We start from the raw sequence: 144,179 nt of genomic DNA on the forward strand, positions 1-144,179 counted from the left end.
ACATTTAGTCTTCGACCGATAGTGTCCATTTCTTTCTCTATTTCCTTATAAATGTACTTCCTATTTCAACACAGTGGGCGGGTTCACCACGTATAGGTTTATAGTATATATTTATGTAATGTAAAGTCTTCATAAAGTATTCAGCCCATAAATTCATATTTTATCTAATAAAAGTGGATTTATATTTAAGGATTTGATTTAGTGATGTTTTGCAGGTGTTACCAAGAGAGGGCCCGGTGTCAACACCCAGGTTTGGCAGAAGGACGCTAGACGGTCATATCTGTGTGGTAACATGATAGGATGGGTAACCAATGATATACAATGATTCTGCAAACCCCCAAAAATTATTTATTGTAATGTTTAGCATATGAATTTAAAAATGGACTATTTATAATATGAAGTTACATTGAATTAATCACACTTATCAAAGACACATTCACACACAGAGATCGACCGAAACACATTCACAGAAACACACACACATAAATGCATTCCATTCCTTTTAATTTCATTTATTGAAAATGTAATTGACAGTGATACTGCACATCATTCAACATTTCTGTGAATGTGCCAGATTTAGCCAGCTAGCTAGTTTTCAACTGTAGTCCCTGGGCAGGTAGATAAACATTTTAATAAATACTAAATACATATTTTTGCCCTAGCACCAACACATCTGATTCTACTAATCAAAGGCTTGATGATAATTAGTTCGTTAGTTGAATCAAGTGTGTTACTTCTAAGGCAAAAACAACAAATGTGATCCTTAGGGATCCCAGAGGAGAGGTTGGAATACACTGACCTAGAATAATGTGATCCTTAGGGATCCCAGAGGAGAGGTTGGAATACACTGACCTAGAGTAATGTGATCCTTAGGGATCCCAGAGGAGAGGTTGGAATACACTGACCTAGAATAATGTGATCCTTAGGGATCCCAGCGGAGAGGTTGGAATACACTGACCTAGAGTAATGTGATCCTTAGGGATCCCAGAGGAGAGGTTGGAATACACTGACCTAGAATAATGTGATCCTTAGGGATCCCAGAGGAGAGGTTGGAATACACTGACCTAGAATAATGTGATCCTTAGGGATCCCAGAGGAGAGGTTGGAATACACTGACCTAGAATAATGGGATACAAATTAACTCATTATTTATTCATTATCTCACCAATTCTCTCCCACACACACACACACACACACACACACACACACACACACACACACACACACACACACACACACACACACACACACACACACACACACACACACACACACACACACACACTAAAGCATATACCCAAACCCAGACACACACAGAGAGATTAACACACCACAGGATAATAAACACTATATTTACCTTTTACTAAAAATATCATTAAGGTCTATATGTTCATAGTGACTATGTACATGGTTGGAGTCACTTCCATTTGAATTCCAGTCCAGTCAGAAAGTTAACCAAATTCCAAATCCAAATTGTCTTCATTGAAAAGCATTGAGGAGAATTGGAATTAGAATGTCAGTCTACTTCCTGAATTGACTGACATTTTAATGGAATTGACCCCAACCCTGACTATGTATTGGTTTACCAACATTTCTCTATATATTTTTCAATAATGAATTCTCACACCCAGGGGCCATTTAAATCAAATCAAATGTTATTGGTCGCATAAACATATTTAGCAGATGTTATTGTGGGTGTAGTGAAATGCTTGGGTTCCTAGCTCCAACAGTGCAGTAGTATCTAACAATACACAACAATACACACAAATCTAAAAGTAGAAGAATGGAATTAAGAAATATAGAAATATGTGAAGACACACACACAGACAGAAGACACACAGACAGACAGACAGACAGACAGACAGACATAAGACAGACAGACACCCTCACTTTCCCGCTAACTTTAGACCATGCGTATTCACAGTTTCTAGTGGTTGAAGTATTGCATTGCAGGAAGGCAAGTAGATTAGTATTTAGTGTAAATGTGGGATATGATAGACACGCTTATTCATAACAATAAAAAGGTTAATAACAAGATGCAATCATTTGCCGTTAGTGAAAATCAATTCATCTTTACATTCTAAAATAATTAGAAATAGGCATATAATATTGCAGAACAAAGCATATACTCGCGAAATATCCTATAGGCCTACAACAAGTTCGGATTGGCTACCATTCGTCCCATCTCTAATTTAATAGGACCCACTTCACAGTAGTAAATAGATCAGCTACAGTATTTCCAGCAGCCTATTTTGATCTATGCGATCCGATCTGAAGCGCAGTTTAACGTTAGAACAGACGTTTCACCTTTTCCATTGACGTTTGTAGGCGACGTCTGAATGATGTAATGTGACATTTCTTGCGTAGACAATTTTTCATTTATAAACATAATACATTATCATAATCATTGCATAATAAATTCCTCCCCTTTTCTGGCCATGATGAGTTCATATTCCCAATGTAGCCATACAACAAATTACCATGCGCATTTCTCATTTCATTGGGCCTATTAGAGAGGTCAGAAAGGCCTACAGCAAATGTCACTGTAAAAGAAAACATTCTGCCAACATCTTCAAAGACATTTGATCAAGTTCGCCATGGATATTTCCTTTAGATATACTGTCTGGGCCTAATTCCAATCCTTCCAAAGTATACAGCAAATAAGGGCGTTATTGTCACCATGAAGGGTGAATGATGGGTGTATGTCAGGTGGAGTTATAATGCTGGTTCACGCGGGCACCGTTTGATTTATATAACTGGAAATATGCATGCGCCAAGTTTATAAATGTCAGTATTGTTTTGTACATGCACATTTAAATATATAAATATTGTGTAGAATCTATCTTAAAATACAACTTATAAACTTAATTTTGTTGGTATGCATAGAAAAAGTATGATGTATCAACCAATCCTATGACGCAAACGTAGGAGGTCGCCATTGATAAATACCAGTTGTTCTCAGCCTCAGTTCTTGTGTATTACTTTGGCTATTTAGCATTTAGAAACGCCCCTAATTAACCAGATATGGTCAAAATCATCCCTTTAAAGCCCGTGGGGAATGTACAAAGCCTTACAATGAAATGAAACAACAAAAGCTAAGAAAAAACTTTTCCTAGACTGAAATAGAGGTGTTAGTGTCAGATATCTAATACAAAAAATGTTACGAATTTCAGTAAAAAAAAATAATAATCACAATCATCATTGCGGGACTTTTATTTTGAAGGAAAATCGCCGAGGTCACGACCTTATTCTTTCTACGTCTTGGTTATTCATACTGGCGGAACGGAGGTGAAGTGAAGTAGCGGCACCATTGATCTACAATAAGAGGTGGACCCGTTCCTCTACTTCATTATAAATGGACTTCCTGTTTCAACACAGTGGGCGGATTCAACACCCATAGGTTCATGTAAAGTCTATATACACTTAATACAAGTATTCAGCCTATAAGTTAAGATTCTATCTAGTAAAACTGAAATTACATTCTTTAATTTAAAAAGGTGATGTTTTGCAGTGCTACCAGGAGGGGGCAGTGTGACACAACAACCAGGTTTGGCAGAAGGACTCCAGACCAGTGGATCCCAACCTGTGGTCCTTGGGGGGTGGTGCAGGTGGTCCTCAATTACTTTTTAGATTGTAGTATTTTATTATTCTAAAATAATAACAGTTGGGAATATTAATGGTATTATAAGCAATTTTACATTCCTTTTCACAATGCAACTAGTTTATAAAAATAGACCTTTACAGGCTTTGTTACATTCACATCTATTGATAGAATTTGACCAGCAATATATTTGATGTGAAAAAAGAACAGTGACTCCGTGAATGGTGGTCCTCAAGAGCTTTGGACGGTGATTTGATGGTCTCCAGAATGGGAAAGATTGGGAACCGCTGAGCTAGACAGTCACATCTGTGTGGTAACATGATAGGATGGAAAACCAATGATATACAATGATTCTGCTAACCCAAAACAGACTGATTATAATGTATAGTATATGACGTTACATTGAACTAATCACAGTAATCAGAGACCAACTCACACACAGTATATACAAAGACACACACACACACAAAATACATTCCTAGGTGAAGAAGTGTCTTAGTCCACAGACTAGGAGACAGGCCTCAGCGTCTTCAGATTAGGTGAAGAAGTGTCTTAGTCCACAGACTAGGAGACAGGCCTCAGCGTCTTCAGATTAGGTGAAGAAGTGTCTTAGTCCACAGACTAGGAGACAGGCCTCAGCGTCTTCAGATTAGGTGAAGAAGTGTCTTAGTCCACAGACTAGGAGACAGGCCTCAGCGTCTTCAGATTAGGTGAAGAAGTGTCTTAGTCCACAGACTAGGAGACAGGCCTCAGCGTCTTCAGATTAGGTGAAGAAGTGTCTTAGTCCACAGACTAGGAGACAGGCCTCAGCGTCTTCAGATTAGGTGAAGAAGTGTCTTAGTCCACAGACTAGGAGACCGGCATCAGCGTCTTCAGATTAGGTTCTACAAGAAAGAGGATGGAGGAGAAGGGAAGAGAGAGATCAGAAAGTATGGAGGAGAAGGGAAGAGAGAGATCAGAAAGTAGGGAGGAGAAGGGAAGAGAGAGATCAGAAAGTATGGAGGAGAAGGGAAGAGAGAGATCAGAAAGTATGGAGGAGAAGGGAAGTGAGAGATCAGAAAGTATGGAGGAGAAGGGAAGAGAGAGATCAGAAAGTATGGAGGAGAAAGGGAGAGAGATCAGAAAGTATGGAGGAGAAGGGAAGAGAGAGATCAGAAAGTATGGAGGAGAAGGGGAGAGAGAGATCAGAAAGTATGGAGGAGAAGGAGGAGTTCCACCTGAGATAATGTGATGATGGTCCTATGATGTAACTACAATAAGATAACAGTCATTTATTACAGACAGAAACACTAAAACATGCTTCCATTCTGGAAAACAGTTCCTCTTTGATCTGGGTAGCTGTGTTTTTATTTGACCCATATTTAATCATTACACATATTCAAGGGAGGGAGCAAAGAAAACTGTCTTACCTAGATTCACTCAAGTCCTTAACAAGATGGTTTTCATGTTCAACGAGAGCTTTGAGACAAGCTCCCGTCACTTCTGGTCCTTTGGGGATGACTGCTTTCAGTAGTTTTCTCATTCGGTCCTGTTCAGTTGTTTCAGCTGTTATTCTGGAGTGCTCTTCTTCACCAATCATGTTCTTTGACCACAGATCATCTGCTATTGGCATTGAGTTTTTGGTTCGCTGAATTAGTTTAGCCCAGTGTTTCTTCAGAAACTCCTCAGCAGGAATGTCAGGGACTGTTAATGCTGAAGGGGGGGGGTCAATTAAATTAATATGGCTTTAGGGTTAACAGCAGCTGTTTCTACATCTTCCAGTCTCTCCAGTTATCATTCCTCTGATAGTCATTTATTGTATAGAGCCGACTCCAGGGTTGTGGTCAATTCCAATTCAAGTCAGTCAATTTAAAATAGAAAATAGAAATAATAATTTTTCCTATTAGGTTTATTGAGAAGTCATTGAAAATTGATGCCCTTATTAATGTTTTATCATCAATCTACTCAGAATAATCTAATGTCAAAGTGGACATGTCCCCCATACATTCAACATCTGTAAGGTCCCTCAGTCAAGTGTTGCATTTCAAGCACAGATTCAACTATATACAAAGACCAGGGATCTTTTAGAAAGCCTCATAAAGAAGGGCAGTGATTGGTAGATGGGTAACAATAACACATCAGACATTGAATATCTCTTTAAGAATGGTCAAGTTAATAATTATCCTGTGGGTGATGTATTAAACCCCCCAGACACATCAAAGATACAGTCGTCCTTCTGAACTGAGCTGCAGGAGAGGAAGGAAACTGCTTAGTGATGTCACCATGAGGCCATTGGTGATTTCAAAACAGTTACAGAGTTCAATGGCTGTGATGGGAGAAAACTGAGGATGGATCAACAACATTGTAGTGACTCCACAATAATGACTTAAAATAACACAAATATACAGAATAAAAATATTCCAAAACATGCATCTTATATGCAACAAGGTACTAAAGTAATACTGCAAAAGGAAACGGCAAAGGAATACACTTTTTGGCCTAAATGCAAAGCCTCATGTTTGGGGCAAATCCAACACAACACATCACTGAGTAACTGCCTCCTTATTTTCAAGCACGGTGGTGGTTGCATCATGTTATGGGTATGCTTGACAATACTGAGGAGTTTTTCAGGATAAAAAGAAACGGGATGGAGCTAAGAACAGACTAAATCCTAGAGGAAAACCTGCTTCAGTCTACTTTTCACCAGACACTGGGAGAGGAATTCACCTTTCAGCAGGACAATAACCTACAACACAAGGCCACATCTACACTGGAGTTGCTTACCAAGAAGACAGTGAATGTTCCTGAGTGGCCAAGTTACAGTTTTGACTTAAACCTGCTTGAAAATCTATGGCAAGACTTGAAAACTGCAGTCTAGCCACAATCCCCAACATCTTGACAGAGCTTGAAGAATTATGAAAAGAATAATGGGCTAATATTGTACAATCCAGGTGTGGAAAGCTCTTAGAGACTTAGACAAGAAGACTCCCAGCTGTAATGGCTGCCAAGGTGTTTCTAACATGTATTGACTCAGGGAGCTATTTCATTTCTATCAATCTAAATATATATAAATATTCTTCCACTTTGACATTAGAGTATTTTGTGTAGATTGTTGACATAAAATGACATTTAAATCCCTTTTAATCCTGCTTTGTAACACAATATAATGTGATGCAGATACTTTTCCAAGGCACTGGGTTTCTGTCTGAATGTTCTGTAGCATTACACACCACTGAACATGACTCATGAAGACCTTCATCACCCCACTGAACATGACGCATGAAGACCTTCATCACCCCACTGAACATGACTCATGAAGACCTTCATCACCCCACTGAACATGACTCATGAAGACCTTCATCACCCCACTGAACATGACTCATGAAGACCTTCATCACCCCACTGAACATGACTCATGAAGACCTTCATCACCCCACTGAACATGACTCATGAAGACCTTCATCACCCCACTGAACATGACTCATGAAGACCTTCATCACCCCACTGAACATGACTCATGAAGACCTTCATCACCCCACTGAACATGACTCATGAAGACCTTCATCACCCCACTGAACATGACTCATGAAGACCTTCATCACCCCACTGAACATGACTCATGAAGACCTTCATCACCCCACTGAACATGACTCATGAAGACCTTCATCACCCCACTGAACATGACTCATGAAGACCTTCATCACCCCACTGAACATGACTCATGAAGACCTTCATCACCCCACTGAACATGACTCATGAAGGTCTTCATCACCCCACTGAACATGACTCATGAAGACCTTCATCACCCCACTGAACATGACTCATGAAGACCTTCATCACCCCACTGAACATGACTCATGAAGACCTTCATCACACCACTGAACATGACATTTTTACATTTACATTTTAGTCATTTAGCTCATGAAGATCTTCATCACCCCACTGAACATGACTCATGAAGACCTTCATCACCCCACTGAACATGACTCATGAAGGTCTTCATCAGTGTCCTTCATCACAACTTGAAGAGACGTTCGCTCTATAACCCGTTTTATAAACCTCGTCCACAAAAACAAACGTACCTATTGGATGAGAGTCTTTGCTGTATTCATCTAAAAGACAAACAAGAGAAAACATCATAAAAACATTTTAATAGCATCTGGAAGAAAAGGACATTTATGATTGACATACTGTTCATGTATAGTATTTCTTACCTTTTGATACCACTGATTTCCATACTGTCCTCTCATCATCCCCGATTAACTCCATCTCAATGTCAACCCCTGTGTTTCCCATAACCATCTTACAACAGCTTGGTGTGGTGTCTGCAGGTAACAGCTGAATCTTCTGTAGAAGGTCATATGGTGCAACGATTGAGACAACAGACAGACAGAGAGAGAGAGAAAGAAATAGAATGATATTCCAGTTATTAATATATTATATGACAGATTCATGTCCTCAGCCTGCTAAAACTGCACCTCTGGATTGATGGAGGAGGAATGGGGATTCTTGACTGCAAACCAACTGTTCAGCTTTAAGGACCCCTTTGGACTTGACAGCAGAAATTCGGACTATCCTTGGGACACCTGATTCTTCTCCCGGTCCCGAACAGCCTACAAAATGAGCAGTGTAGTAGTCAGTCTGAACAATGTAGTCTAATAATTCACACAACATGCAGCTCACTGAGCAATCCTTTTTTGTCAACATCAAAAAAATGTGTACACTATTTTGTATTTATTTTACCCTTATTTTACCAGGTAATTGACTGAGAAGAGAGTCTCTTTTACAGCAACGATCTCGGGAAGTGTTACAGGGGAAAGGGGATGAATGAGCCAATTGGAAGCTGGGGATGATTAGGTGGCCATGATGGTATGAGGGCCAGATAGTGAATTTAGCCAGGACACCGGGGTTAACACCCCTACTCTTACGATAAGTGCCATGGGATCTTTAGTGTTCACAGTGAGTCAGGAAACCTGTTTAACGTCCCATGCGAAAGACAGCACCTTACACGGGGCAATGTCCCCTTCACTGCCCCGGGGCATTGGGTTCTCCTTCGAACAGAGAGAAGAGTGCCGTCTACTGGCTCTTCAAATGAATGAGACAGAAATAGATTTCTCACAGAGCTGCATGTTGTCTTCGTAATCTATAGATTTTCAACAAACTATCAGCTTTCCTTTAGTAAGTTTCAACATACTGTTGTCACTTCAATGATGGTGCCTCACCTCTTTCTGACTGGAGTTTCTGAGGAGCATGTACAGCCGTGAAATTACTGTTGCCTTTTTTACTGCCATATAGAGGACCACGTCACAGTGGACATCTACGTTCCAAAAAAAGATATAGCTCAGTATAACAGCGATAGCTGAGAACTTGGGATGGAGAATCTTAGCATGGAATCTGGTGACCTCATGCACTTCCTCAACAGACACTCCATGTTCCTCTACATGAAGAATCTTCATCTCATTCCTCAGGCAAGGGTTGGTCCCTGAACAACACAATAAAAAAGGAGACAGAAAGACAAATATTATATTATTCATCCAACTAAAACACAAAGAATATGCAGTATCAGATCACAGTAAACTCAAACTCCCAGAATATTCATGTATTCATTCAGGAAGTGAAACTCAGTTACATGGAAATGTCTTTCTGAATACTATGTGAATATGGTTTTACCTAAACAGACAAAGTGTGGCAGATGAACTTCCTCCAGTTCACCTAACTCCATAGTGATGTCCAGCAATGGACCACCTTGTCCGTACTGCATGTCTTTCAGAAGTTGACTGTAGGGATCCCAGTTCCTGAAGTGATACTTCAGAATGACATCTCTGTCACACACCCAGCGGAGCCCAGACACTGTGCACTCATAACGCCCTTTGGGTGTCCTGTGCCTGAGGGCAACAACAAGATATGGTAGAGAGGGTCAATCGTCAAATGGAGAGGTTGGATTAGAAGACTATTCCCAAAGGTAATGGGGAAATACACTAGCAAGTGGAATTAAATGTTAAAAGTAGTTATTTTACCTGAACATTGTCACTTCCTGGACAGTGGAAGTCAAGGGTTCAATCGGAAGCCAGTGTGTGGAGTCCTGAACAAGGACAAGCATGTCAGTTATACATATGGGGCCAGTTTCCTGGACACAGATTGAGTCTAGTGCTGGACTTAAAGCATGATCAATGGAAGTTTCAATAGAAAGTTATTTAAGGTCCAAGACTAGGCTTAATCTTTGTCCGGGAAACTGGCTCATTAAATGAAGAAAGTAATTTATCTAATGTATTTATTCAATGTTACATGGAATGCTGGTGATTGATCAAATTAAACTGTCTAATGACAAAATATGACAGAAGTTAAAATCCTGCATTCCTACAAGCAGAACACAGGACTGTCTATATCCCAGTATGAATGGTTGGTCAGTACACACCTGGCTTTCAGACTGTGTTTATATTACTAAAGCAGAACACAGGACTGTCTATATCCCAGTATGAATGGTTGGTCAGTACACACCTGGCTTTCAGACTGTGTTTATATTACTAAAGCAGAACACAGGACTGTCTATATCCCAGTATGAATGGTTGGTCAGTACACACCTGGCTTTCAGACTGTGCCTGACTCCTGAAGGTATGTAAAAGTGAGAATTTACATTATGACTTACCTCAACATGGTCACAAGTCTTACAGCTCTGAGGAATCCCTGAAGTCAAAAGTAGTTGTTATTTAAAATGGACAATCTCATGTAATAATAAATTAATAAATATTAAACAGACTTGTAATAAAAATGAATGTAAGTGAGCAACAGTCTCAGAATGTACACTCATTATCATCCCATAATCTGACATGAGTGTTATATTAATGAATGTTTGTGGAAGCAGGAAACAACATGGTTCTGGTCCATGTTTTGTAGATGTTGGGGGCCTGATTTCTGGTAGATCCCAGGATGAGAGCTTAAAGGTAGAGTCAGCTAAATGATGTTGTACGAGCAGCACCGCAGATATTGTGATGAGCAAGATGCCTGACTTCTCTCTCTCACAGTATCTGCCCATGTGCACGGGTTCTCTTCACTCTCTTACAGCGTGGTAGCCACGGGACCAAAACAGAGAAGTTTAGCATCGTGCTCCAACGCCCTTAGTTGTTGTAGAAGTTTACCCACTATGATGTTTACTTTGTGCATCTACATCATATTGCTGACTCTACCTTTAAGTTTGTTTTGACCAAATAGATCATGATTGTGTTCCTTGCCTGGGACTCAAGAACGCTTTAATCGTATTTTGATTTTAAAACAATTATCAGTCAACACTCACATATCTGGTCTCTGGTGTTCTCAGGTCCAGGCTTGATACAACACTCTCCACCATGGTCTCGGCTGTTGGGAAAGCAGATGGATAGACTGTGATTAAACTAAATACAACTTATAAAGGCTTTATATAGCATACATACAGTCTTCATAAGCAATACAAAGGGTGTACAAAGGGTGACAGAACCACTCCCTATGTAGGGTGCATTGCCTAATGTGACATAACACTATGTCAACTTCCATGAAGTCAATACTGATGGTGACATTACAGGTGACATTGCTTATCTTGATGAAAGCCCCTAGAGACGTGAAGTCACCAGGTATCATTTTAACAGGTTCTGATGCCCTCTTGTGGTTAGAGTGAAACTGACACTACAGTGAGACATAGGAGAGGAAACATCTGTACATCCAACAGAACACATTAAAACACACCACCGCCACTAATCTAACTGTCTGTAGGTCCAACAGAACACATTAAAACACACCACTACTACTAATCTAACTGTCTGTAGGTCCAACAGAACACATTAAAACACACCACTACTACAAATCTAACTGTCTGTAGGTCCAACAGAACACATTAAAACACACCACTACTACTAATCTAACTGTCTGTAGGTCCAACAGAACACATTAAAACACACCACTACTACAAATCTAACTGTCTGTAGGTCCAACAGAACACATTAAAACACACCACTACTACTAATCTAACTGTCTGTAGGTCCAACAGAACACATTAAAACACACCACTACTACTAATCTAACTGTCTGTAGGTCCAACAGAACACATTAAAATACACCACTACTACTAATCTAACTGTCTGTAGGTCCAACAGAACACATTAAAACACACCAATACTAATCTAATTGTAGGAATGATTCCAGAGGAAAACACATGATAAAACATTGCTATGACTCACCTTTGAATGTGTTGGTCATCTATCTGACACAGGGTCACTGAGGAGGAGGAGAAAACCTCAAACCCAAACCCAGGATAGAGGGGTTCAGTGAATGTGGTGTGTTCTGTGTAAAGGTGTGTCAGTGTACCAGGGGAGGACACACTATAGAAGGACAAAGTACCAGCTGGCCAGTCCAGATACACTCCAACTCTGTTAGAAACAGGACCAGAGATGGATCTGATGACTCCAGCATGGTGAAAGTAAAAGTAATATCCACTGTAATAGTAGAATAAACACCAGGACTTCCTATTGTCTCCAATCCTACTGTCATTCTCCTCTCCCTTCCTCTTCATTCCTTTGTACACCACACCAATGTAAGCCATGTCACCATCCCTCTCCACCTCCCAGTAATAACGAGATCCAGATAAGCCTTCTCTGCAGAGAACTTGGGGAAGATGGTCAAATCTGTCTGGATGGTCTTCATAATGCTGCTCCTCCTCCACCCATGTCACCTTCCTGTTCCCCTCAGACAGTATCAGGTTTGGGTTTGCTGTATTTGGGTCCAGGGTGAGATGACAGGCATCTGTAGACAAAAGGAGAGTTTAATCAAACCACATCTTCATATAAAATGTTGTTTTGTAGGTAGAGAACAAGTATTGATTAGTTACTATGTTACTGTAGTTCTGAATATGCAGTTAATTAGGATTGAAGAGACTTACATTTCCTCAGCCCTGATTTCAGCCTGAACTCTCCACCATGATCCACACTGTAGGAGAAACAGGTTATTGACTGACAAAGACCTAATAAAGCAGTCAACATTTAAACCATATTGTTGTGTTCTGGTGCACTATCCAAGTTCATTACTAGAGAAATACAGGTATTCTACCCTACCTACTGCATACAGAACAGAGTACAATTCATTACTAGAGACATACAGGTATTCTATCCTACCTACTGCATACAGAACAGAGTACAATTCATTACTAGAGACATACAGGTATTCTATCCTACCTACTGCATACAGAACAGAGTACAATTCATTACTAGAGACATACAGGTATTCTACCCTACCTACTGCATACAGAACAGAGTACAATTCATTACTAGAGACATACAGGTATTCTATCCTACCTACTGCATACAGAACAGAGTACAATTCATTACTAGAGAAATACAGGTATTCTATCCTACCTACTGCATACAGAACAGAGTACAATTCCAACAGGATATCAGAGATGCAGAAGAAGAGTATTCATGTGGTGATGATGTATGCTGTGTTGGAGTGCTAAGCCTGCTGGGTAAACTTCCCCTGTATTCTACCATCATGTCCTCATGTTACTGAACCTACTACACTACATAGGACACAACCACTGCTCACACTATTAGGACATCTATTCTGACTTACTTCAGCTTCATCAGTTTATCTGTGGGATCCACCAGAGCAGCTGAAAGCAGTCCCCCTGCAGAGTCTCCTGGGTGATTGTAGCTCAGGTCCAGCTCTTTCAGGTGGGAGGGGTTTGACCTCAGAGCTGAAGACAGAGCAGCACAGCCCTCCTCTGTGACCAGACAGCCAGACAGCCTACAGAGAGACACAACAGCTGTCTCGGTTGGTGGACTGGTGTCAATCATCTTGTAGGACACCCATACATTTGTCCATGACACAAACATTTTCAGAGTATTTGTTTTACTAAGCTCAGTACCGACTTGACTGAAACAGCTGTACATACCCCAGTGTGTGTAGTTTACAGTCTGGATCCTCCAGTCCAGCAGAGGGCAGTGTAACTCAGCTAAGTACCGACCTGACTGAAACAGCTGTACATACCCCAGTGTGTGTAGTTTACAGTCTGGATCCTCCAGTCCAGCAGAGGGCATTGTAACTCAGCTCAGTACCGACCTGACTGAAACAGCTGTACTTACCCCAGTGTGTGTAGTTTACAGTCTGGATCCTCCAGTCCAGCAGAGGGCAGTGTAACTCAGCTCAGTACCGACCTGACTGAAACAGCTGTACATACCCCAGTGTGTGTAGTTTACAGTCTGGATCCTCCAGTCCAGCAGAGGGCAGTGTAACTCAGCTCAGTACCGACCTGACTGAAACAGCTGTACATACCCCAGTGTGTGTAGTTTACAGTCTGGATCCTCCAGTCCAGCAGAGGGCAGTGTAACTCAGCTCAGTACCGACCTGACTGAAACAGCTGTACTTACCCCAGTGTGTGTAGTTTACAGTCTGGATCCTCCAGTCCAGCAGACAGCAGTGTAACTCCTGAGTCCTGCAGGTCATTGTCTCTCAGCTCCAGTTGTTTCAGTTGTGAGTTGGGTGAACTCAGGACTGAGGCCAGATCTGAACAGCAACCCTCTGTCAGACCACACTGACCTAGACTAGAGGGCAGAAGAGCACATGATTAACAAATGTCTAAAACATCCACATAATAACTCATACTGAAGATAGTGAACTCACACTAGTGTCTGTATGTTGCAGAGTGGACTGGTTTGTCCAACACAGAGCAGCTCCACTCCTCTGTCTCCCAGGTCATTGTAGCTGAGGTCCAGTTCTCTCAGGGGGGAGTTTGGTGTCTGCAGAGCTGAAGCCAGAGTCTTACAGGATTCATATGTGAGTTTACAGCCAGCTAGTCTGGAGAGAGGAGATATGTTGATACACTTAAATATGCAAAGCTTTAAGAATAATGAGATGCATTAAGATAATAACAGAAGGACACATGATTAACCAATGTTAAAAACATACTAACTCACTCAAGATATTTAACCTTAGTTTGATATATTTATCACATTTTATGTATGTTTCTGCATATTTACCAAGACGTTCAAATAATGTTTAAAACATCCACATAATAACTCATACTGAAGAAAGTTAACTCACACTAGTGTCTGTATGTTGCAGAGTGGACTGGTTAGTCCAACACAGAGCAGCTCCACTCCTCTGTCTCCCAGGTCATTGTAGCTGAGGTCCAGTTCTCTCAGGGGGGAGTTTGGTGTCTGCAGAGCTGAGGCCAGAGTCTCACAGGATTCATATGTGAGTTTACAGCCATCCAGTCTGGAGAGAGGAGATATAGTGATGCACTGTTAAATATGCAAAGCTTTAAGAATAATGAGATGCATTAAGACAATAACAGAAGGACACATGATTAACCAATGTTAAAAACATACTAACTCACTCAAGACATTTAACCTTAGTTTGATATATTTATCACATTTTATGTATGTTTCTGCATATTTACCAAGATGTTCAAATAATGTTAAAAACATACACATACTAACTACATACATAATATATAAACACTCACAGTGGATACTGAAGATATTTAACTCACACTAGTGTCTGTATGTTGCAGAGTGGACTGGTTAGTCCAACACAGAGCAGCTCCACTCCTCTGTCTCCCAGGTCATTGTAGCTGAGGTCCAGTTCTCTCAGGGGGGAGTTTGGTGTCTGCAGAGCTGAAGCCAGAGTCTCACAGGATTCATATGTGAGTTTACAGCCAGACAGTCTGGAGAGAGGAGATATAGCGATACACTGTTAAATATGCAAAGCTTTAAGAATAATGAGATGCATTAAGACAATAACAGAAGGACACATGATTAACCAATGTTAAAAACATACTAACTCACTCAAGATATTTACCTTAGTTTTATATATGTTATGTATGTTTCTGGATATGTCCCAAAAATGTTAAAATAATGTTAAAAACATACACATACTAACTGTACTGAACAGAAATATAAACCCAACATGTAAAGTATTGGTCCCACGTTTCATGAGCTGAAATAAAAGATCCCAGATATGTTCCATACGCACAAAAGCTTATTTCTCTCAAATGTTGTGCATAAATTTGTTAAAATGTTAAAAACATACACATACTAACTACATACATAATATATAAACACTCACAGTGGATACTGAAGATATTTAACTCACACTAGTGTCTGTATGTTGCAGAGTGAACTGGTTAGTCCAACACAGAGCAGCTCCACTCCTCTGTCTCCCAGGTCATTGTAGCTGAGGTCCAGTTCTCTCAGGGGGGAGTTTGGTGTCTGCAGAGCTGAAGCCAGAGTCTCACAGGATGTATTTGTGAGTTCACAGCGATCCAGTCTGGAGAGAGGAGATCATCTGTTAGATATACAAATCCTTCAGAATAATGATAATGTATACATCAACTCAATAGCAGAACTTACAGTGCTCTCCTGCAGGTATTCACTACCGGCATTAACCTCTGATAACCTTCCTCTGATGTGGTGTATGTCTTCAGGTCAAACTCCTCCAGCACCTCCTCTGACATCAGTAACAGGTAGGCCAGGGCTGAACATTGGTCAAGTTTTAGTCTTGTTTCTGAAAGAGTTCCTGATCGCAGGGAGGTTTGCATGTCTTCAACTAGAGAGTTGGCACCAAGTTCATTCAGAGAGTGGAACAAGTTGATGATCCTTTCTGGTGAGGATTCCCTTTTGATCTTGTCTAAAAGGTACCTGACTGTTCTCTCAACTGTTTCCTCATTGCTCTGTGTTGTACTTCCTGTCTGTGTCAGAAGGCCTCGTAACAGATTCTGATTGGACTCCAGTGAGAGACCCAGAAGGAAGCGGAGGAACAGGTCCAGGTGTCCATTCTCACTCTTCAAGGCCTGGTCCACTGCTCTCCTGTGTAAGTCAAACAACTGGATTGACTCCTCCTCTTCATCCTCACTAGTGGTGGAAAAAACATTTTCCTTCTTGTCCAGACATGATTCTAAAGCATGCACTGCTGCTAGAAACTCCTGAATGCTCAGATGCACAAAGCTGTAGACCTTCTCTTGGTTCAGCCCAGATTCTTCTTTAAAGATCTTTGTACACAATGCTGAGTACTTTGATGCCTCTGTGACATCAAGGCCACACTCTCTCAGGTCCTCCTCATAGAAGATCAGGTTGCCCTTCTGCAGCTGTTGGAAAGCCAGCTTTGCCAGTTTCAGGATCATCTCTTTGTCTGACTGAGACAGTTCCTTTGGGTTTGTCTCTGTGGCTTTGTTGTACTTCTTGTTCTTCACACTGATTTGGATGAGCGTGAAGTGTGTGAACATCTGGGTCAGAGTTTTGGGGACTTCATCCTTCTCTGCCTCTTTCAGCATCATCTCAAGGACAGTGGCTGATATCCAACAGAAGACTGGCATTTGGCACATGATGTGGAGGCTCCTTGATGTCTTCATGTGTTTGATGATTTCATTGGCCAGATTCTGATCTGTGATTTTCTTCCTGAAGTACTCCTCCTTCTGTGGATCATTGAACCCTCGTACCTCTGTCACCTGGTCAACACACTCAGGAGGGATCTGATTGGCTGCTGCAGGCCGTGAGGTTATCCAGAGGAGAGCAGAGGGAAGCAGATTCCCCTTGATGAGGTTTGTCAGCAGCACGTCCACTGAGGTTGGCTTCGTGACATCACAGCACCTCTCATTGTTTTTGAAGTCTAGAGGAAGTCGACACTCATCCAGACCATCAAAAATGAAAACAGTTTTCGTTTCACCATCTTCAATGTTGTCAATCTCTTTCAGCTCTGAGAAGTAGTGGGAAAGAAGTTGCATCAGACTGTATTGGTCCTTTTTCAGGTTCAGATCACGGAAAGGAAGAGGAAACATGAAATGAACGTCCTGATTTGCTTTTCCCTCTGCCCAGTCAAGGATGACCTTCTGCACAGAGACTGTTTTTCCAATGCCAGCGATTCCTTTTGTCAGCACAGTTCTGATAGGTTTGTCTTGTCCAGGTAAAGGCTTGAAGATGTCGTTGCATTTGATTGATGTCTCTTGTGTGGTTTGTTTCTTGGATGCCATCTCTATCTGTCTCACCTCATGTTCATTATTGACCCCTCCACTTCCACCCTCTGTGATGTAGAGCTCTGTGTAGATGTCCTTTAACAGACTTTGGTTTCCAATTCCTTCAGATATGTGTTGATACTTGTGTTTCAGTTTAGCCTTAATGTCTTGTTGGACTGTCAGAAGAGTTTGACCTGTAGGAAAACAATGAGAGTTGGGACTCATAAGTGCATGTGTGTGTGTGTGTGTGTGTGTGTGTGTGTGTGTGTGTGTGTGTGTGTGTGTATGTGTGTGTGTGTGTTAGAGGGGCCTTTGTCCCGTTCTTTGTAATATTGTATGAAACACAGTCTTACTTCTTCTGTCCAGAAGGTTGTGTGTGATCTTTAATGCATCCTCACTGTCCAAGCTATCCACTTCCTTATTGTCATCTGGTAATGGTTCCTGGCTGAAAGCAGGTGGCTGATCACTCTTCATTGATAGCAGGCTGGGGGCAGGTGACTCTGCTCTGGGCTTCTGGACACTGAACAAAACAGGGAGGCAGATCACCTCATCAATACCTCATCAACATAATTTCAACAACTGTATAGCTGAACTCATAGAAGTCCTGATGTTTCTTTATAAAGCTACAGTCTGCAATTGGTAAATCGGTTTGGGGACTTTTAAATTAATGATGTAGAACTACATTTGATGTAATTTGGGAAAACTTTTCCCTTTAGTTTTATATCTTTAAGAGAACTGTATATTTTACATGTAATCTCTTACCTCTTAGAACTGGTGTCTTGAGTCATTTTAGAGGCAGTGGTCCCCTCCTCTCTCTCCCCAGAGAGACTCATTTTAGAGGCAGTGGTCCCCTCCTCTCTCTCCCCAGAGAGACTCATTTTAGAGGCAGTGGTCCCCTCCTCTCTCTCCCCAGAGAGACTCATTTTAGAGGCAGTGGTCCCCTCCTCTCTCTCCCCAGAGAGACTCATTTTAGAGGCAGTGGTCTCCTCTCTCTCCCCAGAGAGACTCATTTTAGAGGCAGTGGTCCCCTCCTCTCTCTCCCCAGAGAGACTCATTTTAGATGTAAGTCACAGCTCACTCAGCTACAATAAGAAATAACAGAACAGTCAATATTTCTGAACATTGTTGAAGAACCATTAACAATGACAACACTTTTACTGTCTGTGGTCAAAGTTCAAACAGAGACTTCATATTGCATTTAAACATGCACAGTCCAATATGTTATTAATTTGATTTGATTTGACTTGGATCCCCATTAGCTGACGCCATAATAACAGCTAGTCTACCTCGGGTAAACACAACTAAAAATACGTTACAGCTTAGATTGACAGACATTATAAACATTTACCAAGTAGACATTACATACAGTTAAAATAGTTGACGGGTATTTATTCTATACCAAAGGAAGCCAGGCTATAATGTATCTTTCGTCTCTCTTTGCTTCATAATTGTCCTTTAATTCGCAAGAGGCTGAATGTATCTCACAGGAGAAAGCATCCGAGCGAGCTAAACAGCGCCCCTCTGTCTCTCTATGTGTAGGCCATCTATCTGATGCTGTCTGGTCCAAACGAGTATGACATTGTTGCCCGTAGCATTGAAGACAAGGGAAGCCTGCGAGCATTTGGCCTTTGATTTTAGCATTAGGCTAACGTTGTGCAAGAATTTAGGACATGTAGCCTGTTTGAATCATTATGGAACTCAGACCACACGTAGCAGGTTAAACATGTAGCCTGGTTCACGGTTCACGACGACTGAACCGGTTTCATACAGTTCCATGATTAGCATGGGCGGTGTGTTCAATAGGGCGATATGGGCGACGCACTGCCAAACGGGAAAAGGAAGGGATTTTTTTTCTAATCAATTATATCACGGCAACAGTAGTTATCAGTGTTCACGTCTGATCTGCCAGCCACTAAATATCAAATCAGGCTAAAGTCGTGCTTCAAATGGCCCCGCCCGTTTTTGGGGCGATTTCAGTCAAGTTGAAAATCGCCCAGAAGTCTCTCATAGCCTGTCATGTAAAATCTATTTTTTTCAAATTTCAAAGCTTTCAATACATTCTCTATGGGTGTCTGTGGGCATGCACTTACGCGCTTTCGTCATACGTGACGTAACGTTGAACGTAACTAAGACAATGGCGGCTAGCAGCGTCTATGTTGTGACCTGCAGTGTGGCGTTATTTTATGTTTTTAATTTGTAGACTTAGTTTACAAACATTCTGCAAACATTCTGCTTTGAACTGATCTTTCGGTTTTGGACTGATCTTGTTGATCGTGTACATACCCGCTACGAACGGACTAAATAATGAAAACGCTGCAGGCAGCTGTAATCCCAATACAGCTGGGAGACTTGGCTGGATGACAGAGTCCCGGACAGAGAAGTGGAGCCGGCCACCTTCACCCTGGTCAGAGCGGACCGCGATCCTGGTAAGAGAGCGACTCTGTACCCCGACATTGAACTGCTTTCTGTGTCATTGCGACCTTACTATCAATTCAATTCAATTTAAGGGCTTTATTGGCATGGGAAACGTGTGTTAACATTGCCAAAGCAAGGGAAGTAGATAGTAAACAAAAGTGAAATAAACAATAAATATTAACAGTAAACATTACACTCAGAAGTTCCAAAAGAATAAAGACATTTCAAATGTCATATTATGTATATATACAGTGTTGTTACAATGTGCAAATAGTTAAAGTACAAATGGGAAAATAAATAAACATAAATATGGGTTGTATTTACAATGGTGTTTGTTCTTCACTGGTTGCCCTTTTCTTGTGGCAACAGGTCACAAATCTTGCAGCTGTGATGGCACACTGTGGTTTTTCACCCAGTAGATAAGGGAGTTTATCAAAATTGGGTTTGTTTTCGAATTCTTTGTGGATCGCTGTAATCTGAGGGAAATATGTGTCTCTAATATGGTCATACATTTGGCAGGAGGTTAGGAAGTGCAGCTCAGTTTCCACCTCATTTTGTGGGCAGTGTGCACATAGCCTGTCTTCTCTTGAGAGCCAGGTCTGCCTACGGCGGCCTTTCTCAATAGCAAGGCTATGGTCACTGAGTCTGTACATAGTCAAAGCTTTCCTTAAGTTTGGGTCAGTCACAGTGGTCAGGTATTCTGCCACTGTGTACTCTCTGTTTAGGGCCAAATAGCATTCTAGTTTGCTCTGTTTTTTTGTTTGTTCTTTCCAATGTGTCAAGTAATTCTCTTTTTGTTTTCTCATGATTTGGTTGGGTCTAATTGTGTTGTTGTTGTTGTTGTTGTTGTTGTTGTCCTGGGGCTGTGTGGGGTCTGTTTGTGTTTGTGAACAGAGGCCCAGGACAAGCTTACTTAGGGGACTCTTCTCCAAGTTCATCTCTCTGTAGGTGATGGCTTTGTTATGGAAGGTTTGGGAATCGCTTCCTTTTAAGTGGTTACTATCTGCCCCGTGAGTTCCCCCAATTGTTTGTTACCGTTGTGTACTGTTGATAATCACAAGTTTACTGGAGAACTGAGACCAAGTAGAGACTTTGGACAGGGTGGATATGGTATAATAAAGGCAGTTTATTCAGAGGTAAAGATATCTGGAATCGCGTGCACGGACTCGTTCGTGCACGCGAGTAAAGTAAAAGTGTCCTGTCTTAGGTCAGCTAGGATCACCACTCCTTGGCCACCTGCTGACAAGGCTGACAAGATAGGACTCTTTTGTCCATTGTTATAGGATAGGAACAGAAACAAACGCCCAACACAAAATGGGTCATGCACAAGATTTTAGTCAGACCAAGCTATAACATTATATATTTACTACGACAGTACATTCAACCAAAAGCTAATATAACAAAGGCATCAGAGATTATTTATAATCTGTCACAGAAACTGGAATCCATCTCCCCAGATCAGTCAATAAATGCTTCTGGTATTGACTTATATGCTGCCCCTGTCTTCATGTTGTTGCTGGACATATCTTTTTTAAAATGTGTGTAGGTCACCTAAATCATCAGAAAAATTGCCCCTCCTGAGAATTTTTTCAGGAGCCGCCACTGTCAATGCATTTGAAACGATGATGCAATTAAATACACATGTAAGCCCCTGCAAACAAAATACTATCCAAAAAATTTCCACTCTCAGGCTGGTCAACCCATCGGACCCTACCGTGGACCTCTATCCCTGCCTAGACTCCCTGTCCCTAAGCATTCACGAAATAAACAAAAACATCTAAGATCCCCACATGTATCCAATAACATCAAATATCATTCTACAAAAATTAATACCTAAGAAAATGACACAAATTATGTATTACACATGCAAATATGTCTATATTTCATTGCAGACACTGGAATGTAGTCCACTACACTTCATCTCCTCTGTAGTCTCCTCTTCCAATGCATCGTTGATGATGGAATCGGAACCTTTCCACCCCTTCCTTGTTCCATCTCTTCCAGTCATTGTCCCTTCATATTGTCCTTGTTTGAGTATTTCAATCTCTACATATTCCCCCAAATGCTTCTGGAAGAAAAGAAAAGACCAAACAGTATCTTTTGCAAAACAACACTTTCAAATTAAACATCAATATCAACTAAGAATATAAAAATTATATATAAATGATGTATGAATCAATATAAATGATAGAATAATGAAATAGGATAATGTGATTCATTCATACACTTCCTCCCTTTGATTCATAACATCATACTAAAATCACACTAATATTGAATTTTTTTTGGAAAAATGATCAAAAAATCAAAAAGGATATTTATCATCAATACTCCATCCAGTCCCACTTGTCCCTCTTCATCCAGATCAGGAACAGTCAACACCGGCATCTGAGTGTTGTCTCCAGGCATCACTACTCCAACCTATCTCAATATCATAGCTTTCTCAAAGGTCAGTAACAAATTACAAACATCACACACAGTGCTATCAAAACTGCCATTAAAATCTAAACCATCACTGCTCCCACTGGGCCTAACTGATCTTGCAACCAAGACTTCGCTGACCATCCAGCTCTTTCAGATCTACCAAACGCATCCCTTATATATTTCAAGGCATCTATAACTATCTGGAATCAAAATATAGGTAATATTATCAAGATGATCTGCCAAAAATGTTACATCATACCATGGAAAAAGTCCCCCCTTCTCTCTTAGACTTATCCTCCAATGATAGGCTTCAAGACTATGACATGTCGCCATGTCCCTTTTCACCCTACTTCCAAACCTAGATTCTGATTTATCTGTGTCCGGTGCTTCCCCTCTTTTAATGGTAGAAACCTCATATGGAAGCTTCAACGTTGACATGTAACAACATCCTGTCCATCCATAGGGTAAGAATATATACGCTTTATCACCACAAACCCTCCAAATATCTCTAAAATTTCCAATAGTCACATTGTCAGTCAAAAGCTAATCTTTTAACCATCAAAGCCCTGCTGTTCTTACTACCGGGAACATAAAAAGTAACATTATATTTCTCATTACTACCCTTAAGGTCATGCATACCCAAAGTTATCATATAATCATCACAATCTGATATTCCCATAAACATACCCCTTACATCATATGTTTTATTAGAACAAAAACAACTTTTAGCCCTCACTGGTTTCACCTCCAATGCATCAGGGTTCGCTGTTACCTGATTTTCCTTCCCATCTAACAAATTCCCATAGGGTAATTCATTTAACCCAGAACACCTAAACCTAGGCTTAAACAAATGTTTTGACAACGGCATTATTTTATCTGTTCTGGAATTCTCAACAGACATGGACCCTCAAGATTCCTCACTGATCTTACAGAATGAGCTAGCTGCTGGAACCAAAGATTCCTACCTGCCCATCCATCTTTAATTTTCACAACAGAAGAATCAAACCACATGCATTTAGTTTCTCTCTTCCCTAACGAGCGGTACTGATCAGATACCTCTCCTTGTCTGTCATTAAAATCAAAGACCTCATCCTGTACCTCCATGATAGTATCCTTCACTATTTCAGATGAATCTATATTGTTCTCTACCACTATCTGCTCTCCTATTTTAACCCTATCCTTACTATCATCGACAGCACTCTCTCTCCGTACCATAAACTCCTGAGTCCCTCTTGCTACCCCCTTTAATTTCAGAAAAGTTGTTGTCGGTGTCGGTGTCATACTTCCTACATTTGCCATTGCCGTCGCATCATTAATCCCTTTCAAAGTTACCATTAAAGTAGTTGCTTTAGTTGATGTATTAACACCCTTAACTACTTCTAGTGGGAAAGCTACCGATATCCTCTGTGTATTATTTACTGTTGGAGTGGCTACTGTAATAATATACTTCTCCTGACCTCCTTTGGTGACTGCGGAAGCTTCGACAGACTTCAAATCTTCCATTATAAGCGTCACTTTATGAATTACATAGCCTTTTAACCAATAATTCTTAACCGGAACAAATTTTAATGCTTGCACTAGATAAGTACACATATATTCTCCCTGATCTTTCTCTGTAACATTACGCAAAATAAATGAACAATCACTCATAACCCTCTTCCACTTCATATCATTGTACAAACTATACCTCCTTTGACTAGGTGCAACAGCTTCTACTTCTGGTCCTGATAACAATACTTCTTCTCCATAATTATCTCTCCATGTGGGAGGAACGTCCCCATCCTAACCCTAATAACAGTCTTTTTCCCCCTAAAATTGGTGCTGGAGCTATTGGTTCCCTTATAATCAAATGCGATATATTTATGGCTTTAATAACTATCAATGTTGAAAGAGTTAAATTGCTTCTCACTGTTGTTATAATATACTGAAGTGTTAATGTCATTATTGTTACTTCATCTAGTTTCCCCAAAGCTTTGAACTCTTTGCTTGTACTTCCATCTATCACCACTAGTGTCACTTTTTCAACTCTCAGTCCTACCTCTAATCCCTGACTTTCAAACTTTTGATTATAAAAAATACACCCACAATTACCTTGATCTCCCTGCTGGGAATTGTAAATATAGATACTCAATCACCCTCAATCTTCTCTTATCATTCAGCAACGCATACTTTCTCAATGCTCCTAACAGATCTAAACTCCTACCATATCTATCTTCCCACTAAACTCTAAAATGCCCTTCACCACTGTTCTCTCTCTCTTACTACTAACTAACATTGAAATTTAGCTTACTGTCTTAGAGTTCCTTCAACCCTAGTTCTCCTAACTTTTTTAATCTAATCTTTTCTCCTAACCTTTAAAAACCTTTTCCACTGATTTATTCACAAAATCCTTTACCACCAAATTTTTAGAATATGTGATTGGGAAGTCCCCACCTGCTTCTGACTTCTTTACACACAGACTTGGCAAACGACTAAACATATTTTAGCCTAGCCTGAAATCTCTTGGTGTAGGAATGTAACCCAGAATAACAGTCACCCTTTTTAACTTTATTTTCCAGACAGATTGTCTAATAGGCAGTCTAACAGATTATCATCCTTCCTATGATATTATCTTTTTAAGCAAATATGATTCCGAAAAACCCTATTCTTTTAAAATCTTCTACCAGACAGCCGTTTAGTGTACATCTTATTGTACAGTTCAATTTACACCATGCATCTCTTCCCAACAATGCAATAGGTATATGTTCTAATATTAGTATGTCTATTTTAATTTCTCTTTGATTTTTATAGCAGAGCTCAATTGGTTCCTTAAGAGTAATTAACTGTTTTACTACCTCAAATCCCTATTAGTTAATTTTACATAGTGAGATGTTTAACCTCTTTAGGCTCAACACAGATAAAAGCTTTTCCACTATTCACAATCATTTCTCATAGTCCTTTGTTTTCACTTCAATTGTTGGATATTTTTCTTCCTAATTGGTGCTACCAGCTGACACCCCCCTTTCGGATCTTCTAGGCACCTCTAGAATCCTTGCTCCTTTATCTTCCTTAGCAATTTCCTCTGTTGTTTCCTCCTGGCGCATTGCATTAACAGGTAAAGTGACCAACCTGTCCATAATTATAACAGTCTTCTGGAGATTGCTGGAAGTGTAGCTGAAATCTTCCTCCTCCTTCTAAGCCTTCTCGTCCTCTTCCTCTCCAATTCTGTGTCTGTCCAGAAACTGGCTGTGGATATGAAACAACTGGTACCCCCATTGGTGGCTGGTACAATTGCGGTTGGAACTGGTCCTGTTGAAGCTGTGGCAGTGATTGTTGATTTGGTGCACTCTGATTCTTCATAACCAAAGCTTCTCTTCTCCTTCTTCTTCTCCACCAGTTGTAAGTTGTATTTGATTGAGTTTTCTGAGAGTTTCTTCGCCCTGTTCTTTCTTGTTGTTGACATATCAGTATTCTTCAACAGCTTATATTCTAAGTTCTGTCCTCGAAATATCATCTTCCATCATCTTCTTACTAGTGGCCTTTTTCCTTGGCCTCACTGTATTCTTCTCTTAGTTTCCAGACATCTCGGTTTTTCTTACTTCTGGAGTTTTGGATTCATCTTTCTGGTCGTTTCTGCTTGTCCTCTATCTATTATTCGTTCATCTTCATCTCTGATGCAATAATCACCCTCCTGGATGATCCCTGGAAGCTGAGGATAAACATCCCTAAGCTCTACTTCCTTCTCATAAGGTGGGGGTCTTTTTGCTGAATCCGTATGTGAGAAAGGAACACTGACTTCTGCCATTAGTTTTTCTGTCGCCTTCTCTTCCTTTAGCCTTTTCTCTATACCTTTGTTTATCTTATCGCTGGAATCTTTTATCAGTTTTTGTTTGAGAATGAAGGGCAACTTTTGTTTCATTTGCCGGATAACCTAGCAATACTTTAGTTAAAGGATTACTATTTTGTACTATATCAACAGGTGTAATTACCTTCATAGCCTTGCTGTCCTTTCTCCCCATTGTAACAACCCTTTTATATTCCTTTATTGTGAATTATTTTATTTTAGACTATATAGCCTATGGCTTCCCCCCTTTAATTATTAATATAAACCAAACAACCCCAATTTTTGTATTTAATCAATCAACAAAAACATGAATATTAAAAAAATTCAATGAAAATTTTTATCAATTTTTTTTCTTCATTAAAATAAAAAATCAATTAAAAAATCAATTAAAAAATCAATTAAAATTTCTGAATAATTAAAACAATTTTTTATTTCTACATCTTATTTTACCAATTTATCAATTAGTGGCTATCTTACCACAACCCATCCGGAAAGTAAATGCAAGTAGTCAACTTCAGACTACAATACCCATAAACCCCCTTGCTTTATAAGCACCCAATTATTTAAATTTTACAGAATAATTCAAATGATCAGTCTGTTGCCAAGCCTCTGTGAAATTGTCATAACATCAAATATCCTGTAGGGGAAGATTTTGTAAACAGAACAGTACCAAAACCTCTTTGACTCGATCCTTGTCACGTGACGTACACGCCAGCACCTTCTCTCTTTCTCTCTCTCCTCTCGTCTCGTGCTATCGTTCCTCTCATATGACAAAAGAGCATAGAAACAGACAAGATTTTAAAGTTTATACATTCACTGAGTTATTTCCAGCATTCAATATTCCTTCGTTCACATTCGCTCTAAGAATCAACTCAGGAATAATTATAGATCGCTCAAAAACATTTTTATTTTATTTATTTAATTATTTTTATTTTTAATCCGTCAACATATCTCTCTCATTTATCAATTCAATAGGTCACAAAAACAGTTTCATCTTTAACCAACAGCCGATGTAACAACCAAAATACACCATTAGACTCGAAATGTCTAATTCTTTGTTCCTTTTTGTTTGTCTCAGCCTCCCCGCAACACAGTGTAACAGAGGAGTGACCTATTTACCCAAAATCCCCCGGGTTGTAGTTTTAGTGCCGTAAAATCAAACGTGTTGTAGTCTAGTGTAGTAAAATCACAAGCATGCACAATACATTCAACGATACGATTTCCAGACAACAGAACGTTAGCATTCTGCTATATCTCCTCTCCTTTACCCTTTATAGACAAACAATAACACTTAACAGTTCACAAGACACCAGGCACCAAGCCCAAGCAAAACACATTTCTGATGGCTCGTCCCATTCCTATGGACCACCAAGGAAGAAATATTAATCATAACCCGCATCCAAAATTGGCATGTAGCATGATTAGCATTTAGCATTAGCATGTAGCATGAAGCATAATTAGCAGGCCACGTTAGCATTTCTCCCTCCGCTGTACCGTAAAATTCCATTTGTTAGCTAAATTTATGCTACCACGAGATCTGTGGAATCGACACGAGAGATTACATCAAACAAGCCGTTCGTCAACCGCCAGCTGAGGGGCAAAACCCCCAAGCTTTAGGCTTCTGTAGGACTGAACCTGCCGAGTTGATGTATGAGCTTCGGAATGTTTTAATTATAGGCTATGCCCGGGCTTTTCTCCGTTTATTTTACAAGTTGTATCATGTTAAATATCAGCCACTATCGAGAGCCACCGTCAGTAAAACCCACATACATTTATAACTGTCACTTTAGTGTTCGTTTTCTTCAATTTGTAGCTTCCATTTAGCATCATTCCATTCTGTTTCCCTTTCTTTCCTCTGTCACGTCAGTTGTTCCTGAGGGTCGTTAGCATTAGGCTAACGTTGTGCAAGAATTTAGGACATGTAGCCTGTTTGAATCATTATGGAACTCCGACCACACGTAGCAGGTTAAACCTGTAGCCTGGTTCACGGTTCACGACGACTGAACCGGTTTCATACAGTTCCATGATTAGTGAGAATTAGGGTAAATGTATAGGACCCCACTATTCAACCCCTATTGTACACTTTTTTTCCATCTTCCAATATTTCTGAATAGAAACTATGAGCAGTGCGTAGGAAAGGCGTAATTTCATAAGTTGGAATAGTGCCCTTAGTGAATACACCCATGCACTGCTTGACTTCACATGAGGTGCCAACAGTTTATCTCGTCCGTTGCACCCGGGCTTGTATTCAGGTGTGCCGACAACGATGCGGAACATTACGCAACAGTGCGCTGGCCAAGTTATATGAAGCGTTCAGCACTGAGCAAAACGGACCACAGCCTTTCTGATCGGTGTCGCCAGAAAGCATTTTCAACTTGAACTTTGATTTATCCCAACATTTAAATAGTTTCTATGTCTATTGTTGCATGTCATTTTTACTTGACTGACTTGTCGAAAACAGACTATTTTCTTTAGTGACAGCTTTACATAATTCCGATGCACGTCTTTCTAACGCAGTTTCGACATGCGGATAATAATCACGATAATGTGATGTCAATCGCCTTTACCATTAATACCCTACCTCATAGCCCTGTAGCCTATAACATCACATCACATTGGATCATATTGATTAGGCTAAGCAATATGAATCAACACCAATGTACAGTAAAATTATCATTCTTGAAAGTTGAAATCAGTATTGTATTAACTTTACAATTCTGTAGATGTCTTACCCCTAAATCATCTGTCTCTCTATGATAGCCTAAGTTCTCCAGAACACTTTTGTACATTAAATTGTAAAAGAAAGCTACAAACCTCAGATGTTTTTGTCTTCTACCCATAACGTCCATTTCTTCCTCTACTTCCTTTTACATGGACTTCCTGTGTTGGGACATTTACAACACCTCGCCTTAAGAGGTGACGTCACTACATTTACAACACCTCACCTTAACAGAGGTGACTACACTACATTTACAACACCTCACCTTAACAGAGGTGACTACACTACATTTACAACACCTCACCTTAACAGACTGACTACACTACATTTACAACACCTCACCTTAACAGACTGACTACACTACATTTACAACACCTCACCTTAACAGACTGACTACACTACATTTACAACACCTCACCTTAACAGACTGACTACACTACATTTACAACACCTCACCTTAACAGACTGACTACACTACATTTACAACACCTCACCTTAACAGACTGACTACACTACATTTACAACACCTCACCTTAACAGACTGACTACACTACATTTACAACACCTCACCTTAACAGACTGACTACACTACATTTACAACACCTCACCTTAACAGACTGACTACACTACATTTACAACACCTCACCTTAACAGACTGACTACACTACATTTACAACACCTCACCTTAACATACTGACTACACTACATTTACAACACCTCACCTTAACAGACTGACTACACTACATTTACAACACCTCACCTTAACAGAGGTGACTACAGCAAGTTGATGATGACTTTCGACTTCAGTGCGGTCAAAACAACTGGGAACTCTCCGACTTTCGACTTCAGTGCGGTCAAAACAACTGTGAACTCTCCGACTTTCGACTTCAGTGCGGTCAAAACAACTGGGAACTCTCCGACTTTCGACTTCAGTGCAGTCAAAACAAACTGGGAACTCTCCGACTTTCGACTTCAGTGCGGTCAAAACAACTGGAAACTCTCCGACTATCGACTTCAGTGCGGTCAAAACAACTGGGAACTCTCCGACTTTCCACTTCAGTGCGGTCAAAACAACTGGAAACTCTCCGACTTTCGACTTCAGTGCGGTCAAAACAACTGGGAACTCTCCGACTTTCGACTTCAGTGCGGTCAAAACAACTGGGAACTCTCCGACTTTCGACTTCAGTGCGGTCAAAACAACTGGGAACTCTCCGACTTTCGACTTCAGTGCGGTCAAAACAACTGGGAACTCCCCGACTTTCGACTTCAGTGCGGTCAAAACAACTGGAAACTCTCCGACTTTCGACTTCAGTGCAGTCAAAACAACTGGGAACTCTCCGACTTTCGACTTCAGTGCGGTCAAAACAACTGGAAACTCTCCGACTTTCGACTTCAGTGTGGTCAAAACAACTGGGAACTCTCCGACTTTCGACTTCAGTGCGGTCAAAACAACTGGGAACTTTCCGACTTTCGACTTCAGTGGGGTCAAAACTACTGGGAGCTCCCCGACTTTCGACTTCAGTGCTGTCAAAACAACTGGGAACTCTCCGACTTGACTTCAGTGCGGTCAAAACAACTGGGAACTCTCCGACTTGACTTCAGTGCGGTCAAAACAACTGGGAACTCTCCGACTTTCGACTTCAGTGCGGTCAAAACAACTGGGAACTCTCCGACTTGACTTCAGTGCGGTCAAAACAACTGGGAACTCTCCGACTTTCGACTTCAGTGCGGTCAAAACAACTGGGAACTCTCCGACTTTCGACTTCAGTGCGGTCAAAACAACTGGAAACTCTCCGACTTTCGACTTCAGTGCGGTCAAAACAACTGGGAACTTTCCGACTTTCGACTTCAATGCGGTCAAAACTACTGGGAGCTCCCCGACTTTCGACTTCAGTGCTGTCAAAACAACTGGGAACTCTCCGACTTGACTTCAGTGCGGTCAAAACAACTGGGAACTCTCCGACTTTCGACTTCAGTGCGGTCAAAACAACTGGGAACTCTCCGACTTGACTTCAGTGCGGTCAAAACAACTGGGAACTCTCCGACTTTCGACTTCAGTGCGGTCAAAACAACTGGAAACTCTCCGACTTTCGACTTCAGTGCGATCAAAACAATTGGGAACTCTCCGACTTTCGACTTCAGTGCCATCAAAACAACAACTTGGAACTCAGGAAGAAAAAAAAACGTTTCAATGCCCGTTGCTGCACGTCACTTTCACTTGGCCTAATTGTCTAGATTGACTTTTTTTTTCAAAGAAACTAGTTTACCTGATACACCGCTTTCTCCAGTAATTGAAAGAGCCCAAAGATAATAATCACGATCATGTGCAGTCAGTCGCCCATACCCTACAATATAACATTGATTCATATTGACTAGGCTAATCAATATTTTTACATTTACATTTTAGTCATTTAGCAGACGCGACTTACAGTTAGTGAGTGCATACATTTTTCATACTGGCTTTTCGTGGGAATCGAACCCACAACCCTGGCGTTGCAAGCGCCATGCTCTACCAACTGAGCTACAGAATCAGCGACAATGTAAGTAAGCCTAAAATGATCGATGTTGAAATCAGTATTTTAATAACTTACCAATTCTGCGGATGTCTTACCCCCTAAATCACCTCTCTCTGCGATGGCCTAACTTTTACAAAACACTTTTCTATATAAAATTGTAAAAGAACGCTACAAACCTCAGAAACATTTTTCTTCGACCGATAGTGTCCATTTCTTTCTCTATTTCCTTATAAATGTACTTCCTATTTCAACACAGTGGGCGGGTTCACCACGTATAGGTTTAAAGTATATATTTATGTCATGTAAAGTCTTCATAAACTTAATGCAAGTATTCAGCCCATAAATACATATTTTATCTAGTAAAAGTGGATTTTTATTTCAGGATTAGATTTAGTGATGTTTTGCAGGTGTTACCAAGAGAGGGCCCTGTGACAACACCCAGGTTTGGCAGAAGGACGCTAGACGGTCATATCTGTGTGGTAACATGATAGGATGGGTAACCAATGATATACAATGATTCTGCAAACCCCCAAAAAGTATTTATTGTAATGTATAGCATATGAATTTAAAAATGGACTATTTATAATGTGAAGTTACATTGAATTAATCACACTTATCAAAGACACATTCACACACACAGATCGACCGAAACACATTCACAGAAACACACACACATAAATGCATTCCATTCCTTTTAATTTCATTTATTGAAAATGTAATTGACAGTGATACTGCACATCATTCAACATTTCTGTGAATGTGCCAGATTTAGCCAGCTAGCTAGTTTCCAACTGTAGTCCCTGGGCAGGTAGATAAACATTTTAATAAATACTAAATACATGTTTTTGCCCTAGCACCAACACATCTGATTCTACTCATCAAAGGCTTGATGATAATTAGTTCATTAGTTGAATCAAGTGTGTTACTTCTAGGGCAAAAACAACTCATGTGATCCTTAGGGATCCCAGAGGAGAGGTTGGAATACACTGACCTAGAATAATGTGATACAAATTAACTCATTATTTATTCATTATCTCACCAATTCTCTCTCTCACACACACACACACACACACACACACACACACACACACACACACACACACACACACACACACACACACACACTAAAGCATATACGCAAACACAGACACACACAGAGAGATTAACACACTACAGGATAAAAAACACAATATTTCACTTTTACTAAAAATATCATTAAGGTCTATATTTTCATAGTGACTATGTACATGGTTGGAGTCACTTCCATTTGAATTCCAGTCCAGTCAGAAAGTTAACCAAATTCCAAATCCAAATTGTCTTAATTGAAAAGCATTGAGGAGAATTGGAATTAGAATGTCAGTCTACTTCCTGAATTGACTGGAATTTAAATGAAATTGACCCCAACCCTGCCTATGTATTGGTTTACCAACGTTTCTCAATATATTTTTCAATAATGAATTCTCACACCCAGGGGCCATTTAAATCAAATCAAATTGTATTGGTCACATACACATATTTAGCAGATGTTATTGTGGGTGTAGTGAAATGCTTGGGTTCCTAGCTCCAACAGTGCAGTAGTATCTAACAATACACAACAATACACACAAATCTAAAAGTAGAAGAACGGAATTAAGAAATATATAAATATTTGAAGACAGACAGACAGACAGACAGACACACAGACACACACTCACCTTCCCGCTTACTTTAGACCATGCGTATTCACAGTTTCTAGCGGTTGAAGTATTGCATTGCAGGAAGGCAAGTAGATTAGTATTTAGTGTAAATGTGGGATATGATGGACACGCTTATTCATAACAATAAAAAGGTTAATAACAAGATGCAATCATTTGCCGTTAGTGAAAATCAATTCATCTTTACATTCTAAAATAATTAGAAATAGGCATATATTTCCTGTTATTGCAGAACAAAGCATATACTCGCGAAATATCCTATAGGCCTATAACAAGTTAGGATTGGCTACCATTCGTCCCATCTCTCATTTAATAGGACCCACTTCACAGTAGTAAATATATCAGCTATAGTATTTCCAGCAGCCTATTTTGCTCTATGCGATCCGATCCGAAGCGCAGTTTAACGTTAGAACAGACGATTCACCTTTTCCATTGACGTTTGTAGGCGACTGAATGATGTAATGTGACATTTCTTGCGTAGACAATATTTCATTTATAATTATAAAACATTATCATAAACATTGCATAATAAATTCCTCACCTTTTCTGGCCATGATGAGTTCATATTCCCGATGTAGCCATACAACAAATTACCATGCGCATTTCTCATTTAATTGGGCCTATCAGAGAGGCTATTATTTAAAGTGTTTGCTCTATGCAGATGACAGGGTGCGCGGCGCGGTTTATAACATACAGCAGAATGGAACAGGTGAACAGACAGATGATCTTTTGGATTGAAGTGTGTAGGCTACCAATAAACTCTAGTTTATTTTTTATTTTTTAGAGTAGACAATGTTTCCGAATTTGTGGGCAGGGCAGCATATTTAGTTTCGGGAAAAAGTGAATGCAAAACATTACTGCATTCAAACGATCTGTTTACAGGTCCACAACATTGCTGTTCTGCAGAATGAACAAGTTGTGCTTTCCACCTGGGCACCACATTCAGTAGCGTCTTTTGCACCTAACATCACCTATCACCTGCTCATTAAGAGTAGAAGCCTTCTCTGTTCACATAGCCTAGTTGAACTCGTTTTGGGATGGTGCTTTTATGGCGATGTGGGGGCCGTCTATTTCTCCGTTCGTATTTGGGAACCCATTGATGGCAAAGAAACCGCTCTTAACCTGTTGCGCGATGGTGGAAATTGTATGTTACAGTACGTTTTGCTGATGATTGCATCCAAAACATTGACTCTTCGAGGGATGTGAGATGCCGCTGGCCGATCGGAAAGCTCCGGCTGAAAAGTGCCCGTTGCCAAAAACCCGAGGATGGATAACACTTTGACGCGCACCCGAATGGCATGGGTTTGCCTTTCTAAAGTAGGTCTTAAATCCTCTCAAAGATCCTATAAGATTGGTTTTGGGAATCGATATCTGATGAGCCAATCTGTACTTTCTGCTAAAAAGTCCCACCTGTCTCTAAAAACGTGCTCTCTGTGAAATGCAGCGGTGCCAGATCTTCCAACAGAGCAAGATCAGCCATCTCTCATTGGATTTCCATTATCTCAGTCTTTTATAGGATTTACACAATAGTTTCACTTTCACACGTACCTCTAATTTAACAAATGACTGTACTTTATATGGATTATTATCGTTACAAATGCACCGATGTGGTCAATTATATTTAACCTGTCAAGACGTTGCATGAATTCACAATGTCAATATAATTACATAAATACAATAATGTCATTATTACTCTCACAATAAAACACATTTTCAACATACAGTATATTTTCCCCGTTCTACGCTTGACAAGCAGTTCCCTTATTCCACCACTTGGCACTGATCGTGGTCATGGGGCTGAACACTCTCAAGCTAACATTTATATTGATAAATCTCACACTTTGCGTGGAAATGATCCCTTGCATGGTTTGCGTACAGATTAGCGCCTACATATGATTGATAAATGATGTAATGAATAATAACAAAGTGCATAAAATAAACTAGAAAATAAAGTTTAATAAGAAACGTATTAGTATTGTTTGGGGGGTTGTATCAGAATAGTATTTTAGAACACAACAGGACAGGGTAAATGAGGAAGTAATGATTACTAGATAGTTGGCATGGTAACAGCAGTAAACATTATTTATAATGCTACTATTAATAAGGGTAGGGTAAACGAGGAAGTCATGATTACTAGATAGTTGGATTTCCATTCCAACGGACTCTTACCCTGCCCCCACCACCACCCAACTGACTCTTACCCTGCCCCCACCACCACCCAACAGACTCTTACCCTGCCCCCACCACCCAACAGACTCTTACCCTGCCTCCACCACCACCCAACAGACTCTTACCCTGCCCCCACCACCACCCAACAGACTCTTACCCTGCCCCCACCACCCAACAGACTCTTACCCTGCCTCCACCACCACCCAACAGACTCTTACCCTGCCCCCACCACCACCCAACAGACTCTTACCCTGCCCCCACCACCCAACAGACTCTTACCCTGCCCCCACCCCCACCCAACAGACTCTTACCCTGCCCCCACCCCCACCCAACAGACTCTTACCCTGCCCCCACCCCCACCCAACAGACTCTTACCCTGCCCCCACCCCCACCCAACAGACTCTTACCCTGCCCCCACCACCCAACAGACTCTTACCCTGCCCCCACCACCCAACAGACTCTTACCCTGCCCCCACCACCCAACAGACTCTTACCCTGCCCCCACCACCCAACAGACTCTTACCATGCCCCCACCATCCAACAGACTCTTACCCTGCCCCCACCACCAACCAACGGACTCTTACCCTGCCCCCACCACCCAATGGACTCTTACCCTGCCCCCACCAACCAACGGACTCTTACCCTGTCCCCACCAACACCCAACGGACTCTTACCCTGCCCCCACCACCACCCAACGGACTCTTACCCTGCCCCCACCACCCAACGGACTCTTACCCTGCCCCCACCACCCAACGGACTCTTACCCTGCCCCCACCACCCAACAGACTCTTACCCTGCCCCCACCACCCAACGGACTCTTACCCTGCCCCCACCACCCAACGGACTCTTACCCTGCCCCCACCAACCAACAGACTCTTACCCTGCCCCAACCACCCAACGGACTCTTACCATGCCCCCACCACCCAACAGACTCTTACCCTGCCCCCACCACCCAACGGACTCTTACCCTGCCCCCACCACCCAACGGACTCTTACCCTGCCCCCACCACCCAACAGACTCTTACCCTGCCCCCACCACCCAACGGACTCTTACCATGCCCCCACCACCCAACGGACTCTTACCCTGCCCCCACCACCCAACGGACTCTTACCCTGCCCCCACCACCCAACGGACTCTTACCCTGCCCCCACCACCCAACGGACTCTTACCCTGCCCCCACCACCCAACGGACTCTTACCCTGCCCCCACCAGCCAACAGACTCTTACCCTGCCCCCACCAGCCAACAGACTCTTACCCTGCCCCCACCACCCAACGGACTCTTACCCTGCCCCTACCACCCAACAGACTCTTACCCTGCCCCCACCAGCCAACAGACTCTTACCCTGCCCCCACCACCACCCAACAGACTCTTACCCTGCCCCCACCACCACCCAACGGACTCTTACCCTGCCCCCACCACCCAACGGACTCTTACCCTGCCCCCACCACCCAACGGACTCTTACCCTGCCCCCACCACCCAACTGACTCTTACCCTGCCCCCAACACCACCCAACTGACTCTTACCCTGCCCCCAACACCACCCAACTGACTCTTACCCTGCCCCCAACACCACCCAACAGACTCTTACCCTGCCCCCAACACCACCCAACAGACTCTTACCCTGCCCCCAACACCACCCAACAGACTCTTACCCTGCCCCCAACACCACCCAACAGACTCTTACCCTGCCCCCAACACCACCCAACAGACTCTTACCCTGCCCCCAACACCACCCAACAGACTCTTACCCTGCCCCCACCACCAGCCAACAGACTCTTACCCTGCCCCCACCACCAGCCAACAGACTCTTACCCTGCCCCCACCACCAGCCAACAGACTCTTACCCTGCCCCCACCACCAGCCAACAGACTCTTACCCTGCCCCCACCACCACCCAACATACTCTTACCCTGCCCCCACCACCACCCAACAGACTCTTACCCTGCCCCCAACACCACCCAACAGACTCTTACCCTGCCCCCACCACCACCCAACAGACTCTTACCCTGCCCCTACCACCACCCAACAGACTCTTACCCTGCCCCCACCACCACCACCCAACAGACTCTTACCCTGCCCCCACCACCACCCAACAGACTCTTACCCTGCCTCCACCACCACCCAACAGCATCTTACCCTGCCCCCACCACCCAACAGACTCTTACCCTGCCCCCACCACCAGCCAACAGACTCTTACCCTGCCCCCACCACCACCCAACAGACTCTTACCCTGCCTCCACCACCACCCAACAGCATCTTACCCTGCCCCCACCACCCAACAGACTCTTACCCTGCCCCCACCACCAGCCAACAGACTCTTACCCTGCCCCCACCACCAGCCAACAGACTCTTACCCTGCCCCCACCACCACCCAACGGACTCTTACCCTGCCCCCACCACCACCCAACGGACTCTTACCCTGCCCCCACCACAACCCAACGGACTCTTACCCTGCCCCCACCACCCAACAGACTCTTACCCTGCCCCCACCACCCAACAGACTCTTACCCTGCCCCCACCACCCAACAGACTCTTACCCTGCCCCCACCACCCAACAGACTCTTACCCTGCCCCCACCACCACCCAACAGACTCTTACCCTGCCCCCACCACCCAACAGACTCTTACCCTGCCCCCACCATCCAGTTGTAAATGTCTACATATTATTATCATCTTTAGATTGTCTCATTCACTTCTCTTGATTTGATTTGATTTATTTTGACCTGCGCTGTTGGAGCCCAGAGCATAAGATTTTGCTTCCCTCTCCATGTGACTAATAAACTCATCTAATCTAATTAACGATGGGATTTTAAAGTGTTTTCTAAAATGGATTATTATAATAATATTCTTATTATTAATAGTGTTATTACTATTATTATTAATAGTAGCATCATAAATAATGTTATTTGTATTACTGCTGTTACCATGACAACTGTCTAGTAATCATTACTTTCAATGCTTTTAACAATTGTCAGTGCTATAATATTATTTGTGCTATAAAGGCGGTTGATTTTATTGCTTTTTTCCATATTGTTAAACAACATTCTAAGTCACAATACATTCCTTTTAATTGACATGTACAACATGTATTTGACAGGGATACAGCACATCAATCAACATTTCTGTAAATGTGCCAGATTTAGCTGTAGTCCCTGGGCAGGTAGATACACATAGAAAAATACAACGTTATAAAACATTTAGTAAAACATTGTGTATAGATGGGGGCTGATTGGTCCTTCAGCCTCTCAAGTCATTGGTAAAGGGGTGAGAGGTTGAACAGCTCCTTATATGTCCTTCAGCCACTCTCAAGTCATTGGTAAAGGGGTGAGAGGTTGAACAGCTCCTTATATGTCCTTCAGCCACTCTCAAGTCATTGGTAAAGGGGAGAGAGGTTGAACAGCTCCTTATATGTCCTTCAGCCACTCTCAAGTCATTGGTAAAGGGGTGAGAGGTTGAACAGCTCCTTATATGTCCTTCAGCCTCTCAAGTCATTGGTAAAGTGGTGAGAGGTTGAACAGCTCCTTATATGTCCTTCAGCCTCTCTCAAGTCATTGGTAAAGGGGTGAGAGGTTGAACAGCTCCTTATATGTCCTTCAGCCACTCTCAAGTCATTGGTAAAGGGGAGAGAGGTTGAACAGCTCCTTATATGTCCTTCAGCCTCTCTCAAGTCATTGGTAAAGGGGTGAGAGGTTGAACAGCTCCTTATATGTCCTTCAGCCACTCTCAAGTCATTGGTAAAGGGGAGAGAGGTTGAACAGCTCCTTATATGTCCTTCAGCCACTCTCAAGTCATTGGTAAAGGGGTGAGAGGTTGAACAGCTCCTTATATGTCCTTCAGCCACTCTCAAGTCATTGGTAAAGGGGAGAGAGGTTGAACAGCTCCTTATATGTCCTTCAGCCACTCTCAAGTCATTGGTAAAGGGGTGAGAGGTTGCACAGCTCCTTATATGTCCTTCAGCCACTCTCAAGTCATTGGTAAAGGGGAGAGAGGTTGATCAGCTCCTTATATGTCCTTCAGCCACTCTCAAGTCATTGGTAAAGGGGTGAGAGGTTGAACAGCTCCTTATATGTCCTTCAGCCACTCTCAAGTCATTGGTAAAGGGGAGAGAGGTTGAACAGCTCCTTATATGTCCTTCAGCCTCTCTCAAGTCATTGGTAAAGGCGTGAGAGGTTGAGCAGCTCCTTATGTCTGTCAATGGTCAATGTGCTCTCACTGAGAAAACTGCTGATAGACTGAGGTGGTTGTGTTGATATCCAGCCCCTCTCATTAACCTCTATCAGGCCAACACTGTACAATATATTCATAAAATACATTTCTGTGGTTTTAAGTTGAATGCCAAATTCTCAGAGCCATTTTCCCGGACACATTCACAGTGAGTATGCAAATACAGTAAGTACATTCCAATAACATCACAATACATGTTTACAATGCGTATATAATACATGCTTACAATGCGTATATAATACATGCTTACAATGCGTATACTGTATACAATGACATTTAAAATCTAAAGTTTAAAATACACAGACATCAGGTAGGTAGGTGTGTTGGTGTGAGAGAGAGACAGAGTTGTATCAACATGTTCTGCTAGATAGGGGTCCAGCTAGGTACCTAGTGGAGGACTAACTGACCCTCCTGCTAGATAGGGGTCCAGCTAGGTACCTAGTGGAGGACTAACTGACCCTCCTGCTAGATAGGGGTCCAGCTAGGTACCTAGTGGAGGACTAACTGACCCTCCTGCTAGACGATCCACACCTCCAGGAGGCTGCAGAAGGAGAGAGGCTGTGTGGCTGGATCTTTGGTTAGTTTATTGCTATTATAGTGGTCATGTTTGATTGACATTTTCTGTACATTTTCGGGAGCCTGAATTAAAGCAACAGACAACAAGACCATGTTGAACCACCCTGCCTGTCTATTCTGCCTGGTCTCCCCACACCCAGGGGTTAGCTACAACTGTTGTTCTGAAGCTGTGACCAAAGACAGGGGTCCAGCTCCCCAAGAAGGTTTATCATCCTGGAACATGACTCAGTTCCTTTTCTCAACACCATGTCGATGATGTCACGTGCCTTCTCTGCCCTCTCAGCTATCACCTTTACTGACTCCATTTCCTCCTGGTTGATGACTGTGTGTTGCAGGAGTCCGTCCAGCAGACCTTCCAGGACAGGTCCTGACACTCGTCTCACAAACTCTGTCCGTACAGAACCCAGCTGCTGCTCTGCAGAACCAGTCAGACTGCTCTCAGCCGGACGCCCTGCCCCCAACACAGCACCTGAGAGAGGCAGGTTATAAAATAACTACATTTGTTCATTCACATTTCAGACATTTAGAAACAGACTTCTTTCAGAGTGACCTACAGTAAAAGTCTTCATTGTATTATTAATCGTTGCATTAAGAACACATTCTGTAACAATAACAACCTGCATCAATGAACACATCACACCACTACTGTTTCATTCATATTTAGGGTCAGTTTTCACAGACGTAGAAAAACAGGCTGGGGCATTCAGAACCAGGCTAATCTACATCACGTCCTGGAGGAGATGTCATTGGGGCATTCAGAACCAGGCTAATCTACATCAAGTCCTGGAGGAGATGTCATTGGGGGATTCAGAACCAGGCTAATCTACATCAAGTCCTGGAGGAGATGGCATTGGGGCATTCAGAACCAGGCTAATCTACATCAAGTCCTGGAGGAGATGTCATTGGGGCATTCAGAACCAGGCTAATCTACATCAAGTCCTGGAGGAGATGGCATTCAGAACCAGGCTAATCTACATCAAGTCCTGGAGGAGATGTCATTGGGGCATTCAGAACCAGGCTAATCTATATCAAGTCCTGGAGGAGATGTCATTCAGAACCAGGCTAATATACATCAAGTCCTGGAGGAGATGTCCTTCAGAACCAGGCTAATCTACATCAAGTCCTGGAGGAGATGTCCTTCAGAACCAGGCTAATCTACATCAAGTCCTGGAGGAGATGTCATTGGGGCATTCAGAACCAGGCTAATCTACATCAAGTCCTGGAGGAGATGTCATTCAGAACCAGGCTAATCTACATCAAGTCCTGGAGGAGATGTCATTGGGGCATTCAGAACCAGGCTAATCTACATCAAGTCCTGGAGGAGATGTCATTGATCTTGAAGACAGCCTTTTATAATCAGGACTAGTCCAACAGTAAACCATGTCGACTGGCCCTCAAGCCATTGGTTTGTACCTCTCATGTTTACTTACTAGTTGAATGGGTTTCAGGGATGTATTCATCTGAAAAAAACAAAAAGAGGTTATAATCACTAAATAGCATCTGTCAGAAAATAACAGAGTTATGATTGACATATTCTCCTACCTGTTGGTACCATCTCTCTCCATACTGTCCTCTCATCATCCCCGATTAACTCCATCTCAATGTCAACCCCTGTGTTTCTCATAACCATCTTACAACAGCTTGGTGTGGTGTCTGCAGGTAACAGCTGAATCTTCTGTAGAAGGTCATATGGTGCAACGATTGAGACAACAGACAGAGAAAGAGAGAGAGAAAGAAATATAATGATATTCCAGTTATTAATATATTATATGACAGATTCATGTCCTCAGCCTGCTAAAACTGCACCTCTGGATTGATGGAAGTGGAATGGGGATTCTTGAGTGCAAACCAACTGTTCAGCTTTAAGGACCCGTTTGGACTTGACAGGACCAATTCTGAATATCCTTGGGACACCTGATGTTTCTCCCGGTCCCGAACAGCCTAGAAAATGAGCAGTGTGGTAGTCAGTCTGAACAATGTAGTCTCTTAATTCACACAACATGCAGTTCACCGAGCATTCCTTTTTTGTCAACATCAAAAAAATGTGTACACTATTTTTTATTTATTTTACCCTTATTTTACCAGGTAATTGACTGAGAAGAGAGTCTATTTTACAGCAACGACCTCGGGAAGTGTTACAGGGGAAAGGGGATGAATGAGCCAATTGGAAGCTGGGGATGATTAGGTGGCCGTGATGGTATGAGGGCCAGATAGTGAATTTAGCCAGGACACCGGGGTTAACACCCCTACTCTTATGATAAGTGCCATGGGATCTTGTGTTCACAGAGAGTCAGGAAACATGTTTAACGTCCCATGCGAATGACAGCACACTACTCAGGGCAATATCCCCTTCACTGCCCCGGGGCATTGGGTTCTCCTTCGAACAGAGAGAAGAGTGCCGTCTACTGGCTCTTCAAATGAATGAGACAGAAATAGATTTCTCACAGAGCTGCATGTTGTCTGTAATCTATAGATTTTCAACAACCTATCAGCTTTCCTTTAGTAAGTTTCAACATACTGTTGTCACTTCAATGATGGTGCCTCACCTCTTTCTGACTGGAGTTTCTGAGGAGCATGTACAGCCGTGAAATTACTGTTGCCTTTTTTACTGCCATATAGAGGACCACGTCACAGTGGACAGCTACGTTCCGCCAAAAGATATAGCTCAGTATAACAGCGATAGCTGAGAACCTGGGATGGAGAATCTTAGCATGGAATCTGGTGACCTCATGCACTTCCTCAACAGACACTCCATGTTCCTCTACATGAAGAATCTTCATCTCATTCCTCAGGGAAGGGTTGGTCCCTGAACAACACAATAAAAAGGAGACAGAAAGACAAATATTGTATTATTCATACAACTAAAACACAAAGAATATGCAGTATCAGATCACAGTAAACTCAAACTCCCAGAATATTCATTTATTCATTCAGGAAGTGAAACTCAGTTACATGGAAATGTCTTTCTGAATACTATGTCTATATGGTTTTACCTAAACAGACAAAGTGTGGCAGATGAACTTCCTCCAGTTCACCTAACTCCATAGTGATGTCCAGCAATGGACCACCTTGTCCGTACTGCATGTCTTTCAGAAGTTGACTGTAGGGTTCCCAGTTCCTGAAGTGATACTTCAGAATGACATCTCTCTCACACACCCAGCGGAGCCCAGACACTGTGCACTCATAACGCCCTTTGGGTGTCCTGTGCCTGAGGGCAACAACAAGATATGGTAGAGAGGGTCAATCGTCAAATGGAGAGGTTGGATTAGAAGCCTATTCCCAAAGGTAATGGGGAAATACACTAGCAAGTGGAATGAAATGTTAAAAGTAGTTATTTTACCTGAACATTGTCACTTCCTGGACAGTGGAAGTCAAGGGTTCAATCAGAAGCCAGTGTGTGGAGTCCTGAACAAGGACAAGCATGTCAGTTATACATATGGGGCAAGTTTCCTGGACACAGATTGAGTCTAGTGCTGGACTTAAAGCATGATCAATGGAAGTTTCAATAGAAAGTTTTTTAAGGTCCAAGATTAGGCTTAATCTTTGTCCGGGAAACTGGCCCATTAAATGAACAAAGTAATTGATCTAATGTATTTATTCAATGTTACATGGAATGCTGGTGATTGATCCAATTAAACTGTCTAATGACAAAATATGACAGAAGTTAAAATCCTGCATTCCTACAAGCAGAACACAGGACTGTCTATATCCCAGTATGAATGGTTGGTCAGTACACACCTGGCTTTCAGACTGTGTTTATATTACTAAAGCAGAACACAGGACTGTCTATATCCCAGTATGAATGGTTGGTCAGTACACACCTGGCTTTCAGACTGTGTATATATTACTAAAGCAGAACACAGGACTGTCTATATCCCAGTATGAATGGTTGGTCAGTACACACCTGGCTTTCAGACTGTGTTTATATTACTAAAGCAGAACACAGGACTGTCTATATCCCAGTATGAATGGTTGGTCAGTACACACCTGGCTTTCAGACTGTGTTTATATTACTAAAGCAGAACACAGGACTGTCTATATCCCAGTATGAATGGTTGGTCAGTACACACCTGGCTTTCAGACTGTGTTTATATTACTAAAGCAGAACACAGGACTGTCTATATCCCAGTATGAATGGTTGGTCAGTACACACCTGGCTTTCAGACTGTGCCTGACTCCTGAAGGTATGTAAAAGTGAGAATTGACATTATGACTTACCTCAACATGGTCACAAGTCTTACAGCTCTGAGGAATCCCTGAAGTCAAAAGTAGTTGTTATTTAAAACGGACAATCTCATGTAATAATGAATTAATAAATATTAAACAGACTTGTAATAAAAATGAATGTAAGTGAGCAACAGTCTCAGAATGTACACTCATTATCATACCATAATCTGACATTAGTGTTATATTAATGAATGTTTGTGGAAGCAGGAAACAACATGGTTCTGGTCCATGTTTTGTAGATGTTGGGGGCCTGATTTCTGGTAGATCCCAGGATGAGAGCTTAAAGGTAGAGTCAGCTAAATGATGTTGTACGAGCAGCACCGCAGATATTGTGATGAGCAAGATGCCTGACTTCTCTCTCACACAGTATCTGCCCATGTGCACGGGTTCTCTTCACTCTCTTACAGCGTGGTAGCCACGGGACCAAAACAGAGAAGTTTAGCATCGTGCTCCAACGCTCTTAGTTGTTGTAGAAATTGACCCACTATGATGTTTACTTTGTGCATCTACATCATATTGCTGACTCCACCTTTAAGTTTGTTTTGACCAAATAGATCATGATTGTGTTCCTTGCCTGGGACTCAAGTATAATGAACGCTTTAAAAGTATTTTGATTTAAAAACAATTATCAGTTAACACTCACATTTCTCAGGTCCAGGCTTGATACAACACTCTCCACCATGGTCTCTGGTGTTGGGAAAGCAGATGGATAGACTGTGATTAAACTAAATACAACTTATAAAGGCTTTATATAGCATTCATACAGTCTTCATAAGCAATACAAAGGGTGTATAAAGGGTGACAGAACAGCTCCCTATGTAGGGTGCATTGCCAAATGTGACATAACACTATGTCAACTTCCATGAAGTCAATAATGATGGTGACATTACAGGTGACATTGCTTATCTTGATGAAAGCCCCTAGAGACGTGATGTCACCCGGTATCATGAGTTACTGTCTGTAGGTCCAACAGAACACATTAAAACACACCACTACTACTAATCTAACTGTCTGTAGGTCCAACAGAACACATTAAAACACACCAATACTACTAATCTAACTGTCTGTAGGTCCAACAGAACACATTAAAACACACCACTACTACTAATCTAATTGTAGGAATGATTCCAGAGGAAAACACATGATGAAACATTGCTATGACTCACCTTTGAATGTGTTGGTCATCTATCTGACACAGGGTCACTGAGGAGGAGGAGTAAACCCCAAACCCAGGATAGAGGGGTTCAGTGAATGTGGTGTGTTCTGTGTAATGGTGTGTCAGTGTACCAGAGGAGGACACACTATAGAAGGACAAAGTACCAGCTGGCCAGTCCAGATACACTCCAACTCTGTTAGAAACAGGACCAGAGATGGATCTGCCGACTCCAGCATGGTAAAAGTTATATCCACTGTCAGAGTAGAATAAACTCCAGGACTTCCCGTTGAGTCCAATCCAACTGTCCATCACTCCCTTCCTCTGCATTCCTTTGTACACCACACCAATGACAGCCCCGTCACCACCCCTCTCCACCTCCCAGTAATAACGAGATCCAGATAAGCCTTCTCTGCAGAGAACTTGGGGAAGATGGTTAAATCTGTCTGGATGGTCTTCATAATGCTGCTTCTCCTCCACCCGTGTCACCTTCCTGTTCCCCTCAGACAGTATCAGGTTTGGGTTTGCTGTATTTGGGTCCAGGGTGAGATGACAGGCATCTGTAGACAAAATGAGAGTTTAATCAAACCACATCTTCATATAAAATGTTGTTTTGTAGGTAGAGAACAAGTATTGATTAGTTACTATGTTACTGTAGTTCTGAATATGTAGTTAATTAGGATTGAAGAGACTTACATTTCATCAGCCCTGATTTCAGCCTGAACTCTCCACCATGATCCACACTGTAGGAGAAACAGGTTATTGACTGACAAAGACCTAATAAAGCAGTCAACATTTAAACCATATTGTTGTGTTCTGGTGCACTATCCAAGTTCATTACTAGAGACATACAGGTATTCTATCCTACCTACTGCATTCAGAACAGAGTACAATTCATTACTAGAGACATACAGGTATTCTATCCTACCTACTGCATACAGAACAGAGTACAATTCATTACTAGAGAAATACAGGTATTCTATCCTACATACTGCATACAGAACAGAGTACAATTCATTACTAGAGACATACAGGTATTCTATCCTACCTACTGCATACAGAACAGAGTACAATTCATTACTAGAGAAATACAGGTATTCTATCCTACATACTGCATACAGAACAGAGTACAATTCATTACTAGAGACATACAGGTATTCTATCCTACCTACTGCATACAGAACAGAGTACAATTCATTACTAGAGAAATACAGGTATTCTATCCTACATACTGCATACAGAACAGAGTACAATTCATTACTAGAGACATACAGGTATTCTATCCTACCTACTGCATACAGAACAGAGTACAATTCCAACAGGATATCAGAGATGCAGAAGAAGAGTATTCATGTGGTGATGATGTATGCTGTGTTGGAGTGCTAAGCCTGCTGGGTAAACGTCCCCTGTATTCTACCATCATGTCCTCATGTTACTGAACCTACTACACTACATAGGACACAACCACTGCTCACACTATTAGGACATCTATTCTGACTTACTTCAGCTTCATCAGTTTATCTGTGGGATCCACCAGAGCAGCTGAAAGCAGTCCCCCTGCAGAGTCTCCTGGGTGATTGTAGCTCAGGTCCAGCTCTTTCAGGTGGGAGGGGTTTGACCTCAGAGCTGAAGACAGAGCAGCACAGCCCTCCTCTGTGACCAGACAGCCACACAGCCTACAGAGAGACACAACAGCCGTCTAGGTTGGTGGACTGGTGTCAATCATCTTGTAAGACACCCATATATTTGTCCATGACACAAACATTGTCATGAAACATCAGATGTTCAGAGTATTTGTTTTACTAAGCTCAGTACCGACCTGACTGAAACAGCTGTCCATACCCCAGTGTGTGTAGTTTACAGTCTGGATCCTCCAGTCCAGCAGAGGGCAGTGTAACTCAGCAAAGTACCGACCTGACTGAAACAGCTGTACTTACCCCAGTGTGTGTAGTTTACAGTCTGGATCCTCCAGTCCAGCAGACAGCAGTGTAACTCCTGAGTCCTGCAGGTCATTGTCTCTCAGCTCCAGTTGTTTCAGTTGTGAGTTGGGTGAACTCAGGACTGAGGCCAGATCTGAACAGCAACCCTCTGTCAGACCACACTGACCTAGACTAGAGGGCAGAAGAGCACATGATTAACAAATGTTTAAAACATCCACATAATAACTCATACTGAAGAAAGTTAACTCACACTAGTGTCTGTATGTTGCAGAGTGGACTGGTTAGTCCAACACAGAGCAGCTCCACTCCTCTGTCTCCCAGGTCATTGTAGCTGAGGTCCAGTTCTCTCAGGGGGGAGTTTGGTGTCTGCAGAGCTGAAGCCAGAGTCTCACAGGATTCATATGTGAGTTTACAGCCAGACAGTCTGGAGAGAGGAGATATGTTGATACACTGTTAAATATGCAAAGCTTTAAGAATAATGAGATGCATTAATACAATAACAGAAGGACACATGATTAACCAATGTTAAAAACATACTAACTCACTCAAGATATTTAACCTTAGTTTGATATATTTGTCACATTTTATGTATGTTTCTGCATATTTACCAAGATGTTCAAATAATGTTAAAAACATACACATACTAACTACATACATAATATATAAACACTCACAGTGGATACTGAAGATAGTTAACTCACACTAGTGTCTGTATGTTGCAGAGTGGACTGGTTAGTCCAACACAGAGCAGCTCCACTCCTCTGTCTCCCAGGTCATTGTAGCTGAGGTCCAGGTCTCTCAGGGGGGAGTTTGGTGTCTGCAGAGCTGAAGCCAGAGTCTCACAGGATTCATATATGAGTTTACAGCGATCCAGTCTGGAGAGAGGAGATCATCTGTTAGATATACAAATCCTTCAGAATAATGATACTGTATACATCAACTCAATAACAGAACTTACAGTGCTCTCTTGCAGGTTTTCACTACCGGCATCAACCTCTGATAACCTATCTCTGATGTGGTGTATGTCTTCAGGTCAAACTCCTCCAGCACCTCCTCTGACATCAGTAACAGGTAGGCCAGGGCTGAACATTGGTCAGGTTTTAGTCTTGTTTCTGAAAGAGTTCCTGATCGCAGGGAGGTTTGCATTTCTTCAACTAGAGAGTTGGCACCAAGTTCATTCAGACAGTGGAACAAGTTGATGATCCTTTGTGGTGAGGATTCCCTTTCGATGTTGTCTGAAAGGTACCTGACTGTTATCTCAACTGTTTCCTCATTGCTCTGTGTTGTACTTCCTGTCTGTGTCAGAAGGCCTCGTAACAGATTCTGATTGGACTCCAGTGAGAGACCCAGAAGGAAGCGGAGGAACAGGTCCAGGTGTCCATTCTCACTCTTCAAGGCCTGGTCCACTGCTCTCCTGTGTAAGTCAGACAACTGGATTGACTCCTCCTCTTCATCCTCACTAGTGGGGGAAAAAACATTTTCCTTCTTGTCCAGACATGATTCTAAAGCATGCACTGCTGCTAGAAACTCCTGCATGCTCAGATGCACAAAGCTGTAGACCTTCTCTTGGTACAGCCCAGATTCTTCTTTAAAGATCTCTGTACACAATGCTGAGTACTCTGATGCCTCTGTGACATCAAGGCCACACTCTCTCAGGTCCTCCTCATAGAAGATCAGGTTGCCCTTCTGCAGCTGTTGGAAAGCCAGCTTTGCCAGTTTCAGGATCATCTCTTTGTCTGACTGAGACAGTTCCTTTGGGTTTGTCTCTGTGGCTTTGTTGTACTTCTTGTTCTTCACAATGATTTGGATGAGCGTGAAGTGTGTGAACATCTGGGTCAGAGTTTTGGGGACTTCATCCTTCTCTGCCTCTTTCAGCATCATCTCAAGGACAGTGGCTGATATCCAACAGAAGACTGGCATGTGGCACATGATGTGGAGGCTCCTTGATGTCTTCATGTGTTTGATGATTTCATTGGCCAGATTCTGATCTGTGATTTTCTTCCTGAAGTACTCCTCCTTCTGTGGATCATTGAACCCTCGTACCTCTGTCACCTGGTCAACACACTCAGGAGGGATCTGATTGGCTGCTGCAGGCCGTGAGGTTATCCAGAGGAGAGCAGAGGGAAGCAGATTCCCCTTGATGAGGTTTGTCAGCAGCACGTCCACTGAGGTTGGCTTCGTGACATCACAGCACCTCTCATTGTTTTTGAAGTCTAGAGGAAGTCGACACTCATCCAGACCATCAAAAATGAAAACAGTTTTGGTTTCACCATCTTCAATGCTGTCAATCTCTTTCAGCTCTGAGAAGTAGTGGGAAAGAAGTTGCATCAGACTGTATTGGTCCTTTTTCAGGTTCAGATCACGGAAAGGAAGAGGAAACATGAAATGAACGTCCTGATTTGCTTTTCCCTCTGCCCAGTCAAGGATGACCTTCTGCACAGAGACTGTTTTTCCAATGCCAGCGATTCCTTTTGTCAGCACAGTTCTGATAGGTTTGTCTTGTCCAGGTAAAGGCTTGAAGATGTCGTTGCATTTGATTGGTGTCTCTTGTGTGGTTTGTTTCTTGGATGCCATCTCTATCTGTCTCACCTCATGTTCATTATTGACCCCTCCACTTCCACCCTCTGTGATGTAGAGCTCTGTGTAGACGTCCTTTAACAGACTTTGGTTTCCATGGTGTCCAATTCCTTCAGATATGTGTTGATACTTGTGTTTCAGTTTAGCCTTAATGTCTTGTTGGACTGTCAGAAGAGTTTGACCTGTAGGGAAAACAATGAGATTGATATTAATACCATAACACTAGAAGATTAACTTTTGAATGTTAAAACTGATCAACATGATCTAATATTAAAGCAATAATTTGATCAATAGAGAAAGATGTAAGGTGTGGACGGGAGGGCTGTTGTAACTCCCAGTCTTACTCCTCATACCCAGAGGGTTGTGTGTGAACATTACAGCACCCTGGCTGACAATCCCCTCCATCGTCTCAACTGGATCCTGAACGTTTTCATAGTCCAACTGGTAGTCAGAGCTTTTCATCTGTTGTTCAGACATTTTGCCACGTCTCAGAGGTTCCCGGCTGGGTGTAGGTGACTCTGCTCTGGGCTTCTGGACACTTTCAACAAAACAGGGAGACAGATCACTTCATCAATAGTGCATCAATATCACATCAAAAACTGCATAGCTGAAATCAAGTCCTGATGTTTCTTTGAAATGAGGGGCTGCTGTTCTGAAGCCTTTTCCAGATTGCAAAAAATCTGAAGCATGTATGGGATTCTCTACTTTACACACAGTCTCTACTCTACTCATTCACTATGGGATTCTCTACTTTACACACAGTCTCTACTCTACTCATTCACTGTATGGGATTCTCTACTTTACGTAGTCTCTACTCTACTCATTCACTGCCCAGAGAACAGACTACTCTGGCCATTTCAGTGATGAATGGAGAATGGTGCTTGTTTAAAAAAGCTACATCAATCAATGTCTGCAAGATCACATACTGATAGTATTCTACAGAACCCAATATAATAGCATAGTATAAAGTTACTGGAAGACAAAACATTTCTTATGAGATGTTAAGATGACTGTGCGAATTGGTCAAATTTCTCTCTCATGTGGTTAAAACCCAACAGAGTGCCACTTGGCAAAATATGTGCTGTGATTGAAACAAAACACAGGTATGCTGCAGTTTGTTAACATCATCTGCTCTACAATTCACTCACTGTACTTCATTCAAAACATAAAACAGCACTGTACAAAACTCAACTGATTGAGATGAAATGGTTGACTTGCAAGAATTTCCAAGACCGGCCTGATTGAAACAGCAAATTTGTCAGTAAACTTTCCAAATGTCGACAAAACAAAATACGCGGTGGGATCTTTTTGTGTTTGTAAAATTAATTATGCGAGAAATGGCGGTGGAAACGCATTTATCCGCAAATATTGATATAATAACCATCATATAGAAGTAAAGTTGGAGTCACGAGATGACATGCTGTGTGGTCCTCCCACTACGACTCAGGAAAGCATGTCGTTTATTAGGCTACAGATGAAATAAGTTCTGATGAACTTCACAGGGTGGTGAAAGGGCCCGGTGACAAGCTTGATGCTCCTTTCAATAAATATCCAGGGTCTTATTCTGGTGGGTTCTGTCATCATTACAATCCAGATGATGATCTATGGGGTTATAATGATGACAGAACCCTGACAGTTTGTATTTTGAATTTCATGGTCGCACATTGAGATTCATGGTTGTAAGTACGGTTCCTCTTCAAGCCTCTTCCTGAGATTTGATTGATGGAACAATCCAGCCAATGGTTGCTTAACCTGGAAGCCAGCTGGGTTAAGCGTACACCTGGCGACCGTGTCAGCGTGCATTGCGCCCGGCCCGCCACAGGAGTCGCTAGTGCGCGATGGGACAAGAACATCCCTGCTGGCCAAACCCACCCCTAACCTGGACGACACTGGGCCAATTGTGCGCCACCCCATGGGTCTCCCGGTCGTAGCCGGCTGCGACAGAGCCTGGACTCAAACCAGGATCTCTAGTGGCACAGCTAGCACTGCGATGCAGAGCCTTAGACCACTGCGCCACTCGGGAGGTCCCCTGGTCAAAGGATTTTTGGAAACACTTCTTAAATTAGTTGTACATCTTTAAAATTACTTTATTTACAATTGATCTCTTACCTCTTAGAACTGGTGTCTTGAGTCAGAATCTTTTTAGAGGCAGTGGCCCCCTCTTCTCTCTCAGAATACTTCCTCTTAGTGGCAGTGCCTCTCTCCTCTCTCTCCCCAGACAGACTCATTTTAGAGGCAGTGGTCCCTCGCTCCCTCTCCCCAGAGAGACTCGTTTTAGAGGCAGTGGTCCCATCCTCTCTCTCCCCAGAGAGACTCATTTTAGAGGCAGTGGTCCCCTCCTCTCTCTCCCCAGAGAGACTCATTTTAGAGGCTGTGGTCCCCTCCTCTCTCTCCCCAGAGAGACTCATTTTAGAGGCAGTGGTCTCCTCCTCTCTCTCCCCAGAGAGACTCATTTTAGAGGCAGTGGTCTCCTCCTCTCTCTCCCCAGAGAGACTCGTTTTAGAGGCAGTGGTCCCCTCCTCTCTCTCCCCAGAGAGACTCATTTTAGAGGCAGTGGTCTCCTCCTCTCTCTCCCCAGAGAGACTCATTTTAGAGGCAGTGGTCTCCTCCTCTCTCTCCCCAGAGAGACTTGTTTTAGAGGCAGTGGTCTCCTCCTCTCTCTCCCCAGAGAGACTCTTTTTAGAGGCAGTGGTCCCCTCCTCTCTCTCCCCAGAGAGACTAGTTTTAGAGGCAGTGGTCCCCTCCTCTCTCTCCCCAGAGAGACTCGTTTTAGAGGCAGTGGTCTCCTCCTCTCTCTCCCCAGAGAGACTCATTTTAGAGACACAGCTCACTCAGCTACAATAAGAAATAACAGAACAGTCAATATTTCTGAACATTGTTGAAGAACCATTAATAATGACAAGACTTTTACAGAGTTCACACAACAACGTCACCTGCTAAATGAAATTACCTCGATAACAGCACGTCAGTTAAATATAACAACCAGAACCGTTATTTTTTTTGTTCACTCTTCAGACCAGCAAAATTAAGTTCTGAACCGGTTCAAACCCCAAAAAAGTAATGGTTTATATTGTTCATTTCTGTTCCTTTTTTAAACCTCTGAAATCTCTCTATTAATTATTTATACGGTGGACCGGCTTCTGTAAAGGAACTTTTAATGTCTTTGAACTTCAGAGAGTTGGCTTACCTAATGTTGGACCAGCGCTAGCTAGCTAGCTAGTTAGTTAGCAAGCTTGTGTGTGCAGAGCGACACCAGAATAAAATAAAATAAAATGTCTTACCTTTTTGTAGTTAATAAATCCAATGTGAAACTTAATAACTATAGTATCCTTAACTAGCATTGAAAAAGGGAATCCATTTTCCTGTAATGAATTCTCTCTCCCTAATTTCTGAATCACGCTACAGTAGACTATGCACACTGGCAAAGATGTCCAGCTGGCAGGCCGACACTGGAATCCGTTTCTGAGTGACAGAGTGAAGGCTTTGCATAGGAGCTTTGTTGCGTTTTATGTGTGACTGGAATAATAACTGCCTGGATTCTGTTCCTCAAATCTTGTATTATTCCAACCTTTGTTGGTAACAACAACACTATTTATAAAAAGCAATATATTCATATGGTTTTTGAACACTATAATTTGTTTACAAGCACAACTGATAATAACTACCTTCTGATAGAAGAATTAGGTAATGACTAATTATTACACTCCACTGAATAATAAGACTAATCTAATAATGTGTTAAGCTTAGTTAGAAGTAAAACCAGGGCTTTGGCTTATCTTTGGATCTATGCAAGCGGAAAGCAACTGTGAAACCGATAACAGGAAACAGGATGTGAAACTAGACACTGAGAAGCATGTCCCCACCTGTATAAGATGCATATCTGCCCAGCAACAGAGTATTTTGTGTCTTCGGAAACCAGTACAGGAAGAAACGACTAGGTTGCTGTGCAGAGCTTACAGAGAAATGTGACAGTTTGTCACGATCGTCGTAGGAGTGAGTAGACCAATATGCAGCGTGTTGAGCGAACATGATTGACTTTATTATAATAGCGCACAAAAACCAAAAACAATAGACGACTCGTGAAGTCCACAGTAACAATGACCGTAAAGGAACAAAAACCCACAAACACAAAGTGAAACACAGACAGTTAAATATGGCTCCCAATCAGAGACAACCAGCACACAGCTGACACTCGTTGCCTCTGATTGGGAGTCACTCAGTCAAACATAGAAACAGACTAACTAGAACCCCCAACATAGACATAACCACATAGAACAAACACACTCTGGCTCAACAAATAGAGTCCATTAGCCAGGGTGTGACACAGTTGCCAAAATATGGGCTAGGAGCTTTCTCATTGGCCCATTTAGGGGCGTAGTAGAGGTATAAAAGACGTTGTGCATTGTGTGATTTTCAGAGCGCTCTCAATGAATACACCTACTGACCATTGCAATAAGGGGTCTTTGTTTAATTTATTTAAACTAGAGATTTACACCTCTGGGAATTATTCAAAGATTTAAGAAGTGTTTGATTTCAACCATAAAGATAACAAAATTCTCCTGACACCTTCCCACTTGGTTATGAACACAGCATGATGTCCAATGTCCACTAGATGCATATGAGGTTTTGTTTTGCCGGATGTCTAGCCAGTATTTTCCATACGACGCACATGTGCTTCACTTTTAAACTCACTATTTTATTTTTTATTTAACCTTTATTTAACCAGGTAAGCCAGTCGAGAGCAAGTTCTCATTTACAACTGCGACCTGGCCAAGATAAAGCAAAGCAGTGCGATAAAAACAACAACACAGAGTTACATATGGGGTAAAACAAAACATAAAGTCAAAAACACAATAGAACATCTATATACAGTGTGTGCAAATGTAGTAAGTTATGGAGGTAAGGCAATAAATAGGCCATAGTGCAAAATAATTACAATTTAGGATTAACACTGGAGTGATAGATGTGCAGAAGATGATGTGCAAATAGAGATACTGGGGTGCAAATTAGCCAAATAAATAACAATATAGGGATGAGGTAGTTGGGTGGGCTAATTACAGATGGGCTGTGTACAGGTGCAGTGATCGGTAAGCTGCTCTGACAACTGATGCTTAAAGTTAGTGAGGGAGATAAGAGTCTCCAGCTTCAGAGATTTCAGCTAAAAGTTAGCTACATGGAGCCTGTGTGTGTACTTCCATTTGTACCACCGCACGGTAAAGCAACACAGAAGTTGAAAATATTTAATGAATGCAGAACACAGAACGCACCACAGCCTAGTGGGGCATCCCCAACGTAGCGTTACAGAACGCACCACAGCCTAGTGGGGCATCCCCAACGTAGCGTTACAGAACGCACCACAGCCTAGTGGGGCATCCCCAACGTAGCGTTACAGAACGCACCACAGCCTAGTGGGGCATCCCCAACGTAGCGTTACAGAACGCACCACAGCCTAGTGGGGCATCCCCAACGTAGCGTTACAGAACGCACCACAGCCTAGTGGGGCATCCCCAACGTAGCGTTACAGAACGCACCACAGCCTAGTGGGGCATCCCCAACGTAGCGTTACAGAACGCACCACAGCCTAGTGGGGCATCCCCAACGTAGCGTTACAGAACGCACCACAGCCTAGTGGGGCATCCCCAACGTAGCGTTACAGAACGCACCACAGCCTAGTGGGGCATCCCCAACGTAGCGTTACAGAACGCACCACAGCCTAGTGGGGCATCCCCAACGTAGCGTTACAGAACGCACCACAGCCTAGTGGGGCATCCCCAACGTAGCGTTACAGAACGCACCACAGCCTAGTGGGGCATCCCCAACGTAGCGTTACAGAACGCACCACAGCCTAGTGGGGCATCCCCAACGTAGCGTTACAGAACGCACCACAGCCTAGTGGGGCATCCCCAACGTAGCGTTACAGAACGCACCACAGCCTAGTGGGGCATCCCCAACGTAGCGTTACAGAACGCACCACAGCCTAGTGGGGCATCCCCAACGTAGCGTTACAGAACGCACCACAGCCTAGTGGGGCATCCCCAACGTAGCGTTACAGAACGCACCACAGCCTAGTGGGGCATCCCCAACGTAGCGTTACAGAACGCACCACAGCCTAGTGGGGCATCCCCAACGTAGCGTTACAGAACGCACCACAGCCTAGTGGGGCATCCCCAACGTAGCGTTACGGAACGCACCACAGCCTAGTGGGGCATCCCCAACATGGCGTTGCAGAACGCAACACAGCCTAGTGGGGCATCCCCAACGTAGCGTTACAGAACGCACCACAGCCTAGTGGGGCATCCCCAACGTAGCGTTACAGAACGCACCACAGCCTAGTGGGGCATCCCCAACGTAGCGTTACAGAACGCACCACAGCCTAGTGGGGCATCCCCAACGTAGCGTTACAGAACGCACCACAGCCTAGTGGGGCATCCCCAACGTAGCGTTACAGAACGCACCACAGCCTAGTGGGGCATCCCCAACGTAGCGTTACAGAACGCACCACAGCCTAGTGGGGCATCCCCAACGTAGCGTTACAGAACGCACCACAGCCTAGTGGGGCATCCCCAACGTAGCGTTACAGAACGCACCACAGCCTAGTGGGGCATCCCCAACGTAGCGTTACAGAACGCACCACAGCCTAGTGGGGCATCCCCAACGTAGCGTTACAGAACGCACCACAGCCTAGCATAGCAGCCACTATAGTACCTGGCCAATATAATGGATAATCTGAGAGCAGCCACTATAGTACCTGGCCAATATAATGGATAATCTGATAGAGCAGCCACTATAGTACCTGGTCAATATAATGGATAATCTGATAGAGCAGCCACTATAGTACCTGGCCAATATAATGGATAATCTGATAGAGCAGCCACTATAGTACCTGGCCAATATAATGGATAATCTGAGAGCAGCCACTATAGTACCTGGCCAATATAATGGATAATCTGATAGAGCAGCCACTATAGTACCTGGTCAATATAATGGATAAACTGATAGAGCAGCCACTATAGTACCTGGTCAATATAATGGATAATCTGATAGAGCAGCCACTATAGTACCTGGTCAATATAATGGATAATCTGATAGAGCAGCCACTATAGTACCTGGCCAATATAATGGATAATCTGATAGAGCAGCCACTATAGTACCTGGTCAATATAATGGATAATCTGATAGAGCAGCCACTATAGTACCTGGTCAATATAATGGATAATCTGATAGAGCAGCCACTATAGTAGCTGGTCAATATAATGGATAATCTGATAGAGCAGCCACTATAGTACCTGGTCAATATAATGGATAATCTGATAGAGCAGCCACTATAGTACCTGGTCAATATAATGGATAATCTGATAGAGCAGCCACTATAGTACCTGGTCAATATAATGGATAATCTGATAGAGCAGCCACTATAGTACCTGGTCAATATAATGGATAATCTGATAGAGCAGCCACTATAGTACCTGGCCAATATAATGGATAATCTGATAGAGCAGCCACTATAGTACCTGGCCAATATAATGGATAATCTGATAGAGCAGCCACTATAGTACCTGGCCAATATAATGGATAATCTGATAGAGCAGCCACTATAGTACCTGGCCAATATAATGGATAATCTGATAGAGCAGCCACTATAGTACCTGGCCAATATAATGGATAATCTGATAGAGCAGCCACTATAGTACCTGGTCAATATAATGGATAATCTGATAGAGCAGCCACTATAGTACCTGGTCAATATAATGGATAATCTGATAGAGCAGCCACTATAGTAGCTGGTCAATATAATGGATAATCTGATAGAGCAGCCACTATAGTACCTGGCCAATATAATGGATAATCTGATAGAGCAGCCACTATTGTACCAGGTCAATATAATGGATAATCTGAGAGCAGCCACTATAGTACCTGGTCAATATAATGGATAATCTGATAGAGCAGCCACTATAGTACCTGGCCAATATAATGGATAATCTGATAGAGCAGCCACTATAGTACCTGTTCAATATAATGGATAATCTGATAGAGCAGCCACTATAGTACCTGGTCAATATAATGGATAATCTGAGAGCAGCCACTATAGTACCTGGTCAATATAATGGATAATCTGAGAGCAGCCACTATAGTACCTGGTCAATATAATGGATAATCTGATAGAGCAGCCACTATAATACCTGGTCAATATAATGGATAATCTGATAGAGCAGCCACTATAGTACCTGGCCAATATAATGGATAATCTGATAGAGCAGCCACTATAGTACCTGGTCAATATAATGGATAATCTGATAGAGCAGCCACTATAGTACCTGGTCAATATAATGGATAATCTGATAGAGCAGCCACTATAGTACCTGGTCAATATAATGGATAATCTGAGAGCAGCCACTATAGTACCTGGTCAATATAATGGATAATCTGATAGAGCAGCCACTATAATACCTGGTCAATATAATGGATAATCTGATAGAGCAGCCACTATAGTACCTGGCCAATATAATGGATAATCTGATAGAGCAGCCACTATAGTACCTGGTCAATATAATGGATAATCTGATAGAGCAGCCACTATAGTACCTGGTCAATATAATGGATAATCTGATAGAGCAGCCACTATAGTACCTGGCCAATATAATGGATAATCTGATAGAGCAGCCACTATAGTACCTGTTCAATATAATGGATAATCTGATAGAGCAGCCACTATAGTACCTGGTCAATATAATGGATAATCTGAGAGCAGCCACTATAGTACCTGGTCAATATAATGGATAATCTGAGAGCAGCCACTATAGTACCTGGTCAATATAATGGATAATCTGATAGAGCAGCCACTATAATACCTGGTCAATATAATGGATAATCTGATAGAGCAGCCACTATAGTACCTGGCCAATATAATGGATAATCTGATAGAGCAGCCACTATAGTACCTGGTCAATATAATGGATAATCTGATAGAGCAGCCACTATAGTACCTGGTCAATATAATGGATAATCTGATAGAGCAGCCACTATAGTACCTGGTCAATATAATGGATAATCTGAGAGCAGCCACTATAGTACCTGGTCAATATAATGGATAATCTGATAGAGCAGCCACTATAATACCTGGTCAATATAATGGATAATCTGATAGAGCAGCCACTATAGTACCTGGCCAATATAATGGATAATCTGATAGAGCAGCCACTATAGTACCTGGTCAATATAATGGATAATCTGATAGAGCAGCCACTATAGTACCTGGTCAATATAATGGATAATCTGATAGAGCAGCCACTATAGTACCTGGTCAATATAATGGATAATCTGATATATTGACCAGGTACTATAGTGGCTGCTCTATCAGATTATCCATTATATTGACCAGGTACTATAGTGGCTGCTCTATCAGATTATCCATTATATTGGCCAGGTACTATAGTGGCTGCTCTATCAGATTATCCATTATATTGGCCAGGTACTATAGTGGCTGCTCTCAGATTATCCATTATATTGACCAGGTACTATAGTGGCTGCTCTAATGGATAATCTGAGAGCAGCCACTATAGTACCTGGCCAATATAATGGATAATCTGATAGAGCAGCCACTATAGTACCTGGCCAATATAATGGATAATCTGATAGAGCAGCCACTATAGTACCTGGTCAATATAATGGATAATCTGTGCACTAGGGCAACAAGCGGATATAGCGGTGACGTCACCGGTGACGCGTCCCATTTCCGACTCCTCCTTCTCTCTGTCATATATTATCTATGATATTGACAAGATAGCCGAGTGACCTCTCTAACAATGGAAATATATTACGTCAATGATTAAAGGCAGGCGAGATCAGGTGGGACCATTCTAACCAATGAGAGGGAATACACACGCATGAACAACAGGCACAACTAAGTCGTTTTTCTCAAAGTTGCCATTGTGATGATAGTGATGGTATGTCGGGACTAATGGTCTGTTTACATAACCGGATCATTAACATGGCAGGTTAGGTGAATTAATGTGACAGGTTAGGATAACGTGGCAGGTTAGGATAATGAACATGGCAGGTTAGGAGGAGAACTAACACAGCAGTTTAGGAGGCAAACTAACACAGCAGGTTAGGAGGCAAACTAACACAGCAGGTTAGGAGAACTAACACAGCAGGTTAGGAGAACTAACACAGCAGGTTAGGAGAACTAACACAGCAGGTTAGGAGAACTAACACAGCAGGTTAGGAGAACTAACACAGCAGGTTAGGAGGAGAACTAACACAGCAGGTTAGGAGAACTAACACAGCAGGTTAGGAGAACTAACACAGCAGGTTAGGAGGCAAACTAACACAGCAGGTTAGGAGAACTAACACAGCAGGTTAGGAGGAGAACTAACACAGCAGGTTAGGAGAACTAACACAGCAGGTTAGGAGAACTAACACAGCAGGTTAGGAGAACTAACACAGCAGGTTAGGAGAACTAACACAGCAGGTTAGGAGAACTAACACAGCAGGTTAGGAGGAGAACTAACACAGCAGGTTAGGAGAACTAACACAGCAGGTTAGGAGAACTAACACAGCAGGTTAGGAGGAGAACTAACACAGCAGGTTAGGAGGACTAACACAGCAGGTTAGGAGGAGAACTAACACAGCAGGTTAGGAGAACTAACACAGCAGGTTAGGAGGACTAACACAGCAGGTTAGGAGGAGAACTAACACAGCAGGTTAGGAGGAGAACTAACACAGCAGATTAGGAGAACTAACACAGCAGGTTAGGAGGAGAACTAACACAGCAGGTTAGGAGGAGAACTAACACAGCAGGTTAGGAGAACTAACACAGCAGGTTAGGAGGACTAACACAGCAGGTTAGGAGGAGAACTAACACAGCAGGTTAGGAGAACTAACACAGCAGGTTAGGAGGAGAACTAACACAGCAGGTTAGGAGGAGAACTATCACAGCAGGTTAGGAGGACTAACACAGCAGGTTAGGAGGAGAACTAACACAGCAGGTTAGGAGGAGAACTAACACAGCAGGTTAGGAGGACTAACACAGCAGGTTAGGAGGAGAACTAACACAGCAGGTTAGGAGGAGAACTAACACAGCAGGTTAGGAGAACTAACACAGCAGGTTAGGAGAACTAACACAGCAGGTTAGGAGGAGAACTAACACAGCAGGTTAGGAGGCAAACTAACACAGCAGGTTAGGAGGACTAACACAGCAGGTTAGGAGGCAAACTAACACAGCAGGTTAGGAGAACTAACACAGCAGGTTAGGAGAACTAACACAGCAGGTTAGGAGGCAAACTAACACAGCAGGTTAGGAGAACTAACACAGCAGGTTAGGAGAACTAACACAGCAGGTTAGGAGAACTAACACAGCAGGTTAGGAGGCAAACTAACACAGCAGGTTAGGAGAACTAACACAGCAGGTTAGGAGGCAAACTAACACAGCAGGTTAGGAGAACTAACACAGCAGGTTAGGAGGCAAACTAACACAGCAGGTTAGGAGAACTAACACAGCAGGTTAGGAGAACTAACACAGCAGGTTAGGAGGAGAACTAACACAGCAGGTTAGGAGAACTAACACAGCAGGTTAGGAGAACTAACACAGCAGGTTAGGAGAACTAACACAGGTTAGGAGAACTAACACAGCAGGTTAGGAGAACTAACACAGCAGGTTAGGAGAACTAACACAGCAGGTTAGGAGAACTAACACAGCAAGTTAGGAGGAGAACTAACACAGCAGGTTAGGAGAACTAACACAGCAGGTTAGGAAAACTAACACAGCAGGTTAGGAGAACTAACACAGGTTAGGAGAACTAACACAGCAGGTTAGGAGAACTAACACAGCAGGTTAGGAGAACTAACACAGCAGGTTAGGAGAACTAACACAGCAGGTTAGGAGAACTAACACAGCAGGTTAGGAGGAGAACTAACACAGCAGGTTAGGAGGAGAACTAACACAGCAAGTTAGGAGGAGAACTAACACAGCAGGTTAGGAGGAGAACTAACACAGCAGGTTAGGAGAAGTAACACAGCAGGTTAGGAGAACTAACACAGCAGGTTAGGAGAACTAACACAGCAGGTTAGAAGAACTAACACAGCAGGTTAGGATGATAACTATCACAGCAGGTTAGGAGAACTAACACAGCAGGTTAGAAGAACTATCACAGCAGGTTAGGAGGAGAACTAACACAGCAGGTTAGGAGAACCAACACAGCAGGTTAGGAGGAGAACTAACACAGCAGGTTAGGAGGAGAACTAACACAGCAGGTTAGGAGAAGTAACACAGCAGGTTAGGAGACTGAGGTTAAGGTTAGGAAAAGGGTTAGGCTTAGCTAAAATGCTACATTTGTCAACAACTGTTGTCCCCAACGCAACCACTAGACAGAGCTGTAGGCCTACTCCATCTAGCCACAACGGTAGAAATGTAAACAAACCATCGGAGTTGTGCCTGTTGCCATAGAAATAGAGGACTCATCAGGGATATAACCGGTTTTAGCATGGACATTGCGCTTGAGGCCTTCCACCATTTTAAAGTAGTCAACTGGATGGGGATTCCTGTGAGTTGGGAACGATCAGCCAATGAAGAAGAAGAAAATGTACTACTTTAAAATGGAGATAGCCTGAATGGCTCTGCCCATGCTGTCCCAGATGCTATAATGGCACAGATACAAAGATGAGTCCCTTTATCTCTATGGCCTGTTGTTCACACACATATCTGCCCTCTCATTGGCTAGATGGTCCCATCGAAAATGTATGCATAATCTTTAAGATGGAAAATGGTTGAAAAATTTATCTATGCCTTCTGATTTCCCCAAAACACAGACTCTTAGCTTTCATTTGATACCCAATTTGATATTCTCCTATGACCTTCACATGTTGGTGCTCATGGGTCCTTTTACATGGAAATTACCTTATGCAGAAAAATGTCCAATGATGGAAAAGTTTGTTTGTCTGGCAAGTGCATTTGATAGTGCCTGAGCTTGGGTGTACTCGTTAGTGAACACCGTACCAAACCGTAGCAAAATGTTTCAACAACAAGACTTTTCTATTGGACAAATTCTGGTAGGTCCCTAGTGGTGGGATGGGCAACTTTGATGTGGCTCCCCTCTTATCAGTGCTACACATTTTGCCATGAGGGCGGAGAGAATATTTTGCAATTTTCTAACTCATTTCATGCAATTCTACACATTTCGCCATGAGGGCGGAGAGAATATTTCGCAATTTTCTAACTCATTTCCTGCAATTCTACACATTTCGCCATGAGGGCGGAGAGAATATTTCGCAATTTTCTAACTCATTTCATGCAATTCTACACATTTTGCCAAAGGGTGGAGGCAAATGTTTGCCGTTTTTAATATGATAACTGACGATCAATGGTCCCCACCCGCAGGTCTGTAATTCAGTAACCTACCAATCTAAAAACAAATGTAGCTGACATGGGCTAATTGAGTGACTGCTGAGGCACAACCACATTTCCAAATTGCACCTCGTGTGTTCTATTATTCTAACGGTCAACAGCAAGTTGAGACCCAGACTGAGATCCAAAACAACGTCTTTTATTATTGGTCCGCGGGACTACAAAAGGTGGGTCGCGGCCCGCCAGTTGCCCATCCCTGGTTTAGTGAATACACCCATGCAGCGCTTGAGTTCCCTTGAGGTGCGATCAGTTTATCTCGCCCGGGGCACCGGGGTTTTGCATTCAGAGAAAAGGTGTGCTGCCGATTCAAGCTGTGGTTAACAATGCGCGTACGTGAGCCGGTAAATTATATCGAGCGCACCTGCGCCAAACGGACCACCGCCTTTCTGATCCGTCACCAGAAAGCTTTAAACTTAAAATTTGATTTAGCCCTACTTTTAAATAGTTTCTATGCACATTGTTGCACGTCACTTTTACTTGACGAGACATACTATTTTATTTAGTGGACAGCTTTACATAATTCCGATGCACGTCTTCTTTCAGGAAGTGAAAGTGCGCAGTTTCCACAGTCTTTCACGCGGATAATTATCACGATAATGTGCTGTCAATCGCCTATAACAATAATACCCATAATCATAGCCCTGTAGCCTTTCACATCACATTCGATCTTATCGATTAGGCTGATCACTAACACCAATGTTAATTAGCCAAAATTATCATTCACGGAAGCTGAAATCAATATTGTAATAACTTGGCGGATGTCTTACCCCCCTAAATCATCTCTCTCTTTATGATAGCATAACTTCTCAATAAATAATAGTCTACATTAAATTGTACAAGAACGCTACAAACCTCTTAAACATGTTTCCTCGACGACAACGTCCTCTACTTCCTTATACATGTATTTCCTATTTCAAACTAGTGATGGGTCGTTCGCGAAAGAACGGCTCTTTGTGAACGGATCTTTTTGGTGAACATCGGGAATCGAATTGCATCGGTGAAAGAGCCGTTAATTTGTTCTCCCTGATTTACATGCAGCCAGGAGGTGCTTTTTGAGCTCAAAACAACGATCACCCGCAGATAAGTTACACAATAATTATCTAAAGAGGGTGAATCCTTACTGCAGAAACAGTAAATAGTGGGGAGAGCGCGTCATTCTGCTCCAGGCTTATGTTTGTAGTGCGTTAAAAATAAACTTTATTTTTTAAGCAGGTGATCTAATAATTTATCCCGATAAAAATGTATTTGAACGCGCATTTCACTATCTGACGTAATGGTAGTCTACCTTTTGACCTTTATATTGTAGATTTGCAATTAAGCATTTTAAATGAAGAGCCATTTGGGAGCCAAATGATGGCTCTCTTATGTGAACCGAGTCAAATGAACCGGCTCACCAAAAATACTCATAGGTTTATAGCCTATTATATATTGATATTTAGGTCATGTAAAGTCTCCATACACTTAAGGCAAGTATCCAGCCGATACGTTCATATTCTATCTAGTAAAAGTCGATTTATATTTTGTATTTCATGATTTAATTAAATTAGGGAGTGGTCGAAATGCACGCAATTGTTCACAATGGGGGAGGGTCATGATCTTTCGCTTGGTCTCAATCACATGATCCATGGCCTCTACTGTAGGCCTAAGGCTATAGGAAGAGAATGCTCGGAGAAGAACAGCGCCAAGTTCCATTTCTAAGAAAATGTACTTCCTTTTCCGAGTTGTTGCACTGCTGCTGGGATGGTGTATACAGTGTTACACAGTGCAATGGATAGGTTATCCCAATCATGAGCCCTGTCCTACCCTGCTCTTGCTGATGTAAACCCTGGTGTGCTTCCTAATCAATGGATGTGCTGTGTACCGTGGGATTTCAGGAGGCGAGTCAAAGGCTTCTAACGGAAAAATACATTTAAAAAAAGGTTTAAAAAAAAAATGCAATATCTGTGTGCGCGGACTAGTCTTACTTACTTCCTGTTCAGTTTGAGAGGGAGTACGTGAACATGAGAAGGAAGACAGGAGGTAAGCTCGCTACTGCTGTAATTGATATGAATAAAAACAATATGTTTTGTTGCCCCATAATGAAGCTATTTATCAGAGTTATTGACCTCTCTTTACCATGTATATAAATACTACTGGTCTATGTATTAAATCCTGTAATATTCTTCTATATGCAGACTATACGGTTATGCGCCGACTGTTGACCAAGCTATGTTAGAGCTGCAATCTGATTTAGTTACATTACAGGAAGCCCTTGTTGATTTAAAACCCGTACTTATTGCGGGCAAAACTAAATATGTTGTTCTCTTATTCACTGAATAAACTGTCTCCGATGGGCTACATATTCACTCATTGGGTGGCTCTGTTATGGAACGCGTTCCCGCTTATAAATATCTGGGCATTTGGGTTGATAAAGATCTAACGTTTAAAAAAACATACTGATGAGCTAGTTAAAAAGCTAAGATTTTAAAGTGGGCTTCTTTTTTTATTAACAGCAGGAAGCAGATTGTGCTGTCAATTTTCCTTCCAGTTCTTGACCACGGTGACTCCATTTACCAGAATGCAGCAGCCACTACTCTTAAAGATTTGGATGCCGTCTACCATAGCGCCTTTCACTTTATCACAGGAGATAGTTTTAATACACATCGCTGCATCCTGTATTAAAAGGTTGGCTGGTCCTCACTAAAATCCCATAGATCACTTCATTACTCCCTTCTTGTTTACAGAGCTCTTGTCCACAAGCTTCCAACATACCTCACTTCCCTGTTGAAATATAACAACATGAGATACCAAACCCGTTCGCAAGGTTGGTTAACTCTTGGGGTCCCGCTTGTCTCGACACATTTTTTGGTAAATCTGCCTTTAGTTTTAACGCACCACAGTTATGGAATACAAAACGAATCACCAATTCGATGATTCGAATCCATCTGGATTCCCAGGTGCTGATAGGGCAGTTTAAAACTCTGTTAAATGAGTCCCACTGAAGTGTGTAATCACCTGATGTCATGTATTTATAGCTGTCTGGTAGTTTCTCTTTGTCTTTTGTTGTTGTGTTGATGGAATTTTTGTCCTCAAGACACCATTACAAATGAGACACTGGTTTCAGTTGGGCTCCCCTGATTAAATTCAGGTAAATAAAGAAATAAACCATAAACCAGTAATTTCCATAACTTACCCATGAAGCGGCAGCCGCGGAGATGGACAGTGCATGGGTGCTGAAAGTAGGCTAATTCAAGAAGGCTTCATTCACTTAAACAACCTTCATTTTAATGTCGCTTTAGGCTACTAACAACGAGGGATTTGTGTTGCATATAGAATATCATTGGTTTGTCTCTATGACATTCAGAGGCTGTGCTACAACTTTCTATAGCCGAGGAGACAAAAACATTGACTTTGCTTGGGAAATAATGTCTGATTCTGTCACTATCAAATTGACTTTCAACTGGCTATTAAACAACATACTAACTGTAAATCAGTCAGGAGCAAAGCCAGGTAGCCTAAGAAGGAACGAAAATCAATTATTTAGTCTATATTATTATTATCATTTCAGAAATAAAAGGTGAAGCATTTGTGACACGCTACAGGCTGGCAGGAGCGCATTTCAACAACAACACTTCAACATCATGCCTATACAGTTAGCATTTATGCTATATAAAATTAAATCAAACAAATATCACTTAAAGCAGGAGCGCATTTCAACAACAACACTTCAACATCGTGCCTATACAGTTAGCATTTATGCTATATAAAATTAAATCAAACAAATATCACTTAAAGCAGGAGCGCTCAGCATTTCAACAACAACACTTCAACATCGTGCCTATACATTTAGCATTTATGCTATATAAAATTAAATCAAACAAATATCACTTAAAGCAGGAGCGCTCAGCATTTCAACAACAACACTTCAACATCGTGCCTATACAGTTAGCATTTATGCTATATAAAATTAAATCAAACAAATATCACTTAAAGCAGGAGCGCTCAGCATTTCAACAACAACACTTCAACATCGTGCCTATACAGTTAGCATTTATGCTATATAAAATTAAATCAAACAAATATCACTTAAAGCAAGAGCGCTCAGCATTTCAACAACAACACTTCAACATCGTGCCTATACAGTTAGCATTTAGGCTATATAAAATTAAATCAAACAAATATCACTTTAAAAATGCCTTATTAGGCTATACAGTCATTCTACACAGCCTTTGAATTCCCTTTTAGAAACATGAGTGTGGCCAGTGTTTGGTTTGAGAATCATGTGGTTAGCTAGGTTATAGCTTAGTTTAGCCTAATTTGGTAATTTAGCAGATGCTTTATTGTTCCCATGCGCTAATCACAGTCAACACAAATCTATTTCGTAACAACAATATCATGGAATAAATTAGAAAATGATAGTTTCCCAAATGAAAGAAAGTTCCAAGTGCATAAAGGCCTACCTCATGATACGCGGCTGCTGTGTTAAACAACATTATTTTATTTTGCAAATTCATTGATGATCAAATAGTTCAGTTGTAACTGGTTCTGTTGCACTTAATTTTTTACAGTTGAAATACAACTTTAGCACTGTTTCAAAACTTAGACTATCCTCTTTCTTAACAACAGCCTGAATAGAAATCAAAACGTCTCCGGTGAACAGCCTGTATAGAAATCAAAACGTCTCCGGTGAACAGCCTGTATAGAAATCAAAACGTCTCCGGTGAACAGCCTGTATAGAAATCAAAACGTCTCCGGTGAACAGCCTGTATAGAAATCAAAACGTCTCCGGTGAACAGCCTGTATAGAAATCAAAACGTCTCCGGTGAACAGCCTGTATAGAAATCAAAACGTCTCCGGTGAACAGCCTGTATAGAAATCAAAACGTCTCCGGTGAACAGCCTGTATAGAAATCAAAACGTCTCCGGTGAACAGCCTGTATAGAAATCAAAACGTCTCCGGTGAACAGCCTGTATAGAAATCACAACGTCTCCGGTGCTGCAGCGTGCGCTCATTCGTTGTCATGCTCTGTTGTGGTATTAAAATAGATTTCTGCTTGTCTCCTGTCATGTAAAATGACAAAGAATTGCATGAAATGCCTTTTATAAAAGCTATCTTTTCTTCACCCCTACCATTGTCCGTGGTGGTCTGCGAATCCACAACCTTCTGGCTACTTTGCCATGTGATGGTTACAAAACAACGAACAGTTTCTAAAACTCCATATCTAAAGGCTGTGGTCTGTCCTAGGAGTGAGGGTAATTTGGGGTATAGGGGAGGGTCACTTTTTTTCCCCTCATGTTTTACAAATTCACATACACAGATAGACAGACACATAGATACATTCCATTCCTTTTAATTTCATTTATTGAACATGTAATTGACAGTGATACTGCACATCAATCAACATTTCTGTGAATGTGTCAGATTTAGCCAGCTAGCTAGTTTTCAACTGTAGTCCCTGGGCAGGTAGATAAACATTTTAATAAATACTAAATACATATTTTTGCCCTAGCACCAACACATCTGATTCTACTCATCAAAGGCTTGATGATAATTAGTTCATTAGTTGAATCAAGTGTGTTACTTCAAGGGCAAAAACAACTAATGTGATCCTTAGGGATCCCAGAGGAGAGGTTGGAATACACTGACCTAGAGTAATGTGATCCTTAGGGATCCCAGAGGAGAGGTTGGAATACACTGACCTAGAGTAATGTGATCCTTAGGGATCCCAGAGGAGAGGTTGGAATACACTGACCTAGAGTAATGTGATCCTTAGGGATCCCAGAGGAGAGGTTGGAATACACTGACCTAGAATAATGTGATCCTTAGGGATCCCAGAGGAGAGGTTGGAATACACTGACCTAGAGTAATGTGATCCTTAGGGATCCCAGAGGAGAGGTTGGAATACACTGACCTAGAATAATGTGATCCTTAGGGATCCCAGAGGAGAGGTTGGAATACACTGACCTAGAGTAATGTGATCCTTAGGGATCCCAGAGGAGAGGTTGGAATACACTGACCTAGAGTAATGTGATCCTTAGGGATCCCAGAGGAGAGGTTGGAATACACTGACCTAGAGTAATGTGATCCTTAGGGATCCCAGAGGAGAGGTTGGAATACACTGACCTAGAATAATGGGATACAAATTAACTCATTATTTATTCATTATCTCACCAATTCTCACACACACAAAAGCATATACACACACACACACACACACACACACACTAAAGCATATACGCAAACACAGACACACACAGAGAGATTAAAACACCACAGGATAATAAACACAATATTTACCTTTTACTAAAAATATCATTAAGGTCTATATTTTCATAGTGACTTTGTACATGGTTGGAGTCACTTCCATTTGAATTCCAGTCCAGTCAGAAAGTTAACCAAATTCCAAATCCAAATTGTCTTCATTGAAAAGCATTGAGGAGAATTGGAATTAGAATGTCAGTCTACTTCCTGAATTGACTGGGAATTGACCCCAACCCTGACTATGTATTGGTTTACCAACGTTTCTCTCTATATTTTTCAATAATTAAATTCTCACACCCAGGGGCCATTTAAATCAAATCAAATGTTATTGGTCTCATACACATATTTAGCAGATGTTATTGTGGGTGTAGTGAAATGCTTGTGTTCCTAGCTCCAACAGTGCAGTAGTATCTGACAATACACAACAATACACACAAATCTAAAAGTAGAAGAACGGAATTAAGAAATATAGAAATATTTGAAGACAGACAGACAGACAGACACACAGACACACAGACAGACAGACAGACTCACCTTCCCGCTAACTTTAGACCATGCATATTCACAGTTTCTAGTGGTTGAAGTATTGCATTGCAGGAAGGCAAGTAGATTAGTATTTAGTGTAAATGTGGGATATGATGGACACGTTTATTCATAACAATAAAAAGGTTAATAACAAGATGCAATCATTTGCCGTTAGTAAGAAGAGAGAAAATGTATTTCGTTTATCTATGCGTTTTAAAATAATTAGAAATAGACAGATATTTCCTAGGCTATTATTTATTTCGTTTCCATGCTCATTGCATAATAAATTCCTCACCTTTTCTGTGATGGTTTCATACTCACGAGGTAGCATATAGACCGTCCAGTTTACCATTCGTCCCATCTCTCGTTTACAGTTTTTTATGATTGCTTACACACTAAAATTAAACTTTTCCCACAATTAGCAAAACCTTACACTCAAGGAGCAAAACACAAGTCTAGATGTGCACAACTGTAAGTAAGCACATTGTCAGCTTCACACTATTTGCAAAACATTACACACAGTGATTTACTAAACACACTTGTATACATCAGACACAGAAGTGTATATATATATATATATATGTTTGTTGTTATTTACTGTAATTGTAACCTGTACTGGATACAGTATTTTACGTTTGTCTGTTTGCTGAGCTAACAGTGTTCTGCACACTGCTGTAGTAGCATGAAAACTGGGACATGTTTTGTTGTGATTCTCCATGTTGACATGTTGACTGATTTGGGTTTATGGAGAGAAATAAATGATATTTTTCCTCAGTCTGCAGCATTGGTCTTGTGTAGTGTTTGTATAGTTGCACTTTCTCTGTGTACTTCATTTACAGTACTCTAATTACTGAGAATTAGACTTGCTAAAAAGTGTTTTAGGTTAGCAACAGCAGTGTGTAACTGGTTCAAAAAGATTGAAGTCATATGAAATGTGTGTGTTTCGTATGGTAACAAAATATAGTTTTTATGAAGTCGTGTATAGTTTTGACAAAAGTGTTCCATTTTGCAAATGATCTGAAGTGTTGTGCTACTTTGTTGTAGGGTTGTGTTAATTGTGTCTAGTGTTTTGACAAACCGGGCCCTGTTTTCAAAATTGTGCTTAAACAATTGAAAAAAACTTTAATTGGACCCACTTCACAGCAGTAAAGATAAGCTATTTCAAGTATTTTGCTCTATAATACCAGGGGTCTCATTTATAAACGTTGCCCACACACAAAATATGCCTAAAACATGCATGTTCCAGTTTTCACGCAAATGTTGTCATTTATAAAAACGGAACTTGACATGAGAATTTGCTAATCCTCCTGCAAACTTTAGACCATGCGTGTGCACAGTTTCTAGTGGTTGAAGTCTTGCATATTAATAAGGCAAAAGTAGCCTAGTAGCTTTATGCAGATGAAGAATATATGACGAGACTCTTATTCATAACAAAACAACCGGTAGGCCTAGCTAAATATAATAACAAGATGCAATCATTTGCCCCTAGTGAAAATCCATTTATCTTTACATTCTAAAATAACTAGAAATAGGCATACATTTCCTGTTATTGCAGAATAAAGCCTATACTCGCCAAATATCCTATAGGCCTACAACAAGTTCGGATTGGCTACCATTCGTCCCATCTCTCATTTAATAGGACCCACTTCACAGTAGTAAATAGATCAGCTACAGTATTTCCAGCAGCCTATTTTGCTCTATGCGATCCGATCCGAAGCGCAGTTTAACGTTAGAACAGACGATTCACCTTTTCCATTGACGTTTGTAGGCGACGTCTGAATGATGTAATGTGACATTTCTTGCGTAGACAATATTTCATTTACCAACATAATACATTATCATAATCATTGCATAATAAATTCACCTTTTCTGGCCATGATGAGTTCATATTCCCGATGTAGCCATACAACAAATGACCATGCGCATTTCTCATTTAATTGGGCCTATCAGAGAGGCTATTATTTAAAGTGTTTGCTCTATGCAGATGACAGGGTGCGCGGCGCGGTTTATAACATACAGCAGAATGGAACAGGTGAACAGACAGATGATCTTTTGTATTGAAGTGTGTAGGCTACCAATAAACTCTAGTTTATTTTTATTTTTTCGAGTAGACAATGTTTCAGATTTTGTGGGCAGTGAAGCATATTTAGTTTCGGGAAAAAGTGAATGCAAAACATTACTGCATTCCAACGATCTGTTTACAGGTCCACAACTATTTGCAAGAGTTTTTGTCTTTCAGAAACGGTCAGATAGACCGACATCAAATGTCACTGTAAAATAAAACATTCTGCCAACACCTCCAAAGACATTTGAAGTTCGCCATGGATATGTTCTTTAGATATACTGTCTGGGCCTAATTCCAATCCTTCCCAACTATACAGCAAATAAGGTCGTTATTGTCACCATGAAGGGTGAATGATGGGCGTATTTCACGTGGAGTTATAACGCTCATTGTTACTCATCAAACCACAACTGAGTGAGACAAATAAAACCTTTTGGTTGTATTCAATATCTGACACTAGCAGTAGGCAATACTCACCAATACGCCATCCATCCCCAACAGCTCCCCCTGTAGGCGGATCGGCAACATTGCTGTTCTGCAGAATGAACAAGTCGTGCTTTCCACCTGGCCACCACATTCAGTAGCGTGTTTTGCACATAACATCACCTATCACCTGCTCATTAAGAGTAGAAGCCTTCTCTGTTCACATAGCCTTGTTGAACTCGTTTTGGGATGGTGCTTTTATGGCGATGTGGGGGCCGTCTATTTCTCCGTTCGTATTTGGGAACCCATTGATGGCAAAGAAACCCCTCTTAACCTGTTGCGCGATGGTGGGAATTGTATGTTACAGTACGTTTTGCTGATGATTGCATCCAAAACATTGGCTCATCGAGGGATGTGAGATGCCGCTGGCCGATCAGCAAGCTCCGGCTGAAAAGTGCCCGTTGCCAAAAACCCGAGGATGGATAACACTTTGACGTGCACCCGAATGTAGGTCTTAAATCCTCACAAAGATCCTATAAGATTGGTTTTGGGAAACGATATCTGATGAGCCAATCTGTACTTTCTGCTAAAAAGTCCCACCTGTCTCTAAAAACGTGCTCTCTGTGAAATGCAGCGGTGCCAGATCTTCCAACAGAGCAGATCAGCCTCTCTCATTGGATTTCCATTATCTCAGTCTTTTATAGGATTTACACAATATTTTCACTTTCACACGTACCTCTAATTTAACAAATGACTGTACTTTATATGGATTATTATCGTTACAAATGCACCGATGTGGTCAAATGATAGATAGCCTGTCAAGACGTTGCATGAATTCACAATGTAAATACAATAAAATAAATAATGTCATTATTACGCTCACAATTAAACACATTTTCAACATACAGTATATTTTCCCCGTTCTACGCTTGACAAGCAGTTCCCTTATTCCACCACTTGGCACTGATCGTGGTCATGGGGCTGAACACTCTCAAACTAACATTTATATTGATCAATCTCACACTTTGCGTGGAAATGATCCCTTGCATGGTTTACGTACAGATTAGCGCCTACGTATGACTGATAAATGATGTAATGAATAATAACAAAGTGCATAAAATTAACTAGAAAATAAAGGTTAATAAGAAACGTATTAGTATTGTTTGGGGGGTTGTATCAGAATAGTATTTTAGAACACAACAGGACAGGGTAAATGAGGAAGTGATGATTACTAGATAGTTGTCATGGTAACAGCAGTAAAACATTATTTATAATGCTACTATTAATAAGGGTAGGGTAAACGAGGAAGTAATGATTACTAGATAGTTGGATTTCCATTCCAACTGACTCTTACCCTGCCCCCACCACCACCCAACGGACTCTTACCCTGCCCCCACCACCCAACAGACTCTTACCCTGCCCCCACCACCCAACAGACTCTTACCCTGCCCCCACCACCACCCAACAGACTCTTACCCTGCCCCCACCACCACCCAACAGACTCTTACCCTGCCCCCACCACCACCCAACAGACTCTTACCCTGCCCCCACCACCCAACAGACTCTTACCCTGCCCCCACCACCCAACAGACTCTTACCCTGCCCCCACCACCACCCAACAGACTCTTACCCTGCCCCCACCACCCAACAGACTCTTACCCTGCCCCCACCTGCGCTGTTGGAGCCCAGAGCACAAGATTTTGCTTCCCTCTCCATGTGACTAATAAACTCATCTAATCTAATTAACGATGGGATTTTAAAGTGTTTTCTAAAATTGATTATTATAATAATATTATTATTATTATTAATAGTAGCATCATAAATAATGTTATTTGTATTACTGCTGTTAATATGACAACTGTCTAGTAATCATTACTTTCAATACTGTTAACAAATGTCAGTGCTATAATATTATTTGTGCTATAAAGGCGGTTGACTTTATTGCTTTTTTCCATATTGTTAAACAACATTCTAAGTCACAATACATTCCTTTTAATTGACATGTACAACATGTATTTGACAGGGATACTGCACATCAATCAACATTTCTGTAAATGTGCCAGATTTAGCCAGCTAGCTAGTTTAACTGTAGTCCCTGGGCAGGTAGATACACATAGAAAAATACAACGTTATAAAACATTTAGTAAAACATTGTGTATAGATGGGGGCTGATTGGTCCTGATGATGTCACGTGCCTTCTCTGCCCTCTCAGGTATCCCCTTTATTGAGGCCATTTCCTCCCTTCCTTCCTTCAGACAGAGTGAGTTGCAATCCCATAAAGGATCTAAGGAAGGTCAAGATGTCAACGTGGTGGTGTGTCTTTGACTAGCCAGCTTTATGCTGTAGCACTGGCTTGACGAGGTGAAGAAGTGTCTTTGACTAGCCAGCTTAATGCTGTAGCACTGGCTTGACAAGGTGAAGAAGTGTCTTTGTCTAGCCAGCTTCATGCTGTAGCACTGGCTTGACGAGGTGAAGAAGTGTCTTTGACTAGCCAGCTTAATGCTGTAGCACTGGCTTGACGAGGTGAAGAAGTGTCTTTGTCTAGCCAGCTTCATGCTGTAGCACTGGCTTGACGAGGTGAAGAAGTGTCTTTGTCTAGCCAGCTTCATGCTGTAGCACTGGCTTGACGAGGTGAAGAAGTGTCTTTGACTAGCCAGCTTAATGCTGTAGCACTGGCTTGACGAGGTGAAGAAGTGTCTTTGTCTAGCCAGCTTCATGCTGTAGCACTGGCTTGACGAGGTGAAGAAGTGTCTTTGACTAGCCAGCTTAATGCTGTAGCACTGGCTTGACGAGGTGAAGAAGTGTCTTTGTCTAGCCAGCTTCATGCTGTAGCACTGGCTTGACGAGGTGAAGAAGTGTCTTTGTCTAGCCAGCTTCATGCTGTAGCACTGGCTTGACGAGGTGAAGAAGTGTCTTTGACTAGCCAGCTTCATGCTGTAGCACTGGCTTGACGAGGTGAAGAAGTGTCTTTGACTAGCCAGCTTAATGCTGTAGCACTGGCTTGACGAGGTGAAGAAGTGTCTTTGACTAGCCAGCTCCATGCTGTAGCACTGGCTTGACGAGGTGAAGAAGTGTCTTTGTCTAGCCAGCTTCATGCCATAGCACTGGCTTCACGAGGTGAAGAAGTGTCTTTGTCTAGCCAGCTTCATGCCGTAGCACTGGCTTCACGAGATGAAGAAGTGTCTTTGACTAGCCAGCTTCATGCCGTAGCACTGGCTTCACGAGGTGAAGAAGTGTCTTTGTCTAGCCAGCTTCATGCTGTAGCACTGGCTTCACGAGGTGAAGAAGTGTCTTTGTCTAGCCAGCTTCATGCTGTAGCACTGGCTTGACGAGGTGAAGAAGTGTCTTTGTCTAGCCAGCTTCATGCTGTAGCACTGGCTTGACGAGGTGAAGAAGTGTCTTTGTCTAGCCAGCTTCATGCTGTAGCACTGGCTTGACGAGGTGAAGAAGTGTCTTTGTCTAGCCAGCTTCATGCTGTAGCATATTCAGATTAGGTGAAGAAGTGTCTTAGTCCACAGACTAGGAGACAGGCCTCAGCATCTTCAGATTAGGTGAAGAAGTGTCTTAGTCCACAGACTAGGAGACAGGCCTCAGCGTCTTCAGATTAGGTGAAGAAGTGTCTTAGTCCACAGACTAGGAGACAGGCCTCAGCATCTTCAGATCAGGTTCTATAAGAAAGAGGATGGAGGAGAAGGGAAGAGAGAGATCAGAAAGTATGGAGGAGAAGGGAAGAGAGAGATCAGAAAGTATGGAGGAGAAGGGAAGAGAGAGATCAGAAAGTATGGAGGAGAAGGGAAGAGAGAGATCAGAAAGTATGGAGGAGAAGGGAAGAGAGAGATCAGAAAGTATGGAGGAGAAGGGGAGAGAGAGATCAGAAAGTATGGAGGAGAAGGGAAGAGAGAGATCAGAAAGTATGGAGGAGAAGGGAAGAGAGAGATCAGAAAGTATGGAGGAGAAGGGGAGAGAGAGACCAGAAAGTATGGAGGAGAAGGGAAGAGAGAGATCAGAAAGTATGGAGGAGAAGGGAAGAGAGAGATCAGAAAGTATGGAGGAGAAGGGAAGAGAGAGATCAGAAAGTAGGGAGGAGAAGGGAAGAGAGAGATCAGAAAGTATGGAGGAGAAGAGAGAGATCAGAAAGTATGGAGGAGAAGGGAAGAGAGAGATCAGAAAGTATGGAGGAGAAGGGAAGAGAGAGATCAGAAAGTATGGAGGAGAAGGGAAGAGAGAGATCAGAAAGTATGGAGGAGAAGGAGGAGTTCCACCTGAGATAATGATGTGATGATGGTCCTATGATGTAACTACAATAAGATAACAGTCATTTATTACAGACAGAAACACAAAAACATGCTACCATTCTGGAAAAACAGTTCCTCTTTGATCTGGGTAGCTGTGTTTTTATTTGACCTATATTTTAATCATTACACATATTCAAGGGAGGGAGCAAAGAAAACTGTCTTACCTAGATTCACTCAAGTCCCTAACAAGATGGTTTTCATGTTCAACGAGAGCTTTGAGACAAGCTCCCGTCACTTCTGGTCCTTTGGGGATGACTGCTTTCAGTAGTTTTCTCATTCGGTCCTGTTCAGTTGTTTCAGCTGTTATTCTGGAGTGCTCTTCTTCACCAATCATGTTCTTTGACCACAGATCATCTGCTATTGGCATTGAGTTTTTGGTTCGCTGAATTAGTTTAGCCCAGTGTTTCTTCAGAAACTCCTCAGCAGGAATGTCAGGGAGTGTTAATGCTGAAGGGGGGGTCAATTAAATTAATATGGCTTTAGGGTTAACAGCAGCTGTTTCTACATCTTCCAGTCTCTCCAGTTATCATTCCTCTGATAGTCATTTATTGTATAGAGCCGACTCCAGGGTTGTGGTCAATTCCAATTAAAGTCAGTCAATTTAAAATAGAAAATTGAAATAATAATTTTTCCTGTTAGGTTTATTGAGAAGTCATTGAAAATAGATTATTAATGTTTTATCAACAATCTACTCAGAATCCTCTAATGTCAAAGTGGGCCTGTCCCCCATACATTCAACATCTGGAAGGTCCCTCAGTCAAGTATTGCATTTCAAGCACAGATTCAACTACAAAGACCAGGGACCTTTTAGAAAGCCTCATAAAGAAGGGCAGTGATTGGTAGATGGGTAACAATAACACATCAGACATTGAATCTCTCTTTAAGCACGGTCAAGTTAATAATTATCCTGTGGGTGATGTATTAAACCACCCAGACACATCAAAGATACAGTCGTCCTTCTGAACTGAGCTGCAGGACTGGAAGGAAACTGTTAGTGATGTCACCATGAGGCCATTGGTGATTTCAAAACAGTTACAGAGTTCAATGGCTGTGACGGGAGAAAACTGAGGATGGATCAACAACATTGTAGTGACCACAATGATGACTTAAAATAACACAAATATACAGAATAAAAATATTCCAAAACATGCATCTTATATGCAACAAGGTACTAAAGTAATACTGCAAAAGGAAACAGCAAAGGAATACACTTTTTGGCCTAAATACAAAGCCTCATGTTTGGGGCAAATCCAACACAACACATCACTGAGTAACTGCCTCCTTATTTTCAAGCACGGTGGTGGCTGCATCATGTTATGGGTATACTTGACATTGGCAAATACTGAGGAGTTTTTCAGGATAAAAATAAATGGGATGGAGCTAAGAACAGACTAAATCCTAGAGGAAAACCTGCTTCAGTCTGCTTTTCACCAGACACTGGGAGAGGAATTCACCTTTCAGCAGGACAATAACCTACAACACAAGGCCACATCTACACTGGAGTTGCTTACCAAGAAGACAGTGAATGTTCCTGAGTGGCCAAGTTACAGTTTTGACTTAAATCTGCTTGAAAATCTATGGCAAGACTTGAAAACTGCAGTCTAGCCACGATCCCCAACATCTTGACAGAGCTTGAAGAATTATGAAAAGAATAATGGGCTAATATTGTACAATCCAGGTGTGTAAAGCTCTTAGAGACTTAGCCAAGAAGACTCCCAGCTGTAATGGCTACCAAGGTGTTTCTAACATGTATTGACTCAGGGAGCTATTTCATTTCTATCAATCTAAATATATATATAGATAAATATTCTTACACTTTGACATTAGAGTATTTGGTGTAGATTGTTGACATAAAATGACAATTAAATCCCCTTTAATCCCGCTTTGTAACACAATAAAATGTGATGCAGATACTTTTGCAAGGCACTGGGTTTCTGTCTGAATGTTCTGTAGCATTACACACCACTGAACATGACTCATGAAGACCTTCATCACCCCACTGAACATGACTCATGAAGGTCTTCATCACCCCACTGAACATGACTCATGAAGACCTTCATCACCCCACTGAACATGACTCATGAAGGTCTTCATCACCCCACTGAACATGACTCATGAAGACCTTCATCACCCCACTGAACATGACTCATGAAGACCTTCATCACCCCACTGAACATGACTCATGAAGACCTTCATCACCCCACTGAACATGACTCATGAAGGTCTTCATCACCCCACTGAACATGACTCATGAAGACCTTCATCACCCCACTGAACATGACTCATGAAGGTCTTCATCACCCCACTGAACATGACTCATGAAGACCTTCATCACCCCACTGAACATGACTCATGAAGACCTTCATCACCCCACTGAACATGACTCATGAAGACCTTCATCACCCCACTGAACATGACTCATGAAGACCTTCATCACCCCACTGAACATGACTCATGAAGACCTTCATCACCCCACTGAACATGACTCATGAAGACCTTCATCACCCCACTGAACATGACTCATGAAGACCTTCATCACCCCACTGAACATGACTCATGAAGGTCTTCATCACCCCACTGAACATGACTCATGAAGGTCTTCCTGAAGTGTAATGGGGAAATACACTAGCAAGTGGAATGAAATGTTAAAAGTAGTTATTTTACCTGAACATTGTCACTTCCTGGACAGTGGAAGTCAAGGGTTCAATCTGAAGCCAGTGTGTGGAGTCCTGAACAAGGACAAGCATGTCAGTTATACATATGGGGCCAGTTTCCTGGACACAGATTGAGTCTAGTGCTGGACTTAAAGCATGATCAATGGAAGACTGTCTATATCCCAGTATGAATGGTTGGTCAGTACACACCTGGCTTTCAGACTGTGTTTATATTACTAAAGCAGAACACAGGACTGTCTGTATCCCAGTATGAATGGTTGGTCAGTACACACCTGGCTTTCAGACTGTGTTTATATTACTAAAGCAGAACACAGGACTGTCTATATCCCAGTATGAATGGTTGGTCAGTACACACCTGGCTTTCAGACTGTGTTTATATTACTAAAGCAGAACACAGGACTGTCTATATCCCAGTATGAATGGTTGGTCAGTACACACCTGGCTTTCAGACTGTGCCTGACTCCTGAAGGTATGTAAAAGTGAGAATTGACATTATGACTTACCTCAACATGGTCACAAGTCTTACAGCTCTGAGGAATCCCTGAAGTCAAAAGTAGTTGTTATTTAAAACGGACAATCTCATGTAATAATGAATTAATAAATATTAAACAGACTTGTAATAAAAATGAATGTAAGTGAGCAACAGTCTCAGAATGTACACTCATTATCATACCATAATCTGACATTAGTGTTATATTAATGAATGTTTGTGGAAGCAGGAAACAACATGGTTCTGGTCCATGTTTTGTAGATGTTGGGGGCCTGATTTCTGGTAGATCCCAGGATGAGAGCTTAAAGGTAGAGTCAGCTAAATGATGTTGTACGAGCAGCACCGCAGATATTGTGATGAGCAAGATGCCTGACTTCTCTCTCACACAGTATCTGCCCATGTGCACGGGTTCTCTTCACTCTCTTCCAGCGTGGTAGCCACGGGACCAAAACAGAGGAGTTTAGCATCGCACTCCAACGCTCTTAGTTGTTGTAGAAGTTTACCCACTATGATGTTTACTTTGTGCATCTACATCATATTGCTGACTCTACCTTTAAGTTTGTTTTGACCAAATAGATCATGATTGTGTTCCTTGCCTGGGATTCAAGAACGCTTTAATCGTATTTTGATTTTAAAACAATTATCAGTTAACACTCACATATCTGGTCTCTGGTGTTCTCAGGTCCAGGCTTGATACAACACTCTCCACCATGGTCTCTGCTGTTGGGAAAGCAGATGGATAGACTGTGATTAAACTAAATACAACTTATAAAGGCTTTATATAGCATGCATATAGTCTTCATAAGCAATACAAAGGGTGTATAAAGGGTGACAGAACAGCTCCCTATGTAGGGTGCATTGCCAAATGTGACATAACACCCTGTCAACTTCCATGAAGTCAATACTGATGGTGACATTACAGGTGACATTGCTTATCTTGATGAAAGCCCCTAGAGATGTGATGTCACCCGGTATCATGAGTTACTTTCTGTAGGTCCAACAGAACACATTAAAACACACCACCACTACTAATCTAACTGTCTGTAGGTCCAACAGAACACATTAAAACACACCACAACTACTAATCTAACTGTCTGTAGGTCCAACAGAACACATTAAAAACACACCACCACTACTAATCTAACTGTCTGTAGGTCCAACAGAACATTAAAACACACCACTACTACTAATCTAACTGTCTGTAGGTCCAACAGAACACATTAAAACACACCACTACTACTAATCTAACTGTCTGTAGGTCCAACAGAACACATTAAAACACACCACTACTACTAATCTAACTGTCTGTAGGTCCAACAGAACACATTAAAACACACCACTACTACTAATCTAACTGTCTGTATGTCCAACAGAACACATTAAAACACCACTACTAATCTAATTGTAGGAATGATTCCAGAGGAAAACACATGATGAAACATTGCTATGACTCACCTTTGAATGTGTTGGTCATCTATCTGACACAGGGTCACTGAGGAGGAGGAGGAAACCCCAAACCCAAACCCAGGATAGAGGGGTTCAGTGAATGTGGTGTGTTCTGTGTAATGGTGTGTCAGTGTACCAGAGGAGGACACACTATAGAAGGACAAAGTACCAGCTGGCCAGTCCAGATACACTGCAACTCTGTTAGAAACAGGACCAGGGATGGATCTCCTGACGGCATGGTAAAAGTCATAACCTCTGTTAGAGCAGAATAAACACCAGGACTTCCTATTGGCTCCAATCCAACTGTCATCCTCCTTTCCCTTCCTCTTCATTCCTTTGTACACCACACCAATGTGAGAAATGTCACCATCCTTCTCCACCTCCCAGTAATAACGAGATCCAGATAAGACTTCTCTGCAGAGAACTTGGGGATGATGGTCAAATCTGTCTGGATGGTCTTCATAATGCTGCTTCTCCTCCACCCGTGTCACTTTCCTGTTCCCCTCAGACAGTATCAGGTCAGGGTTTGCTGTATTTGGGTCCAGGGTGAGATGACAGGCATCTGTAGACAAAAGGAGAGTTTAATCAAACCACATCTTCATATAAAATGTTGTTTTGTAGGTAGAGAACAAGTATTGATTAGTTACTATGTTACTGTAGTTCTGAATATGCAGTTAATTAGGATTGAAGAGACTTACATTTCCTCAGCCCTGGTTTCAGCCTGAACTCTCCACCATGATCCACACTGTAGGAGAAACAGGTTATTGACTGACAAAGACCTAATAAAGCAGTCAACATTTAAACCATATTGTTGTGTTCTGGTGCACTATCCAAGTTCATTACTAGAGACATACAGGTATTCTATCCTACCTACTGCATACAGAACAGAGTACAATTCATTACTAGAGACATACAGGTATTCTATCCTACCTACTGCATACAGAACAGAGTACAATTCCAACAGGATATCAGAGATGCAGAAGAAGAGTATTCATGTGGTAATGATGTATGCTGTGTTGGAGTGCTAAGCCTGCTGGGTAAACGTCCCCTGTATTCTACCATCATGTCCTCATGTTACTGAACCTACTACACTACATAGGACACAACCACTGCTCACACTATTAGGACATCTATTCTGACTTACTTCAGCTTCATCAGTTTATCTGTGGGATCCACCAGAGCAGCTGAAAGCAGTCCCCCTGCAGAGTCTCCTGGGTGATTGTAGCTCAGGTCCAGCTCTTTCAGGTGGGAGGGGTTTGACCTCAGAGCTGAAGACAGAGCAGCACAGCCCTCCTCTGTGACCAGACAGCCAGACAGCCTACAGAGAGACACAACAGCTGTCTAGGTTGGTGGACTGGTGTCAATCATATTGTAGGACACCCATATATTTGTCCATGACACAAACATTTTAAAGAAACATCAGATGTTCAGAGTATTTGTTTTACTAAGCTCAGTACCGACCTGACTAAAACAGCTGTACATACCCCAGTGTGTGTAGTTTACAGTCTGGATCCTCCAGTCCAGCAGAGGGCAGTGTAGCTCAGCTCAGTACCGACCTGACTAAAACAGCTGTACATACCCCAGTGTGTGTAGTTTACAGTCTGGATCCTCCAGTCCAGCAGAGGGCAGTGTAACTCAGCTCAGTACCGTCCTGACTGAAACAGCTGTACTTACCCCAGTGTGTGTAGTTTACAGTCTGGATCCTCCAGTCCAGCAGACAGCAGTGTAACTCCTGAGTCCTGCAGGTCATTGTCTCTCAGCTCCAGTTGTTTCAGTTGTGAGTTGGGTGAACTCAGGACTGAGGCCAGATCTGAACAGCAACCCTCTGTCAGACCACACTGACCTAGACTAGAGGACAGAAGAGCACATGATTAACAAATGTTTAAAACATCCACATAATAACTCATACTGAAGAAAGTTAACTCACACTAGTGTCTGTATGTTGCAGAGTGGACTGGTTAGTCCAACACAGAGCAGCTCCACTCCTCTGTCTCCCAGGTCATTGTAGCTGAGGTCCAGTTCTCTCAGGGGGGAGTTTGGTGTCTGCAGAGCTGAAGCCAGAGTCTCACAGGATTCATATGTGAGTTTACAGCCAGACAGTCTGGAGAGAGGAGATATAGTGATACACTGTTAAATATGCAAAGCTTTAAGAATAATGAGATGCATTAAGATAATAACAGAAGGACACATGATTAACCAATGTTAAAAACATACTAACTCACTCAAGATATTTACCTTAGTTTTATATATGTTATGTATGTTTCTGGATATGTCCCAAAAATGTTAAAATAATGTTACAAACATACACATACTAACTATACTGAACAGAAATATAAACCCAACATGTAAAGTGTTGCTCCCACGTTTCATGAGCTGAAATAAAAGATCCCAGATATGTTCCATACGCACAAAAGCTTATTTCTCTCAAATGTTGTGCATAAATTTGTTTAGATCCCTGTTAGTGAGCATTTCTCCTTTGTTAAGATAATCCATTTTGTTAAGATAATCCATTCACCTGACAGGTGTGGTATATCAAGAAGCTGATTAAACTGCATGATCATTACACAGGTCCACCTTGTGCTGGGGACAATAAAAGGCCACTCTGAAATGTGCAGTTTTGTCACACAACACAATGAAACAGATGTGTCAAGTTTTGAGGGAGTGTGCAATTGGCATGATGACTGCATGAATGTCCACCAGAGCTGTTGCTAGATAATTTTATGTTAATTTCTCTTCCATAAACCGCCTCCAACATCATTTTAGAGAATTTGGCAGTACATCCAACCGGCCTCACAACCGCAGACCATGTGTAAACACGCCAGCCCAGGACCTCCACATCCGGCTTCTTCACCTGCAGGATGGTCTGAGACAAGCCACCAGGACAGCTGATTTAACTGTGGGTTTTCACAACCGAATAATTTCTGCACAAACTGTCAGAAACCGTCTCAGGGATGCTCATCTGCGTACTCGTCATAATAATAATAATAATAATAAATAATAATATGCCATTTAGCAGACGCTTTTATCCAAAGCGACTTACAGTCATTCATTTTTGTGTATGGGTGGTCCCGGGGATTGAACCCACTACCTTGGCGTTACAAGCGCCGTGCTCTACCAGCTGAGCTACAGAGGACCACATCCTCACCAGGGTCTTGACCTGACTGCAGTTCGGCGTCGTAACCAACTTCTGTGGGCAAATGCTCACCTTCGATGGCCACTGGCACACTGGAGAAGTGTGCTCTTCATGGATGAATCCCGGTTTCAACTGTACCGGGAAGATGGCAGAAAGCGTGTATGGCGTCGTGATGGCATTGTGTGGGCGAGCGGTTTGCTGAGGTCAACGTTGTGAACAGAGTGCCCCATGGTGGCGGTGGGGTTATGGTATGGGCAGGCATAAGCTACGGACAATGAACAAAATCACATTTTATCGATGGCAATTTGAATGCACAGAGATACCGTGATGAGATCCTGAGGCCCATTGTCGTGCCATTCAACCGCCGCCATCACCTCATGTTTCAGCATGATAATGCACGGCCCCGTGTCGCAAGGATCTGTATACAATTCCTGGAAGCTGAAAATGTCCCAGTTCTTCCATGGACTGCATACTCACCAGACATGCATGTTTGGGATGCTCTGGATCGACGTGTACGACAGCGTCTTCCAGTTCCCGGAAGTTTCCAGCAACTTCGCACAGCCATTGAAGAGGAGTGGGACAACATTCCACAGGCCACAATCAACAGCCTGATCAACTCTATGTGAAGGAGATGTGTCGCGCTGCATGAGGCAAATGGTGGTCACACCAGATACGGACTGGTTTTCTGATACACACCCATACATTTTTTTAAGGTATCTGTGACCAACAGATGCATATCTGAATTCCCATTTATGTGAAATCCATAGATTAGGGCCTAATGAATTTATTTCAATTGACTGATTTCCTCATATGAACTGTAACTCAGTAAAACCTTTCAAATTGTTGCATGTTGCGTTTATATTCTTGTTCAGTATATAGTATTCTTGTTCAGCTGGTAGAGCTGAATTGTATGTTACAGTACGTTTTGCTGATGATTGCATCCAAAACATTGGCTCATCGAGGGATGTGAGATGCCGCTGGCCGATCGGAAAGCTCCGGCTGAAAAGTGCCCGTTGCCAAAAACCCGAGGATGGATAACACTTTGACGCGAACCCGAATGGCATGGGTTTGCCTTTCTAAAGTAGGTCTTAAATCCTCTCAAAGATCCTATAAGATAGGTTTTGGGAAACGATATCTGATGAGCCAATCTGTACTTTCTGCTAAAAAGTCCCACCTGTCTCTAAAAACGTGCTCTCTGTGAAATGCAGCGGTGCCAGATCTTCCAACAGAGCAGATCAGCCATCTCTCATTGGATTTCCATTATCTCAGTCTTTTATAGGATTTACACAATAGTTTCACTTTCACACGTACCTCTAATTTAACAAATGACTGTACTTTATATGGATTATTATCGTTACAAATGCACCGATGTGGTCAAATTATATTTAACCTGTCAAGACGTTGCATGAATTCACAATGTCAATATAATTAAATAAATAAAATAATGTCATTATTACTCTCACAATAAAACACATTTTCAACATACAGTATATTTTCCCCGTTCTACGCTTGACAAGCAGTTCCCTTATTCCACCACTTGGCACTGATCGTGGTCATGGGGCTGAACACTCTCAAGCTAACATTTATATTGATACATCTCACACTTTGCGTGGAAATGATCCCTTGCATGGTTTACGTACAGATTAGCTCCTACGTATGACTGATAAATGATGTAATGAATAATAATAAAGTGCATAAAATTAACTAGAAAATAAAGGTTAATAAGAAACGTATTAGTATTGTTTGGGGGGTTGTATCAGAATAGTATTTTAGAACACAACAGGACAGGGTAAACGAGGAAGTGATGATTACTAGATAGTTGGATTTCCATTCCAACTGACTCTTACCCTGCCCCCACCACCCAACAGCCTCTTACCCTGCCCCCACCACCACCCAACAGACTCTTACCCTGCCCTCACCACCACCCAACGGACTCTTACCCTGCCCCCACCACCACCCAACAGACTCTTACGCTGCCCCCACTACCACCCAACAGACTCTTACCCTGCCCCCACCACCACCCAACAGACTCTTACCCTGCCCCCCCACCACCCAAAAGACTCTTACCCTGCCCCCCCCACCACCCAACAGACTCTTACCCTACCCCCCCACCACCCAACAGACTCTTACCCTGCCCCCACCACCCAACAGACTCGTACCCTGCCCCCACCACCACCCAACAGACTCTTACCCTGCCTCCACCACCCAACAGACTCTTACCCTGCCCCCCCCACCACCCAACAGACTCTTACCCTACCCCCCCACCACCCAACAGACTCTTACCCTGCCCCCACCACCCAACAGACTCTTACCCTGCCCACCCCACCACCCAACAGACTCTTACCCTGCCCCCACCACCCAACAGACTCTTACCCTGCCACCACCATCCAACAGACTCTTACCCTGCCCCCACCAGCCAACACTCTTACCCTGCCCCCACCACCCAACACTCTTACCCTGCCCCCCCACCACCACCCAACAGACTCTTACCCTGCCCCCCACCACCACCCAACAGACTCTTACCCTGCCCCCACCACCCAACAGACTCTTACCCTGCCCCCACCACCCAACAGACTCTTACCCTGCCCCCACCACCCAACAGACTCTTACCCTGCCCCCCCACCACCCAACAGACTCTTACCCTGCCCCCACCACCCAACAGACTCTTATCCTGCCCCCACCACCCAACAGACTCTTATCCTGCCCCCACCACCCAACAGACTCTTACCCTGCCCCCACCACCCAGCAGACTCTTACCCTGCCCCCACCACCCAACAGACTCTTACCCTGCCCCCACCACCACCCAACAGACTCTTACCCTTCCCCCACCACCACCCAACAGACTCTTACCCTGCCCCCACCACCACCCAACAGACTCTTACCCTGCCCCTACCACCCAACAGACTCTTACCCTGCCCCCACCACCACCCAACAGACTCTTACCCTGCCCCCACCACCACCCAACAGACTCTTACCCTGCCCCCACCACCACCCAACAGACTCTTACCCTGCCCCCACCACCCAACAGACTCTTACCCTGCCCCCACCACCCAACAGACTCTTACCCTGCCCCACCACCCAACAGACTCTTACCCTGCCCCCACCACCCAACAGACTCTTACCCTGCCCCCACCACCCAACAGACTCTTACCCTGCCCCCACCACCCAACAGACTCTTACCCTGCCCCCACCACCCAACAGACTCTTACCCTGCCCCCACCACCCAACAGACTCTTACCCTGCCCCCACCACCCAACAGACTCTTACCCTGCCCCCACCACCCAACAGACTCTTACCCTGCCCCCACCACCCAACAGACTCTTACCCTGCCCCCACCACCCAACAGACTCTTACCCTGCCCCCACCACCCAACAGACTCTTACCCTGCCCCCACCATCCAGTTGTAAATGTCTACATATTATTATCATCTTTATCTTGTCTCATTCACTTCTCTTGATTTGATTTGATTTATTTTGACCTGCGCTGTTGGAGCCCAGAGCATAAGATTTTGCATCCCTCTCCATGTGACTAATAAACTCATCTAATCTAATTAACGATGGGATTTTAAAGTGTTTTCTAAAATTGATTATTATAATAATATTATTATTATTATTAATAGTAGCATCATAAATGTTATTTGTATTACTGCTGTTTCCATGACAACTGTCTAGTAATCATTACTTTTAATGCTGTTAACAAATGTCGATGCTATAATATTATTTGTGCTATAAAGGCGATTGACTTTATAGCTTTTTTCATATTGTTAAACAACATTCTAAGTCTTTCCTCACAAAATGTTACGAATTTCAGTATAGAAAAAATCACAATCATCATTACGGGACTTTTATTTTGAAGGAAAATCGTCGAGGTCACGACCTTATCCTTTCTAGGTCTTGTTAATTAATACCGGCGGAACGGAGGTGAAGCGAAGTAGCGGCACCATTGATCTACAATAAGAGGTGGACCCGTTCCTCTACTTCATTATAAATGGACTTCCTGTTTCAACACAGTGGGAGGATTCAACACCCATAGGTTCATGTAAAGTCTTCATCCACTTAATACAAGTATTCAGCCTATAAATTAAGATTCTATCTAGTAAAACTACAATTACATTTTTGTATTTAATGATTTTATTTAATGAGGTGATGTTTTGCAGTGCTACCAGGAGGGGGCAGTGTGACACAACAACCAGGTTTGGCAGAAGGACTCCAGACCAGTGGTTCCCAACCTGTGGTCCTTGGGGGGTGGTGCAGGTAGTCCGCAATTACTTTTAGATTGTAGTATTTTATTATTCAAAAATAATAACAGTTGGGAGTATTAATGTTATTATAAGCAATTTTACATTCCTTTTCACAATGCAACTAGTTTATAATAATAGACCTTTACAGGCTTTGTTACATTCACATCTATTGATAGAATTTGACCGGCAATATATTTGATGTGAAAAAAGAACAGCGACTCCGCGAATGGTGGTCCTCAAGAGCTTTGGACGGTGATTTGATGGTCTCCAGAATGGGAAAGTTTGGGAACCGCTGAGCTAGACAGTCACATCTGTGTGGTAACATGATAGGATGGAAAACCAATGATATACAATGATTCTGCAAACCCAAAACAGACTGATTATAATGTATAGTATATGACGTTACATTGAACTAATCACAGTAATCAGAGACCAACTCACACACAGTATATACAAAGACACACACAAACAAAATACATTCCTAGGTGAAGAAGTGTCTTAGTCCACAGACTAGGAGACAGGCCTCAGCGTCTTCAGATTAGGTGAAGAAGTGTCTTAGTCCACAGACTAGGAGACAGGCCTCAGCGTCTTCAGATTAGGTGAAGAAGTGTCTTAGTCCACAGACTAGGAGACAGGCCTCAGCGTCTTCAGATTAGGTGAAGAAGTGTCAGTCCATAGACTAGGAGACAGGCCTCAGCGTCTTCAGATTAGGTGAAGAAGTGTCTTAGTCCACATACTAGGAGACAGGCCTCAGCGTCTTCAGATTAGGTGAAGAAGTGTCTTAGTCCACAGACTAGGGGACAGGCCTCAGCGTCTTCAGATTAGGTTCTACAAGAAAGAGGATGGAGGAGAAGGGAAGAGAGAGATCAGAAAGTATGGAGGAGAAGGGAAGAGAGAGATCAGAAAGTATGGAGGAGAAGGGAAGAGAGAGAACAGAAAGTATGGAGGAGAAGGGAAGAGAGAGATCAGAAAGTATGGAGGAGAAGGGAAGAGAGAGAACAGAAAGTATGGAGGAGAAGGGAAGAGAGAGATCAGAAAGTATGGAGGAGAAGGGAAGAGAGAGATCAGAAAGTATGGAGGAGAAGGGAAGAGAGAGATCAGAAAGTATGGAGGAGAAGGGAAGAGAGAGATCAGAAAGTATGGAGGAGAAGGGAAGAGAGAGATCAGAAAGTATGGAGGAGAAGGGAAGAGAGAGATCAGAAAGTATGGAGGAGAAGGGAAGAGAGAGATCAGAAAGTATGGAGGAGAAGGGGAGAGAGAGATCAGAAAGTATGGAGGAGAAGGGGAGAGAGAGATCAGAAAGTATGGAGGAGAAGGGAAGAGAGAGATCAGAAAGTATGGAGGAGAAGGGAAGAGAGAGATCAGAAAGTGTGGAGGAGAAGGGAAGAGAGAGATCAGAAAGTGTGGAGGAGAAGGGAAGAGAGATCAGAAAGTATGGAGGAGAACGGGAGAGAGAGATCGAGAAGTATGGAGGAGAAGGGAAGAGAGATCAGAAAGTATGGAGGAGAAGGGAAGAGAGAGATCAGAAAGTATGGAGGAGAAGGGGAGAGAGAGATCAGAAAGTATGGAGGAGAAGGGAAGAGAGAGATCAGAAAGTGTGGAGGAGAAGGGAAGAGAGAGATCAGAAAGTATGGAGGAGAAGGGAAGAGAGAGATCAGAAAGTATGGAGGAGAAGGGAAGAGAGAGATCAGAAAGTATGGAGGAGAAGGGGAGAGAGAGATCAGAAAGTATGGAGGAGAAGGGGAGAGAGAGATCAGAAAGTATGGAGGAGAAGGGAAGAGAGAGATCAGAAAGTATGGAGGAGAAGGGAAGAGAGAGATCAGAAAGTGTGGAGGAGAAGGGAAGAGAGAGATCAGAAAGTGTGGAGGAGAAGGGAAGAGAGATCAGAAAGTATGGAGGAGAACGGGAGAGAGAGATCGAGAAGTATGGAGGAGAAGGGAAGAGAGATCAGAAAGTATGGAGGAGAAGGGAAGAGAGAGATCAGAAAGTATGGAGGAGAAGGGGAGAGAGAGATCAGAAAGTATGGAGGAGAAGGGAAGAGAGAGATCAGAAAGTGTGGAGGAGAAGGGAAGAGAGAGATCAGAAAGTGTGGAGGAGAAGGGAAGAGAGATCAGAAAGTATGGAGGAGAACGGGAGAGAGAGATCGAGAAGTATGGAGGAGAAGGGAAGAGAGATCAGAAAGTATGGAGGAGAAGGGAAGAGAGAGATCAGAAAGTATGGAGGAGAAGGGAAGAGAGAGATCAGAAAGTATGGAGGAGAAGGGAAGAGAGAGATCAGAAAGTATGGAGAAGAAGGGAAGAGAGAGATCAGAAAGTATGGAGGAGAAGGGAAGAGAGAGATCAGAAAGTATGGAGGAGAAGGGAAGAGAGAGATCAGAAAGTGTGGAGGAGAAGGGAAGAGAGAGATCAGAAAGTGTGGAGGAGAAGGGAAGAGAGATCAGAAAGTATGGAGGAGAACGGGAGAGAGAGATCGAGAAGTATGGAGGAGAAGGGAAGAGAGATCAGAAAGTATGGAGGAGAAGGGAAGAGAGAGATCAGAAAGTATGGAGGAGAAGGGGAGAGAGAGATCAGAAAGTATGGAGGAGAAGGGAAGAGAGAGATCAGAAAGTATGGAGGAGAAGGGAAGAGAGAGATCAGAAAGTATGGAGGAGAAGGGAAGAGAGAGATCAGAAAGTATGGAGGAGAAGGGAAGAGAGAGATCAGAAAGTATGGAGGAGAAGGGAAGAGAAAGATCAGAAAGTATGGAGGAGAATTGAAGAGAGAGATCAGAAAGTATGGAGGAGAAGGGAAGAGAGAGATCAGAAAGTATGGAGGAGAAGGGAAGAGAGAGATCAGAAAGTATGGAGGAGAAGGGAAGAGAGAGATCAGAAAGTATGGAGGAGAAGGGGAGAGAGAGATCAGAAAGTATGGAGGAGAAGGGAAGAGAGAGATCAGAAAGTATGGAGGAGAAGGGAAGAGAGAGATCAGAAAGTAGGGAGGAGAAGGGAAGAGAGAGATCAGAAAGTATGGAGGAGAAGGGAAGAGAGAGATCAGAAAGTATGGAGGAGAAGGGAAGAGAGAGATCAGAAAGTATGGAGGAGATGGAGGAGTTCCACCTGAGATAATGATGTGATGATGGTCCTATGATGTAACTACAATAAGATAACAGTCATTTATTACAGACAGAAACACAAAAACATGCTTCCATTCTGGAAAAACAGTTCCTCTTTGATCTGGGTAGCTGTGTTTTTATTTGACCTATATTTTAATCATTACACATATTCAAGGGAGGGAGCAAATAAAACTGTCTTACCTAGATTCACTCAAGTCCTTAACAAGATGGTTTTCATGTTCAACGAGAGCTTTGAGACAAGCTCCCGTCACTTCTGGTCCTTTGGGGATGACTGCTTTCAGTAGTTTTCTCATTCGGTCCTGTTCAGTTGTTTCAGCTGTTATTCTGGAGTGCTCTTCTTCACCAATCATGTTCTTTGACCACAGATCATCTGCTATTGGCATTGAGTTTTTGGTTCGCTGAATGAGTTTAGCCCAGTGTTTCTTCAGAAACTCCTCAGCAGGAATGTCAGGGACTGTTAATGCTGAAGGGGGGGTCAATTAAATTAATATGGCTTTAGGGTTAACAGCAGCTGTTTCTACATCTTCCAGTCTCTCCAGTTATCATTCCTCTGATAGTCATTTCTTGTATAGAGCCGACTCCAGGGTTGTGGTCAATTCCAATTAAAGTCAGTCAATTTAAAATAACAAATTGAAATAACACATTTTCGTATTAGGTTTATTGAGAAGTCATTGAAAATAGATGATTAATGTTTTACTGTATCAACAATCTACTCAGAATCCTCTAATGTCAAAGTGGGCCTGTCCCCCATACATTCAACATCTGGAAGGTCCCTCAGTCAAGTATCGCATTTCAAGCACAGATTCAAGTATATATTTTTAGAAAGCCTCATAAAGAAGGGCAGTGATTGGTAGATGGGGAACAATAACACATCAGACATTGAATATCTCTTTAAGCATGGTCAAGTTAATAATTATCCTGTGGGTGATGTATTAAACCACCCAGACACATCAAAGATACAGTCGTCCTTCTGAACTGAGCTGCAGGACAGGAAGGAAACTGTTAGTGATGTCACCATGAGTTCATTGGTGATTTTAAAACAGCTACAGAGTTCAATGTCTGTGACGGGAGAAAACTGAGGATGGATCAACAACATTGTAGTGACTCCACAATAATGACTTAAATGACAGAGTGAAAAGAAGAATACAAAATAGACAGAATAAAAATATTCCAAAACAGAAATATCGAAATAAGTATTCAGAACCTTTGCTATGAGACTTGAAATTGAGCTCAGGTGCATCCTGTTTCCATTGATCATCCTTGAGATGTTTGAAAAACTTGACTGGAGTCCACCTGTGGTAAATTTAATTGAGTGGACATGTTTGGGAAGGAACACACCTGTCTCTATAAGGTCCCACAGTTGACAGTGCATGTCAGAGCAAAAACCAAGCCATGAGGTCGAAGGAATTGTCCGTAGAGCTCCGAGATAGGATTGTGTCGAGGCCCAGATCTGGGGAAGGGTACTGAAACAGTTCTGCAGCATTGAAGGTCTCCGAGAACACAGTGGCCTCTATCATTCTTAAATGGAAGAAGTTTGGAACCACCAAGACTCTTCCTAGAGCTGGCCGCCCGGCTAAACTGAGCATTCGGGGGAGAAGGGCCTTGGTCAGGGAGGTGACCAAGAACCTGATGGTCACTCTGACAGAGCTCCAGAGCTCCTCTGTGGAGATGGGAGAACCTTCCAGAAGGACAACCATCTCTGCAGAACTCCACCAATCAGGCCTTTATGGTAGAGTGGCCAGACGGAAGCTACTCCTCAGTAAAAGACACATGACAGCCCGCTTGGAGTTTGCCAAAAGGCACCTAAAGGACTCTCAGACCATGAGAAACAAGATTATCTGGTCTGATGAAACCAAGATTGAACTCTTTGGCCTGAATGCCAAGCGTCACGTCTGGAGGAAACCTGGCACCATCCCTACGGTGAAGCATGGTGGTGGCAGCATCATGCTGTGGGGAAGTTTTTCAGCGGCAGGGACTGGGAGACTAGTCAGGATCGAGGGAAAGATGAACGGAGCAAAGTACAGAGAGATCCTTAATGAAAACCTGCTCCAGAGCGCTCAGGACCTCAGACTGGGGCGAAGGTTCACCTTCCAACAGGACAACGACCCTAAGCACACAGACAAGACAATGCAGGAGTGGCTCCGGGACAAGTCTCTGAATGTCCTTGAGTGGCCCTGCCAGAGCCCGGACTTGAACCCGATCTAATATCTCTAGAGAGACCTGTAAATAGCTGTGCAGCGACGCTCCCCATCCAACCTGACAGAGCTTGAGAGGATCTGCAGAGAAGAATGGGAGAAACTCCCCAAATACAGGTGTGCCAAGCTTGTAGCATCATACCCTAAGGCACTGCATCGCAGTGCTAACTGTGCCACTAGAGATCCTGGTTCGAATCCAGGCTCTGTCGCAGCCGGCCGCGACCGGGAGACTCATGGGCGGCGCACAATTGGCCCAGCGTCGTCCAGGGTAGGGGAGGGAATGGCCGGCAGGGATGTAGCTCAGTTGATAGAGCATGGCGTTTGCAATGCCAGGGTTGTGGGTTTGATTCCCACGGGGGGCCAGTATAAAAAAAAGAATGTATTCACTAACTGTAAGTCGCTCTGGATAAGAGCATCTGCTAAATGAAAAAAAAATAAAAAATACCCAAGAAGACTCAAGGCTGTAATCGCTGCCAAAGGTGCTTCAACAAAGTACTGAGTAAAGGGTCTGAATACTTATGTAAATGTGATATTTCAGTTTTTTTTTTATATATACATTTGCAACAATGTCTAAAAACCTGTTTTTGCTTTGTCATTATGGGGTATTTTGTGTAGATTGATGAGGGGGAAAAAATTATTTTATCAATTTTATAATAAGGCTGTAACGTAACAAAATGTGGAAAAAGTCAAGTGGTCTGAAAACTTTCTGAATGCACTGTAACTCTCATGTTTACTTACTTGTTGAATGGGTGGCAGTGATGTATTCATCTGAAAGATAAACCAAATGAGGATATTGTCACGATCGTCTGAAGGAGGAGACCAATGCGCAGCGTTGCGAGTGAACATGATGACTTTATTAAATAAAGCAACCACGAAAAACCAAAACAAAAGACGATACGTGAAGTCCTCTGACACCGACAGAACATGGAACAAGGAAACAAAAACCCACAAACACAAGGAGAAAAACACACAGAATATATATGGCTCCCAATCAGAGATAACGAGCCGACAGCTGACACTCGTTACCTCCGATTGGGAGTCATTAACCAATCACCACTAAACACAAACAAAATGAAACTCACCCATCCCCAACACCACCAAATGAAATACACCCTGGCTCACATACACAAGTCCTAGAGCCAGAGTGTCACAGTACCCCCCCCTAAAGGTGCGAACTCCGGGCGCACCAGCCCACAGTCTAGGGGAGGGTCTGGGTGGGCGTCTGTCCACGGTGGCGGTTCTGCCCCTGGTCGTGGTCCCCACCCCACCTTAGTCACCAGCTTCCCTAGCCTCCTCCACAATACCACCCCCCAACTAAACCCCACTGGGTTAAGGGGCGGCACCGGACTAAGGGGCAGCACCGGACTACGGGGCAGTACCGGACTAAGGGGCAGTACCGGACTAAGGGGCAGCACCAGGATAAGGGACAGCACCAGGCTACGGGGCAGTACCGGACTAAGGGGCAGTACCGGACTAAGGGCCAGCACCAGGATAAGGGACAGCACCAGGATAAGGAGCAACACCGAGCTAAGGGGCAACACCGGACTAAATGGCGGAACCTGGCTGGCTGGCTCTGGCGGATCCTGGCTGGCTGGCGGATCCTGGCTGGACGGCTCTGGCGGATCCCGGCTAGACGGCTCTGGCGGATCCCGGCTGGACGGCTCTGGCGGATCCCGGCTGGACGGCTCTGGCGGATCCCGGCGGGACGGCTCTGGCGGATCCTGGCTGGACGGCTCTGGCGGATCCTGGCTGGACGGCTCATGGCTGGCTGACGGATCTGGCTGCTCATGGCTGGCTGACGGATCTGGCTGCTCATGGCTGGCTGACGGATCTGGCTGCTCATGGCTGGCTGACGGATCTGGCTGCTCATGGCTGGCTGACGGATCTGGCTGCTCATGGCTGGCTGACGGATCTGGCTGCTCATGGCTGGCTGACGGATCTGGCTGCTCATGGCTGGCTGACGGATCTGGCTGCTCATGGCTGGCTGACGGATCTGGCTGCTCATGGCCGACTGACGGATCTGGCTGATCCTGTCTGGCGGAAGGCTCTGGCTGATCCTGTCTGGCAGAAGGCTCTGGCTGATCCTGTCTGGCAGAAGGCTCTGGCTGATCCTGTCTGGCAGAAGGTTCTGGCTGATCCTGTCTGGCGGAAGGCTCTGGCTGATCCTGTCTGGCGGAAGGCTCTAGCGGCTCCGGTCTGGCGGACGGCTCTGATGGCTCATGGCAGACGGGCGGCTTTGCAGGCTTTGGGCAGACGGGCAGTTCAGGCCCCGTTGGGCAGACGGCAGACTCTGGCCGTCTGAGGCGCATCGTAGGCCTGGTGCGTGGTGCCGGAACAGGAGGTACCGGGCTGAGGACACGCATCTCAGGGCTAGTGCGGGGAGAAGCAACAGGGCATGCTGGACCCTGGGGACGCACCGTAGGCCTGATGCGTGGTGCCGGAACTGGAGGTACCGGGCTGAGGACACGCATCTCAGGGCTAGTGCGGGAAGCAGCAACAGGGCATGCTTGGCCCTGGGGACGCACCGTAGGCCTGATGCGTGGTGCCGGAACTGGAGGTATCGGGCTGAGGACACGCATCTCAGGGCTAGTGCGGGGAGTAGCAACAGGGCATGCTGGACCCTGGAGACACACAGGAGGCTTGGAGCGTGGTGTAGGCACTGGTGGGAAAGGGCTGGCGACGCGCACCGTATCCCTGGTGCGAGTGGCCGGAACAGGTCGGGCTGGGCTGGCGACGCGCACCGTACACTTGGTGCGGGTGGCAGGAACAGGCCGAACCGGGCTGGCGACGCGCACCGTAGGCTTCCTACGAGGCTCAGGAACAGGCCGGGCTGGGCTGGCGACGCGCACCGTACACTTGGTGCGGGTGGCAGGAACAGGCCGAACCGGGCTGGCGACGCGCACCGTACACTTAGTGCGAGGGGCCGGAACAGGCCGTACCGTACGGGGAACACACACTACTGGCTGTACCTCGGGATTAGGAACGGGCCGGACCGGACTGGTTACACACCCCAGTACCTCTCGCCGAGCCTCTACACCTTCCTTCCCTGATTTACCCAGTAGCCCCCTTAACCTGGTAGCCTCCTGAATCCGTCCCTTTTCTGCCTCCGTCAGCCCCCTTAACCTGGTAGCCTTCTGCATCTGCCTTGTGGCTGCCTCCTGCTGCTCAGTCGCCCAAGCCATGTGCCCCCCCCAAAAAATTTCTTGGGGTTGCCTCTCTTCCACGGGCTTCCAGCCTCGCCTTCGTGCTGCCTCCTCGTACCACCTCCTCTCGGCTTTGGCTGCCTCCAGCTCTTCACGAGGGAGGCGATATTCTCCCGGTTGTGCCCAAGGACCCTTTCCGTCCAATAACTCTTCCCATGTCCAGACCCTCGGCTCCTGGACACGCTGCTTGGTCCTTTGATGGTGGGTTTTTCTGTCACGATCGTCTGAAGGAGGAGACCAATGCGCAGCGTTGCGAGTGAACATGATGACTTTATTAAATAAAGCAACCACGAAAAACCAAAACAAAAGACGATACGTGAAGTCCTCTGACACCGACAGAACATGGAACAAGGAAACAAAAACCCACAAACACAAGGAGAAAAACACACAGAATATATATGGCTCCCAATCAGAGATAACGAGCCGACAGCTGACACTCGTTACCTCCGATTGGGAGTCATTAACCAATCACCACTAAACACAAACAAAATGAAACTCACCCATCCCCAACACCACCAAATGAAATACACCCTGGCTCACATACACAAGTCCTAGAGCCAGAGTGTCACAGATATATCACTCTAAATAGCATCTGTTACAAAAGTACAAAGTTATGATTGACATATGCTCCTACCTTGTGATACCACTTCTTTCCATGCAATCCTCTCATCATCACCGAATAACTCCATCTCAATGTCAACCCCTGTCATTTTCACAACCGCCCTGAAAAAGCTTGGTGTGGAGTCTCTATGTATGAGATGAATCTTCTGGAGAGAGATGGAGAGAGCGAGAGAGAGATTGCTTGCAATGTAAACATATGTTTCCCATGCCAATAAAGCCATTTGAATTGAGAGCCATCAAGCAAGAGAGAGCAATGGATAGAAATGTGACTTAAAATGTCAGATTCATGTTCTTAGTCTATTAAAACTGTACCTGTGGATTGATGGCGGTAGAACAGGGAATGTTCAGTCTGAAGTAACTATTCAGTTTGAAGGCCTGCTCTGGTCTTGAGATGAGAACCCTTGAAGACCCTTCAGACTTTTCCTGTTGTTTCACAGCCTGCGAAACGAGGCATGAAATACACAGCCAGTCAATGTATAGTCTTATTCAAACATTATTCAGAAAACTAGCAACACACTATTATCTTCATGTTATGAGTGTCAACATAAACCGTACCACTGCTTAGTTAAGGTCACCTCTAAAAGAATGGTACCTCACCTGTATTTGGCTGGGGTTACTGGGGAACAGGTATAGGCGTGGAATTAGTGTTTGCTTTTTCACTGTCATATAGAGCATCAGCTCACAGTGGACATCTATGTTCCGCCAAAAGATAAAGCTCAGTATAACAGAGATAACTGAGAACTTGGGATGGAGAATCTTAGCATGGAATCTGGTGACCTCATGCACTTCCTCAACAGACACTCCATGTTCCTCTACATGAAAAATCTTCATCTCATTCCTCAGGGAAGGGTTGGTCCCTGAACAACACAATAAAAAGGAGACAGAAAGACAAATATTGTATTATTCATCCAACTAAAACACAAAGAATATGCAGTATCAGATCACAGTAAACTCAAACTCCCAGAATAGCTCATTCATTCATTCAGGAAGTGAAACTCAGTTACATGGAAATGTCTTTCTGAATACTATGTCTATATGGTTTTACCTAAACAGACAAAGTGTGGCAGATGAACTTCCTCCAGTTCACCTAACTCCATAGTGATGTCCAGCAATGGACCACCTTGTCCGTACTGCATGTCTTTCAGAAGGTGACTGTAGGGTTCCCAGTTCCTGAAGTGATACTTCAGAATGACATCTCTCTCACACACCCAGCGGAGCCCAGACACTGTGCACTCATAACGCCCTTTGGGTGTCCTGTGCCTGAGGGCAACAACAAGATATGGTAGAGAGGGTCAATCGTCAAATGGAGAGGTTGGATTAGAAGCCTATTCCCAAAGGTAATGGGGAAATACACTAGCAAGTGGAATGAAATGTTAAAAGTAGTTATTTTACCTGAACATTGTCACTCCCTGGACAGTGGAAGTCAAGGGTTCAATCTGAAGCCAGTGTGTGGAGTCCTGAACAAGGACAAGCATGTCAGTTATACATATGGCGCCAGTTTCCTGGACACAGATTGAGTCTAGTGCTGGACTTAAAGCATGATCAATGGAAGTTTCAATAGAACGTTTTTTAAGGTCCAAGATTAGGCTTAATCTTTGTCCGGGAAACTGGCCCATTAAATGAACAAAGTAATTTATCTAATGTATTTATTCAATGTTACATGGAATGCTGGTGATTGATCCAATTAAACTGTCTAATGACAAAATATGACAGCAGTTAAAATCCTGCATTCCTACAAGCAGAACACAGGACTGTCTATATCCCAGTATGAATGGTTGGTCAGTACACACCTGGCTTTCAGACTGTGTTTATATTACTAAAGCAGAACACAGGACTGTCTATATCCCAGTATGAATGGTTGGTCAGTACACACCTGGCTTTCAGACTGTGTTTATATTACTAAAGCAGAACACAGGACTGTCTATATCCCAGTATGAATGGTTGGTCAGTACACACCTGGCTTTCAGACTGTGTTTATATTACTAAAGCAGAACACAGGACTGTCTATATCCCAGTATGAATGGTTGGTCAGTACACACCTGGCTTTCAGACTGTGTTTATATTACTAAAGCAGAACACAGGACTGTCTATATCCCAGTATGAATGGTTGGTCAGTACACACCTGGCTTTCAGACTGTGCCTGACTCCTGAAGGTATGTCAAAGTGAGAATTGACATTATGACTTACCTCAACATGGTCACAAGTCTTACAGCTCTGAGGAATCCCTGAAGTCAAAAGTAGTTGTTATTTAAAACGGACAATCTCATGTAATAATGAATTAATAAATATTAAACAGACTTGTAATAAAAATGAATGTAAGTGAGCAACAGTCTCAGAATGTACACTCATTATCATACCATAATCTGACATTAGTGTTATATTAATGAATGTTTGTGGAAGCAGGAAACAACATGGTTCTGGTCCATGTTTTGTAGATGTTGGGGGCCTGATTTCTGGTAGATCCCAGGATGAGAGCTTAAAGGTAGAGTCAGCTAAATGATGTTGTACGAGCAGCACCGCAGATATTGTGATGAGCAAGATGCCTGACTTCTCTCTCACACTTTCTGCCCATGTGCACGGGTTCTCTTCACTCTCTTACAGCGTGGTAGCCACGGGACCAAAACAGAGAAGTTTAGCATCGCGCTCCAACGCCCTTAGTTGTTGTAGAAATTGACCCACTATGATGTTTACTTTGTGCATCTACATCATATTGCTGACTCTACCTTTAAGTTTGTTTTGACCAAATAGATCATGATTGTGTTCCTTGCCTGGGACTCAAGAACGCTTTAATCGTATTTTCATTTTTTTAAAATTATCAGTTAACACTCACATATCTGGTCTCTGGTGTTCTCAGGTCCAGGCTTGATACAACACTCTCCACCATGGTCTCTGCTGTTGGGAAAGCAGATGGATAGACTGTGATTAAACTAAATACAACTTATAAAGGCTTTATATAGCATACATACAGTCTTCATAAGCAATACAAAGGGTGTATAAAGGGTGACAGAACAGATGTGAAGTCACCAGGTATCATGAGTTACTGTCTGTAGGTCCAACATAACACATTAAAACACACCACTACTACTAATCTAACTGTCTGTAGGTCCAACAGAACACATTAAAACACACCACTACTACTACTAATCTAACTGTCTGTAGGTCCAACAGAACACATTAAAACACACCACTACCACTAATCTAACTGTCTGTAGGTCCAACAGAACACATTAAAACACACCACTACTACTAATCTAACTGTCTGTAGGTCCAACAGAACACATTAAAACACACCACTACTACTAATCTAACTGTCTGTAGGTCCAACAGAACACATTAAAACACACCACTACTACTAATCTAACTGTCTGTAGGTCCAACAGAACACATTAAAACACACCACTACTACTAATCTAACTGTCTGTAGGTCCAACAGAACACATTAAAACACACCACTACTACTAATCTAACTGTCTGTAGGTCCAACAGAACACATTAAAACACACCACTACTAATCTAATTGTAGGAATGATTCCAGAGGACAACACATGATAAAACATTGTCATGACTCACCTTTGAATGTGTTGGTCATCTATCTGACACAGGGTCACTGAGGAGGAGGAGGAAACCACAAACCCAGGATAGAGGGGTTCAGTGAATGTGGTGTGTTCTGTGTAAAGGTGTGTCAGTGTACCAGAGGAGGACACACTATAGAAGGACAAAGAACCAGCTGGCCAGTCCAGATACACTCCAACTCTGTTAGAAACAGGACCAGGGATGGATCTGATGACTCCAGCATGGTAAAGGTGATATACACTGCCATAGTAGAATAAACTCCAGGACTTCCTATTGGCTCCAATCCAACTGTCATTATCCTCTCCCTTCCTCTTCATTCCTTTGTACACCACACCAATGTGAGCCGCGTCACCATCCTTCTCCACCTCCCAGTAATAACGAGATCCAGATAAGCCTTCTCTGCAGAGAACTTGGGGATGACCGTCAAATCTGTCTGGATGGTCTTCATAATGCTGCTTCTCCTCCACCCGTGTCACCTTCCTGTTCCCCTCAGACAGTATCAGGTTTGGGTTTGCTGTATTTGGGTCCAGGGTGAGATGACAGGCATCTGTAGACAAAAGGAGAGTTTAATCAAACCACATCTTCATATAAAATGTTGTTTTGTAGGTAGAGAACAAGTATTGATTAGTTACTATGTTACTGTAGTTCTGAATATGTAGTTAATTAGGATTGAAGAGACTCACATTTCCTCAGCCCTGATTTCAGCCTGAACTCTCCACCATGATCCACACTGTAGGAGAAACAGGTTATTGACTGACAAAGACCTAATAAAGCAGTCAACATTTAAACCATATTGTTGTGTTCTGGTGCACTATCCAAGTTCATTACTAGAGACATACAGGTATTCTATCCTACCTACTGCATACAGAACAGAGTACAATTCATTACTAGAGAAATACAGGTATTCTACCCTACCTACTGCATACAGAACAGAGTACAATTCCAACAGGATATCAGAGATGCAGAAGAAGAGTATTCATGTGGTAATGATGTATGCTGTGTTGGAGTGCTAAGCCTGCTGGGTAAACGTCCCCTGTATCCCCTGTAACGTCCCCTGTATTCTACCATCAGCTGGACCTGAGCTACCATCATGTCCTCATGTTACTGAACCTACTACACTACATAGGACACAACCACTGCTCACACTATTAGGACATCTATTCTGACTTACTTCAGCTTCATCAGTTTATCTGTGGGATCCACCAGAGCAGCTGAAAGCAGTCCCCCTGCAGAGTCTCCTGGGTGATTGTAGCTCAGGTCCAGCTCTTTCAGGTGGGAGGGGTTTGACCTCAGAGCTGAAGACAGAGCAGCACAGCCCTCCTCTGTGACCAGACAGCCAGACAGCCTACAGAGAGACACAACAGCTGTCTAGGTTGGTGGACTGGTGTCAATCATCTTGTAGGACACCCATATATTTGTCCATGACACAAACATTGTCATGAAACATCAGATGTTCAGAGTATTTGTTTTACTAAGCTCAGTACCGACCTGAATGAAACAGCTGTACATACCCCAGTGTGTGTAGTTTACAGTCTGGATCCTCCAGTCCAGCAGAGGGCAGTGTAACTCAGCTCAGTACCGACCTGACTGAAACAGCTGTACTTACCCCAGTGTGTGTAGTTTACAGTCTGGATCCTCCAGTCCAGCAGAGGGCAGTGTAACTCAGCTCAGTACCGACCTGACTGAAACAGCTGTACTTACCCCAGTGTGTGTAGTTTACAGTCTGGATCCTCCAGTCCAGCAGACAGCAGTGTAACTCCTGAGTCCTGCAGGTCATTGTCTCTCAGCTCCAGTTGTTTCAGTTGTGAGTTGGGTGAACTCAGGACTGAGGCCAGATCTGAACAGCAACCCTCTGTCAGACCACACTGACCTAGACTAGAGGACAGAAGAGCACATGATTAACAAATGTCTGAAACATCCACATAATAACTCATACTGAAGATAGTTAACTCACACTAGTGTCTGTATGTTGCAGAGTGGACTGGTTAGTCCAACACAGAGCAGCTTCATTCCTCTGTCTCCCAGGTCATTGTAGCGGAGGTCCAGTTCTCTCAGGGGGGAGTTTGGTGTCTGCAGAGCTGAAGCCAGAGTCTCACAGGATTCATATGTGAGTTTACAGCCAGACAGTCTGGAGAGAGGAGATATGTCGATACACTGTTAAATATGCAAAGCTTTAAGAATAATGAGATGCATTAAGATAATAACAGAAGGACACATACTAACTCACTCAAGATATTTACCTTAGTTTGATATATGTTGTTATGTATGTTTCTGGATATGTCCCAAAATGTTAAAATAATGTTACAAACATACACATACTAACTATACTGAACAGAAATATAAACCCAACATGTAAAGTGTTGGTCCCACGTTTCATGAGCTGAAATAAAAGATCCCAGATATGTTCCATACGCACAAAAGCTTATTTCTCTCAAATGTTGTGCATAAATTTGTTTAGATCCCTGTTAGTGAGCATTTCTCCTTTGTTAAGATAATACATTTTGTTAAGATAATCCATTCACCTGACAGGTGTGGTATATCAAGAAGCTGATTAAACTGCATGATCATTACACAGGTGCACCTTGTGCTGGGGACAATAAAAGGCCACTCTGAAATGTGCAGTTTTGTCACACAACACAATGAAACAGATGTGTCAAGTTTTGAGGGAGTGTGCAATTGGCATGATGACTGCAGGAATATCCACCAGAGCTGTCGCTAGAGAATTTTATGTTCATTTCTCTACCATAAACCGCCTCCAACATCATTTTAGAGAATTTGGCAGTACATCCAACCGGCCTCGCAACCGCAGACCATGTGTAAACACGCCAGCCCAGGACCTCCACATCCGGCTTCTTCACCTGCAGGATGGTCTGAGACAAGCCACCAGGACAGCTGATTTAACTGTGGGTTTTCACAGCCGAAAAATTTCTGCACAAATAGTCAGAAACCGTCTCAGGGAAGCTCATCTGCGTACTCGTCATCCTCACCAGGGTCTTGACCTGACTGCAGTTCGGCGTCGTAACCGAATTCAGTGGGCAAATGCTCACCTTCGATGGCCACTGGCACACTGGAGAAGTGTGCTCTTCACGGATGAATCCCGGTTTCAACTGTACCGGGAAGATGGCAGAAAGCGTGTATGGCGTCGTGATGGCATTGTGTGGGCGAGCGGTTTGCTGAGGTCAACGTTGTGAACAGAGTGCCCCATGGTGGCGGTGGGGTTATGGTATGGGCAGGCATAAACTACGGACAATGAACACGATCGCATTTTATCGATGGCAATTTGAATGCACAGAGATACCGTGATGAGATCCTGAGGCCCATTGTCGTGCCATTCAACCGCCGCCATCACCTCATGTTTCAGCATGATAATGCACGGCCCCATGTCGCAAGGATCTGTATACATTTCCTGGAAGCTGAAAATGTCCCAGTTCTTCCATGGACTGCATACTCACCAGACATGCATGTTTGGGATGCTCTGGATCGACGTGTACGACAGCGTCTTCAAGTTCCCGGCAGTTTCCAGCAACTTCGCACAGCCATTGAAGAGGAGTGGGACAACATTCCACAGGCCACAATCAACAGGCTGATCAACTCTATGTGAAGGAGATTTGTTGCGCTGCATGAGGCAAATGGTGGTCACACCAGATACGGACTGGTTTTCTGATACACACCCATACTTTTTTTTAAGGTATCTGTGACCAACAGATGCATATCTGAATTCCCATTTATGTGAAATCCATAGATTAGGGCCTAATGAATTTATTTCAATTGACTGATTTCCTCATATGAACTGTAACTCAGTAAAACCTTTCAAATTGTTGCATGTTGCGTTTATATTCTTGTTCAGTATATAGTACATACATAATATATAAACACTCACAGTGGATACTGAAGATAGTTAACTCACACTAGTGTCTGTATGTTGCAGAGTGGACTGGTTAGTCCAACACAGAGCAGCTCCACTCCTCTGTCTCCCAGGTCATTGTAGCGGAGGTCCAGTTCTCTCAGGGGGGAGTTTGGTGTCTGCAGAGCTGAAGCCAGAGTCTCACAGGATTTATATGTGAGTTTACAGCCAGACAGTCTGGAGAGAGGAGATATGTTGATACACTGTTAAATATGCAAAGCTTTAAGAATAATGAGATGCATTAAGATAATAACAGAAGGACACATGATTAACCAATGTTAAAAACATACTAACTCACTCAAGATATTTAACCTTAGTTTGATATATTTATCACATTTTATGTATGTTTCTGCATATTTACCAAGACGTTCAAATAATGTTAAAAACATACACATACTAACTACATACATAATATATAAACACTCACAGTGGATACTGAAGATATTTAACTCACACTAGTGTCTGTATGTTGCAGAGTGGACTGGTTAGTCCAACACAGAGCAGCTCCACTCCTCTGTCTTCCAGGTCATTGTAGATGAGGTCCAGTTCTCTCAGGGGGGAGTTTGGTGTCTGCAGAGCTGAAGCCAGAGTCTCACAGGATTCATATGTGAGTTCACAGCGATCCAGTCTGGAGAGAGGAGATCATCTGTTAGATATACAAATCCTTCAGAATAATGATACTGTATACATCAACTCAATAACAGAACTTACAGTGCTCTCTTGCAGGTTTTCACTACCGGCAGCAACCTCTGATAACCTTCCTCTGATGTGGTGTATGTCTTCAGGTCAAACTCCTCCAGCACCTCCTCTGACATCAGTAACAGGTAGGCCAGGGCTGAACATTGTTGAGGTTCTAGCTCTGTTTCTGAAAGAGTTCCTGATCGCAGGGAGGTTTGCATTTCTTCAACTAGAGAGTTGGCACCAAGTTCATTCAGACAGTGGAACAAGTTGATGATCCTTTCTGGTGAGGATTCCCTTTTGATCGTGTCTGAAAGGTACCTGACTGTTCTCTCAACTGTTTCCTCATTGCTCTGTGTTGTACTTCCTGTCTGTGTCAGAAGGCCTCGTAACAGATTCAGATTGGACTCCAGTGAGAGACCCAGAAGGAAGCGGAGGAACAGGTCCAGGTGTCCATTCTCACTCTTCAAGGCCTGGTCCACTGCTCTCCTGTGTAAGTCAGACAACTGGATTGACTCCTCATCTTCATCCTCACTAGTGGTGGAAAAAACATTTTCCTTCTTGTCCAGACATGATTCTAAAGCATGCACTGCTGCTAGAAACTCCTGAATGCTCAGATGCACAAAGCTGTAGACCTTCTCTTGGTTCAGCCCAGATTCTTCTTTAAAGATCTCTGTACACAATGCTGAGTACTCTGATGCCTCTGTGACATCAAGGCCACACTCTCTCAGGTCCTCCTCATAGAAGATCAGGTTGCCCTTCTGCAGCTGTTGGAAAGCCAGCTCTGCCAGTTTCAGGATCATCTCTTTGTCTGACTGAGACAGTTCCTTTGGGTTTGTCTCTGTGGCTTTGTTGTACTTCTTGTTCTTCACAATGATTTGGATGAGCGTGAAGTGTGTGAACATCTGGGTCAGAGTTTTGGGGACTTCATCCTTCTCTGCCTCTTTCAGCATCATCTCAAGGACAGTGGCTGATATCCAACAGAAGACTGGCATGTGGCACATGATGTGGAGGCTCCTTGATGTTTTTATGTGGGTGATGATTTCATTGGCCAGATTCTGATCTGTGATTTTCTTCCTGAAGTACTCCTCCTTCTGTGGATCATTGAACCCTCGTACCTCTGTCACCTGGTCAACACACTCAGGTGGGATCTGATTGGCTGCTGCAGGCCGTGAGGTTATCCAGAGGAGAGCAGAGGGAAGCAGATTCCCCTTGATGAGGTTTGTCAGCAGCACGTCCACTGAGGTTGGCTTCGTGACATCACAGCACCTCTCATTGTTTTTGAAGTCTAGAGGAAGTCGACACTCATCCAGACCATCAAAAATGAAAACAGTTTTGGTTTCACCATCTTCAATGCTGTCAATCTCTTTCAGCTCTGAGAAGTAGTGGGAAAGAAGTTGCATCAGACTGTATTGGTCCTTTTTCAGGTTCAGATCACGGAAAGGAAGAGGAAACATGAAATGAACGTCCTGATTTGCTTTTCCCTCTGCCCAGTCAAGGATGACCTTCTGCACAGAGACTGTTTTTCCAATGCCAGCGATTCCTTTTGTCAGCACAGTTCTGATAGGTTTGTCTTGTCCAGCTAAAGGCCTGAAGATGTCGTTGCATTTGATTGATGTCTCTTGTGTGGTTTGTTTCTTGGATGCCATCTCTATCTGTCTCACCTCATGTTCATTATTGACCCCTCCACTTCCACCCTCTGTGATGTAGACCTCTGTGTAGATGTCCTTTAACAGACTTTGGTTTCCAATTCCTTCAGATATGTGTTGATACTTGTGTTTCAGTTTAGCCTTAATGTCTTGTTGGACTGTCAGAAGAGTTTGACCTGTAGGAAAACAATGAGAGTTGGGACTCATAAGTGCATGTGTGTGTGTGTGTGTGTGTGTGTGTGTGTGTGTGTGTGTGTGTGTGTGTGTGTGTGTGTGTGTGTTAGAGGGCCCTTTGTCCCGTTCTTTGTAATATTGTATGAAACACAGTCTTACTTCTTCTGTCCAGAAGGTTGTGTGTGATCTTTAATGCATCCTCACTGTCCAAACTCTCCACTTCCTTATTGTCATCTGGTAATGGTTCCTGGCTGAAAGCAGGTGGCTGATCACTCTTCATTGATAGCAGGCTGGGGGCAGGTGACTCTGCTCTGGGCTTCTGGACACTGAACAATACAGGGAGGCAGATCACCTCATCAATATCTCATCAATACCTCATCTACATCATTTCAACAAGTGTATACCTGAACTCATAGAAGTCCTAATGTTTCTTTATAAAGCTACAGTCTGCAATTGGTAAATCGGTTTTGGCCTTTTAAATGAATGATATAGGCCTACATTTGATGTAATTTGTGAACACTTTTCTCTTCATTAGTTTGATATTTTTAAGAGAACTGTATATTTTACAATTAAACTCTTACCTCTTAGAACTGGTGTCTTGAGTCGTTTTAGAGGCAGTGGTCCCCTCCTCTCTCTCCCCAGAGAGACTCATTTTAGAGGCAGTGGTCTCCTCCTCTCTCTCCCCAGAGAGACTCATTTTAGAGGCAGTGGTCCCCTCCTCTCTCTCCCCAGAGAGACTCATTTTAGAGGCAGTGGTCTCCTCCTCTCTCTCCCCAGAGAGACTCATTTTAGAGGCAGTGGTCCCCTCCTCTCTCTCCCCAGAGAGACTCATTTTAGAGGCAGTGGTCCCCTCCTCTCTCTCCCCAGAGAGACTCATTTTAGAGGCAGTGGTCTCCTCCTCTCTCTCCCCAGAGAGACTCATTTCCGAGTCACAGCTCACTCAGCTACAATAAGAAATAACAGAACAGTCAATATTTCCGAACATTAACAATGACAACACTTTTACTGTCTGTGGTCAAAGTTCAAACAGAGACTTCATGTTGCATTTAAACATGCGCAGTCCAATATGTTATTAATTTGATTTGGATCCCCATTAGCTGACTCCATAACAACAGCTAGTCTACCTGGTTGGATCCCCATTAGCTGACTCCATAACAACAGCTAGTCTACCTGGTTGGATCCCCATTAGCTGACTCCATAACAACAGCTAGTCTACCTGGTTGGATCCCCATTAGCTGACTCCATAACAACAGCTAGTCTACCTGGTTGGATCCCCATTAGCTGACTCCATAACAACAGCTAGTCTACCTGGTTGGATCCCCATTAGCTGACTCCATAACAACAGCTAGTCTACCTGGTTGGATCCCCATTAGCTGACTCCATAACAACAGCTAGTCTACCTGGTTGGATCCCCATTAGCTGAGTCCATAACAACAGCTAGTCTACCTGGTTGGATCCCCATTAGCTGACTCCATAACAACAGCTAGTCTACCTGGTTGGATCCCCATTAGCTGACTCCATAACAACAGCTAGTCTACCTGGTTGGATCCCCATTAGCTGAGTCCATAACAACAGCTAGTCTACCTGGTAGGATCCCCATTAACTGACTCCATAACTCCTGGGGTCCAAACACAACTAAAAGACATTACAGACATCGACTTTCCAGTTGACATTGAAAGACGGTAGTAGACATTATAAAAAATTTACCTAGTAGACATTACAGCCAGTTAAAATAGCTGACAGGTATTTCTTCCTAACCCTTTAAGAGAATCCAGGCTACACACCACTGTTTCTTGTTCTGGTTTAGTAGTAGCCTACAAGGTGACACGCATTGCTTTGTTATGGGCAATTCTACGGTAACGGAATTACACTGAGACTCAGATTTATCCCAAACAAAAAGCATTTATTTTCTAAGTTTAACTTTAGTTTTACTATTACAACAACTGTATATGCACAAGGACTCGTTCAAACAATTTACACAGAAACTGGAAGAACTGCAGATGCAAAGTTTGGTAACAGAGTTACAGTAAATTCTCCCTCAGTTTTTTATGCGACCACGTTTTCTAAAAACAAAAGATTTCTTCAGTAAAAAATGGGGTGTCAGCTATGACATGACACCTTGAGTTTGAAAAAAATCTATTTTGGTTATTGAACTACAGTAAGTGAAGTGGATTTACACCCGGTAACAGAATTACGGTAAAGGAATTTCATCATGGGTCCCTGATCTGTACTACACAGAAATGCATAATGATGATATGAATGTAATTCTCTTCATGGTGATGTATCCTAACTAGGTACACAAAGGTAGAAATAACCACAATCATCCTGTTGCATACAGTGGGGAAAAAAAGTATTTAGTCAGCCACCAATTGTGCAAGTTCTCCCACTTAAAAAGATGAGAGAGGCCTGTAATTTTCATCATAGGTACACGTCAACTATGACAGACAAAATGAGAAAAAAATCCAGAAAATGTCACGCCCTGGCTCTGGGGACTCTTTAATGTTGAGCCAGGGTGTGTAGTGTCTATGTTGTATTTTCTATGTTTCGTTCTAGTTCGTGTTTTCTATGTTGGCCAGGGTGGTTCCCAATCAGAGGCAGCTGATTCTCGTTGTCTCTGATTGGGAACCATACTTAGGCAGCCTGTTGGCACTTTTGTTTTGTGGGATCTTGATCTGTATAGGTTTGTGTTGGTGAACCTGTAGACTTCACGTATCGTTTTGTTGTTGTTGGTTAAAGTACTCATTAAAAGATGTACGCATATCACGCTGCGCCTTGGTCCGCTTCTTATGTCGATCGTGACAGAAAATCACATTGTAGGATTTTTTATGAATTTATTTGCAAATTATGGTGGAAAATAAGTATTTGGTCAATTACAAAAGTTTCTCAATACTTTGTTATATACCCTTTGTTGGCAATGACACAGGTCAAACGTTTTCTGTAAGTCTTCACAAGGTTTTCACACACTGTTGCTGGTATTTTGGCCCATTCCTCCATGCAGATCTCCTCTAGAGCAGTGATATTTTGGAGCTGTCACTGGGCAACACGGACTTTCAACTCCCTCCAAAGATTTTCTATGGGGTTGAGATCCGGAGACTGGCTAGGCCACTCCAGGACCTTGAAATGCTTCTTACGAAGCCACTCCTTCGTTGCCCGGGCGGTGTGTTTGGGATCATTGTCATGCTGAAAGACCCAGCCACGTTTCATCTTCAATGCCCTTGCTGATGGAAGGAGGTTTTCACTCAAAATCTCACGATACATGGCCCCATTCATTCTTTCCTTTACACGGATCAGTCGTCCTGGTCCCTTTGCAGAAAAACAGCCCCAAAGCATGATGTTTCCACCCCCATGCTTCACAGTAGGTATGGTGTTCTTTGGATGCAACTCAGCATTCTTTGTCCTCCAAACACGACGAGTTGAGTTTTTACCAAAAAGTTATATTTTGGTTTCATCTGACCATATGACATTCTCCCAATCCTCTTCTGGATCATCCAAATGCACTCTAGCAAACTTCAGACGGGCCTGGACATGTACTGACTTAAGCAGGGGGACACGTCTGGCACTGCAGGATTTGAGTCCCTGGCGGCGTAGTGTGTTACTGATGGTAGGCTTTGTTACTTTGGTCCCAGCTCTCTGCAGGTCATTCACTAGGTCCCCCCGTGTGGTTCTGGGATTTTTGCTCACCGTTCTTGTGATCATTTTGACCCCACGGGGTGAGATCTTGCGTGGAGCCCCAGATCGAGGGAGATTATCAGTGGTCTTGTATGTCTTCCATTTCCTAATAATTGCTCCCACAGTTGATTTCTTCAAACCAAACTGCTTACCTATTGCAGATTCAGTCTTCCCAGCCTGGTGCAGGTCTACAATTTTGTTTCTGGTGTCCTTTGACAGCTCTTTGGTCTTGGCCATAGTGGAGTTTGGAGTGTGACTGTTTGAGGTTGTGGACAGGTGTCTTTTATACTGATAACAAGTTCAAACAGGTGCCATTAATACAGGTAACGAGTGGAGGACAGAGGAGCCTCTTAAAGAAGAAGTTACAGGTCTGTGAGAGCCAGAAATCTTGCTTGTTTGTAGGTGACCAAATACTTATTTTCCAACATAATTTGCAAATAAATTCATTAAAAATCCTACAATGTGATTTTCTGGAAATAATATTCACAATTTGTCTGTCATAGTTGACATGTACCTATGATGAAAATTACAGGCCTCTCTCGTCTTAAGTGGGAGAACTTGCACAATTGGTGGCTGACTAAATACTTTTTTTCCCCACTGTAAATGGCTATTATTCCCACTTCTTTCATTGTCAATAATTAACATTTTTCCCATATTCTTGATGAAGAATGTTAATAAACTCACTGGTTTGAGACACAAAATCAACCCAAATAGTGCTGCTAATATATATTGAAAATGATGTGATTAAATTATTCAAAAATTAAGTTCATTATCATTGATACACACTTTTTTATAACTTGTTTAGGTCGTTGAAGTTCAGACTGGAGAATTTTATTCATAAAAAAATTAATTATATATTTATATATATTTTTTTTACTCAGACACCCGTGACCCATTCAAAACCATTTGGGTTGCGACCCACATTATACTGTCCTCTAGTGTACTGAACTCTAATCTACTGTACTATACTGATATGGACCGTGCTGTCCAAACTCGTGAAACATAGACGTCTAGGATTGGTTCAGATTTAGTCCGGCCAAAAAAATAGAAGTCTGCGGACATTGAAATGAAGGCCGGTCCGAGCCGGCCCAAAAAACTATGTATATGTGGACGTTGAAATCAAGGCCAGGGCAGACTGACCAAATTTCAACGTCCATGGAAGTCCGGTGTTGGTCGGTGCTCAGTGTATGCAGATGCTGGTTACAGTAGATGGGAAGAGAGGGGGCTCATGGGTAGGTGACAGTAAGAGCCGGGAGAGGAGACATTAACTGGAGAGAGAAGAGAGAGGCAAAGAGAGAGAGGGAGGGGTAACATTACCTGGAGAGAGAAGAGAGAGGCAAAGAGAGAGAGAGGGAGGGGTAACATTACCTGGAGAGAGAGAGAGAGGCAAAGAGAGAGAGAGGGAGGGGTAACATTACCTGGAGAGAGAAGAGAGAGAGAGAGAGAGAGAGGGAGGGGTAACATTATCTGGAGAGAGAAGAGAGAGGCAAAGAGAGAGAGAGAGAGAGAGAGAGAGGGAGGGGTAACATTACCTGGATAGAGAAGAGAGAGAGAGAGAGAGGGAGGGGTAACATTACCTGGAGAGAGAAGAGAGAGGCAAAGAGAGAGAGAGAGAGAGAGAGAGGGAGGGGTAACATTACCTGGAGAGAGAAGAGAGAGGCAAAGAGAGAGAGAGGGAGGGGTAACATTACCTGGAGAGAGAAGAGAGAGAGAGAGAGAGAGAGGGAGGGGTAACATTATCTGGAGAGAGAAGAGAGAGGCAAAGAGAGAGAGAGAGGGAGGGGTAACATTACCTGGATAGAGAAGAGAGAGAGAGAGAGAGGGAGGGGTAACATTACCTGGAGAGAGAAGAGAGAGGCAAAGAGAGAGAGAGAGAGAGAGGGAGGGGTAACATTACCTGGAGAGAGAAGAGAGAGGCAAAGAGAGAGAGAGGGAGAGGTAACATTACCTGGAGAGAGAAGAGAGAGAGAGAGAGAGAGAGAGAGAGAGAGAGAGGTGTAACATTACCTGGAGAGAGAATAGAGAGAGAGAGAGAGAGAGAGAGAGAGAGAGGGAGGGGTAACATTACCCGGAGAGAGAAGAGAGAGAGAGAGAGAGAGAGAGAGAGAGAGAGAGAGAGGTAACATTACCTGGAGAGAGAAGAGAGAGAGAGAGAGAGAGGGAGGGATAACACTACCTGGAGAGGGAAGAGAGAGGCAAAGAGAGAGAGAGAGAGAGAGAGGGAGGGTAACATTACCTGGATAGAGAAGAGAGAGAGATAGAGAGGGAGAGGGAGAGAGGGGTAACATTACCTGGAGAGAGAAGAGAGAGGCAAAGAGAGAGAGAGGGAGAGGTAACATTACCTGGAGAGAGAAGAGAGAGAGAGAGAGAGGGAGGGGTAACATTACCTGGAGAGAGAAGAGAGAGAGAGAGAGAGAGAGAGAGAGAGAGAGAGAGAGAGAGAGAGAGAGAGAGAGAGAGAGAGAGAGAGAGAGAGAGAGAGAGAGAGAGAGAGGTAACATTACCAGGAGAGAAGAGAGAGAGAGAGAGAGAGAAGAGAGAGAGAGAGAGAGAGAGAGAGAGAGAGAGAGAGAGAGAGGTAACATTACCTGGAGAGAGAAGAGAGAGAGAGAGAGAGAGAGAGAGAGAGAGAGAGAGAGAGAGAGAGAGAGAGAGAGAGAGAGAGAGAGAAGAGAGAGAGAGAGAGAGAGAGAGAGAGAGGTAACATTACCTGGAGAGAGAGAGAGAGAGAGAGAGGGGTTGTCCAGACAGTGTTCACACTCTCGATCTGACCACCAGACCAAGCTTATTATAGTTTGGTGTTTTTATATTAGTTCCTTCTATTCCTATTTCGATATTTATTTGAAATTCAGTTTAGTTTCAAACTTGATTTACTCGTTTCTATTCAGTTTTAGTTTGACAAAAACATTTATATTTTTGTTTTTAAATGATTTAGTTTCAGTTTCAGTGTGAGGGACAGGAAGTATCCATGTTGGAGGCTAAGAGCCATTTATGTTTTGTCTGTCGCCAAGACAACACAGTACAGAAGAAAGGCAGAAACTGCTGCTCCAATAGAAATCCCCGATCACACTTGTAGGCGATGTCATGACGACGGTGGCTGGCTAAGCCAACGCAGAAACACGTCATCTGGTCTAGTGGTCGTCTTGCACCAAACTGTGCATGTGCAGGCCTTCAAAATCAAAAGCACTCCTTCGATATAAAGTTGTTTTTGACAAAAAATGAAAACGTATCAGTTTGTCACTTTCACGAGGCTGTAGTAACGACGTGTTCAACTACTGAAGACATTGGCTCTAATCTGTGCTGTGCCTTTACATTTAGAGAAGATTAACAACTACTGAAGACATTGGCTCTAATCTGTGCTGTGCCTTTACATTTAGAGAAGATTAACAACTACTGAAGACATTGGCTCTAATCTGTGCTGTGCCTTTACATTTAGAGAAGATTAACAACTACTGAAGACATTGGCTCTAATCTGTACTGTGCCTTTACATTTAGAGAAGATTAATGAATCTTAAATCTTAAATTAAAGACAAAATCTTTAAATTAATCTTAAATTAAAGACAACTAATGAAGAACCTTTCACTTCTTTCATAGACTTCTCAAACCCCGGCCTGGTCTGTTTGGTCTCTTTTCTCGATGTTGCGCCTCTGGGGTTAGAAACTCTGTGCCTACAGTGTATTCGGAAAGTATTCAGACCCCTTGACTTTTTCAACATTTTGTTTCGTTACAGCCTTATTATAAAATGGATTAAATAAATAAAAATCCTCATCAATCTACACACAATACCCCATAATGACAAAGCTTGTAGCGTCATACCCAAGAAGACTCAAGGCTGTAAATGTGATATTTCCGTTTTTTAATTTGTTATAAAGTAGCAAACATTTCTAAAAACCTGTTTTTGCTTTGTCATTATGGGGTATTGTGTGTAGATTGTTGATGGGGGGGGGGGACTATTTAATCCATTTTAGAATAAAGGCTGTAAAGTAACAAAATGTGGAGAAAAAAAATCAAGGGGTCTGAATACTTTCCGAATGCACTGTAAATATGTTTTTGGGGGGATGCCACTTCTTGCCACTGGGGGGCAGTAGTACATAAGGCAATGCATCAGGCGATAGGTCAGGTTAGGTTTAAATTATACATTGGTTAATGGACCAATAACAAACCTCTCTACCAATAGAGAGCAATAGTAATAGTGTATTTCTGTAGGTACTAACTCCGCCATGGTTCATTGGACAAAGCCTATGGGGAAATGAATGGAATTGATGTAGTGTGGTTGGATAAAAGGCTGTCAATAAGGTCTGTGGTAAACACAGGCTTAGAAGATCTTATACGTTTTGTTCTATGAGATCATCTTCATCAGCTAACGCCATTTTGTGAAATTTGAAGCATTTATGTAATCAGAATATTATTATTTTTTAAACACAAAGGCTTCATAATTCATAAAGGTCATGTTAACTGATTGATATCTCATAGAACAAGACATATCAAACTGCATTGTTGGTTAAGGGGCTTGTTAGTAAGCATTTCACTGTAAGGTCAACAACCTGATGTATTCGGCGCATGCGGCAAATAACATTTCATTTGATCTACTAAGCCTTTGTTAACCTCTGACCTTATTTTCAGCGTTTATCCCAAAAACCCTATTATTTCCCCATAGGGAAAGCATTTATGTAATCAGATTATTTAAAAAAAATTTAAACACAAAGGCTTCATAATTCATAAAGGTCATTTTAACTGATTGATATCTCATAGAACAAGACATATCAAACTGCATTGTTGGTTAAGGGGCTTGTTAGTAAGCATTTCACTGTAACTAAATTCTTGCTTGAGAAATAGTTTTGGCTAAAAAAGCAATTTTTTTTCTCCATTTGAATGGTAATCTATTACAGTAAAGTACTTCATTAATTGTTAACCAGAAATGATTTGATATTGATGTAAAAATGCCTGCATTGGGTCTTTAAAGCTAGAATCCTTAGTTGCTACATCCATTTTTGGACTATGAATTAATTATATACTGTATACTGATTCAATCTTGAAGTATCTGGTCAATATAATGGATAATCTGATAGAGGAGCCACTAGAGTACCTGGTCAATATAATGGATAATCTGAGAGCAGCCACTATAGTACCTGGTCAATATAATGGATAATCTGATAGAGGAGCCACTAGAGTACCTGGTCAATATAATGGATAATCTGAGAGCAGCCACTATAGTACCTGGTCAATATAATGGATAATCTGAGAGCAGCCACTATAGTAACTGGTCAATATAATGGATAATCTGAGAGCAGCCACTATAGTACCTGGTCAATATAATGGATAATCTGATAGAGCAGCCACTATAGTACCTGGTCAATATAATGGATAATCTGATAGAGCAGCCACTATAGTACCTGGTCAATATAATGGATAATCTGAGAGCAGCCACTATAGTACCTGGTCAATATAATGGATAATCTGAGAGCAGCCATTATAGTACCTGGTCAATATAATGGATAATCTGATAGAGCAGCCACTATAGTACCTGGTCAATATAATGGATAATCTAATAGAGCAGCCACTATAGTACCTGGCCAATATAATGGATAATCTGATAGAGCAGCCACTATAGTACCTGGCCAATATAATGGATAATCTGAGAGCAGCCACTATAGTAACTGGTCAATATAATGGATAATCTGAGAGCAGCCACTATAGTACCTGGTCAATATAATGGATAATCTGATAGAGCAGCCACTATAGTACCTGGTCAATATAATGGATAATCTGATAGAGCAGCCACTATAGTACCTGGTCAATATAATGGATAATCTGAGAGCAGCCACTATAGTACCTGGTCAATATAATGGATAATCTGATAGAGCAGCCACTATAGTACCTGGTCAATATAATGGATAATCTGAGAGCAGCCACTATAGTACCTGGTCAATATAATGGATAATCTGATAGAGCAGCCACTATAGTACCTGGTCAATATAATGGATAATCTGAGAGCAGCCACTATAGTACCTGGTCAATATAATGGATAATCTGAGAGCAGCCACTATAGTACCTGGTCAATATAATGGATAATCTGAGAGCAGCCACTATAGTACCTGGTCAATATAATGGATAATCTGATAGAGCAGCCACTATAGTACCTGGTCAATATAATGGATAATCTGATAGAGCAGCCACTAGAGTACCTGGTCAATATAATGGATAATCTGATAGAGCAGCCACTATAGTACCTGGCCAATATAATGGATAATCTGATAGAGCAGCCACTATAGTACCTGGTCAATATAATGGATAATCTGATAGAGCAGCAACTATAGTACCTGGCCAATATAATGGATAATCTGATAGAGCAGCCACTAGAGTACCTGGTCAATATAATGGATAATCTGATAGAGCAGCAACTATAGTACCTGGCCAATATAATGGATAATCTGATAGAGCAGCCACTATAGTACCTGGCCAATATAATGGATAATCTGATAGAGCAGCCACTATAGTACCTGGCCAATATAATGGATAATCTGATAGAGCAGCCACTATAGTACCTGGTCAATATAATGGATAATCTGATAGAGCAGCAACTATAGTACCTGGCCAATATAATGGATAATCTGATAGAGCAGCCACTATAGTACCTGGCCAATATAATGGATAATCTGATAGAGCAGCCACTATAGTACCTGGTCAATATAATGGATAATCTGATAGAGCAGCCACTATAGTACCTGGCAAATATAATGGATAAACTAATATTAATGTGACAGGTTAGGATAATGAACATGGCAGGTTAGGATAATGAACATGGCAGGTTAGGATAATGAACATGGCAGGTTAGGAGGAGAACTAACACAGCAGGTTAGGAGAACTAACACAGCAGGTTAGGAGGAGAACTAACACAGCAGGTTAGGAGGAGAACTAACACAGCAGGTTAGGAGGAGAACTAACACAGCAGGTTAGGAGGAGAACTAACACAGCAGGTTAGGAGGAGAACTAACACAACAGGTTAGGAGGAGAACTAACACAGCAGGTTAGGAGAACTAACACAGCAGGTTAGGAGGAGAACTAACACAGCAGGTTAGGAGGAGAACTAACACAGCAGGTTAGGAGGAGAACTAACACAGCAGGATAGGAGAACTAACACAGCAGGTTAGGAGAAGAACTAACACAGCAGGTTAGGAGGAGAACTAACACAGCAGGTTAGGAGAACTAACACAGCAGGTTAGGAGAACTAACACAGCAGGTTAGGAGAACTAACACAGCAGGTTAGGAGGAGAACTAACACAGCAGGTTAGGAGGAGAACTAACACAGCAGGTTAGGAGAACTATCACAGCAGGTTAGGAGGAGATCTAACACAGCAGGTTAGGAGGAGAACTAACACAGCAGGTTTGGAGGAGAACTAACACAGCAGGTTAGGAGAACTAACACAGCAGGTTAGGAGGAGAACTAACACAGCAGGTTAGGAGGAGAACTAACACAGCAGGTTAGGAGGAGAACTAACACAGCAGGTTAGGAGGAGAACTAACACAGCAGGTTAGGAGAACTAACACAGCAGGTTAGGAGAACTATCATAGCAAATTAGGAGAACTAACACAGCAGGTTAGGAGAACTAACACAGCAGGTTAGGAGAACTATCACAGCAGGTTAGCAGGATAACTAACACAGCAGGTTAGGAGGAGAACTAACACAGCAGGTTAGGAGAACTAACACAGCAGGTTAGGAGAACTAACACAGGTTAGGAGAACTAACACAGCAGGTTAGGAGGAGAACTAACACAGCAGGTTAGGAGAACTAACACAGCAGGTTAGGAGAACTAACACAGGTTAGGAGAACTAACACAGCAGGTTAGGAGGAGAACTAACACAGCTGGTTAGGAGAACTAACACAGGTTAGGAGGAGAACTAACACAGCAGGTTAGGAGAACTATCACAGCAGGTTAGGAGGAGAACTAACACAGCAGGTTAGGAGGAGAACTATCACAGCAGGTTAGGAGGAGAACTAACACAGCAGGTTAGGAGAACTAACACAGCAGGTTAGGAGGAGAACTAACACAGCAGGTTAGGAGAACTAACACAGCAGGTTAGGAGGAGAACTAACACAGCAGGTTAGGAGGAGAACTAACACAGCAGGTTAGGAGAACTAACACAGCAGGTTAGGAGGAGAACTAACACAGCAGGTTAGGAGAACTAACACAGCAGGTTAGGAGAACTAACACAGCAGGTTAGGAGGAGAACTAACACAGCAGGTTAGGAGAAGTAACATCAGGTTAGGAGAACTAACACAGCAGGTTGGAGAACTAACACAGCAGGTTAGGAGAACTAACACAGCAGGTTAGGATAACTAACACAGCAGGTTAGGAGAACTAACACAGCAGGTTAGGAGAACTAACACAGCAGGTTAGGAGGAGAACTAACACAGCAGGTTAGGAGGAGAACTAACACAGCAGGTTAGGAGGAGAACTAACACAGCAGGTTAGGAGGAGAACTAACACAGCAGGTTAGGAGGAGAACTAACACAGCAGGTTAGGAGGACTAACACAGCAGGTTAGGAGGACTAACACAGCAGGTTAGGAGGAGAACTAACACAGCAGGTTAGGAGGAGAACTAACACAGCAGGTTAGGAGGAGAACTAACACAGCAGGTTAGGAGAAGTAACATCAGGTTAGGAGAACTAACACAGCAGGTTAGGAGGAGAACTAACACAGCAGGTTAGAAGAACTATCACAGCAGGTTAGGAGGAGAACTAACACAGCAGGTTAGGAGAACTAACACAGCAGGTTAGGAGGAGAACTAACACAGCAGGTTAGGAGGACTAACACAGCAGGTTAGGAGGAGAACTAACACAGCAGGTTAGGAGAACTAACACAGCAGGTTAGGAGGAGAACTAACACAGCAGGTTAGGAGGAGAACTAACACAGCAGGTTAGGAGAACTAACACAGCAGGTTAGGAGGAGAATTAACACAGCAGGTTAGGAGAACTAACACAGCAGGTTAGGAGGAGAACTAACACAGCAGGTTAGGAGGCAAACTAACACAGCAGGTTAGGAGAACTAACACAGCAGGTTAGGAGGAGAACTAACACAGCAGGTTAGGAGAACTAACACAGCAGGTTAGGAGAACTAACACAGCAGGTTAGGAGGAGAACTAAGACAGCAGGTTAGGAGGATAACTAACACAGCAGGTTAGGAGAACTAACACAGCAGGTTAGGAGGAGAACTAACACAGCAGGTTAGGAGAACTATCACAGCAGGTTAGAAGAATGAACACAGCAGGATAGGAGGAGAACTAACACAGCAGATTAGGAGAACTAACACAGCAGGTTAGGAGAACTAACACAGCAGGTTAGGAGGAGAACTAACACAGCAGGTTAGGAGGAGAACTAACACAGCAGGTTAGGAGGAGAACTAACACAGCAGGTTAGGAGGAGAACTAACACAGCAGGTTAGGAGGATAACTAACACAGCAGGTTAGGAGGAGAACTAACACAGCAGGTTAGGAGAACTAACACAGCAGGTTAGGAGGAGAACTAACACAGCAGGTTAGGAGAACTAACACAGCAGGTTAGGAGGAGAACTAACACAGCAGGTTAGGAGAACTAATACAGCAGGTTAGGAGGAGAACTAACACAGCAGGTTAGGAGAACTAACACAGCAGGTTAGGAGAACTAACACAGCAGGTTAGGAGGAGAACTAACACAGCAGGTTAGGAGGAGAACTAACACAGCAGGTTAGGAGAACTAACACAGCAGGTTAGGAGAACTAACACAGCAAGTTAGGAGGAGAACTAACACAGCAGGTTAGGAGGAGAACTAACACAGCAGGTTAGGAGAACTAACACAGCAGGTTAGGAGAACTAACACAGCAGGTTAGGAGGAGAACTAACACAGCAGGTTAGGAGGAGAACTAACACAGCAGGTTAGGAGAACTAACACAGCAGGTTAGGAGAACTAACACAGCAGGTTAGGAGAACTAACACAGCAGGTTTGGAGGAGAACTAACACAGCAGGTTAGGAGGAGAACTAACACAGCAGGTTAGGAGAACTAACACAGCAGGTTAGGAGGAGAACTAACACAGCAGGTTAGGAGAACTATCACAGCAGGTTAGGAGAACTAACACAGCAGGTTAGGAGGAGAACTAACACAGCAGGTTAGAAGAACTATCACAGCAGGTTAGGAGGAGAACTAACACAGCAGGTTAGGAGAACTAACACAGCAGGTTAGGAGGAGAACTAACACAGCAGGTTAGGAGGACTAACACAGCAGGTTAGGAGGAGAACTAACACAGCAGGTTAGGAGGAGAACTAACACAGCAGGTTAGGAGAACTAACACAGCAGGTTAGGAGGAGAACTAACACAGCAGGTTAGGAGGAGAACTAACACAGCAGGTTAGGAGGACTAACACAGCAGGTTAGGAGGAGAACTAACACAGCAGGTTAGGAGGAGAACTAACACAGCAGGTTAGGAGAACTAACACAGCAGGTTAGGAGGAGAACTAACACAGCAGGTTAGGAGGAGAACTAACACAGCAGGTTAGGAGGAGAACTAACACAGCAGGTTAGGAGAACTAACACAGCAGGTTAGGAGGAGAACTAACACAGCAGGTTAGGAGGAGAACTAACACAGCAGGTTAGGAGAACTAACACAGCAGGTTAGGAGAACTAACACAGCAGGTTAGGAGGAGAACTAACACAGCAGGTTAGGAGAACTAACACAGCAGGTTAGGAGGAGAACTAACACAGCAGGTTAGGAGGCAAACTAACACAGCATGTTAGGAGAACTAACACAGCAGGTTAGGAGGAGAACTAACACAGCAGGTTAGGAGAACTAACACAGCAGGTTAGGAGAACTAACACAGCAGGTTAGGAGGAGAACTAACACAGCAGGTTAGGAGGATAACTAACACAGCAGGTTAGGAGAACTAACACAGCAGGTTAGGAGAACTAACACAGCAGGTTAGGAGGAGAACTAACACAGCAGGTTAGGAGAACTATCACAGCAGGTTAGAAGAATGAACACAGCAGGATAGGAGGAGAACTAACACAGCAGATTAGGAGAACTAACACAGCAGGTTAGGAGAACTAACACAGCAGGTTAGGAGGAGAACTAACACAGCAGGTTAGGAGGAGAACTAACACAGCAGGTTAGGAGGAGAACTAACACAGCAGGTTAGGAGGAGAACTAACACAGCAGGTTAGGAGGAGAACTAACACAGCAGGTTAGGAGGATAACTAACACAGCAGGTTAGGAGGAGAACTAACACAGCAGGTTAGGAGAACTAACACAGCAGGTTAGGATGAGAACTAACACAGCAGGTTAGGAGAACTAACACAGCAGGTTAGGAGGAGAACTAACACAGCAGGTTAGGAGAACTAATACAGCAGGTTAGGAGGAGAACTAACACAGCAGGTTAGGAGAACTAACACAGCAGGTTAGGAGAACTAACACAGCAGGTTAGGAGGAGAACTAACACAGCAGGTTAGGAGGAGAACTAACACAGCAGGTTAGGAGAACTAACACAGCAGGTTAGGAGAACTAACACAGCAAGTTAGGAGGAGAACTAACACAGCAGGTTAGGAGGAGAACTAACACAGCAGGTTAGGAGAACTAACACAGCAGGTTAGGAGGAGAACTAACACAGCAGGTTAGGAGGAGAACTAACACAGCAGGTTAGGAGGAGAACTAACACAGCAGGTTAGGAGAACTAACACAGCAGGTTAGGAGAACTAACACAGCAGGTTAGGAGAACTAACACAGCAGGTTTGGAGGAGAACTAACACAGCAGGTTAGGAGGAGAACTAACACAGCAGGTTAGGAGAACTAACACAGCAGGTTAGGAGGAGAACTAACACAGCAGGTTAGGAGAACTATCACAGCAGGTTAGGAGAACTAACACAGCAGGTTAGGAGGAGAACTAACACAGCAGGTTAGGAGGAGAACTAACACAGCAGGTTAGGAGGAGAACTAACACAGCAGGTTAGGAGAAGAACTAACACAGCAGGTTAGGAGAACTAACACAGCAGGTTAGGAGAACTAACACAGCAGGTTAGGAGAACTAACACAGCAGGTTAGGAGAACTAACACAGCAGGTTAGGAGGAGAACTAACACAGCAGGTTAGGAGAACTAACACAGCAGGTTAGGAGAACTAACACAGCAGGTTAGGAGGAGAACTAACACAGCAGGTTAGGAGAACTAACACAGCAGGTTAGGAGGAGAACTAACACAGCAGGTTAGGAGGAGAACTAACACAGCAGGTTAGGAGGAGAACTAACACAGCAGGTTAGGAGGAGAACTAACACAGCAGGTTAGGAGGAGAACTAACACAGCAGGTTAGGAAGAGAACTAACACAGCAGGTTAGGAGGAGAACTAACACAGCAGGTTAGGAGAACTAACACAGCTGGTTAGGAGAACTAACACAGCAGGTTAGGAGGAGAACTAACACAGCAGGTTAGGAGGAGAACTAACACAGCAGGTTAGGAGGAGAACTAACACAGCAGGTTAGGAGGATAACTAACACAGCAGGTTAGGAGGATAACTAACACAGCAGGTTAGGAGGAGAACTAACACAGCAGGTTAGGAGAACTAACACAGCAGGTTAGGAGACTGAGGTTAAGGTTAGGAAAAGGGTTAGGCTTAGCTAAAATGCTACATTTGTCAACAACTGTTGTCCCCAACGCAACCACTAGACAGAGCTGTAGGCCTACTCCATCTAGCCACAACGGTAGAAATGTAAACAAACCATCGGAGTTGTGCCTGTTGCCATAGAAATAGAGGACTCATCAGGGATATAACCAGTTTTAGCATGGACATTGCGCTTGAGGCCTTCCACCATTTTAAAGTAGTCAACTGGATGGGGATTCCTGTGAATTGGGAGCGATCAGCCAATGAAGAAGAAGAAAATGTGCTACTTTAAAATGGAGATAGCCTGAATGGCTCTGCCCATGCTGTCCCAGATGCTATAATGGCACAGATACAAAGATGATTCCCTTTATCTCTATGGCCTGTTGTTCACACACATATCTGCCCTCTCATTGGCTAGATGGTCCCATCGGCTCTCGCCTCCTCCCGCCTGCCTTCCATCTTTGAGGACATGCCTCCTCCCGCCTGCCTTCCATCTTTGAGGACATGCATCCTCCCGCCTGCCTTCCATCTTTGAGGACATGCATCCTCCCGCCTGCCTTCCATCTTTGAGGACATGCATTTCCGTTGTTAGAGCGGTCACTTGAGTATCTTCTCAATATAATAGACAATCTTTCTTTGTATGCAGGAACATTGGTACATTGTGGGAGGCTGCCTAGAGAGACTACTGATGAACAAGCTAGGCCTATTTGAAACATCGCCATCTCCTGGCAGCATTTACCAGACAGATTCAGAAGCTTGAAAACCCCATTAGATTTTTTGCCCCAAAGTATAGAAGGAAAAAAAACTAACTGAACATAGTTTATGATTGTTTTTATTTTATTTTAGTTTTGGAGTCAATGATAATAGTTTCAGTATAGTTTTAGTTTTTCAAATGGGTTTCTTAATTATTGTATTATTTTAGGTTCAGATTTGGTAACATAATTACGAGTTTTAATCAGTTAATAATTCACAAATAAAAATGTATATCAGTAAAAACACTACCTAATTGTTACATCTACTTTTACTTGTTACGTCTGTGAACTTTCATTATCCTCCCTTCTGATGAGGAGAGAAATTAGAAAATATCTTAAATATACTGTGTGTGTTTTTGTAGTAACGGAATTACAAGGCAATGTTTCTTAAAAACTTACAGAAGGCAAATAATTTATCCCAAACTAAATATAAGTGTTGCTATTAGTTGGCTATTAGGGGTCTTCACTTTAACATTATTGTGTTTTGATGTATTTCTAATACCTTTTTAGACTTTTTCTGGTAGATGTTTTCGAAGACCTATTACTTATGCATCATTTTTAAGATGGAAAATGGTTGAAAAATGTATCTATGCCTTCTGATTTCCTCAAAACACAGACTCTTAAGCTTTCATTTGATACCCAATTTGATATTCTCCTATGACCTTCACATGTTGGTGCTCATGGGTCCTTTTACATGGAAATTACCTCATGCAGAAAAATGTCCAATGATGGAAAAGTTTGTTTGTCTGGCAAGTGCATTTGATAGTGCCTGAGCTTGGGTGTACTCATTAGTGAACACCGTACCAAACCGTAGCAAAATGTTTCAACAACAAGACTTTCTATTGGACAAATTCTGGTAGGTCCCTAGTGGTGGGATGGGCAACTTTGATGGGGGTGGGTGCCACAAAAAAAAACAGAACTCATCATGGGGTGCCGCAGTGTCTTTGTACCCACATCCATAATAGTTTTCATGTTCATTTCCTGCAATTCTACACATTTCGCCATGAGGGCGGAGAGAATATTTCGCAATTTTCTAACTAATTTCGCCATGAGGGCGGAGAGAATATTTCGCAATTTTCTAACTCATTTCATGCAATTCTACACATTTTGCCAAAGGGTGGAGGCAAATGTTTGCCGTTTTTAATATGATAACTGACGATCAATGGTCCCCACCCGCGGTCTGTAATTCAGTAACCTACCAATCTAAAAACAAATGTAGCTGACATGGGCTAATTGAGTGACTGCTGAGGCACAACCACATTTCCAAATTGCACCTCGTGTGTTCTATTATTCTAACGGTCAACAGCAAGTTGAGACCCAGACTGAGTTCCAAAACAACGTCTTTTATTATTGGTCCGCGGGACTACAAAAGGTGGGTCGCGGCCCGCCAGTTGCCCATCCCTGGTTTAGTGAATACACCCATGCAGCGCTTGAGTTCCCTTGAGGTGCGATCAGTTTATCTCGCCCGGGGCACCGGGGTTTTGCATTCAGAGAAAAGGTGTGCTGCCGATTCAACCTGTGGTTAACAATGCGCGTACGTGAGCCGGTAAATTATATCGAGCGCACCTGCGCCAAACGGACCACCGCCTTTCTGATCCGTCACCAGAAAGCTTTAAACTTAAAATTTGATTTAGCCCTACATTTAAATAGTTTCTATGCACATTGTTGCACGTCACTTTTACTTGACGAGACATACTATTTTATTTAGTGGACAGCTTTACATAATTCCGATGCACGTCTTCTTTCAGGAAGTGAAAGTGCGCAGTTTCCACAGTCTTTCACGCGGATAATTATCACGATAATGTGCTGTCAATCGCCAATAACAATAATACCCATAATCACAGCCCTGTAGCCTTTCACATCACATTCGATCTTATCGATTAGGCTGATCACTAACACCAATGTTAATTAGCCAAAATTATCATTCACGGAAGCTGAAATCAATATTGTAATAACTTGGCGGATGTCTTACCCCCCTAAATCATCTCTCTCTTTATGATAGCATAACTTCTCAATAAATAATAGAGTCTACATTAAATTGTACAAGAACGCTACAAACCTCTTAAACATGTTTCCTCGACGACAACGTCCTCTACTTCCTTATACATGTATTTCCTATTTCAAACTAGTGATGGGGTCGTTCGCGAAAGAACGGCTCTTTGTGAACGGATCTTTTTTGGCGAACATCGGGAATCGAATTGCATCGGTGAAAGAGCCGTTAATTTGTTCTCCCTGATTTACATGCAGCCAGGAGGTGCTTTTTGAGCTCAAAACAACGATCACCCGCAGATAAGTTACACAATAATTATCTAAAGAGGGTGAATCCTTACTGCAGAAACAGTAAATAGTGGGGAGAGCGCGTCATTCTACTCCAGGCGTATGTTTGTAGTGTGTAAAAATAAACTTTATTTTTTAAGCAGGTGATCTAATAATTTATCCAGGTAAAAATGTATTTGAACGCGCATTTCACTATCTGACGTAATGGTAGTCTACCTTTTGACCTTTATATTGTAGATTTGCAATTAAGCATTTTAAATGAAGAGCCATTTGGGAGCCAAATGATGGCTCTCTTATGTGAACGGAGTCAAATGAACCGGCTCACCAAAAATACTCATAGGTTTATAGCCTATTATATATTGATATTTAGGTCATGTAAAGTCTCCATACACTTAAGGCAAGTATCCAGCCGATACGTTCATATTCTATCTAGTAAAAGTCGATTTATATTTTGTATTTCATGATTTAATGAAATTAGGGAGTGGTCGAAATGCACGCAATTGTTCACAATGGGGGAGGGTCATGCTCTTTCGCTTGGTCTCAATCACATGATCCATGGCCTCTACTGTAGGCCTAAGGCTATAGGAAGAGAATGCTCGGAGAAGAACAGCGCCAAGTTCCATTTCTAAGAAAATGTACTTCCTTTTCCGAGTTGTTGCACTGCTGCTGTGATGGTGTATACAGTGTTACACAGTGCAATGGATAGGTTATCCCAATCATGAGCCCTGTCCTACCCTGCTCTTGCTGATGTAAACCCTGGTGTGCTTCCTAATCAATGGATGTGCTGTGTACCGTTGGACTTCAGGAGGCGAGTCAAAGGCTTCTAACGGAAAAATACATTTAAAAAAAGGTTTAAAAAAAATGCAATATCTGTGTGCGCGGACTAGTCTTACTTACTTCCTGTTCAGTTTGAGAGGGAGTACGTGAACATGAGAAGGAAGACAGGAGGTAAGCTCGCTACTCCTGTAATTGATATGAATAAAAACAATATGTTTTGTTGCCCCATAATGAAGCTATTTAATCAGAGTTATTGACCTCTCTTTACCATTTATATAAATACTACTGGTCTATGTATTAAATCCTGTAATATTCTTCTATATGCAGACTATACGGTTATGCGCCGACTGTTGACAAAGCTATGTTAGAGCTGCAATCTGATTTAGTTACATTACAGGGGAAGCCCTTGTTGATTTAAAACCCGTACTTATTGCGGGCAAAACTAAATATGTTGTTCTCTTATTCACTGAATAAACTGTCTCAGATGGGCTACATATTCACTCATTGGGTGGCTCTGTTATGGAGCGCGTTCTGGCTTATAAATATCTGGGCATTTGGGTTGATAAAGATCTAACGTTTAAAAAAACATACTGATGAGCTAGTTAAAAAGCTAAGATTTTAAAGTGGGCTTCTTTTTTTATTAACAGCAGGAAGCAGATTGTGCTGTCAATTTTCCTTCCAGTTCTTGACCACGGTGACTTCCATTTACCAGAATGCAGCAGCCACTACTCTTAAATATTTGGATGCCGTCTACCATAGCGCCTTTCACTTTATCACAGGTGATAGTTTTAATACACATCGCTGCATCCTGTATTAAAAAGTTGGCTGGTCCTCACTAAAATCCCATAGATCACTTCATTACTCCCTTCTTGTTTACAGAGCTCTTGTCCACAAGCTTCCAACATACCTCACTTCCCTGTTGAAATATAACAACATGAGATACCAAACCCGTTCGCAAGGTTGGTTAACTCTTGGGGTCCCGCTTGTCTCGACACATTTTTTGGTAAATCTGCCTTTTAGTTTTAACGCACCACAGTTATGGAATACAAAACGAATCACCAATTCGATGATTCGAATCCATCTGGATTCCCAGGTGCTGATAGGGCAGTTTAAAACTCTGTTGTTAAATGAGTCCCACTGAAGTGTGTAATCACCTGATGTCATGTATTTATAGCTGTCTGGTAGTTTCTCTTTGTCTTTTGTTGTTGTGTTGATGGAATTTTTGTCCTCAAGACACCATTACAAATGAGACACTGGTTTCAGTTGGGCTCCCCTGATTAAATTCAGGTAAATAAAGAAATAAACCATAACTTACCCATGAAGCGGCAGCCGCGGAGATGGACAGTGCATGGGGGCTGAAAGTAGGCTAATTCAAGAAGGCTTCATTCACTTAAACAACCTTCATTTTAATGTCGCTTTAGGCCACTAACAACGAGGGATTTGTGTTGCATATAGAATATCATTGGTTTGTCTCTATGACATTCAGAGGCTGTGCTACAACTTTCTATATTTTTACATTTTTAGTCATTTAGCAGACGCTCTTATTCAGAGCGACTTACAGGAGCAATTAGGGTTAAGTGCCTTGCTCAAGGGCACAGCGACAGATTTTTCACCTAGTCGGCTCGGGGATTAGAACCAGCAACCTCTCGGTTACTGGCACAACGCTCTTAACCACTAAGCCACCTGCCGCCCCAGCCGGGAAGACAAGGGAAACAAAACATTGACTTTGCAAATTCATTGATGATCAAATAGTTCAGTTGTAACTGGTTCTGTTGCACTTAATTTTTTACAGTTGAAATACAACTTTAGCACTGTTCCAAAACGTAGACTATCCTCTTTCTTAACAACAGCCTGAGTAGAAATCAAAACGTCTCCGGTGAACAGCCTGTATAGAAATCAAAACGTCTCCGGTGAACAGCCTGTATAGAAATCAAAACGTCTCCGGTGAACAGCCTGTATAGAAATCAAAACGTCTCCGGTGAACAGCCTGTATAGAAATCAAAACGTCTCCGGTGAACAGCCTGTATAGAAATCAAAACGTCTCCGGTGAACAGCCTGTATAGAAATCAAAACGTCTCCGGTGAACAGCCTGTATAGAAATCAAAACGTCTCCGGTGCTGCAGCGTGCGCTCATTCGTTGTCATGCTCTGTTGTGGTATTAAAATAGATTTCTGCTTGTCTCCAGTCATGTAAAATGACAAAGAATTGCATGAAATGCCTTTTATAAAAGCTATCTTTTCTTCACCCCTACCATTGTCCGTGGTGGTCTGCGAATCCACAACCTTCTGCCTACTTTGCCATGTGATGGTTACAAAACAACGAACAGTTTCTAAAACTCCATATCTAAAGGCTGTGGTCTGTCCTAGGAGTGAGGGTAATTTGGGGTATAGGGGAGGGTCACTTTTTTTTTTTGCCTCATGTTTTACAAATTCACATACACAGATAGACAGACACATAGAAACATTTCATTCCTTTTAATTTAATCTATGAAATGTATTTGACAGGGATGCTGCACATCAATCAACATTTCAGTAAAGGTGTCAGATTTAGCCAGCTAGCTAGTTTTCCAACTGTAGTCCCTGGGCAGGTAGATACAAAATAAAATGGCCCTAGCACTAACACACCCGATACAAAAACAATCAAAGGCTTGATGATAAAGTTAATTAGTTGAATCTAAGGTGTTAGTTCTAGGACCAAAAACTAAAACATGCACCTCCTGGGGGCCCTGGAGGAGAGCTTTGAAAAAGGCTGAGCCAGAATAACGTCATTCAAATGAAGTCATTATTTGTTAATGAACTAACTGACGCGTTGTAGTCCTACATCAGTTGGACAACTTCAGTGTGGACTTTACAGGTCCCTATGGCTGTGTTTACACAGGCTGACCAATTCTGGGTTCTTTTCTTTCACTCATTGGCTTTTGACCAATCAGATCAGCTTATTTTGCCAATTAACAGGAAAAATATCAGAATTGGGCTGCCTGTGTAAAACGCAGGTGATCCGCCTTCTCAATGAGACAGTCTGTTATCCTCATCACATGACCATGCTCATGAGGCATTTATAAGTTAGATTCTGGGTTCTGATGGGGTATGACAGTTGAACTGAGCTCATGAGGCATTTATAAGTTAGATTCTGGGTTCTGATGGGGTATGACAGTTGAACTGAGCTCATGAGGCATTTATAAGTTAGATTCTGGGTTCTGATGGGGTATGACAGTTGAACTGAGCTCATGAGGCATTTATAAGTTAGATTCTGGGTTCTGATGGGGTATGACAGTTGAACTGAGCTCATGAGGCATTTATAAGTTAGATTCTGGGTTCTGATGGGGTATGACAGTTGAACTGAGCTCATGAGGCATTTATAAGTTCGATTCTGGGTTCTGATGGGGTATGACAGTTGAACTGAGCTCATGAGGCATTTATAAGTTAGATTCTGGGTTCTGATGGGGTATGACATTTGAACTGAGCTCATGAGGCATTTATAAGTTAGATTCTGGGTTCTGATGGGGTATGACAGTTGAACTGAGCTCATGAGGCATTTATAAGTTAGATTCTTCAAGAATCAATGGGTACATACTGTATCATTAATTTATAAGTCAAAAAATGGATTTAGCAACTGCCGATTACCTCATTAAGTTTCGTTTTGGCATCTTTTGACTTTCTGTTTTGTACACCAGCTTCAAACGGTTATTTCTCAGCGGTTAAGATGGTACCATGTTTTGTCACACAAACTGAAATTAGACAAACTATCAGCATTTTTGCAACCAGGCAAACTTTCCAGTAATCCAGTCTACTAGTTTCCCCACTGAACCTTTTAACATTTCCAACATCCAAGACACCCAGGTAGATTGACTTCTCAATGAGATAATCTGGGATTCTCATCATCATTTGGACTGAATCTATCTCCATGAAGGCCAACAGGTCACACACACACACACACACACACACACACACACACACACACACACACACACACACACACACACACACACACATACACATAGAAGAAAACACTACAGGATAATTAACTTTTACTAAAAATATAATTGAGGTGTATATTTTCATAGAGACTATGTACATGGTTTGGGTCAATTTCATTTGAATTCCAGTCAATTCAGAAAGTTAACCAAATTCCAATGCCAAATTGTCTTAATTGAAAAGCATTGAGGAGAATTGGAATTAGAATTTCAGTCTGCTTCCTGAATTGACTGACATTTTAATGGAATTGACCCCAACCCTGACTATGTATTGGTTTACCAACCTTTCTCAATATATTTTTCAATGATGAATTCTCACACACAGGGGCCATTTTGAGGCAGAACCATTCTGTGTCAGTTTTGAGCTGCACTGCAGAGACTGGGTCAAGATGTCAGCAGGCAGGCAGGCAATAGGGTTCCAGGTCTAAAGTAGTGCACTATAAAGGGAATAGGGTTCCAGGTCTAAAGTAGTGCACTATAAAGGGAATAGGGTTCCAGGTCTAAAGTAGTGCACTATAAAGGGAATAGGGTTCCAGGTCTAAAGTAGTGCACTATAAAGGGAATAGGGTTCCAGGTCTAAAGTAGTGCACTATATAGGGTTCCAGGTCTAAAGTAGTGCACTATAAAGGGAATAGGGTTCCAGGTCTAAAGTAGTGCACTATAAAGGGAATAGGGTTCCAGGTCTAAAGTAGTGCACTATAAAGGGAATAGGGTTCCAGGTCTAAAGTAGTGCACTATAAAGGGAATAGGGTTCCAGGTCTAAAGTAGTGCACTATAAAGGGAATAGGGTTCCATTTGGGACAACATGTTCTACTAACTCCAGCTTAGCATGTGGTCTTCCAGAGTCAGGGGGAGGTTGTTACTACAACATCTGGATCCCTGTCTAAAGAGAGGAGGAGGAGGAGGAGGAGGAGGAGGAGGAGGAGGAGGAGGAGGAGGAGTCTGAGCAGGAGGAGGAGTCTGAGGAGGAGGAGGGGTCTGGGGAAGAGGAGGAGTCTGAGGAGGAGTCTGAGGAGGAGTCTGACGAGGAGTCTGAGCAGGAGGAGGAGTCTGAGGAGGAGGGGTCTGAGCAGGAGGAGGAGGAGTCTGAGCAGGAGGAGAAGGAGTCTGAGCAGGAGGAAGAGGAGTCTGAGCAGGAGGAGGAGGAGTCTGAGCAGGAGGAGGAGGAGGAGGGGGAGCAGGAGGAGAACGAAAAGAGGTTAGTTCAATACCTGCTGGCGTCCAGAAAGAAAACAAATACTATTTCGGTAAGGTCTGGCAAACACACGTCCAAAACACACACGTATGTAAATACCAACACAGCGTGTATCCGCAAAATCATCACACACAGGCAAGTCGATTAGTATTTTGTGTAAATGGAGAATATGATGGACAAGCTTATTCATAACAATAAAAAGGTTGATAACAAGATGTAATCATTTGCCGTTAGAGATAAAATATATTTCGTTTCTTTGCATTTTAAAATAATTACAAATAGACATCTATTTCCTAGGCTATTATTTATTTCGTTTCCATGATCATTGCATAATAAATTCCTCACCTTTTCTGTGATGGTTTCATACTCACGTGGTAGCATATAGACCTACAACAAGGTTACTGTTCCAACCATCTCTCGTTTAATTGGACCCACTTCACAGCAGTAAATAGATCAGCTATTCCAAGTATTTTGCTCTATAATACCAGGGGTCTCATTTATAAACGTTGTCTACACACAAAATATGCAACAAAACATGCATGTGCCACTTTTCACGCAAATGTTGTCATTTATAAAAACGGAACTTGACCTGAGAATTTGCTGTAAACTTTAGACCATGCGTGCGCACAGTTTCTAGTGGTTGAAGTCTTGCATATTAAGAAGGCAAAAGTAGCCTAGTAGCTTTGTGCAGATGGGGAATATATGACGAGACTCTTATTCATTACAAAACAACCGGTAGGCCTAGCTAAATATAATAACAAGATGCAATCATTTGCCCCTAGTGAAAATCCATTTATCTTTACATTCTAAAATAATTAGAAATAGGCATATATTTCCTGTTATTGCAGAATAAAGCCTATACTCGCCAAATATCCTATAGGCCTACAACAAGTTCGGATTGGCTACCATTCGTCCCATCTCTCATTTAATAGGACCCACTTCACAGTAGTAAATAGATCAGCTACAGTATTTCCAGCAGCCTATTTTGCTCTATGCGATCCGATCCGAAGCGCAGTTTAACGTTAGAACAGACGATTCACCTTTTCCATTGACGTTTGTAGGCGACGTCTGAATGATGTAATGTGACATTTCTTGCGTAGACAATATTTCATTTACAAACATAATACATTATCATAATCATTGCATAATAAATTCCTCACCTTTTCTGGCCATGATGAGTTCATATTCCCGATGTAGCCATACAACAAATTACCATGCGCATTTCTCATTTAATTGGGCCTATCAGAGAGCAGTGGCGGCTCCTGAAAAAATTCTCAGGAGGGGCAATTTTTCTGATGATTTAGGTGACCTACACACATTTAAAAAAAAGATATGTCCAGCAACAACATGAAGACAGGGGCAGCATATAAATCAATACCAGAAGCATTTATTGACTGATCTCAAAAGTGTTGGCTTACCAGGGTTGGTGGAGCCCTCAGTTTCATCTTTGCCTCGCAAAGCTAACTCAAACACTCCGCAAAACTTCACACACTGGATTAGCCGGCTGAGGATGTGGCGGTTCTTGCTAATGTCGTAGTAAATATATTTGTTATAGTGAATATGGAATATGATATGTTGAGTAAAATGTTGTGCTAAGATCTATTTAGGTCAGGAGCTGGTTATAAGTTCTGTTCCTATCCAATAACAATGGACAAAAGGGTCCTATCTTGTCAGCCTTGTCAGCAGGTGGCCAAGGACAACACCCACGCCATAGGCCTCTCAGTTCTTCCAACTCACGAGTTCTTGCTCTGAGGACACACACACACACAAACACACACACACACACACATCATCACTGTTAAACACACACACACACACACACATCATCACTGTTAAACACACACACACACACACACAAAAATCCCCTCTCTTAGGCTGAACATTTGAAGACAGAGAACCCGACTCAGAGCCAATGCAACAGTGACAGTAGCCTGGAGGTGACCTCGCCCAACTCATCAGGACCAATCAGAAGATCAGAACTACTAGATTGAACCTACTTCATTTATTGCATAAAATGTCTGCACACAATGTTTCGGGGCTCTCTTCAGATAATAATAATAATAATAATAATAATATGCCATTTAGCAGACGCTTTTATCCAAAGCGACTTACAGTCATGCGTGCATACATTTTTGTGTATGGGTGGTCCCGGGGATCGAACCCACTACCTTGGCGTTACAAGCACCATGCTCTACCAGCTGAGCTACAGAAAGTGGATACTCATGGATGCGCATTGCAATTGTAAAATGTCAACACAATTGGAGACACCACGTCATTTTTGGAGACATGTTATTGACAGTAAACTATTGTAGATGCGACTGCTAACTAAATAAAACATTTTAGCTGGCTAGCTAATCATCTTAGCTAAATGTGGGGCAAACAATTCAGTTATTTACCGTTAATTTGAGGGATTGGGGTGAAATAAATCGAGTTACATAGTGATACTTTACGATATACTGTATTGACAATATCGCAATATTTTAGCGCTAGTTGGCTGTACCTGCACCAAAACACCATTATTGTTCCTTCATAGCTTGTTCTCAATCTTTTCACATTGGGAGCCAATTAGTTTTCAGCACTTTTATTTCCATGACTGATCAAAACTCGTTCTCATGGCTTTCTGATCCCTCTGCAACAGACATATGGTGCGCAATAAAATCACAGTATCGAATCGCAATACGTATAGAATCATGAGACTCGCAATGCTGATGCATATATCTTATCGTGAGGTTCCTGGCAATTCCCAGCCCAAGTTCATTTGCCACAACAAATCTCTTCGCTAGCAAACGCTAATATTTTGGTAAGTGATGCAAATAGTGAACTATGTAGGGCCAGGATGTAAAATATATGTAGCTGCAGCAATTTCTCTTATCTGATATGGTAAGTAATAGGGCTTAATTTATAGCTCCCTAAGAGTTTGACGAACGGGTCCGTGAACGCGATTCCAGATATATTTACCTCTGAATAAACTGCCTTTATTACACCATATCCACATCCAGTAAACTTGTGATTATCAACACTAACCTCATCGTTGTGGCGGCGGACAGCTAGCCTGTATCCCTCGTCATCCAGTTGAGTGAGTGGCAATGTCTTTTTTCGTTCGTACCAATTTTTGGAAAATCCTCGGGTGTAGGACTTTCCGCCTTTAGTAGAAACCTGTTGAATTATTAAATTTGGTCTGGGAGGTCCTAATTGTTTCGTTGCCAATTTATCTTAATTTGTTCGCCGACAAAAAGGAACTTCTTTCAAAGACACAATCGAGTTGGACTGAAGCCTAGCCATTTTGATAGTAGTAGTGAATTGATTGAGGCTGCTACCTGGTGTTTTCTTAGTTACGTTCATTCGTGGTTACGTTATGTATGACGAAAGCGCGTAAGTGCAAGCCCACAGACACCCATAGAGAATGTATTGAAAGCTTTGAAATGTGAAACAAATAGATTTTACATGACAGGCTATGAGAGACTTCTGGGCGATTTTCAACCTGACTGAAATCGCCCAAAAAACGGGCGGGGCCATTTGAAGCACGACTTTAGCCTGATTTGACATTTAGTGGCTGTCAGATCAGACGTGAACACTGATAACTGCTGTTGCCGTGATATAATTTTTTATAAATTTATTATTTTTTTAAATAATTTTTTATTTTTTTATTTTTTTATAATTGATTAGAAAAAAAATCCCTTCCTTTTCCCGTTTGGCAGTGCGTCGCCCATATCGCCCTATTGAACAAGCCGTCCCTGTCAGAGAGGCTATTATTTAAAGTGTTTGCTCTATGCAGATGACAGGGTGCGCGGCGCGGTTTATAACATACAGCAGAATGGAACAGGTGAACAGACAGATGATCTTTTGTATTGAAGTGTGTAGGCTACCAATAAACTCTAGATTATTTTTTATTTTTTCGAGTAGACAATGTTTCCGAATTTTTGGGCAGTGAAGCATATTTAGTTTCGGGAAAAAGTGAATGCAAAACATTACTTCATTCAAACGATCTGTTTACAGGTCCACAACTATGCGCGATGGTGGGAATTGTATGTTACAGTACGTTTAGCTGATGATTGCATCCAAAACATTGGCTCATCGAGTGATGTGAGATGCCGCTGGCCGATCGGAAAGCTCCGGCTGAAAAGTGCCCGTTGCCAAAAACCCGAGGATGGATAACACTTTGACGCGCACCCGAATGGCATGGGTTTGCCTTTCTAAAGTAGGTCTTAAATCCTCGCAAAGATCCTATAAGATTGGTTTTGGGAAACGATATCTGATGAGCCAATCTGTACTTTCTGCTAAAAAGTCCCACCTGTCTCTAAAAACGTGCTCTCTGTGAAATGCAGTGGTGCCAGATCTTCCAACAGAGCAAGATCAGCCATCTCTCATTGGATTTCCATTATCTCAGTCTTTTATAGGATTTACACAATAGTTTCACTTTCACACGTACCTCTAATTTAACAAATGACTGTACTTTATATGGATTATTATAGTTACCAATGCACCGATGTGGTCAAATTATATTTAACCTGTCAAGACGTTGCATGAATTCACAATGTCAATACAATAAAATAAATACAATAATGTCATTATTACTCTCACAATGAAACCCATTTTCAACATACAGTATATTTTCCCCGTTCTACGCTTGACAAGCAGTTCCCTTATTCCACCACTTGGTACTGATCGTGGTCATGGGGCTGAACACTCTCAAGCTAACATTTACATGATCATTTTAGTCATTTAGCAGACGCTCTTATCCAGAGCGACTTACAGTTAGTGAGTGCATACATACTTTTTTTATTTTTCATACTGGCCCCCCGTGGAAATCGAATCCACAACCCTGGCGTTGCAAACGCCACGCTCAACCAACTGAGCTACATCCCTGCCGGCCATTCCCTCCCCTACCCAGACTCTTACCCTGCACCCACCACCCAACAGACTCTTACCCTGCCCCCACCACCCAACATACTCTTACCCTGCCCACACCACCCAACAGACTCTTACCCTGCCCCCACCACCACCCAACAGACTCTTACCCTGCCCCCACCACCCAACAGACTCTTACCCTGCCCCCACCACCCAACAGACTCTTACCCTGCCCCCACCACCCAACAGACTCTTACCCTGCCCCCACCACCCAACAGACTCTTACCCTGCCCCCACCACCACCCAACAGACTCTTACCCTGCCCCCACCACCCAACAGACTCTTACCCTGCCCACACCACCCAACGGACTCTTACCCTGCCCCCACCACCCAATGGACTCTTACCCTGCCCCCACCAGCCCCCAACATACTCTTACCCTGCCCCCACCACCCAACAGACTCTTAGCCTGCCCACACCACCCAACAGACTCTTACCCTGCCCCCACCAGCCCCCAACAGACTCTTACCCTGCCCCCACCACCCAACGGACTCTTACCCTGCACCCACCACCCAACGGATTCTTACCCTGCTCCCACCACCACCCAACGGACTCTTACCCTGCCCCCACCACCCAACAGACTCTTACCCTGCCCCCACCACCCAACAGACTCTTACCCTGCCCCCACCACCCAACATACTCTTACCCTGCCCCCACCACCACCCAACAGACTCTTACCCTGCCCCCACCACCCAACAGACTCTTACCCTGCCCCCACCACCTAACGGACTCTTACCCTGCCCCCACCACCCAACAGACTCTTACCCTGCCCCCACCACCCAACGGACTCTTACCCTGCCCCCACCACCCAACAGACTCTTACCCTGCCCCCACCACCCAACAGACTCTTACCCTGCCCCCACCAGCCAACAGACTCTTACCCTGCCCCCACCAGCCAACAGACTCTTACCCTGCCCACACCACCCAACAGACTCTTACCCTGCCCACACCACCCAACAGACTCTTACCCTGCCCCCACCACCACCCAGCAGACTCTTACCCTGCCCCCCCCCCACCCAACAGACTCTTACCCTGCCCCCCCCCACCCAACAGACTCTTACCCTGCCCCCCCCCACCCAACAGACTCTTACCCTGCCCCCACCACCACCCAACAGACTCTTACCCTGCCCCCACCACCACCCAACAGACTCTTACCCTGCCCCCACCCCCCAACAGACTCTTACCCTGCCCCCACCACCACCCAACAGACTCTTACCCTGCCCCCACCACCACCCAACAGACTCTTACCCTGCCCCCCCCCCCACCCAACAGACTCTTACCCTGCCCCCCCCCCCACCCAATAGACTCTTACCCTGCCCCCACCACCACCCAATAGACTCTTACCCTGCCCCCACCACCCAACAGACTCTTACCCTGCCCCCACCCCCCAACAGACTCTTACCCTGCCCCCACCCCCCAACAGACTCTTACCCTGCCCCCACCACCCAACAGACTCTTACCCTGCCCCCACCACCACCCAACAGACTCTAACCCTGCCCCCACCACCACCCAACAGACTCTTACCCTGCCCCCACCCCCCAACAGACTCTTACCCTGCCCCCCCCACCCAACAGACTCTTACCCTGCCCCCCCCCCACCCAACAGACTCTTACCCTGCCCCCCCCCCCCCCAACCCAACAGACTCTTACCCTGCCCCCCCCCACCACCCAGTTGTAAATGTCTACATATTATTATCATCTTTATCTTGTCTCATTCACTTCTCTTGATTTGATTTGATTTATTTTGACCTGCGCTGTTGGAGCCCAGAGCATAAGATTTTGCGTCCCTCTCCATGTGACTAATAAACTCATCTAATCTAATTAACGATGGGATTTTAAAGTGTTTTCTAAAATTGATTATTATAATATTATTATAATTATTATTATTAATAGCAGCATCATAAATAATGTTATTTGTATTACTTCTGTTACCATGACAACTGTCTAGTAATCATTACTTTCAATGCTGTTAACAAATGTCAGTGCTATAAAATTATTTGTGCTATAAAGGCGGTTGACTTTATTGCTTTTTTCCATATTGTTAAACAACATTGTAAGTCACAATACATTCCTTTTAATTGACATGTACAACATGTATTTGACAGGGATACTGCACATCAATCAATATTTCTGTAAATGTGCCAGATTTAGCTGTAGTCCCTGGGCAGGTAGATACACATAGAAAAATACAACGTTATAAAACATTTAGTAAAACATTGTGTATAGATGGGGGCTGATTGGTCCTTCAGCCACTCTCAAGTCATTGGTAAAGGGGTGAGAGGTTGAACAGCTCCTTATATGTCCTTCAGCCACTCTCAAGTCATTGGTAAAGGGGAGAGAGGTTGAACAGCTCCTTATATGTCCTTCAGCCTCTCAAGTCATTGGTAAAGGGGAGAGAGGTTGAACAGCTCCTTATATGTCCTTCAGCCACTCTCAAGTCATTGGTAAAGGGGAGAGAGGTTGAACAGCTCCTTATATGTCCTTCAGCCACTCTCAAGTCATTGGTAAAGGGGTGAGAGGTTGAACAGCTCCTTATATGTCCTTCAGCCACTCTCAAGTCATTGGTAAAGGGGAGAGAGGTTGAACAGCTCCTTATATGTCCTTCAGCCACTCTCAAGTCATTGGTAAAGGGGTGAGAGGTTGAACAGCTCCTTATGTCTGTCAATGGTCAATGTGCTCTCACTGAGAAAACTGCTGATAGACTGAGGTGGTTGTGTTGATATCCAGCCCCTCTCATTAACCTCTATCAGGCCAACACTGTACAATATATTCATAAAATACATTTCTGTGGTTTTAAGTTGAATGCCAAATTCTCAGAGCCATTTTCCCGGACACATTCACAGTGAGTATGCAAATACAGTAAGTAAATTCCAATAACATCACAATACATGTTTACAATGCGTATACAATACATGTTTACAATACGTATACAATACATGTTTACAATGCGTATACAATACATGTTTACAATGCGTATACAATGAAATTTAAAATCTAAAGTTTAAAATACACAGACATCAGGTAGGTAGGTGTGTTGGTGTGAGAGAGACAGAGTTGTATCAACATGTTCTGCTAGATAGGGGTCCAGCTAGGTACCTAGTGGAGGACTAACTGACCCTCCTGCTAGATAGGGGTCCAGCTAGGTACCTAGTGGAGGACTAACTGACCCTCCTGCTAGATAAGGGTCCAGCTAGGTACCTAGTGGAGGACTAACTGACCCTCCTGCTAGATAGGGGTCCAGCTAGGTACCTAGTGGAGGACTAACTGACCCTCCTGCTAGATAGGGGTCCAGCTAGGTACCTAGTGGAGGACTAACTGACCCTCCTGCTAGATAGGGGTCCAGCTAGGTACCTAGTGGAGGACTAACTGACCCTCCTGCTAGATAGGGGTCCAGCTAGGTACCTAGTGGAGGACTAACTGACCCTCCTGCTAGATAGGGGTCCAGCTAGGTACCTAGTGGAGGACTAACTGACCCTCCTGCTAGATAAGGGTCCAGCTAGGTACCTAGTGGAGGACTAACTGACCCTCCTGCTAGATAGGGGTCCAGCTAGGTACCTAGTGGAGGACTAACTGACCCTCCTGCTAGATAGGGGTCCAGCTAGGTACCTAGTGGAGGACTAACTGACCCTCCTGCTAGATAGGGGTCCAGCTAGGTACCTAGTGGAGGACTAACTGACCCTCCTGCTAGATAGGGGTCCAGCTAGGTACCTAGTGGAGGACTAACTGACCCTCCTGCTAGATAGGGGTCCAGCTAGGTACCTAGTGGAGGACTAACTGACCCTCCTGCTAGATAGGGGTCCAGCTAGGTACCTAGTGGATGACTAACTGACCCTCCTGCTAGATAGGGGTCCAGCTAGGTACCTAGTGGAGGACTAACTGACCCTCCTGCTAGATAGGGGTCCAGCTAGGTACCTAGTGGAGGACTAACTGACCCTCCTGCTAGATAGGGGTCCAGCTAGGTACCTAGTGGAGGACTAACTGACCCTCCTGCTAGATAGGGGTCCAGCTAGGTACCTAGTGGAGGACTAACTGATCCTCCTGCTAGATAGGGGTCCAGCTAGGTACCTAGTGGAGGACTAACTGACCCTCCTGCTAGAAGATCCACACCTCCAGGAGGCTGCAGAAGGAGAGAGGCTGTGTGGCTGGACCTTTGGTTAGTTTATTGCTATTATAGTGGTCATGTTTGATTGACATTTACTGTACATTTTTAGGAGCCTGAATTAAAGCAACAGACAACAAGACCATGTTGAACCACCCTGCCTGTCTATTCTGCATGGTCTCCCCACACCCAGGGGTTGGCTACAACTTTAGATCTGAAGCTGTGACCAAAGATAGGGGTCCAGCTCCCCAAGAAGGTTGATCATCCTGGAACATGACTCAGTTCCTTTTCTCAACACCATGTCGATGATGTCACGTGCCTTCTCTGCCCTCTCAGCTATCACCTTTACTGACTCCATTTCCTCCTGGTTGATGACTGTGTGTTGCAGGAGTCCGTCCAGCAGACCTTCCAGGACAGGTCCTGACACTCGTCTCACAAACTCTGTCCGTACAGAACGCAGCTGCTGCTCTGCAGAACCAGTCAAACTGCTCTCAGCCGGACGCCCTGCCCCTAACACAGCACCTGAGAGAGGCAAGTTACAAAATAACTACATTTGTTCATTCACATTTACATTTCAGACATTTAGAAACAGACTTCTTTCAGAGTGACCTACAGTAAAAGTCATCATTGTATTATTAATCTTTGCATTAAGAACACATTCTGTAACAATAACAACCTGCATCAATGAACACATCACACCACTACTGTTTCATTCATATTTAGGGTCGGTTTTCACAGACGTAGAAAAACAGGCTGGGGAATTCAGAACCAGGCTAATCTACATCACGTCCTGGAGGAGATGTCATTGGGGCATTCAGAACCAGGCTAATCTACATCAAGTCCTGGAGGAAATGTCATTCAGAACCAGGCTAATCTACATCAAGTCCTGGAGGAGATGTCATTCAGAACCAGGCTAATCTACATCAAGTCCTGGAGGAGATGTCATTGATCTTGAAGACAGCCTTTTATAATCAGGACTAGTCCAACAGTAAACCATGTCGACTGGCCCTCAAGCCATTGGTTTGTACCTCTCATGTTTACTTACTAGTTGAATGGGTTTCAGGGATGTATTCATCTGAAAGAAGCAAAAATAGGTTATAATCACTAAATAGCATCTGTCAGAAAATAACAGAGTTATGATTGACATATTCTCCTACCTGTTGGTACCATATCTCTCCATACTGTCCTCTCATCATCCCCGATTAACTCCATCTCAATGTCAACCCCTGTGTTTCTCATAACCATCTTACAACAGCTTGGTGTGGTGTCTGCAGGTAACAGCTGAATCTTCTGTAGAAGGTCATATGGTGCAACGATTGAGACAACAGACAGAGAGAGAGAGAAAGAAATAGAATGATATTCCAGTTATTAATATATAATATGACAGATTCATGTCCTCAGCCTGCTAAAACTGCACCTCTGGATTGATGGAGGAGGAATGGGGATTCTTGACTGCAAACCAACTGTTCAGCTTTAAGGACCCGTTTGGACTTGACAGGACCAATTCTGAATATCCTTGGGACACCTGATGTTTCTCCCGGTCCCGAACAGCCTACAAAATGAGCAGTGTAGTAGTCAGTCTGAACAATGTAGTCTAATAATTCACACAACATGCAGCTCACTGAGCAATCCTTTTTTGTCAACATCAAAAAAATGTGTACACTATGTTTTATTTATTTTACCCTTATTTTACCAGGTAATTGACTGAGAAGAGAGTCTATTTTACAGCAACGACCTCGGGAAGTGTTACAGGGGAAAGGGGATGAATGAGCCAATTAGAAGCTGGGGATGATTAGGTGGCCATGATGGTATGAGGGCCAGATAGTGAATTTAGCCAGGACACCGGGGTTAACACCCCTACTCTTACGATAAG

General features: G+C 43.0%; 9 protein-coding genes and 2 long non-coding RNA genes across 11 annotated transcripts in view; all 11 read right to left on the reverse strand.

Moving 5' to 3' along the window:
• Nucleotides 1–4,464: 4,464 nt before the first annotated feature.
• Nucleotides 4,465–8,142, reverse strand: LOC311123085 (apoptosis-associated speck-like protein containing a CARD). Its single transcript, XM_084197360.1, has 5 exons — nucleotides 8,059–8,142; nucleotides 7,795–7,927; nucleotides 7,663–7,692; nucleotides 5,011–5,293; nucleotides 4,465–4,485 (listed from the first exon to the last, which is right to left on the reverse strand). Exons 2-5 carry the CDS (start codon nucleotides 7,880–7,882, stop codon nucleotides 4,479–4,481), a joined length of 408 nt encoding a protein of 135 aa, XP_084053486.1. The 5' UTR covers nucleotides 7,883–7,927; nucleotides 8,059–8,142; the 3' UTR covers nucleotides 4,465–4,478.
• A 1,113-nt stretch (nucleotides 8,143–9,255) lies between these two features.
• On the reverse strand, nucleotides 9,256–10,930 carry LOC311123060. The gene is made up of 4 exons (XR_014612553.1): nucleotides 10,872–10,930; nucleotides 10,227–10,264; nucleotides 9,598–9,662; nucleotides 9,256–9,465 (listed from the first exon to the last, which is right to left on the reverse strand). It is a non-coding gene; the product is annotated as an uncharacterized lncRNA (long non-coding RNA).
• Nucleotides 10,931–11,783: 853 nt separating this feature from the next.
• LOC311123073 (vespryn-like) lies at nucleotides 11,784–13,395 on the reverse strand (the record flags this gene model as incomplete). The annotated part of the gene is made up of 4 exons (XM_084197352.1): nucleotides 11,784–11,824; nucleotides 12,092–12,349; nucleotides 12,486–12,532; nucleotides 13,172–13,395. The coding sequence occupies 4 exons, from the start codon at nucleotides 13,393–13,395 to the stop codon at nucleotides 11,784–11,786; spliced, it is 570 nt and encodes a 189-aa protein (XP_084053478.1).
• Nucleotides 13,396–15,947: 2,552 nt separating this feature from the next.
• Nucleotides 15,948–18,337, reverse strand: LOC311123074 (protein NLRC3-like; the record flags this gene model as incomplete). Its single annotated transcript, XM_084197353.1, has 3 exons — nucleotides 15,948–17,743; nucleotides 17,903–18,069; nucleotides 18,312–18,337. The coding sequence occupies 3 exons, from the start codon at nucleotides 18,335–18,337 to the stop codon at nucleotides 15,948–15,950; spliced, it is 1,989 nt and encodes a 662-aa protein (XP_084053479.1).
• A 19,961-nt stretch (nucleotides 18,338–38,298) lies between these two features.
• Nucleotides 38,299–52,232, reverse strand: LOC311123075 (NACHT, LRR and PYD domains-containing protein 1 homolog; the record flags this gene model as incomplete). The annotated part of the gene is made up of 16 exons (XM_084197354.1): nucleotides 38,299–40,576; nucleotides 41,538–41,567; nucleotides 41,650–41,782; nucleotides 41,914–42,048; nucleotides 42,654–42,913; nucleotides 43,101–43,315; nucleotides 43,448–43,512; nucleotides 44,326–44,363; nucleotides 44,978–45,021; nucleotides 45,501–46,047; nucleotides 46,184–46,230; nucleotides 46,990–47,163; nucleotides 47,470–47,598; nucleotides 48,386–50,186; nucleotides 50,358–50,542; nucleotides 52,114–52,232. The coding sequence occupies 16 exons, from the start codon at nucleotides 52,230–52,232 to the stop codon at nucleotides 40,251–40,253; spliced, it is 4,248 nt and encodes a 1,415-aa protein (XP_084053480.1). The 3' UTR covers nucleotides 38,299–40,250.
• A 22,335-nt stretch (nucleotides 52,233–74,567) lies between these two features.
• LOC311123067 (uncharacterized protein) lies at nucleotides 74,568–77,936 on the reverse strand. The gene is made up of 2 exons (XM_084197347.1): nucleotides 77,116–77,936; nucleotides 74,568–76,324 (listed from the first exon to the last, which is right to left on the reverse strand). The coding sequence occupies exon 2, from the start codon at nucleotides 75,749–75,751 to the stop codon at nucleotides 74,951–74,953; it is 801 nt and encodes a 266-aa protein (XP_084053473.1). The 5' UTR covers nucleotides 75,752–76,324; nucleotides 77,116–77,936; the 3' UTR covers nucleotides 74,568–74,950.
• Nucleotides 77,937–80,042: 2,106 nt separating this feature from the next.
• On the reverse strand, nucleotides 80,043–81,741 carry LOC311123082. Its single transcript, XR_014612555.1, has 3 exons — nucleotides 81,572–81,741; nucleotides 80,775–80,836; nucleotides 80,043–80,167 (listed from the first exon to the last, which is right to left on the reverse strand). It is a non-coding gene; the product is annotated as an uncharacterized lncRNA (long non-coding RNA).
• Nucleotides 81,742–81,763: 22 nt separating this feature from the next.
• On the reverse strand, nucleotides 81,764–82,919 carry LOC311123076 (tripartite motif-containing protein 16-like; the record flags this gene model as incomplete). The annotated part of the gene is made up of 4 exons (XM_084197355.1): nucleotides 82,707–82,919; nucleotides 82,261–82,307; nucleotides 81,856–82,124; nucleotides 81,764–81,790 (listed from the first exon to the last, which is right to left on the reverse strand). The coding sequence occupies exons 1-4, from the start codon at nucleotides 82,715–82,717 to the stop codon at nucleotides 81,764–81,766; spliced, it is 354 nt and encodes a 117-aa protein (XP_084053481.1). The 5' UTR covers nucleotides 82,718–82,919.
• A 9,303-nt stretch (nucleotides 82,920–92,222) lies between these two features.
• On the reverse strand, nucleotides 92,223–101,698 carry LOC311123078 (NACHT, LRR and PYD domains-containing protein 1 homolog; the record flags this gene model as incomplete). Its single annotated transcript, XM_084197356.1, has 10 exons — nucleotides 101,636–101,698; nucleotides 100,896–100,957; nucleotides 100,253–100,290; nucleotides 99,458–99,522; nucleotides 99,111–99,325; nucleotides 98,663–98,922; nucleotides 98,378–98,503; nucleotides 98,079–98,211; nucleotides 94,980–95,009; nucleotides 92,223–92,509 (listed from the first exon to the last, which is right to left on the reverse strand). Exons 4-10 carry the CDS (start codon nucleotides 99,463–99,465, stop codon nucleotides 92,223–92,225), a joined length of 1,059 nt encoding a protein of 352 aa, XP_084053482.1. The 5' UTR covers nucleotides 99,466–99,522; nucleotides 100,253–100,290; nucleotides 100,896–100,957; nucleotides 101,636–101,698.
• LOC311123068 (protein NLRC3-like) lies at nucleotides 101,632–108,718 on the reverse strand (the record flags this gene model as incomplete). The annotated part of the gene is made up of 8 exons (XM_084197348.1): nucleotides 108,625–108,718; nucleotides 108,203–108,369; nucleotides 106,254–108,045; nucleotides 103,593–103,766; nucleotides 103,340–103,513; nucleotides 102,810–102,983; nucleotides 102,322–102,368; nucleotides 101,632–102,185 (listed from the first exon to the last, which is right to left on the reverse strand). The coding sequence occupies exons 1-8, from the start codon at nucleotides 108,693–108,695 to the stop codon at nucleotides 101,632–101,634; spliced, it is 3,153 nt and encodes a 1,050-aa protein (XP_084053474.1). The 5' UTR covers nucleotides 108,696–108,718.
• Nucleotides 108,719–140,283: 31,565 nt separating this feature from the next.
• The window catches only part of LOC311123066 (NACHT, LRR and PYD domains-containing protein 1 homolog), a 4,445-nt gene continuing 549 nt past the window's right edge, over nucleotides 140,284–144,179 (reverse strand). Inside the window, exons 2-5 of the mRNA XM_084197346.1 lie at nucleotides 143,724–143,858; nucleotides 143,464–143,596; nucleotides 143,352–143,381; nucleotides 140,284–142,828 (exon numbers count right to left, since the gene is read on the reverse strand). Coding sequence (XP_084053472.1) covers nucleotides 142,515–142,828; nucleotides 143,352–143,381; nucleotides 143,464–143,596; nucleotides 143,724–143,858 — 612 coding nt within the window. The 3' untranslated portion in view covers nucleotides 140,284–142,514. The remainder of the gene's footprint in view (nucleotides 142,829–143,351; nucleotides 143,382–143,463; nucleotides 143,597–143,723; nucleotides 143,859–144,179) is intronic.

The sequence above is a fragment of the Coregonus lavaretus genome, assembly GCF_964263955.1.
Source record: "Coregonus lavaretus genome assembly, contig: HAP1_SCAFFOLD_452, whole genome shotgun sequence".
Classification (NCBI taxonomy): Eukaryota; Metazoa; Chordata; class Actinopteri; order Salmoniformes; family Salmonidae; genus Coregonus; species Coregonus lavaretus.

Coding starts and splice junctions, on each gene's coding strand:
- LOC311123085 (XM_084197360.1), bottom strand. CDS start 7,882: ATGGTTATGGGAAACACAGGGGTTGACATTGAGATGGAGTTAATCGGG. Junction 7,693..7,794: donor GAAATCAGTGGTATCAAAAG/GTAAGAAATACT, acceptor TTTGTCTTTTAG/ATGAATACAGCAAAGACTCT. Junction 5,294..7,662: donor CAAAGACTCTCATCCAATAG/GTACGTTTGTTT, acceptor CCCCCCCTTCAG/CATTAACAGTCCCTGACATT.
- LOC311123067 (XM_084197347.1), bottom strand. CDS start 75,751: ATGAAGCTGGCTAGACAAAGACACTTCTTCACCTCGTCAAGCCAGTGC.